Below are 144,179 nucleotides of genomic sequence, written 5' to 3' on the forward strand. Positions count from 1 at the left end.
CTGGTTTCTGGATCATAGGATATGATCGAAATGAATGATTGATTCTTGGTTATGCATGTTGTGAGATCAGTTGTTGCACACAGGGACAAGTTTACTACAAAATCCGTTTGGACAGGAATTTTGAAAAAGTGAAAGAGGTTTTTTTCCATCACATACCACATAAAAAAAACCTCCTTCAGTGTATGCACAGGTGCTACTATGTGGGAGATATACAGTGATATTTGGAGCCTGCATTAAAACAAAGCAAAATTTTCATTTATTTTACTGTTTTAGTAATTTTAGTGCGGTGCCATTTTACAACAGATGGAAAGTAATTTTGAAAAACCCAAGGAGGTTTTTGTTAACCATGATCCATATAACAAAAACCTCTTTCAGTTTATTCACAGGTGTCGTGAATTTGGATATGTGACTAGATATTTACAGCTCATTTTCAAAGATTTAAATTTTTAATGAATTTTTGTTTTAGAGATGATTTTGTGGTACAGTTTGCGAGCAACTGGAAACAAATTTCCAAATTTTGAGAGAAATTTTTATCCAACATGACCTTATATACAGAAACCTCTTTTAATTTTGTAACAGGTGCTATGGTTTAGGAGATACGAGTTCATCTTCAACACCTATTTTTAGAAATTCGGTCCAAGTTTAATGTAAGTGATTCTATTTTGAAGAAGATGGTTGAGCTCAATTCCCTTAGTACAGGGATGAGAAAATGCATATATTTTATGAATTTCATAGTGTAGAGGTTTTATTTTGGCAGCAGAGAGGCTGTCTTGGCTTTGTGTAAATTTTTTCCTGAATATCATTTTAATAATGTAGTCTTTTGCCCTTTGGATTTGGGATTCATCATGGTGCTGATGTTTAGTATGTTTTTCTTGTAATTCATTTACACTTTATGTTTTTTCTATCTTGTTACAACATTATCTAAGTGATATGTTAGGAATTCATCTGTAATAATGCTCCTTTCGTGATGATTTTTCTATTAGTTGTACTGGTTGTCTTAGCAGAATTCATCCTTGGCTAGATGCTTTGTTGAGCAACCTCGTGGTTCTCTTTCATCTAAAGTTGTTGTTACAGATTCATCCTTTTTTTGATGCCTGTAAGGCAGTGGGCTTTCTCCCTTATACTTCTCACATTTACAATCTTCACTTGGCTGAACATGGCACTTAATTTGCCCCAGGTTTGCCGACAGAAACTGACATCGATTCCATAGTCCAAATCATCCTGTCTCTTGCTATTTCAACCCAAAACAAATTCAATCAAATCCTTTGAGCTACTATACCTAGCCTAAAATCCATATTTGATTCAGTCATCTTGACTGAAATTCACAAGGAGAGAGCCCTCTCCCGACTTGGTAGGGCTAGCTACCAGGTTAAGCTTGGTTTGTGTTTATACTAGGATTGTCTCTCTTCAGCCTGAGGTCAATATAGGCTATAACATAGTGATGTTAGGGCCTAAATCTACCTCAAGCTGAGAAAGGAAAGATCTAGGGTAACATCAAACCACGCTTAACCTGGTAGCTAGCCCTACCAAGTCGGGAGAGGGCTCTCTCCTTGTCGATCTCAAGAAAATATGATTAATGAGGTTTGAGATGACTGATGTAAAGACTGATTTTAGGCTAGGTATATGCTCAAAGGAGTTTGATTGAATTTAATGTTGGTTTGTTGGCTCAAATGTGAAAGGCAGATTTGGGTCCGGGGAATGGACACAGTCTTGCAGAGATCTCTATGGGGCGAGGTAGGCAAATGGTTTAGTACTTCAAATTGAGTGAGATGGAGAGATTTAAGACTGGTGAGGAGTTAGAGAGGGCATGAAAGTCTTAGGGATCCTCTTCAAATAGCTGAAAACATAAATAACTAAACAAACCCTAGGTAGAGCACTGCAACATCAATGAATTCTAACTTTATCCTTGTTTCATTTAGTTAAGATGAAAAAAGAGTGATGATGGCATACATAAACACATGTAAACTTGCAATTATAGAAGGAAAACAATACCAAATCAAGTTGTCACAAGAATCCCACAAAGCACTGCAAACCCTAGTCTATTCCTTTGCCAAACTGTAGAAATGAATGTACAATAATGCTCAAAGCATTCACAAGAGTCCAACCTTTACAAATGATTGAAAAAATACCAGATATAGGCATCAACAACTCATGTTAGTCTTTAGGGGTCGAATTCATGAGTTTAGGAGCTGTTTCGACAAGATTTAAACTAAGAATTGAATAGTAGGTAGTGGAACAACTTGCCTCTAAAACCTAGGAAACTGATTCATTTAGTTGCAAACTACGTTTTTATGATGAATCTACCTCTATGAGTGAAAATTTAGCATAATTACATCGAAATCCATCAAGTCACATTAAATTACATCATGAGTTTTACTATTAGAAAGAGAAAAGTCAAATTGTGAAGAAACTAGCCTAAAAACAAAGTTTTTTGGCCAAAATGAGAAAATTTTATCCCATGCGCTGTGCTCCTGTCCCTATGTGCTGTGCTACTTTAGAGCTGCTTTTGAATGCCTTCCCATGCACCAAATTTAATCCAAGTGGTCTTGTTGGAAAGGCCTACCTATCTACTTTCTAGAACAAGTGGAATTTCAAAATTTGGTCTCCATTGTCCCCTCCAAAAATGAGTTTTCCCAACACTACTTCTTGTGTGTCCAAAAAGGGGCAGAAAGGCCATTTTGAGGTGTTTTTGACCTTCTTGGAAGCTCAAAATCTGTCAAAATTTCTTGGCCATGTGTGGGAATTCATATTTTTCCATGAGAAATCAAAAAATGCTGAGTTTTTCTCAAAAGGAGGTCTAGCAAAAGCGCGCGCCAAGTGGCGTGGCGCACCAGGCAGAAAAACCTGTTTTTTAGGCCAAAAATTCAAAATTTACAAAATTTTTCCCAAATTTCTTGAAATTTGGGCTCAGTGTTCCTCATCAAGTGCTATGTTTTGCTAAGGAAACCTCAGCCAAGATCTGGAGTCTGTCTTTCTCTTTTCTCTTCCTCATGGCTTTCTTCAACTTGGCCTTCAAAATCCTGATTCTCGCTTTGCGCACCTTGTTTCTCGCCAAGTAGTTCTATGCCATGTGCCTCAACATCTTTGTATCTCTATTGGCCTTCTCTAACATCCTCTCTAAGTGAAAATTTGTCCTCTCAAGCCCAGATTCATGATCAACTTGAATTTCTTGTTCAAGTGTTGTCAACTTGATCTTCCTCCTCTTGGCAACGTGCTGGTTTGCCTTTATGTTTTTGAGCTCCATGATGGTTTGCTAATCCTCAAGTTGTTTTTTCCTCTGCTCCAAATAATTTATTATCCATTTGGCTCTTTCCAATTTGAGGGAAAAATGATGAATGTCATCTTGCTGCTCCCGAATGATCTATTTGAGCTTTGAGCTCAAATTAGTGTCATCATCCTGAATAAGAATGAAATCTGCCTCTTGACCTCCTGAAGGTCCCTCATCATGCAAGGAATTCTTACCCTTGTCTTGTACCTACTCTGTTTATGGAGGAAATGAGACCCCTTCCACCCTGGGTGGAGATAGTACTCATTGTTTTGCTGCAAACAATCTTCTAGTGCCCTTTTGGTATGTGACAAACACTGACACAATAGTGGTTTGTGTCTCATGAACATCTTGCTGATGTGAGGGCTCTCCTGCCTCATGAAAAACTGATGGGGGCACTTGAGGACCTGTAAAGACCTCATGTGAGATGAGATCCTCCCATGAAACATTCAATAAACCAAGCTGATGCAAAACCACAATTTTGATTAGTGCAAAGTGATAGATGTTGTTATACTACTAATGAGGAGGCTTCCTTTGCACTAAGGTGGTCATATTTGCAATATTCCAGTAGATGAAATAGGGGAGGTTCATCATCGTCACCCTAGTAAAGTGCATCAACAATTTGGTATGATAGGTGTATAGACGAGAAAATCTGCCCTCACAGGTGAAATATTTAATTATGAGTTTCATCAAGGGAGCATATGTATCCTGTAGGTACTTGAATGGGAAGACTCTAATGACATGTCTCTGAAAGCCGGCCTTGATGTAAGGCTCATAATGATCTCTGTCTACCAGTTGTCCCTTATTCCACTGCCCACCTACATTTGGAATATCGGTTGCTTGAGCAATAGTCTCAGGTGTCAAGGTGAATGTCACACCTGCCAAATTGACTTGGCCATCATGAAGATGAAGCACAAACAGTCTGGCCAGCTAATGGTGATATTTGACTCTTTTCACCATCTCACAAAATTGATAACAAGATTGATATTAGAAGCATGTGACAACAAGAGGACAAGCCAACATCTCGGCAAGTGAAGTAGGCTCCTCCCGATTATGTTTTCCACTCTTATGGGGCCTCCTTGGTGCATGAATCTCTCTAGAAGAGTCACTGACTATTTCCTCATTTCTGTCATAGGAAGAATCTAACTCCATGTTTGCCAATTTTTGAGTTTTCTTAGATGAGTATGAAGAGATTTTATGATGTCAATAGGTTTTTGCTGCCAAAGATATGAATTTATGAGGGACTGTGGAGGGAATGTGTATGAGGGGTTTGGAAATGCTGCTGATAGGTTCTTTAGGGAATAGAAGGGTTTAGGGGATGATATTTAGGGTTTGGGATAACAATTAGGGTTTGGGGATATTTGACTAGGGTTTGGGATAGTGGGATTAGGGATTTAGGGTTAGTAGTTTAGGGATATGGGGAATATGGAATGGGTAAATATAAATGAAAAGGGAGGGAGAAAATGAATTGAGGGAGTGAAAATGATAAGAGTGGGATTTAGAAACAAAAAATGCAATATGTAAACCCTATGCAATGTTTTTTTTATTTATCAAACTGCAAGGAACTAGGGTTTCAATATTTCCCTATTAAATCACCAAGAAAACTGAGACAAACTCATTCATTGGCCATGAGGGAGCATCAACTTACTTGGACAATGGAGAATTTAGCAATTTTGAGAGTTTGGAGGAAGCTGTGAGCGATTTCGGGCCTTGTAGTCCTGTGCGCCGCGCCACCTCACAGGTGTGTCGTGCTGCCTTGGTGCATCGCACCCCTTGGAGAATTACACTGTAAATTGCTGCCCGGTGCACCGCACTGGCTCTATTCGCCACACTCTAACCCAGGTGTGCCGCGCCACCAATTTTCACCCTTCAAACAAAAAATTGCCTCTTGGCTTTTAAAAATGGAAATGCACTTGCTCTCTTCACTTGTAGACACAAGTGAGCCTCCTTTGATTTGAAAAAAAAATATATAGCCTTGGCTTTGATTTTTGATTCAAGAAAACCCACTTTGCTAATGTTTGTTCATTTCACTTTCTTTTAAAACTATGTTTTGGCAGTTTGCTTTACTTTTGCCTTTGATGGACTGGATGCTTTTACCTTTTGTTTCTTTTGGAGGTGGTGGAGTTGCAGAGGCTTGGCAAGGTGACCAGGGCTGCCTCTGAAATTATTACATATGGGAAAAAATGAAATTACATCAAATTTGTACATGAAAACAAAAAAACTTTGTTTTTCCTCAAAACAAGGTTTTGAGAAAAATCAACCACTGAGCATGTGATTATTGAAATTATTGTTGCTGAGACTTTATTTGACCTCCTCATGCGCCTAATGACTGTTATTGAGTGTTGACAAGACCTTAATGATGAAACCCTAGACCTAATGATACCTAAAACTCTATAAATGATTTTTATAGATTTTGAAGACAAAAAATGACTGCAGATGATCTAGATGTATGAAAATGGGCCAGTAGGTAAAGAACATGAGGGAAAATGTATAATATGACACTACCATTAGATGATCCATGACCCTAATGGAATGCAGTTGATTGAGTGAGACACCTAACATGCAATGCAACAAGAGAATTTGATCACTGATGGAGGGATGAAAATAGTGACACTAACATTGGCTCCAATGGGGATGGTAGCTCCTTGGAGGTGCCAAGAACTACATACCTCTAGAAAGCAGATAGTGCCTTCTTCCATTGGGCTATGGAGTCAATAACTTCGACAAACCAAAACCAATATTTGACTCAATTTCAGGACTGAAATCCGACTCAAAACTGACTCAATTTCTGGACTAAAATTGACTGAAAACTTGACAAACAATCCAAACCAAAATTGAAATCAAACCTTCAGTTTTATAACCTTCACTTCGGGCCCCAAACTAAATGAATGATTACAATACACTCTTGCAATGAAGGAAATAAAATGATATGTACAGTGATACATATGACAACAGAAAATATTCAAAGATGGTACCGTTTTAGTAGCCGACCATTGAACAGCCCACCTGGACAATCTTCTCCATCCATTTCTTTTAGCAAGAAAGCATTCTGACCCTGATATGCAGCAATTCTAAAAGGTCCTTTCCACAGATTCTCGAACTTGCCATGTTTCCCTTTGTCTTCGTTTCGGGCATCCCATTTCAGCACTATGTCTTCAATTTGAAACTTGTCCGCCTTTGCCTTACAATCATATATATTTTTTATTCTCTCTTGCAGCTTGAAGGTATTCTAAAAACCATCCTCTCTAGTCTGTTGTAAATGGATCATTTGATTGATTCTCTGCTACAAATGATCTTCCTCACTACCAGCTTCCTGCAGAAGTTTAACAATCGGAACTGCGAGAGATGTAGGAAAAACCGTGTCCACACCATACACGATCTTGAAAGGGGACATACCTATTGACCTTTTCTAACTTACTCTATCCACCCATAGTGCATTGACCATCTAGATTTTCTTGTTTGTTTCCAACAGCTTTTTGATAATGTTGACTAAAGATTTATTCAAGGATTCCACAAAACCATTACCTTGTGGATAGTATGCAGTTGAGTGCCCCAAGGTAATTTGATACTTATTGAAAAAATCAATCATATTTTTAGATTTAAAAGCTACTGCATTATCTGTAATCAGCTTATTAGGACAACCAAAACATGAAAAAATATTGTTCTTAAGAAACTGAATTATTACCGCATTAGTGGCCTACCAAGTAGGAATCACCTCTATCCATTTAGTGAAGTAGTATGTTGTGGTAAGGATCCACTTATGTTGTGCTGAAGAAGTAGGATGGATCTCACCAATGAAATCTAAACCCCACTACTGAAATGGAGCACTTATTTCAACCGGTTTGAGTGGCAAAGGCTATAATTTTCTCTTACGTTGAAAAATCTGACATTCGTGGTAGCTTGTAACAGTTTTGTACACATCAGAAAAGAGGGTCGGACAATAATATCCCACTCTCAAAATTTTATTGGCTGTTGTCTTCCAAAATAGATGACCTCCACAATCTCCTTTGTGAAATTCATCCATAACCTGTTTTGCTTCTTCTTCAACCAAACAATTCAACAAGACATCACCAGGATCTTTCCAATAGAGTGCATTATTCATTATACAAAACTTTGCAGCCTTTAATTTCAGGGTCCTACATTTCTTCATATCCAATCTAGGTGGTAGTGAGAGATGTTTTAGCACATAAACAATATCCAAGTACCAAGGGGAAAGAAGAAACATTTCAACTACCTAAACAAGTGAACTTTCCTCATCGTCTTTAGACATAGCAGCAATGCGATTTATGTCCAAGGCATGCAAATTAGATTCCGCCACCAGTTTGGCCAGCCCTTGTCCTTTGATGAAATTTGTTGGTTTGATCTCCACATCATATTCTAACAAAGTTGCGATCCATTTGCCTCGTCTCCCTTCCAGATCTGTTTGCACTAAGACATCTTTAACGACAGTATTAGGGACATAGTCAAGGATATGAGAATGCAAAATATAAACTCAAAAATCTTTCAATGCCTTTACCAAAGCAAGAGTTTGTTTTTCAATAATATTTTCCTTTAAAGCTGCATCCCTTATCATTATGTTGAAAAAAGCAATTGGCTTCTCAAGTTGGTCTCTTTTCTACATTAAGACTACTCCCATAGTATGATCTGAAGCAAAAGAAAACAAAATAAAATCTTGGGAATAATCCGGGCTGATCAAAATTGGAGTTGAAGAAAGGGATAGCTATACCAAATTGAAAGAATAGATGGCTTCTTTAGTCCACTTCACTACACTATGTTTCTTTAACATGTTTGTGATTTCCCTTAAATATTCTGCAAGATTTGGCACAAAACGACATAAGAAATTCATCTTACCGTTGAATGACTGGATGTCCTTTTTACTTCGTGGAAAATCATTTTTCTGAATGGCTTCCACTCAAGCTGGATCGATGTGTATGCCCTCCTTGGATATGATATGACTGAGAAGCTTTCCTTCATCCATGGAAAGCAAGCTTTTCTTTGGATTGAGAGATATGGCATACTTTCTACACCGCTAAAATACAATCTTCAAATGATAAAGGTTCTCTTCATCTGAATTAGAGAAAACTGTCAAATCATCAGGATAAACAACTAAAAATACATCTTTCTCATTTTCAAATGTGATATCCATAGCCTGCTAAAATGTTGCCCTAGCATTCTTCAATCCGAATGGCATCTTGTCATAATGGAAAGTTCCCCACGGAGTGGTGAATGCTGTTTTATCTCTATCATCGTCATGGACCAGAATTTCGTTATAACCAAAATACCCATCAAGTAGTGACATGCGGGATGCTCCAACTACTCTTTGAAGTATGTGATCCATCTTGGGTAATGGATAGTTATCTTTCAAAGACACTTTATTCAGATTTCAGAAATCAATACATAATCGAATCTCACCTGTTTTCTTACGCACGAGTACCAAATCAGAAATCCAATCTAAAAATCTTATGGGAACGATTATACCAGCTTTGTATAATCAATTCACTTCCTTCTCTATTGAGGGCAGTAGCTTTGGATTTATCCTTCTTAGCTTCTGTCAGAAATTCTTTTGATTTGGCTTGATCAGGATGATGTGTTGAATTATACTCTTATCATATGCCTTCAAATCTGAATAGTCCCAAGCAAACACATCATTAAATGAAGATAATAAACTAATGTATTTTTCCTTTACCTGTGGAGGAAAGGCCTTTGATAACTTGACCATTTTAGGATGTTCTGCTGATCCAATGTTTACATCTTCAACTCCTTTATTGGTGGGTGTCAAGCCTAGTTTCCAGGCTACATCATCTTAATCAAACAACTCCTCTAAAGGTATTAGACCTTTAGGAATGACATTGTCCTTGAGCTGCAAAACTTCCATCTGATTTACTTCAATATCTGCTTCACCATCATCATGTTATCCCTCTATAGAAGTGTCTTTGTACTTGCCTTCATTCTGCAGAAACTCTTCAATCTCTTTATCATCTTGAAACACCTGTCAATATCTTTGGTTATCTCGGACAACAAGGCGATGTTTCACATGAATTTCAAACTTATTGTTTGAATTCATCGGAATTTTGAAATTACTTGTAGTTGTTGCAAGAGAATCTGCAATAACATTTTGAACACGAGGGGCACATGTCAAAGTGTATTCTGGAAACAATCTCAAAATATCTAACACTGCATTTCGGTAAGCTCGCATGTGAGGATGCTTAGCTTGGTATTCACCTTTCACTTGCTTGATAACTAACTCAGGGTCACCATATACTGAAATTATTTTAGTATTTAACTTCTGAAGGATTTTCAGACCAGCAATTAAAGCTTCATATTCAGCCTCATTATTTGAACAATCAAAAGCTAATTTATACGAACATACCCTTACATTAGTTGGCACTTTGTTTGGAAGAAATGCAAGACTGCGTATCCAAATTCCAATTCCACCACCTTCTTTGCCTACCGCACCATCAAAATCCATGCTCCACAACCCGAATTCATCCTCCAAATGTTGAAATTATGTTTGATCTTCTTCTTTTGCTTGTTGTCCATCAATGTTTTGCTGTTGTCGGAAAGCTGATTGCTCAGCAGTACTATCAATCATTCGTCTTTCTTGATCTAGTATAGCTCTGAAATTTTCAGTGATTTCTGGAATATCTTCTACTTCAACTACTTGACTATTTACATTATTAAAAGTATCAGAATATAAAACAAAAGATTCCAAATCAGTGTGTACATAGTTGATTGGATGATTTAGAGGTTTCTCCTTGGTAGTGATCATGTACTTCATCTTTTTCTCATGGTATAATTTCCTCAACTGACCGAACACAGGAATAGTAGCATAGGAGAAATCAAGCTACAATGTCCCTTTGAGTTTTGCTCCCAAAGATTTGGAAAGAAGCATGCCAAATCTAGGAGGAATATCTGCCACAACCACATCCATCAAAACATTCTTCGTCGAGATCTGATCTAAAGTGACAACCAAATCTTTAATAAGCCTAATACACCTGACCCTACTAGAATCAAAGGAATATAGATCATGGTACTTGCGAGTGATATCTAGACCCAATTTTTCCATTATTGCTTTAGGAATGAGATTATGAGAGGCTCCTGAATTGAACATCGCACTGTGCAACACAAAATCTTGCAATCTAAGGCTGATGTAAAAAGGAGCTACATCATTGTCCTCAGACTAACCTTCTAGTGTTGGCCCGAAGATAAGTTCAGGTTGATCATCCTCCACATTTACCATATCAGATAATGGATCCAAATTCAAAATCTTAGACACCTGACCTTTATAGCTGCTATTCTTCATTAATTCAATCAAAGGAATTAAGACTTTTAACTTAGCAATTTCATTTTCTAAGCTAAAGGCTGATGTTTTCTATACCTCTTTGACTAGAGCATCCTTCTTTTCAGTCTTCTCCTTTGATACAATTAGCTGATTTGATCTTTCATTGATTGATTGTGTTTTGTTGGTGGTAGGATCAACTGTCTCCTTTCCCTTTCTCTGCGCTATTGGGGAATCGTTCTTTGGCGGTGACACTTCCTTCCTCTTTTGAATTGGATTGATGGGAACTTCTCTACTCCTGAGTGAATATTGTCACTGCTGGGCTATCAAAACATTCATGTAACCCCTCTAATATTCATCAGACTCTTCTTCAAGAACTGTCTCATTTGCCAAGATGAAATCTTCGTCATTTTGTACAGCTGGGCTTTCTGAATACTCTTCATCTTTGGTGATATAAATGGGTAGATCATGTTGGAAATAATACTGAGAGGGGGGGTGAATCAGTATTATCAGAACTATAAAACTTTTTCAATGCTCAGAAACATATACACCGCTTTCGTTAAGTGAACCAGCGTGTACACGCAACTGTGTCTAAAGAAAACGGCGTATAACCAAAAATCTTATAATTCAGTTAGTTTATCTTCAGTTAAGTGCATAAGGACATTATTCACCATATTAAGAGTAAACAGATGCATTAGAACAGATCACACAAAAACCACACACATGAACACCATGATATAAGGTGGAAACCCAATGTGGGTGAAAACCACCTGCTGCAAGTTGTCTCTATCTTTCTTTAATATGAAACTTTAGTTTACAATCTTTTTGTACTGGTGCAGCCTTATACCAGTACGCAGGCTACAACCTGCAGAAGGCTACAACCTTCTCTCATTCTCCAAACTTCCTTGGAAGGGAGCTCCAACACCCTTTGCTCTTGTAGGTGCTGGCCTACAATCTTCTTTCTTTCAGGTACCACCTTTCATACATTTTCAGACTGGATATTCCTAAAGCACAACATTACAATCTGAAGACCACAATTCATTCAACTTTCACAACAGAACAACCAATACTAGCATCATCAATCTTTGAATTACTGAACCACTGAAACCCTGTCAATCACCAGTTACCAGAACACAGAGCAGACTACAGAACTCTGCAATAACAGTCAGATCCAACTGTAAACCCAAAAATCAAGCTTCAAAAGATATACGCTACTTCAATCAGAGCAACCCGCATATACACGCGCTTTTACCGAAGACAACCTGCGTACAGATCTAAAAATAAATTCTCTCAACTTGCAGCTGTACCAGACATCAGTTAGACCCAGAACATAACATTGCGTCAGTATGCAGATCTAGAAATACGCATAATCAACCATATCATAATAGTGCATTTCAAATCATTAGATCCCGATCTATCCTTAGATCTAGTCTTCCATCAACCGAAGTGATCTCTCCTTAGCTTAGATCAAGCAACCCAGAACCTGCATACCAGATCTCTTTCCTTTTCAGATATTCAAGCCTTTTCAAAAGATGTCCTTGCCTAATGATCTTCTTCTCCTTATATAGCCTTAGGCCTTGCTCAATACCAAGAGCCAAAACCATAGAGATCCAATACCATCAACTTAAAAACTAGGGATCAACACGTCTGTCGAGATACTTTGGTCCAAAGACATAGGCTCAAGTACCGAGGACTAACTACCACAGATCAAAAGGAAGCTTCCCGACATATACGCCCTTTTCTGTTCATGCATCTGCGTGTATACGCGCCTTCGTATATAGCTCTCCTACGTATACACGACTTAGTATGCAGATCACCAGCGTGTATATGCAACTTGGACTTAATTAACCTGCGTATATGAGATTTCTCTTCATTCTGTAGTTTGAACGAAGATCTGTCATCAAAGAAAGTTGCCATCAAGGACAACACCTATATCATAACACCACACCTGTGCCAAAATGCCAACAATCTCCCCCTTTGGACTTGATGGCAACCTTCAGATCCTTAGAATCATTCTCCCCCTTTGTCATCAAGGGCAAAGGGTTGTGCTCCCCCGGAGGACATGCTGATACCTCTGCTTGGCTATGCTGAATCATGCTCCCCCTGACTGTAGGCCAGATCTGCAAAAGATGTTCTTCAACAAGGGACCTTCCTATCACCAAAAGACTCAATACATACATCCATACTCCCTACCAAGAGGGGACACATCAGAAACAACCAATTATATTACATCATTCATCCCAGGCATAGTGGGGAAACCAACATAGGCCGTTACATGACCTTGACACCATAAAAGAGATATCACAAAAGAGATATATGACATATAGACAACAGATCTAGACCAAGACTTATGAAAGTCAACAGCAGCATCTGATATCTTTTAGATCAGCAACCAGGATTTCTTTCTGAGCTCCTTCTCCTGAAACCAACAACCAAAACATCTAAATGCCAACAATGCTTTATGAGACTTTTAAGCTGCTCCCCCTGAACCTGTGCCTGCTGCACTCCCTGAAACTGTGCCTGAAGAATTCTGACATACCCATCTCAGACCTTTTCAAACCAGAGTTTGCCCTTGCTGTTAAGAACTCTATATACGCGATTTCTCCTGCATAAACCAGCGTATGTACGCGGATATACTTTCTGCAACAAGCGTACAACATACACGCGACTTACCCCGCATAAATCGGCGTATATACGCAGATATCCCTTACGTAACTTGCGTATACCAACTTTTCTGTAGAACAGACAAGCTTTAACAGCAGGATGAAGCATCAACTACTCCCAGCTTTTGTCTGAGATATTCAAAAGTTTCCCTGGGCAGTGGTTTTGTGAGAATATCAGCAACTTGTTCCTTAGAAGGAACATACTCCAACTTGACCTTCTGCTCAAGCACTTGTTCCCGAAGAAAATGGTACTTGATTGGTATGTGCTTGGTCTTTGAGTGCATGACTGGATTCTTTGAAATGCTGATTGCACTTGTATTATCACATAAGATAGAGACTGGTGGAGTGCAAGTGATTTGAAAGTCCTGCAAGGTCTGCATCATCCAAAGAAGTTGTGTGCAACAAGATGCCGCAGCCACATATTCTGCTTCAGCTGTAGATAAGGCAATCGAACTCTGTTTCTTGCTGAACCAAGATACTAATCTGGAACCCATGAAGAAAGCACCACCACTTGTGCTTTTCCTATCATCCACACTTCCAGCCCAATCTGCATCTGTGTAAGCATGAAGAGTGAGATCTGTATTTCTAGGATACCATAAGCCATAGTTTTGGGTCCCTTGAAGATACTTGAAGATTCTTTTGACTGCCTGAAGATGAGTTTCCTTTGGGTTGGCTTGAAATCTTCCAACAATTCCTACTGCATGTGTAATATCTGGTCGGGTACCTGTCAAATAAAGCAAACTCCCAATCATGGATCTATAAGTGGGTTGGTGAACTGCTGCTGATTCATCATTTGTACTGAGGCTGCATCCTGTAACCATGGGTGTACATACTGGCTTTGACTCTTCCATGCCATACTTCTTCAAGATCTGCTTGAGGTATTTGGTTTGAGACAAGAAGATACCTCCTTCATTTTGTTGGATTTGCAATCCAAGAAAATATGTCAATTCTCCAAGTAGTGACATTTCGAATTCTTTCTGCATAACCAAGGCAAAGTTTTGACTCATAGTCTCTTCATTGCTGCCAAACATAATATCATCTACATAAACAACAAGAATTAGCAATTTGTTATTTTCAACTTTTATATAGAGATTGCTATCTGCTGATCCTTTTGAAAAACCTTGTTGGTGAAGATATTTGTCCAACCGATAGTACCAAGCCCTTGGAGCTTGTTTGAGTCCATAGAGAGCCTTTTTCAATCTGCATACAAGGTTTGGATCATTCCCAAGAATGAAACCATCTGGCTGCTCAATATATACTTCTTCTTCTAAGTCTCCATTCAGAAAGGCTGATTTCACGTCCATTTGAAATACCTTGAAGTTTTGAAAGCTTGAGAGAGCAAGGAACATTCGGATGGCCTCAAGTCTTGCCACAGGAGCAAAGGTCTCTTCAAAATCTATTCCTTCTTGCTGCGCATACCCTTTACAAACAAGTCTGGCCTTGTTTCTAATTACTTCTCCATTTTCATTCAATTTATTCTTGAAGACCCATTTTGTTCCTATTACATTCTTATCTTTTGGTCTAGGAACTAATTCCCAAGTGTTGTTCTTTTCGATCTGCTCAAGTTCTTCATCCATTGCTTTGACCCAACATTCATCTTTGCATGCCTCTTTCACATTTTGTGGTTCAGTGGTGGAGAGTAATGCCAAATAGCTTGAAGCTTCTGCAAGTGTCCTTCTTGTTTGTACTCCTGCTTCTTTCTGCCCCACAATCTGAGATTCTGGATGATTCTTTTGAACATATCTGGATGGAGTCTTCTCTTCTATTCTTGTCTGCTCCTCTGGTTCTTCTTGAGGTTCTTCTTCTTCATCATTCCGCCTTTGAGGGTAGCCTTCATCTTCTTCAATGTCTTCATGATGAACTTGCCTAGGAATATATCCCTTCTCATCAACCACTACATCAATGCTGTCAACAATTCTGCCAAGTCTTTTATTGTAGCACTTGTATGCTTTGCTATGTGGAGAATAACCAAGAAGAATGCCCTCATCTGCTCTTGGTTCAAGTTTGCCAAGTTGCTCATCACTTAATATAACATTTGCTCCCAAAGATTTTGAAGTGCCTCACCAAAGGAGTCTCACCACTCCAGAGCTCATGAGGTGTTTGAGTGCTGTTTACTTGGACATTTGTTTTGTTAAGAATAATAACCGCAGCATGTGCAGCTTCACCCCAGAAGGTTGCGGGAGTACCTGATTCATCAAGCATAGCATGAGCCATTTGTTGGATTGTTCTGTTCATTCTTTCCACAACCCCATTTTGCTGAGGAGTTCTAGCTGTAGAGAATTCTCTTCTTATCCCATGTTCTTCACAGAAATCGAAAAATTCGTTTGAGGTAAACTCCCCACCTCTGTCAGATCTGAGGCACTTAATTTTGTGTCCTGATTCATTTTCAACCAAGGCTTTGAAGGATTTGAATTTTTCGAATGCTTCATCTTTGTGCTTCATGAGCCCTAACCAAACAAATCTGGAGAAATCATCAATGAATAATATCAGATATTCTTCTCCTCGAGGTGTCCTCTTCCTAAATGGACCACATACATCTGTATGGACTAGCTCGAGAGGCATGCTAGCTGATCCTTCCTTCTCTGGAAAGTTAGTTCTGGTTTTCTTTCCAAACTGACAAGATTTGCATATGGTATTGTCTGGAATTTTGATATCTGGAAGACCACGAACTGCCTGATATTTGCATGCTTTCCTTATTTGTGAAAAGCTTAGATGCCCCAACCTCCGATGCCATAGCCAATGTTCATCATCCTTGCTTAAGTAGCATTGTTGTCTTTCCTCAAAGATATATAGATTATTTGGAGTCCTTCTTCCTTTGATCACTGTTTTACCTGTATCAAGATCGCGAACACAACATCCATTTGATCTAAATATTACCTCAGTTCCTTGATCGCACATCTGACTGACACTCAGAAGATTATGCTTCAATCCATCAACATATAAAACATTTCCTGCTTTGACCTTCTCTTTCAACGGAGCAACACCTTTTCCTTTTATGGCTGCAGAGATATCGTTCCCAAAAGAAACTTTCTTCCCCTTTTCTAATGCGGTATATGACTCAAGCTTTTCTTTGTCCCCTGTCATATGCTTCGAACATCCGCTGTCAATGTACCATAGACTTTCTTGACCTTCTGCATAAAAGGCTATCCCACATCTTTCTGGTTGTGATTCTTTTATTCTCCATGTTCTAACATTTGAGGTTTGTTCCTTCTGAGTTGTCTTCCGGAACCTGCTCCTGCATTCAGAGTCTTCATGACCAAAGTTATTACAAATAGAGCATTCAACTTCATTTTCAAGAACCGAAAAATTGTTATAAGTCCTTTTCATGGTTCCAGTCATTCTCCCTTGCTTTTGAGCTTCTCTAGTCATGATTGTTTTGTAGGCAACACATTGAGCTGCTTTGTGACCGAAGTTATGGCAAGAAAAGCATTGGCCATTAAAGAAACTTCTGCGATAATCAGATTTATCATCCAACCGATTGTAGCTTCTATTCATTCTTGGAGCAAATTGGGAAGATTTTACCTGTGGCTGATTGTAGCTTATGTTTGTCCTTAAGGCAATTTGTCCCCGAATTTCTTGATGGTCTTTATTTGTTCTTGAGGTAAACTGTCCCTGATTCACCTGCTGACTTTTATTTGGCCTTTGCTCGCTTCTCCTTGCTGCATCAAGATAACTTTTAGAGGTAGATGCTTGAGATGTTTCTCCATTATATCCAAGACCTGTCTTGATCAGAGGAGATCGCTGCACATTGATAATCTCATCCAAGGTTTCAGATCCTTTAACAAACTTAAGATTAATTGCTTTGGTTTTCTCAATCTCCTTTCTAAGACAAACAATCTCACATTCCAATTTTTCAAGATGTTTTTCCTTTTCAGCTAGTTGACATTGTAGAGAATCAATAATAGCACTCTTCTCTTCTAAACAAACTTTGAGATCTTTCATTTCTTCATAAAAGCCTTCTACATCTATAGCATCCATGTAGTCATCATCTTCAAAAGCCATTAAAAGTTTATATCTATTACCTTGTTCATCTTCATCACTATTTGAAAGTCCATCACTATCTTCATGAGTGTAATAGCTTTTCTTCTTTTCATATTGTTTCTTGTTCCATTTAACAGGTTCCTTTCCCTTGTCATTCTTATCTTTGTGAGGACATTTGGCAGCATAATGACCTACTCTTCCACAAGCAAAGCATTTAAAAGGTAACTTACCTCTGAACCTTCCAGAACCCCTTTGAAGATTTCTGACAAAATTTGATTCCTCTTCTTCATCTTCTGGCAGGTGACTTGCTTCATAATAATCTTCTTTGCCTGAAGCCTTGAAGGTAGCTTCTCTTCTGTCTGATGGACCTCCCTTTCTCATTTCATAAGCGGTTAGAATTCCGTGAAGCTGAGACATAGTAAGAATTTGCAAATTTTCCTTTTCTTCTATGGCAGACACTTTAGATTCAAACTTGGGGGACAAAGATCTTAGAACCTTTTCAACCACAATAGCCTCTTTTATTTCTTCACCCAAGTTTTGCATACAATTGACAATCTCATCTACCCTAAGGAAGTAGTTAGCCACACTTTCATCATTATACATTCTGAAAGTCTCATACTTAATCCTGAGAGTTTGAAGTTTAGCACGCTTTACCTGATCGTCTCCTTCATAGCTCGTGACCATTTTATCCCATATTTCTTTTGCAGATTTATAGTGAATTACCTTCATGAATTCTGATTGAGAGATGCATCCCAATAGAGTATTGACTGCTTTCGCATTTGTTTCATATTTCTTTTTCTCGGCTGCATCTGTAGGAGTAGCTCAAGGAAAAGTGTAGCCTGTCTCTACGATGTTCCAAACTTCTGTACCAAGAGATTGAAGATAGGCAGTAACTCTTACCTTCCAATAATTGAAGTTTGTCCCATCAAAAACCGGTGGCCTGATTGATGCTTCTTTCTCGTAGTTGCTCATGATGAACGATCTACCTTCAAGCGGTCAAGCTTCTCTGAAGGACCTGCTCTGATACCAATTGTTGGAAATAATACTGAGAGGGGGGGTGAATCAGTATTATCAGAACTATAAAAAAATTTCAATGCTCAGAAACATATACGCTGCTTTCGTTAAGTGAACCAGCGTGTACACGCAACTGTGTCTAAAGAAAACAGCGTATAACCAGAAATTTTATAATTCAGTTAGTTTATCTTCAGTTAAGTGCATAAGGACATTATTCACCATATTAAGAGTAAACAGATGCAGTAGAACAGATCACACAAAAACCACACACATGAACACCATGATATAAGGTGGAAACCCAATGTGGGTGAAAACCACCTGCTGCAAGTCGTCTCTATCTTTCTTTAATATGAAACTTCAGTTTACAATCTTTTTGTACTGGTGCAGCCTTATACCAGTACGCAGGCTACAACCTGCAGAAGGCTACAACCTTCTCTCGTTCTCCAAAATTCCTTGGAAGGGAGCTCCAACCCCCTTTTCTCTTGTAGGCGCTGGCCTACAATCTTCTTTCTTTCAGGTACCACCTTTCATACATTTTCAGACTGGATATTCCTGAAGCACAACATTACAATCTGAAGACCACAATTCATTCAACTTTCACAACAGAACAACCAATACTAGCATCATCAATCTTTGAATTACTGAACCACTGAAACCCTGTCAATCACCAGTTACCAGAACACAGAGCAGACTACAGAACTCTGCAATAACAGTCAGATCCAACTGTAAACCCAAAAATCAAGCTTCAAAAGATATACGCTACTTCAATGAGAGCAACCCGCGTATACACGCGCTTTTACCGAAGACAACCTGCGTACAGATCTAAAAATAAATTCTCTCAACTTGCAGCTGTACCAGACATCAGTTAGACCCAAAACATAACATTGCGTTAGTATGCAGATCTAGAAATACGCATAATCAACCATATCATAATAGTGCATTTCAAATCATTAGATCCCGATCTATCCTTAGATCTAGTCTTCCATCAACCGAAGTGATCTCTCCTTAGCTTAGATCAAGCAACCCAGAACCTGCATACCAGATCTCTTTCCTTTTCAGATATTCAAGCCTTTTCAAAAGATGTCCTTGCCTAATGATCTTCTTCTCCTTATATAGCCTTAGGCCTTGCTCAATACCAAGAGCCAAAACCATAGAGATCCAATACCATCAACTTAAAAACTAGGGATCAACACGTCTGTCGAGATACTTTGGTCCAAAGACATAGGCTCAAGTACCGAGGACTAACTACCACGGACCAAAAGGAAGCTTCCCGACATATACGCCCTTTTCTGTTCATGCATCTGCGTGTATACGCGCCTTCGTATATAGCTCTCCTGCGTATACGCGACTTAGTATGCAGATCACCAGCGTGTATACGCAACTTGGACTTAATTAACCTGCGTATATGAGATTTCTCTTCATTCTGTAGTCTGAACGGAGATCTGTCATCAAAGAAAGTTGCCATCAAGGACAACACCTGTATCATAACACCACACTTGTGCCAAAATGCCAACAGATCATTAGGTGTAAATAAATGATTCTCCTCACCAATTATGTTCTCGTCATCATTTTATTCTGGACCATGTACAAAATTCTGCTGTAGGGGTGTCTTCACTTGTTGTTGTGCCACTTGGCCTTGGGCTCTTTGTTCTCGTTTCTTGATTCTGAATTGTGGTTGTTGCTAACCACGAAAGTTTGGATTTCTGACTTGTGCTTTAGGCTTATCAGCAATTGTGAGCCTATCAAACATCTTCTCGATCTTGCGAAGCAAATGATCGGAGGAAGAAGCTTCCTCTTTTATGGTCACCTTCTTTTCAGCCTTTGCTCTAGCTCTCTTGGCAAGCAGATTTGCCTCAACGCTGACTGCAATTTTCTACATGTCCTCCAATGTAGCTAGATCTCTTTCCCTCAATTGATATGCCATGTCAGGATCGAAGCCATCAGGAAATTTAATCAAAGCCAAGCCCATAGGTGGCTTTATATCAGTAGGAATTGCATTGTAAACAGTGTTGAATCTGACAGAATAATCTTGGACACTATCACCAACATTCCTCTTAATGTTATCATATTCGGAAAGAATTTAAAGAGGGGTTTTCTTTACCTCCCATCGATCCAAGAACTATCTCTAAATATTGGTTAGTGTAGTGATACTCACAGTCGGCAAAGCTCTGAACCACTTCGAAACTTCACCTCCAAAAGTTTGCACAAATAATCTCATAGTCACATTTTCAGCATCAATCTCATGAAGGTCAAAGAAATCAGTCATTCTATCCACATGTTGCTGAGCTATGTTGCTTTGAGGAGTGCCATCAAACAATGGGATCTTGCTTTGGTAGTCAGCAGGCATGGTATCCAAGTTTTGAGGCAACACAACGGGTGCATATCAAGCAGCCATTGCTCTAGGTGGATTTACAACTGGCCTTAGGGATGTAGGAGGAGTCGGAACAATGATAGCAGTTGACAATGTAATTGGTGTATGAGGTGTTGAAGGAGGAGATTAAATACGAGATGTTTGAGGTGTTGATAGGGTTAATTGGGGAGAAGAGACAGGAGGTTTCTAATCTGATATAGTGGGCTGCATGGGAATGGTGGGAATGGAAGGAGGTTCGGTGGGATTTTCTGAACCAGATGCAATTGCGGATGAACCAAGAGTTGCTGATGTGGATTCTAAGAACTCAGGAATATTCGAAGCCACAATGGAATTTTGAAGATTCAGGATATAACTATCAATTGATCTATTTTCCCTTTCAGTTTCAAGATCTTTGACAAACTTCGGATTTAAGGTAGTAGAACCAACAACACTTTCAGATTTAATCTCAAACAACGACAAATCAAAACGTTCATTAAATTCAAGATCTTCAAGATATTCAAAAGCAATGGGACACGAATGATATTTGAACATAGGAATCATAGAACTTTCTTGTCGGAGAATTCTTGGGATGAGATTTGGGTTTTCATACACAGGAGGAGGATCGGGATTAGGATTGGCTCTGGTGTATCGTCTAGAAGCTAGTGTGTTGAATTAATCCTAAAAATCAAACGGAAAAAATAAAATTGTTTAGCCTATCAAATTCTAAACTCATCATCCAAAGTCTAGAATTTCTTAATGATCTTGGGGTAATCATTTAGATTAGATGTTCAATTTATAAACTACACAGGAGATTGACTGAAGCAGCATTCATGTACTTTCGCTAATGCAAAGCAAGAGTGTTTTGAAGGCTACCTAACTAACTTCAGGCTCCATCTGTAGTCTATAAAGAAAAACAATGATAATAAAATTTCTTCCCCAATGGAGTCTCCAATATGTTAGGGCCTAAATCTACCTCAGGCTGAGACAAGCAGGATCTAGGGTAACATCAAACCACGCTTAACCTGGTAGCTAGCCCTACCAGGTCGGGAGAGGGCTCTCTCCTTGTTGATCTCAGGAAGATATGATCAATGAGGTTTGATATGACTGATGTAAAGACTTATTTTAGGCTAGGTATATTCTCAAATGAGTTTGATTGAATTTAATGTTGGTTTTCTAGCTCAAATGTGAAAGGTAGATTTGGGTCCGAGGAATGGACACAGTCTTGCAGAGATCTCTATGGGGCGAGGTAGGCAAATGGCTTAGTACTTCAAATTGAGTGAGATACAGAGCTTTAAGACTGGTGAGGAGTTGGAGAGGGCACGAAAGTCTCAGGGATCCTCTTTAGACAGCTGAAAACATAAATAACTAAACAAACCCTAGGTATAGCACTGCAACATTAATTAATTCTACCTTTATCCTTGTTTCATTTAGTTAAGATGAATAGAGAGAGATGATGGCATACATAAACACATGTAAATTTGCAATTACAGAAGGAAAACAGTACCAAATCCAGTTTCCACAAGATTCCCACAAAGTGTTGCAAACCCTAGTCTATTCCTTTGCCAAACTGCAGAAATGAACGTATAATACATTTGCTCAAAGCATTCACAAGAGTCCAACCTTTAAAAATGACTGAAAAACTACTAGATATAGGCATCAACAACTCATGCTAGGATTTAGGGGTCGAATTCATGAGTTTAGGATATGTTTCAACAAGATCTAAACTAAGAACTAAAAAGTAGGCAATGGAACAACTTGCCTCTAAAACCTAGGAAACTAATTCATTCAGTTGCAAACTACCTTTTTATGATGATTTACCTATATGAGTGAAAATTTAGCATAATTACATCAAAATCCATCAATTCACATTAAATTATATCATGATTTTGACTATTAGAAAGATAAAAGTCAAACTGTGAAGAAACTAGCCAAAAAACAAAGTTTTTTTGGCCAAAATGAGAAAATTTTATCCTGTGCGCCGCGCTCTTGTCCATGTGGGCCGTGCTACTTTGGAGCTACTTTTGGATGCCTTTCCATGCACCAAGTTTTCTCCAAGTGGGCTTGTTGGAAAGTTCTACCTGTATACCTTCCAGAACAAGTGGAATTTCTGAATTTGGTCTCCATTTTCCCCTCCAAAAATGAGTTTTCCCTACACTGCTTCTTGTGTGTACAAAGAGGGGCAAAAAGGTCATTTATGAGGTGTTTTTTTACCTTTTTGGAAGCTCAAAACCCGTCAGAATTTCTTGGCCATGTGAGGGCATTCATATTTTTCCATGATAAATCCAAAAATTTTGAGTTTTCATCAAAAGGAGGTATCTAGCAAAAGCTCGTTCCAAGTGGTGCGACGCACTAGGCAGAAAAACCTATTTTTTAGGCCAAAAATTCAAAATTTAAATAAGCTTCCCAAATTTCTTGAAATTTGGGCTGAATGTTCCTCATCAAGTGTTATGTTGGGCTAAGGAAGCCTCAGCCAAGATCTGGAGTCTATCTTGCTCTTTTCTCTTCCTCTTGGCTTTCTTCAACTTGGCCTTCAAAATCCTGATTCTTGCTTTGCACACCTTTTTTCTCGCCAAGTAGTGGTATGCCATGTGCCTCAACATCTTTGTATCTCTATTGGCCTTATTTAGAATCCTCTCCAAGTGCAAATTGGTCCTCTCAAGCCAAGATTCATGATCAACTTGAATTTCTTTTTCAAGTGTTGTCAACTTGATCTTCCTCCTCTTGGCAACTTGCCAGTTTGCCTTTATGTTTTTGAGCTCCATGATGATTTGCTGATCCTAAAGCTGTTTGTTCCTCTACTCCAAATAATTTATTAGCCATTTGGCTCTTTTTAGGTTGAGGGACAAATGATGAATGTCATCTTGTTGCTCCTGAGTTATCTCTTTGAGTTTTGAGCTCAAATCAGTGCCATCATCCTAAATAAGAATGAAATCTCCCTCTTGACCTCCTGAAGGTCCCTCATCATACAACGACTTCTTACCCTTGTCCTGTACCTGCTTTGTTGATGGAGGAAATGAGACCGCTTCCACCCCAGGTGGAGATAGTACTCATTTCACTGCTGCAAACAATCTTCTAGTGCCCTTTTGGTCTGTGACAAACACTAGCACACTAGTTGTTTGTGTCTCATGAACATCTCACTGATGAGAGGGCTCTCCTGCCTCATGAAAAACTGATGGGGGCACTTGAGGACCTGTAAATACCTCATGTGAGATGAAATCCTCCCATGAAACATTCAGTAAACCAATCTGATGCAAAACCACAATTTTGATTAGTGCAAAGTGATAGATGTTGTTATACTGCTGATGAGGAGGCTTCCTTTGCACTAAGGTGGTCATCTTCTCAATATTCCGGCAGATGAAATAGGGGAGGTTCATCATCCTCACCCTAGTAAAGTGCATCAAAAATTTGATATGATAGGTTTACAGACGAGAAAATATGCCCTCACAGGTGAAATATTTAATTATGAGTTTCATCAAGGGAGCATATGTGTCCTATAGGTACTTGAATGGAATCTCCCTCTCCTGACATGTATCTGAAAACCAACCTTGATGTAAGGCTCATAATGATCTATGTCTGCCAGTTGTCCCTTATTCCACTTCTCACCTACATTTGGAATACCGGTTGCTTGAGCAATAGTCTCAGGTGTCAAGGTGAATGTCACACCTGCCAAATTGACTTGGCCATCGTGAAGATGAAGCACAAACAATCTGGCCAGCTCATGGTGGTATTTGACTCTTTCCACCATCTCACAAAATTGATAACAGGATGGATATTGGAAGCATGTGACAGCAAGAGGACAGGCCAACAACTCGGCAAGTGAAGTAGTCTCCTCTCAGTTATGTTTTCTACTCTTATGGGGCCTCCTTTGTGCATGAATCTCTCTAGAAGAGTCACTGATTGTTTCCTCATTTCTGTCATAGGAAGAATCTAACTCCATGTTTGCCAATGTTTGAGTTTTCTTAGATGAGTATGAAGAGATTTTATGCTGTCAATAGGTTTTTGCACCCAAAGATATGAATTTATGAGGGACTGTCAAAGGAATGTGTATGAGGGGTTTGGGAATGTTTTTGATAGGTTCTTTAGGGAATAGAAGGGTTTAGGGGATGATATTTAGGGTTTGGGATAGCAATTAGGGTTTGGGGATATTTGACTAGGGTTTGGGATAGTGGGATTAGGAATTTAGGGTTAGTAGTTTAGGGATATGTGGAATATGGAATGGGTAAATATAAATGAAAAGAGAGGAGAAAATGAAGTGAGGGAGTGAGGGAGTGAAAATGATAGGAGTGGGATTTAGCAACAAAAAATGCAATATGTAAACCCTATGCAATGTTTTCTTTTTTATCAAACTACAAGGAACTAGGGTTTCAATATTTCCCTATTAAATCACCAAGAAAACTGAGACAAACTCATTCATTGGCCATGAGGGAACATCAACTTACTTGGACAATGGAGAATTTAGCAATTTTGAGAGTTTGGAGGTAGCTGTGAGCGATTTCGGGCCTTATAGTCCGGTGCACTGCGCCACCTCATAGGTGTGTCGCGTTGCCTCGGTTCGTCGCGCCCCTTGTAAAATTACACTGTAAATTGCTGCCCGGTGCACTATGTTGGCTCTGTGCTTCACACTCTAACCCACGTGCGCCGCACCACCGATTTTCACCCTTCAAACACAAAATCGCTCTCTTGGATTTTAAAAATGGAAATGCACTTGCTTTCTTCACTTGTGGACACAAATGACCCTCCTTTGATTTGAAAAACTTGATCTAGCCTTGGCTTTAATTTTTTATTCAAGAAAACCCACTTTGCTAATGTTTGCTCATTTCACTTTCTTTTAAAACTTTGTTTTGGCAATTTGCTTTACTTTTGCCTTTGATGGACTGAATTCTTTGACTTTTTGTTTCTTTTTCAGGTGGTGAAGTTGTAGAGGCTTGGCAAGGTGACCAGGGCTATCTATGAAATTATTACATATGGAAAAAAATGAAATTACATCAAATTTGTACATGAAAACATAAAAACTCTGTTTTTCCTCAAAACAAGGTTTTGAGGAAAAATCAACCACTGAGCATGTAATTATTGAAATTATTATTACTAAGACTTTATTTGACCTCCTCATGTGCCTGCTGACCATTATTGAGTGTTGACAAGACCTTAATGACGAAACCCTAGACCGAATGATACCTAAAACCCTAAAAATGACTTTTTTAGATTTTAAAGACAAAAGATGACTGCAGATGATCTATATGTATGAAAATGGGCTTGCAGGTAAAGAACATGAGCGAAAATGTATAATATGCCACTACCATCAGATGATCCATGACCCTAATGGAATGCAGCTGATCAAGTGAGACACCTAACATGAAATGTAACAAGAGAATTTGATCACTGATGTAGGGATGAAAATAATGACACTAACAAGGCCGGGTACCTGTTAGATAAAGTAGACTACCGATCATGGATCTATAAGATTGTTGATATACTACCGTTGATTCATCATTTGAGCTAAGACTACATCCTATTACCATTGGGGTACATACAAGTTTAGAATCTTCCATTCCATACCTTTTCAAGATCTATTTTAGATATTTGGTTTGTGAGAGAAAAATACCATCTTTAGTTTGTTGAACTTGTAGACCAAGAAAATAGGTAAGTTCACCAAGCAAGGAAATTTCAAATTCTTGCTGCATTACTAAAGCAAAATTCTAACTCATGGATTCTTCATTGCTACCAAAAATGATATCATCAACATAAACAATAATAATTAGCAATTTATCAGTTTCAATCTTTGTATATAGATTTCTTTTTGCAGAACCTTTTTCAAAACCTTGTTGGTGTAGATATTTTTCAAGGTAGTAATATCAGGCCCTTGGAGTGTATTTCAGACCATAGAGATCCTTTTTGGGTCAGCATACAAGTTTTGCATCATTTCCAAGAATGAATCCTTCTGGCTGTTCAATATAAACTTCTTCTAAATCTCCATTAAAGAAGGCTGATTTTACATCCATTTGGTATACTTTGAATTTTTGAAAGCTAGAAAGAGCAAGAAACATTGTTATGGCTTCAAGTTTGGCAATAGGTGCAAAGGTTTCTTCAAAATATATACCTTCTTGTTGAGCATACCTTTTACAAACAAGTCTGGCCTTGTTTCTAATGACTTCTCCATTTTCATTCACCTTGTTTTTTAATATCCATTTAGTTCTTATAATATTTTTATCATGAGGTCTAGGAACTAATTCCCAAGTATCATTCTTTTCAATTTTCTCAATTTCTTCATCCATGGCCTTGATGCAACATTCAGCTTTGCATGCTTCATTTACATTTTGAGATTCGGTGGAGGATAGTAATGCTAGATAGCTTGAGGTCCCTATAATAGTTATTCTTGTCTATACACCTGCCTCTTTTTCCCCTAATATTTGAGTTTCTGGATGATTTTTCTGAACATACCTGGATGGAGTCTTTTCTTCTACCATTATCTCTTCTTCTGGTGCTTCATTGGTTTCTTCTTCAATATCATTTTGATTTGATGTGGGAAAATATTCCACATCTTCTTCATTGTCATAATCTTCGGTTGATTTTATCTGTTTTGGATTTTTTCATACTTCATCAACTACAACATCAATGCTTTCAAAAATTTTCCAAAGTCTTTTATTATAACATTTATATCCTTTACTTCTGGAAGAATAACCAAGAAGAATACCTTCATCTGCTCTAGGTTCAAACATACCAAGTTTTTCATCAGTCCTTTTGATAAAACATTTGCTTCCAAAAACTTTAAAGTATTTTACAGTAGGAGTCTTGCCATACCAATGTTCATGTGGAGTTTGAGTGTTATTTACCTGCACATTTGCTTTGTTGAGAATAGTTACGACAACAAATGCAGCTTCACCCCAGAAGGTTGCAGGAGTTCCAGATTCATCTACATAGCTTGAGCCATTTGTTGAATTGTTCTGTTCATTCTTTCTACCACACCATTTTGTTGAGGTGTCCTTGCGGTGCAGAATTACCTTTTTATTCCATGTTGTTCACAAAAGTCAAAGAATTCATTCGATGTAAATTCCCCTCCTCAATCAGATCTAAGGCATTTGAATTTTCGATCTGATTCATTTTCAACCAAAGCCTTGAAGGCTTGGAACTTTTCAAATGCTTCATCTTTATGCTTTAGAAGACCTATCCAACACATTCTAGAAAAATGATCAATGAACAAAACAAAGTATTCTTCTCCACGAGGTTACTTTTTCCTTGATGGTCGACATAAATTAGTATGGACAAGTTCAAGAGGCTTACTAGCTGACCCTTCTCTTTCCATGAAGTGGACTCTGGTTTGCTTACCGATTTGACATGGTTTGCATATTGTATTTTTTGGGATGTTGATATCTGGAAGATCACAAATAGCCTTGAGTCTGCATGCTTTTCTTATTTGAGAAAAGCTTAGATGTCCCAATATTGTATGCCACAACCAGTTTTCATCATTTTTCTTAGATAGCAGTGTTGTTGTCCTCCCTTGAGTATGTATAAGTTGTTTTGAATTCTTGTACCTTTGATCATGGTCTCTCTTGTATCAAGCTCATGAACAACACATCCATTTGAGCGAAACACCACTTCATTTCCTTGATCACACATTTGACTGACACTCAATAGGTTATGCTTTAAACCGTATACATACATAACATTTCCAACTTTAACCTTTTCTTTCAAGAAAAGAGAGCCTTTACCTTTTATGATAGCAGAAGTGTCATTTTTGAATGAGACATTCTTTTCCTTTTCTAAGGCATTATATGAGTGAAGTTTTTCTTTGTCACCTGTCATGTGTTTTGAGCATCCAATGTCAATGTACCACTGATTTTCTTGTCCTTCTGCATACAAGGCTATACCACATCTTTTTGTTTGAGATTCTTTCCTTCTTTATATCTTGGTATTTAATGGCATTTGCTCGTTTTGAGATGTTTGCTGAAATTTGCTCATGTATTCAGATTCTTCATGACCAAATTTGTTACAGATTGAGCATTCTATTTCATTTTCAAGAGGAGAAAAATTATAGGAACTTCTCTTGATCCCTGTTACATTCCTTTGATTTCATGCTTCTCTAGTCATGATGGTTTTGTAAGCAACGCATTGAGCAGCTTTGTGCCCAAAATTATGACATGAAAAACATTTCCCTTTAAAGAATTTCCTGCGACTATCGAATCTATTAACCTTGTGATTGTAGTTTCTATTGATATTCATCTTTGGAACAAATTGAGTATGATTTGCCTGAGGTTGGTTGTGGCTTCTATTCATCCTTGGATTGAATTGAGTATGATTTACCTGGTGATCTACTTTATGCCTTTGTTGATGATTGTCATACAGTTCACTGGTCTTTGTTGCATCAAGATAGCTTTTGATGGAGGTTGACAGCTTCTGTGATTGAGATGCTTCTTCAGTATATTGAAGACTTGTCTTTATCAAAGGAGAACGTTGAACTTTGATAATTTCATTTAAAGTTTCTGATCCTTTAGCAAATATAAGATTGAGAGATTTCATTTTCTCAAGATCCTTTCTTAGACCCACAATTTCACATTCTAGTTTCTCATTGTGTTTTTTTATTTTCAGCAAGTTGGTATGTCAAGGTATCTATAATCATATTCTTTTCTTCCAAATAGATTTTGAGTTTAGATATTTCTTCATGAAGGTATTCCTCTTCCAAAGCATCCCAAAAATCACTACTATCATAAGCCATGAGAAGTCCGTAATCTTGTCCAGTTTCATTTTCATCACTATTAGATAAACCATCACTATCTTCATGAGTACAGTAAGTCCTTTTATTCACAACTTGTTTTCTATTCCCTTTTGCATATTCCTTTCCTTTTTCATATTTATCTTTATGACATCTAGCGGCATAATGACCGACTCTACCACAAGTAAAGCATTTGAAGGGTAGCTTACCTCTAAACCTTCCAAAACCCCGTTGAAGCTTCTTAACAAAGTTTACCTCAGCTTCTTCTTCTGAAATATGTCCTGATTCATTGTGTTCTTCCTTTCCTTTTGCTGAAGCTTTAAATGTGGCTTCTCTCATATCCGATGGTCCTCCTTTTCTCATCTTGAAGGCAGTTAAGATTCCGTGAAGCTGTGTCATAGTGATATTCTGTAGATCTTGTTTTTCTTCTATGGCAGACATTTTGGATTCAAATTTAGTAGACAAGGATCTCAAAACTTTCTGAACTAAGGTAAATTCCTTTATTTCTTCACCCAGATTCTTCATACAATTAACAACCTCATCTACACGTTAGATGTAACTAGATATACATTCATCACTATGCATCTTAAGATTTTCATACTGAATTATAAGAGTTTGAAGCTTAGCACGTTTTACCTGAGAGTCTCCTTCGTAGCTCAGAATGATTTTGTCCCATATTTCTTTTGTTGATTTGAGCTGCATGACTTTGACAAACTCTGATTGTGACAGACTTCCCAATAAAGTATTGACAACTTCGGCATTGGTTTCATATTGCTTATTACCTACCACATCTGTAGGAATTGTTGTTGGAAATGTATATCCTCCTTCCACGATTTCCCAGACATCTGTTCCAAGCAATTGTAGATAGGTTGCGGTTCTTATTTTCCAATAAACAAAGTTTCTCCCATCGAAGATTAGTGATCTGATGGATCCCATGCTTTCTTTATTATTCATGTTGATGGATCTCCCTTCAAGTGATCAAGCTTCTTCTGAAGGACCCACTCCGATACCAATTGTTGGAAATAATACTGAGAGGGGGTTGAATCAGTATTATCAAATCAGTAATTTTATTTCCCAAATAGATTTATATACACTACTTCAATGAAGTGAACTAGCCTGTAAACACGACTGTGCTTAAAGAAACCAACGTATATGCAGAGAACTTGTGATTTAGAAAATTTATCATGTCTTGAGCTTAAACCAGTATATCAGAGTTTTATTAGATAGTGGAGTAAAAGAAAAATAAATCATCACACATAAGCAAAACACATGAACACCAAGATTTAAGGTGGAAACCCAATGTGGGTAAAAACCACCTGCTACTGTTGTCTCTGTCCTTTTTTAATAATAAGAAAATTTGTTTACAATCTTGTAATGGTGTAGACTCATACCAGTGTGTAGGCTTCTACCTGCAGAAGGTTACAACCTTCTCTCATTCTACAACTTCTACTGGAAGGGAGATACAACCCCCTAGCTCTTATACTAGCCAATATGTTTACTAGTACGTAGGTGCTAGCCTACAGAAAACTCCACTCTTCTACCAGGGATCACGTTTCATGAATTTTCAGACTGGATACTCCTAGATCACAACACCATAATCTGAAGGCCACGTTTCATCAAATTTTCACACTAGATCCATCAAAGATTTTAAACTTAAACTACATCAACCAATATTCAGTTGATCAAAAAAATTAGGTCACTGACACCAGAACACTGTACTGAACCTAGAACCCTGCATCATCATGCAGAACTAGCTGTAACCTCAAAAATCATGCATTAGATTGTATACGCTACTTAGCTGAACCCAACCTACGTGTATACGCTACTTCTATGAATTAAACATACGTATACCTTCACAACTACTGCAAACATAAAATTTTGAATCAAGTCTATACCAACCATCAATATACTGAATATCTACATAGATTTACATAGGAAGGGACAGAGGTCACTTCTTCTCACTTATACAATCAATCAATCAAATTTCAGCCTCCTTATGCATTCATTTTTACATTCAGATCTAAGAAGACTTCATTGATAGATAGTAGTAAAACAACAGAATTTGGTCAGATAGATTAGTCAGATCTGAAAAGAAGCTTTTCTTTTGTATACACTACTTGAAAGAACTGAACTTGTGTGTACATGCTCTTTGGCCGAGATGAACCTGTGTACATATCTGTGAATATTAACTCAAAAAATTGTTGTAATTCCAGACTTCAGACAAACCTAGATCATGATAGATAACAAATAGAATAGGCACAAAACATCAGATCTAATCTCAACCAATATCAAATCATTCAAGAATAAGTTATTTCAAGTCTCATGATTCCTGATCCAATATTGAACTCAAGGGGCACATGAATATTTCAGATCCAGTCCCAAACACAACCCTGCAACATAAAATATACTTTAGATAGAATTGTTTCTTAGAATCTTATTGCTTGCACATTGGCCTAATGATATTCTTCTCCTTATATACTCTTAGGCCTTTCTCAATACCTCGGTCCAAAACCACTTAGGACCAATACCTTGGACCAAATACCTAGGGTCAATATCTTGGACCAAATATCTCATACCAAATACCTTGGATCAATACCTTCGATCAAAATACCTTGGACCAAAAACTTGGTTTTCCAACATGTACGTGCTTTTCCTCCTGTGAAAGTGCGTGTATACATTTTACACTACTTTTGTTCTATTAACCCATGTGTATATGCTCCTTGGACAAAGTGAACCAGTGTATACCTCTCTTTCTTCATTCTTTGGAATATGATCTATAATCCTTTGCTGTTGACCTGCTGCACTATGAACTGTCATCTGAGTGAGTTGTCGTCAAGGACAACACCTCTGATCTGTAATTCTTTGTTGTTGACCTGCTGCACTGTGAACTTTCATTTGAGTGAGTTTCCATCAAGGACAACACCTGTATCATAATGCCAACAATGTGTTTTCCACTTTCCTTATGTTGAAAATACAAAAAGAAAAGAAATATAGAAAAATAAAAGAGAAATAGAAAAAGTGAAATAAAAGAAAAGAAATCGGGATTTCATATATATATATATATATATATATATATATATATGAAAAAAATAAAATCAAATCCCAAAGTATAGGCAAGCTTGTTTAAATGTTGCCGCATTATATCTGCATTATCATTTAATTTGTTATTATGTTAATTAATCAATGATTAATTAATAGATTGTTAAAAAAAATAAAGTGACTTGATGTTTTGTCGACTTTTGATAAAGCCCGAGAAACAATCAAAGGCTAATATTATCCCCACCCAGATCAAGGGGGGGGGATGAACTTCAAACCCGCCTCGTGCTTTCGATGTTTAACCAAGGGGGGTGGGGGGTCTGAAAAGTTTCTTTGCGCATTCTACCCATGGCTATGTGGCCCCTCCACAACCATTTCAGCCCCCTCCCAAAAAAAAACCACTCACTTATATGCTCCACTCCCATCGTCATTTTCATACCTCCTCACACCTCACATGTCATACCCTCATTTTTCCACATCAAATAACCATTATGAATAACAAAAATTCCCACCTATAGCTAATTTATGTTATAACAAATAAATTCTTCTCGCCAACGTCTAGTGCATTAACTAGATGCGCAAAAATTGGTTAATTCTCCCAATCCCTTTAAAACATTCTGCTACGCTCCACATTCCTTTCCCCCTATTCTCTTGCAGTGGCGCATGCATAATCGGATTTTACCAACACACGAGAATTTGCTACACTAGTTATCACGAGTTCCCAGTAATTCAATACACCTATCTGCAAATTCATAGTTCAACATGTCATCATCCAAAGGAAAGTCTAAACTAGTGGTATAAATCCCCATGTTGCCTCGTTTAGCGAATTTATATGAATTTCCCTTAGTTGACAATAAATACAAAATCTTTGAAACCCAGTGCGACTTCATTCTTTATGAACTCCACAACTGGGAAAATCATAAATTCTTAGATGATAGTGATGAAATGAACATATGGGAATCCTTCCTACCTTAATTGATCTTTCCTCAGACCCATTTCTTCCTGGAATTTGTCACCTGGTGTCATTTAATGTATTTACCTAGTCGGAGGGTTGTAATTGCCCAAAATAATGAAGTCTCGTTTAGTGTCACTCCTGAGTTGATGTGTCCAATCCTTCAGGTTCAACCCTCAACCCCTCTGTATCCTTTTTCTATAGACTCTCTTATGGATATCTATTAGAAACTCACATTCCCTCAAAGAGCCAAGATCTTTAAATCATTTTTACGTGAGAACTCTGAGTTACCAAGAACCAATTTTCCCTACGCTTCTTCAATATTTCCATAAATTTCTAGGCAAGTCATCTCTATGGTTTTATGTCTATTAGGTTACCCTAGTGATTAGTGGGTTGACGGGGTAATTCTAGCATTTTTATCAGTATTTTCATCAGGTGTTAAACCAACACTCATTTTCAACTACAGTCAATTTCTGGCAGAGAGAATTCATGATCAATTTCTGAAATTTTCTACTGAAGGAGCTTTTATGCATCAATAGTCCCTATGTATTTATTTATATCTTCCAAGTAGATAGATTCAAATTTCCACTATAGAAATTAGATGTTGGGTGTGGAGCCTGATTATCTTCTATATTCAAAGGTATCGCCCCATAGGACCCCAGTTCGAAATAGGGGCGGCAACACTGCACGTAAAATATTCGCTGCAGGGGTGTCTAGGGGGGGGTGGATGCGACCTTTGGGTGCCCCCCCTAGTGGGGGGTTTCGGGGGCAGCACCCCCGAACCTAAAAACAGCTGTAAAATTGCCTTGTAAAAGTATAGTAATTTCTAGTCAATCTAGGCCGTTCATTAAGTGGATGATCTGACGGTAGAACTTATGTTTAGTTTAGGGTTTTTGGCCCTAGAAGGAAACCCCTCTCTTTGTATGAGGGTATTGTATTTGAGGTTGTGTGATAGATGTGTATTCTGTGAGCGAGAAACAGAGATGTGTGTTATAGACATTTTTGTGCCTTGCAGCATGAAGCATGAAATGTCCATAATCTAAGGGATCCAAAGTCCCTAAACATGTTGTTCCTACCCCTAGGGGAACAAGGTCAGCAAACCACAGCAATCCAAAGGAGTTCTCCACTGAAAATTATTCAAAAACAAGGCAATTCTGGATCATGTCAACTGCTCCACTGAGCATCTGCGCTGAATGTCAACTGCTCCATGGACCACCTGCGTTGAATGTCAACTCCAACAAAGGCTACCTGCGCTGAGCGAGTTTTGACATGTGGAAGTCTCATTCCTCAATGAGTCAATACCCAGGAAGCTTCTAAAATGACACTTGGATCAAAGAATTCGACTGGTGATGAGTAAGAGGTTCTAGATCTCCAAGTGGAAGCAAGAACCTCCAAGTGGACTCAAGAACTGAAGAAGAACTGGAGTGGGAGAGGACACTAGTCACATCTCAGGCTGACTCATCCTCTCTCCAAACTCCTATATATGGATCTCTCTCCCATGAGATCCAGAGGCTGGAATCTTGTGAATGTAAAGAATTGCTGTTGGTTTGAGTTTAGAACTATTGGGTGATTTTCTTTGAAGGAGGTGAAGAGGAGATTTCTTTCTGCTGGGAAGGTGATGCTGGATTGGGCCTCTTATGGTTGTATCACTTCCTGAACCTTACTTCTTCCATTAATAAAACATTTGAGGTTCTTCTATATGCATGTGTCTCAATGATGTATTGTTATACTTGTGTATTTGATTTATTCTAATCCTTGAATCAATTATGAATGTATGCTTCTTGTAGTTTCCCTCTCTTGCCATTTTGCAGGATCTTGGTGTAGTTGGGCCAGTGAAAGAGCAAGGAGCTGGGGGCAAGTAGCAAAGAGAGAAGATTGGATCAACCATTAGCGAAAGACATCCGTTAGTGGATCTCTTTCTCCCCTCTTTTACATCTCATAAAGAAGTAATCTTAGATAGCTTTGCTTTGATTTTTGCTAAGGAACTATCACCCTTAGAGTGGGATAGGGTCATCCGTATTGGATACTCTTCCCAACAACAAATTGGCGACTCCACTGGGGATCGTATCTTGTTGGTTGTTTGTGTTTTTGCTATTCATTTCCTAAACACAGGGAGTACCGAATCGAACTGCATTTGGATCTTTCAAATGCAAAGTAGAGGGCAGCTACTCTAGCTCAGTTTCTAGGCATGTTTATGATTTGAAGAGCTGATCCACAAGGACTCTGAACAGCTCTTAGTGATAGCTTTTCATCCTCCTTTGAATCATCCTTTAGTGTGTACTTGATTGGTAGCTTTGATTTGGCCAAAAACTGTTGATTTTTGAGCAATTTGTGACCCGGAAACCAAGAGAAACGAGAGTTTCTCTCTTCATTGCAGGCACTGTGAAGGCAGTCTGCATTTCAACGCAGGTCCCGAAGGGGCTACCTGTGCTGAATGTCAAACTAACAGTGTTCTACCTGCGCTGAACCAGTTTGGCCTTGTGCAACTGGGGTTCTCTGCTTTCTGTTGCCCTTTTTTCATCCCTGTTTTTGCAGCCTGTTATCAGTCAAAGTACCTATCTGAAACCACCTTTCTTTGCCACTATTCCGCCTCGGTTGTATAAAGAAATTGTATTTGTTATTTGTGTATTTCTTACATCATTTGCAGTTTCCCATAACGAAAGTGAACTAGTCTTGCTGTGGCCTCTTAGATCTAGACCTGTGATAAGTGTCGTTCTGATCTTAAGAGTTAGTTTGTTTGCTGTTCATAGCTGATTGAGCTTTTTCTTTCGTCATATGGTTTGAATTTATGTATTTCTAGTGTTGAAACAAGTAAATCTTAAGGTGTCTTTTGATTTTGGACAAAAGCTTGTTTGCTTTCACTTGAAATTGAATTCAAAGTTATACAACAGCTTTCTTTTTGTAGTACATCAACATTAAGAAAGAGAAAAGAAATACCTGCATTGTGCATGTGCATTTTGACAGCTTGCAGGTTGATTTAGGAAAAAGTGCATTAGTGTGTGCTCTATGATCTGTGTGAGAAGATGATGTCTTTCTTTTCCCTCAGTAGTTAAGATTTTCATAAGTTGAAAAGATTGAAAAAGCTTGCTTCTCATCTTTAGACTGCATTTAGGAGTTGTACCATACATCTCGTGGTGATCCATAAAGGCAAACTGCTAAACAAGATCAACCTAAAATAAATTGAATTTACATAACAACGCTTTGAAACATAATGCAAACACATAGAGGTCTAAGCTAGAGACGTGTTCCGGCGTCATTAAACGTGATATCTTAGCGTTGAGTGGTTGGGTGATTCCTCCATGGTGAAGCGATAAGTATTAATATAGACTTGTGCTCCCACGTACCGTCGCGTATATATTGGGAGACCCCTATAGGAACAAAGCCTTTATCCATAGGAAGCTGTGTCGGCCGCCCTACTGATCGCAATGCAGTGAACACAACATTCACGAAGATCGACCACCTGTACCGTAAAACGTATTCTGTGGTTTTGCGAAAAGTTTGGCACACCCTCTGCCTAGAACTCCGGAGCAGTTTCTTTTGGCCTTTTTCAAACTCTATAACTGAAAAAGTCCATCCGAGCATTTGTCACTTCGGGCTCGTTAAAACATCGAAGGAGACTAGAGTCATCTTTAGCTTTTTCTCGACTCTTTAAAAGTGAAAAAGAAAGTTGTGTCTAAGCGTCGTTAAAATTTATTTTAAACGGGATAATCATCACCATTCCCTCGTTGATCTTCGAAGTTAGTCTTTTGGCATCGTAAGTTCTTGTAGAATCGCTAAGAAATCTTTTGGATAGACTAGATATGTCTGAACAACCGTCGACATCTAGGACTGTGTCGTCCGACACAGCAGCAGCAGAGCCTTCTGCTACTACTCCAACGATGTTCACTGGTATACCATCTGTCCCGGCAAATTGTCAACAACAAGCCGGAGTCCAATCAGGGACGACGACATGGTTAGTTCCTATTTCTTCATCCGGATTATCATCTGGTATTTCTTATGTTGAAACTCAACAAATTGATCCAATGTGTCTTCAAAGGCCAATTTACCCTTTAAGTACTGGATTTCCACCATATGGAGGGCAGTATGCTCTTTCATTGTTCCTTCCCAGAGAACAACCATATGGGAGTTTACAACAAAGTTCAGGTCAAACTGGAATTACATCTAGCGGTTGGGTACCAATACTGCCTCAACAACCAGGGGTTGTATATTCAATGCAACTAGTACATCCTGCGTCGAATATTCCCACCACACCTGCTATGGTGAATGCGTCGCAAGTACAAGCGCTACCTGTTGTATGTCAACCCCAGGTTTCTCAGGTTACGATACAACAGCCTCTTGTCTCAGCGACTCAATCACAATCTCAGGGTAGTGCCTCCTTATCTGGAGCGACTCAGGCTCAAACGAGTACTATGACCCCTCATCTTGGTCAATCATACAGTATTGGTCAACAGCAAATGGTCCAACAACCAGAGCTGGTTCAATCTCAACAACCGCCATTCCAGCAATCATATCAAGGACCTGAGCAACAAGTCTTTGTAAGTAATGGGCAACCATGCTATAATGGTTATGTCCATCAACCTTGCCAGCATTATGCTGGTTTGCAAAGACCCATTGATCAGGCGATCCCATCTTATCCTGGGTATGTGTTATAGACATTTTTGTGCCTCGCATCATGGAGCATGAAATGTCAATAATCACAGGGATCCTCAGTCCCTAAACATGTTGTTCTTACCCCTAAAAGAACAAGGTCATCAAACAACAACACTTCCAATCAGTTCTCCACCTGAAAACACTTCAAAACAGGCTAATTTTGGATCATGTCAGCTGCTCCACTGAGCATCTGCGCTGGAATGCAACTGCTCCTCCTTGTACCTGCGCTGGAAGTCAAATCTAATGAAGGCTACCTGCGCTGGGCGAGATTGGCCAAGTGGCACAGTCATTCTGCAAGGTGTCAACTGCCCAGGAAGCTTCCAAACTGACACTTGGTTCATGAGATTCGCCCTGTGATGAGTAAGAGGTACTTGATCACCATGTGTAAGCAAGGATCTCCAAGTGGACTCAAGAACTGAAGATTAACTGAAGAGGGAGAGGACACTAGTCAGCTCTATGCCAGCCTCAAGCTGACTCATCCTCTCTTCTTCTCTCCTATATATAGATCTCTTCTATGAGGTCTAAGGGGGCTGGAATTTTGTGTAAAGTAAGGAGGTGCTGTTGGTTTACAGTTAGAGCTATTGGGTGATTGTTTTACTAGAGGTGAAGAGGAGAGTTCTTGCTGCTGGGGAAGTGCTGCTGGATTGGAGCCATTATTGGTTGTAACCTTCTCAGAACCCTGTTACTTCTATCAATAAAGTTTTGCATGTTCTCCTATATACTTGTATTGCATTGATGTATTGTATTTACATGTATATTTGATTCATCCTAATCCATGCTTCAGTTATGAGTACATGTATCTTGTAGTTTTCTCTCTTGTTTGTGCAGGATCTGTGTGTGGCTGGACCGGCAAAGAGAGCAAGGAGTTGGGAACAAGAGACAAAGAGAGAGGACAAGGATCGACTAAGCGAAAGACACCAGGTTGGTTAATCTTTCTTCATTCTCTCTGTACTTTCATAAAGGAAATCATCAAAACTTTACTTTCAGTTGTTGCTAAAGACTGTCACCTTTAGAGTAGGGATAGGGTCATCCGCATCGGATACTTTTCCCCACAACAAACTGGCGACTCCACTGGGGAGCCTAGTATCTTGTTGGTGTTTGTAGTATTTTGCTATTCATTTCTTGAAGAAAAGAGTACCAAATCGAAAAGCTTTTGACTATATCAAAAGCGAAGTAGAGGGTCTGCTACTCTTGCTCATTTACTGAGCAAATTCAAGATTTGAAGAGCTTATCTACAAAAGAATCTTTACTCTTTGTGATAGATATTCATCCTCTTGATCATCCCTTAGCCTGTACTTGACCTATAGCTTTTTATTTCAGCAAAAACAGTGCATTTTTGAGCTTTTTATGACCCGGAAAACTTTGTAGACGTAACTCTCGTGTCCCAGAGCAGGCTGTCCACAGGCAGTCTGCATTACAGCGCAGGTGCTCCCTTCGGGAACTGCGCTGAGAGTCAAATTGGCAGACTAGAACCTGCGCTGGTCCAGTTAGCCATTGTCTAACTCAACTTTCCCTTTGTGTCTTGGCCCTGTTTTCACTGATTTTTGCTGATTGCTTGCTGGTCATTGTACTTGCTGTAGACCACTTCTCCTTGACATTATTCCGCCTCAGTTGTGTGATGAAACTATGAATGTTGTTTCAGTATTTCTTGTTTTAGTTACAGTTTCCCATTGTGAAAAGCGAACCAGTATAGTTGTGACCTCTTAGATCCTGAACTGTAAAAGTGTCTTTGTGATCTTAAGAGCTAGTTTTATTACTGTTCATGGCTGTTTGAGTTTGTTTGTTTTTCATCTTATGGTTTGAATTCGTATATTTTTAGTGTTAAAACAAGTACCTGTAAGGTGTCTTTTCATGTTAGACGAAACTTGTTTGTTTACACTTCAAATTGAATTCGAAAATTATACAACAATTTCCTTTTGTCTACATCAACATTAAGGGAAAAGAAAAGAAATACATGCATCTTGCATTTGCATTTTTGATAAGTTTGTGTGTCTGATCTAGGAGAAAGTGCATTAGTTTGTGCTTTGTGCTCTGTGTGGAAAGATATTGTTTTTCTCTCCCCTCAGTAGTTAGGATTTTCAAAGCTAAAAAGATTGTAAAAGCTTGCTTATCATTTTAGCTGCATTTAGGAATTCGTACCAATACATCTCGTGGTGATCCTGAAAGACAAACTGATAAACAAGATCAACTTAAAATATATTGAATGAATCTAAAAATGCTTTGTAACATAACGCTCACAATAGAGGTCTAGGTAGAGACGTGTTCCGGCGTCGTTAAACGTAGTGACTGTCGATCTCTACAAAGGTGGGTGATTCCTCCTGAGGGACGATAGCACTAATACGGACTTGTGCTCCCACGTACCGTCGCGTATATTGGGAGACCCCTATAGGCATTTATCCTTTATCCTTAGGAAGCCATGTCGGCCGCCCTACTGATCGCGATGCAGTGAACACAGCATTCACGAAGATCGACCACCCGTACCGTAAAACGTATTCTGTGGTTTCACGAAAGGTTTGGCACACCCTCTACCTAGATCTCCAGAGCAGTTTCTTTTGGCCTTTTTCAAACTCTATAACTGAAAAAGTCCAACCGAGCATTTGTCACTTCGGGCTCGTTAATACATCGAAGGAGACTAGAGTCATCTTTAGCTTTTTCTCGACTCTTAAAACATGAAAAAGCAAAGTTGTGTCTAAAAGCGTCTAATAAAATTCATTCAATACGGAAACATAATTCCCCTTTTTGTATTTTAGTTGGTCAAGTAATCCGCAACCGTGGAGGAAAGTCAATTAAAACCCCGTCGTTCAGGGAGGCTTGCGAGTCAACCGCCTTTGTCTCCGGAACCGAGAGTAGTACGGACAAAGCGAACTCGTTGGACCAGGTCAAAATCTCCTTTTAAAGTTAGAACGGAAGTTCCAACAACATCTGAGATTCTGGTCACTCCCAATATTTCTGGAATCCCTGCCTCTATTGAAGAAGTTCAACAGCAACAGAAGGACAGCGGTACTGATCCTAGTCTGAAGACAAGTACTTGCATAACTGAACCAGTTCCATCTGAAACCGGTCCACAGAGTCTTGTTGTTCAAACGACTGTCACTGTCGAAGCAACCCCTTCTTCGGCACCAGAAATCTTTTACGGACCTGACGGTCTTCCTCTTCCTCCTGGTCTGATTGCAATAGAGGAAATCGTAGAGGACCAGCAAGCAAATACTCCAACTCATTTTGGAGTAGGCACCACTCTTTTTCCTTCTGCATCAGAAGTTTGTCCATCGCCACAGGAAGTTCCTGTAGAATCGTTAGGCAGTTTCTTGGATAGACTTAAAATGTCTGAGCAACCGTCGACATCTAGGACTGTGCCAAATGACACAGCGATAGCAGAAGCTCCTGCTGTCACTCCAACGATGTTTTCCGGCATACCATCTGTCCCAACTAGTTCTCATCAACTAGAAGGAGTCCACCCAGGGACTATTATGACAACTTGGTCTGTTCCAGTTTGTTCTTCCGGTATAATACCCGGTAATTCTTATGTTGAAACTAGACAAATTGATCCCTTTGGGAATCAGTTTGGGCCATCCAATCCTCAAAGGCCATCTATACCCTTGAGCTCCAGATTATTACCGTATGGGGGGCAATATGCCCTTTCACTTCCCCTTCCGGGGGGATACCCATACGGCAGTTTTCAACAACATTCAGGTTTGACTGAAGTAACGACGAGTGGTCGGGTACCTATGTTACCCCAACAACCAAGAGTTGTATATTCCATGCAACAGTGTGTACCTATGTCTAGTATCCCGACGACGCCAACAATTGTAACCGTGTCGCAAGTTCAATCGATGCCTGTTGTATGTCAACCCCAAGTTGTAATGCAACAACCTATTGACCCTGCAACACAACCACAATCGCCAACTGCCGGGACGACACAGATACGAACGGGAACTATAACCCCACAACTTGGTCCGTCGGTTAGTGTGGCACAACAAAACATGGCTTCACAACCATGGATGGTGCAATACCAACAACCTCAGTTTCAGCAGGTGTACCAGGGATCTGAGCAACAGATCTTTGCAAATAGTGGGCAACCCTATATTCAGAATGGGTTAAACCAACCACTTTACAGTGGCCAAGCCCACCAACCATATCAGTCATATCAACATCAGTTGCATTATGCTGGTGTGCAAAGGCCTACTGCTCAGGCAATTCCATCGTATCCTGGGTACGCCTTGCCAAACCTGAATCAGCAGTTGCCATTCGTGGCGACCTTAGAATTACCAGACTTACATCGATTAACGAACGATCCAATCGCCTATGCCCATTGGTGGCCAGCGATTCCTCACAAACTTCCTTCGGACATTCCTAAATTCAATGGAAATCCGGGCGAAGACCCGTCGAATCATGTGATGACATTCCATCTGTGGTGTTCGTCGAATACCTTGAATGATGATTCGATAAGGCTTCGCCTTTTCCAGAGGACATTGACTGGTCCGGTGGCTAAATGGTATATTGAATTACCTAGAGCCTCTTTCGACAATTTTAGTTCCCTAGCCACGACTTTCTTAACACACTTTCAGTTACCTATAAGGTACGAAACTGGAACAGAGATCTTGACCAATTTCAAGCAGACAACGGCCACACATATATCAGATCATATACATGAGTGGCGTCGTCGTCGCAGAATGGTAAAGACCTATGTTCCAGATCAGCTATTGGCTGAGTGGTTTATAAAGTCGCTTCTGCCTAATATAACAGAAGATGTGGCCAAGGGAGGCGTCGTAACAGAGGAGCAGGTTATTGCTCGTGCTCAATATTTGGACTTAGTATATACTCAGTTGGGCACGCTCTATGATAAGATACCTGACGCCCCCAGACCAGAATTTTCAATCCCTCCTCCTCCCGGATCAAATAGTGACTCTCATGCCGGTGATGGCGTGATTGGAACTGCAAACGCTAAGTCGACAAGGGATTCAGATAAGAAAGCCTGTAAGACTTCGAATCAAAAAGCAAATCAAGAGATTCTTGCTTCGGAGGTAAATGCTGTATCTACGGATAAAGGCAAAAACTCCAATCAACCAGGAAGCAAGAAGAATCAAAACAAAGGGAAGAAGAAGAAACAAGGAGAGTCATCTCCTCGAAAAACTTCTTCAAGCCCTCCTCGAGATAGGAAACCACCTTATGGGTGTCAGATATGTGATGACGATCACTGGACGAGAGAATGTCCATACAAAGCTGATCTAAAAAGATTCTTAAAGAGTTCGCAAACTCCAGCTGTGTTAACTGATCCGTTTCCCGATCGAGGAAAAAATCTGGTTGGTAGTGGAAATGCTTCACCGTCGCAAGTGCTTATGTTATCGATATCGAAGCAACAGGATGATGCTTTAATTTTGACAAGGAACAAAGATTACGGGAATCCACAGGTGTTGAACGATAAAGGTAAAGATCAACCTAGCAGTTCGACAACAACTTCGGCAGAAGTTGTACCCCCCATCACACATGAATTAACAATAAAACCGCCAAAGGGAGTAGTACACAAGTCGACATTTAATCCTCGTGCCAGAGCAGCACAACATTATAATATAGTGGAAGATTTGGCGCAATCGCCATCTGCTATGTCGACTCTTGAAGTACTACAACATTGCCCATCCCAAAGGCAGGCATTGTTATCAGCAATTGGTGGGGTGGATCCTAAAGATTCCAATCTTGTATCCTTTGATCACAAAGGATATGATCCTCAGTTACCAGCTCAACTAGCTTTCCTCATCCAAGTGAAAGCCCTCAACAAAACTGTTCATCGAACAATTATTGATGAGGGGGCATCGACATGTATTATGTCGATGAGTTGCTGGAAAACTTTAGGATCTCCAACCTTGACGCGATCATCAACAACATTAAAAGCATTCGACGGAAGGACATATACCCCTTACAGTATCCTTAGTAACTTGAGAGTTGAACTAGGGGGCAAAACAGTAGAAATAGATGTTGAAGTCATCGATGGCAATCTTGACTATAACATCCTACTGGGAAGACCATGGATTTATGCCATGGAAGCTGTTGTGTCGACCTATTTTAGGAAAATCGCATTCCCCTTTCAAGGAGAGATTACGATCATTGACCAACAAAATTTCCTCCCTAATGGTTCACAAGTTACAGGAAGCGTTCCTCTGATCCATGGAAGCGACCATTCGTTTCAAAATATCGGAGTAGGTCTCCTAAAAGACCCTGCCTTAATGGGTACTTTCGCCCTACCGCCTCCAATTAATCTGGCGGGAGTGGCCACGGTGGAAACCTACAAAATGAAATCTAATCCAATCTTCTGGTTAGATTCGGAAGATTCCTAGATATTTGGTCGGCTTCGAGGATAGTTCCTATCTCAGGTCAACCTCGTTAAAAAATGAAAAACCATGAGGATAGTTCTTTTACTATGTCAACCTCATTAAAAAATGAAACAATCCCCTTTCCAGATCTCAATGGTAAACCTTCATTCCAATCAACAAAGTTGAATGCAATGAAGCTTGGGGGGCATGCACCTCGGTTGCATTATTATGCTGGGGGCATAACGAGCAGTTTTAGCACATAGTTCATGCTCGTTAAAAAATAAACGCAAGATCCGAGCAGTTTTAGTGCATAGTTCATGCTCGTTAAAAAATAAACATAAGTTGTGAGCAATCTTCCCTTAGAGTTCAAGCTCACCCAGAAAAAATGAACCGGTAAATAACCTTGGTAAATGTAACCTTTGACAGCCATATTAAAGCCCTTGGTCGTGTTCTTGCAGTCTCACCTCCATCCGTTCATTTGGCCAATCGTTCATCTCCATATGTTTGTTTACCCATTTTGAGGAACAGCTGCGAAGAGTGATGCCACTAAGCCATCCTTGTGACACTGCCGTGATTGGAATATTCCAACCTGTACCTGGAATCTGCTGCTGCCCTGTTAATCACTCGTTCCTCGAAAGACGAGTCGTCTTTAAGCTCTTTTCACTGACTCGTAAAATATGAAAAGATTGCCGAGTTTTGGCCTTCCAGCTCGTTAAAGCGACCGGAAAGCTATCCCTCCTCTAGATTTTAATCTTTTTGGACTTGAGGGATTATTGCACAAAAAGATCGAGCGCTTGTCTTGTTCGGCTCGTTAAAAGTACTGAACACTCATCCCTTCTGTATTGTTTTATACTTTTTCGGACTTAAGGGATTAGATGACGAAAAAGGAATTTTGGAGTTAACTTTCTGTACCTTTTCAGACTCTCTAAAAATGAAAAGGACCGAGTTTTCCTTGTCGTTAGACTCGTTAAAATGATTAAATAGCGACAAACTTGTCTTTAGACGAGAACGAGTTTCCCTATCGCTAAGCTCGTTAAATCATAGCGATGGGCTTGCCCGAAGGGCAGGTTATAGAACAAGCATATGTTATCCTCCTCAAGCTTGACAAAAATAAAGAGGTACTAGTCAGAAATGACTGGGGAAAAATTGGGAGAACATCAAAGTTTAATGGTAGCAAGTCACTCTTGAACATGACACTTTTCCTCTGTACCACATCGGGTTGGGTTGTTTCATTCACCGGTCTCATCACCATGGTCCTCGCCAAACCATCCACATTTGGGGTAATGCTACCGATCCATCGCATCAGTGTCGTTATATGTTCAAGAGGGGTCATTCTGAAAGTGTCAACCTTGTCCCATCCACTGCCATACATTATCCTTCATCCATTCATGATCGCCACCCTGAATCATATGTCACAGTTTGTTTTCACCTCCACTAAAATCATTAGCTCCGTTTCGTGTCATTGATGTGGGATTCATTAAGGCCCTCCTTTGACGGATCGTTTCTTGTCGACTTCAGCTCATTATCCAAGAAGTTGATCTAGGAACAACCCCCATCAGTACTTTGAAGCTTGCATGCCTCAATGGCAAGTTTCTCACTTCCGGCGATAGGTATACATCAATGACCTTCGACCAGAAGATTTTGCGTGGCGTTCGACGCCAAGTCCTTTATTCACGCCACGTGAATTGTACTGCAGTACCTTGAGGGTCATCGTCATTATTGGTGATTCCTCTCGCGCTTGTTAACGGTTTTCATTATTGACCGGTAATCAAGCGATGTCTTTCCATGTTCGACTTCAGCAAAATTCTCACATGGATCGACTTGTACTTAGAGTGAAGATCGAACGAGTTTGAAGACCCCGGATCTAGTTCCATCCATCCGGGCTGCGATATGTATTCAGGAAATATAAAAGCATTTGCCATGTACATCATTGCAGCAGATGATCATCCTATTCAAAGGATGATAATTTCAGCAAAAAATTATCAGTCTACCTTCAGACGATCGTCTGTTCTATGTACCAAAATGTATTTATAAAGCTGAGCATGGGAATGCCCGCCTCAGCTAGATCATGAAAATAGAATGAAAAATAATGTATTGTATTGTATTGTATTACAGGGCGCCTCCTCAGCACTGGAATGAACTTCGGACCCTCTAGATAAAGCATTTCACCCGATAAACGGCCTCATACTTTAGGGGGCAACTGTTATAGACATTTTTGTGCCTCGCATCATGGAGCATGAAATGTCAATAATCACAGGGATCCTCAGTCCCTAAACATGTTGTTCTTACCCCTAAAAGAACAAGGTCATCAAACAACAACACTTCCAATCAGTTCTCCACCTGAAAACACTTCAAAACAGGCTAATTTTGGATCATGTCAGCTGCTCCACTGAGCATCTGTGCTGGAATGCAACTGCTCCTCCTTGTACCTGCGCTGGAAGTCAAATCTAATGAAGGCTACCTGCGCTGGGCGAGATTGGCCAAGTGGCACAGTCATTCTGCAAGGTGTCAACTGCCCAGGAAGCTTCCAAACTGACACTTGGTTCATGAGATTCGCCCTGTGATGAGTAAGAGGTACTTGATCACCATGTGTAAGCAAGGATCTCCAAGTGGACTCAAGAACTGAAGATTAACTGAAGAGGGAGAGGACACTAGTCAGCTCTATGCCAGCCTCAAGCTGACTCATCCTCTCTTCTTCTCTCCTATATATAGAGCTCTTCTATGAGGTCTAAGGGGGCTGGAATTTTGTGTAAAGTAAGGAGGTGCTGTTGGTTTACAGTTAGAGCTATTGGGTGATTGTTTTACTAGAGGTGAAGAGGAGAGTTCTTGCTGCTGGGGAGGTGCTGCTGGATTGGAGCCATTATTGGTTGTAACCTTCTCAGAACCCTGTTACTTCTATCAATAAAGTTTTGAATGTTCTCCTATATACTTGTATTGCATTGATGTATTGTATTTACATGTATATTTGATTCATCCTAATCCATGCTTCAGTTATGAGTACATGTATCTTGTAGTTTGCTCTCTTGTTTGTGCAGGATCTGTGTGTGGCTGGACCGGAAAAGAGAGCAAGGAGCTGGGAACAAGAGACAAAGAGAGAGGACAAGGATCGACTAAGCGAAAGACACCAGGTTGGTTAATCTTTCTTCATTCTCTCTGTACTTTCATAAAGGAAATCATCAAAACTTTACTTTCAGTTGTTGCTAAAGACTGTCACCTTTAGAGTAGGGATAGGGTCATCCGCATCGGATACTTTTCCCCACAACAGTATGCTTCGCCGAACCTGAATCAACAGTTGCCCTTTGCAGCAACTCTAGAATTACCAGATCTAAACCGGCTGACGAATGATCCAATTGCTTATGCCCCTTGGTGGCCAGCGATTCCGCATAAACTTCCATCAGATATTCCTAAATTTAATGGAAATCCGGGTGAAGATTCGTCGAATCATGTGATGACATTCCATCTATGGTGTTCATCAAACACCCTGAATGATGATTCAATAAGACTTCGCCTCTTTCACAGGACGTTAACGGGTCCAGCGGCAAAATGGTACATTGAATTGCCTAGAGCTTCGTTCGACAACTTCAGTACCTTAGCCACAACCTTTTTAACCCATTTTCAATTACCGATAAGGTATGAAACGGGAACAGAACTCCTTACCAACTTCAAACAGACGACCGCCACCCACATATCTGATCATATACATGAGTGGCGACGTCATCATAGGATGGTAAAAACGTACGTTCCCGATCAGCTATTAGCTGAATGGTTTATCAAGTCATTACTTCCTGCCATCACAGAAGATGTGGCAAAGGGGGGAGTCGTAACGGAAGAGCAGGTTATCGCTCGTGCGCAATATCTGGACTTGGTCTATACTCAGTCTGGCACGCTCTACGACAAAATACCTGACGCCCCTAGACCGGAATTCTCAATTCCTCCTCCTCCTAAATCAAACAATGACTCTCACGCCGACGATGGCGTGATTGGCAAGCACAAAATTTCTAGTCAAAATGCAAATGAGGAACTTCTTGCCTCGGAAGTAAATGCCATGTCGACCGACAAGGGCAAACAACTGAAGCAACTAGGGGGCAAGAAGAAAAAGAAGGGGAGAAAAAGGAAACCCCCTGCAGGGTGTCATATATGCGATGAGGATCATTGGACGAAAGATTGTCCACATATAGCTGAAGTTAAGAAACTCTTTAAGAGTTCAAAAACACCAGCAGTATTGACTGATCCGTTTCCAAACCCGGAAACCAAACTGGTTGCTAATCAAAATACTTCCCGATCCCAAGTGCTTATGTTGTCTACCTCAAAGCAGCAGAATGATGCTTTGACAAGGAATAAAGATTACGGGAATCCACAGCTGTCGAATAACAAGGCTAATGAACAACCTAGTAGTTCGACGACAACTTTGACCAAAGTTGTGCCACCCATCATTCCTGAACAAATGATAAAGTCGCCAAAGGGAGTAGTACACAAATCGACATTTAATCCTTGTGCAAAAGTAGCACAGAATTATAACATAGTAGAGGACCTGGCCCAATCGCCGTCCGCTATGTCGACAATTGAGGTACCGCAAAATTGCCTCTCCCAAGAGCAAGCTTTATTATCAGCAATAGGTGGGATTGGCCCAATGGATTCCAATCTTGTGGCCTTTGATCATAAAGGATATGACCCTCAGTTACCAGCTCAACTAGCTTTCCTTATTCAAGTGAAATCCCTCAACAAAACTGTTCATCGAACAATTATTGATGAGGGGGCATCTACATGTCCTATGTCGATGAGTTGCTGGAAAAATTTAGGCTCACCACCCTTGTCGAAATCGTCAACGATGTTAAAAGCATTTGATGGGCGATCATACACTCCGTACGGGATTTTAAGTAACTTGCAAGTTGAACTGGGGGGCAAAACAGTAGAAGTTGATGTTGAAGTAATCGACGGAAACCTCGATTACAACATCTTACTGGGAAGGCCCTGGATATATGCCATGGCCGCACTTGTGTCGACCTACTTTAGGAAAATTGCATTTCCCTTTCAAGGAAGAATTACAGTCGTCGACCAACAAACTTTCCTCCCCGACAGTTCACAAGTTACGGGAAGCATTCCAATCATCCATGGAAGCGATCATTCGCTTCAAAATATTGGGGTAGGCCTCCTAAAAGACCCTGCCTTAATGGGTACTTTCGCCCTACCGCCTCCAAGTAATCTGGCGGGAGTGGCCACGGTGGAAACCTACAAAATGAAATCTTCTGTATCTAATGGATTCGGAAGATTCCTAAATATTTTGTCGGCATGGATCATCGCCCTAATAGAAATACTGTAAATACAGTGGGCTCCGAGGACGGTTCTTACCACGTGTCAACCTCGTTAAAAAATGAAACAAGGAGTCTTGAGGATGGTTCTTTTATTGTGTCAACCTCGTTAAAAAATGAAACAAGGAGTCTTGAGGATGGTTCTTTTATTGTGTCAACCTCATTAAAAAATGAAACAAATCCCCTTTCACAAAGGTAAACCTTCATTCCAACCACCGAGTTGAATGCAATGAAGCTTGGGGGGCATGCACCTCGATTTGTGTTATGATGCTGGGGGCATGCAAACTTATCAACGAGCAGTTTTAGCAAAGTTCATGCTCGTTAAAAAATAAATGCACAATTGAGCAGTTTTAGCAAGAGTTCATGCTCATTAAAAAATAAATGCACCTGTGAGCAAGCTTCCCCCCAGAGTTCAAGCTCATCCAGAAAAAATGAACCGGTAAATAACCATTTGAGACCATAAATTCATCAGCCATAAAAGCCTTGGTCGTGTTTGCACCGTCACCTCCACTTTTCATTTGGCCGATCATTCACCTCCACTTGATTGTTTACCTATTTTGAGGAACAGCTGCGAAGAGTGATTTCACCTAGCCATCCTTGTGACACTGCCGTGATTGGAAAATTCCAACCTGTACCTGGAATCTGCTACTATCCCTGTTTATCACTCGTTCCTCAAAATACGAGTCTTCTTTAAGCTCTTTTCTTCTGACTCGTAAAATATGAAAAGTTTGCCGAGTTTTGGCCTTCCAGCTCGTTAAAATGACCGGAAGAGCTATCCCTCCTCTAGATTTTAATCTTTTTGGACCTGAGGGATTATTGCACAAAAAGATCGAGCGCTTGTCTAGTTCGGCTCGTTAAAACTATCGAACATTCATCCCTTCTGTATTGTTTTATACTTTTTCGGACTTAAGGGATTAGATGACGAAAAAGGACCTTTGGAGTTAACTTTACGTACCTTTTCAGACTCTCTAAAAATGAAAAGGACCGAGTTGTCTTTGTCGCTAGACTCGTTAAAATGCATTAAATAGCGACAAACTTGTCTTTAGACGAGAACGAGTTTCCCTATCGCTAGGCTCGTTAAAACATAGCGGTGGGCTTGCCCGAAGGGCAGGTTATAGAACAAGCATATGTTATCCTCCTCAAGCTTGACAAAAATAAAGAGGTACTGGTCAGAAATGACTGGGGAAAAATTGGGAGAACCTCAAAGCTTTAATGGTAGCAAGTCGCTCTTGAACATGACACTTTTCCTCCGTACCACATCGGGTTGGGTTGTTTCATTCACCGGTCTCATCACCATGGTCTCGCCAAACCATCCACATTTTGGGTAATGCTACCGATCCATCGCATCAGTGTCATTATATGTTCAAGAGATGTTGTTCAGAAAGAGTCAACCGTGTCCCATCCACTACCATACATCATCTTTCATCCTTTCGTGACCGCCACCCTGAATCATATTTCACAGATCGTTTTCACCTTCATCACAATCATTAGCTCCGTTCCGTGTCACTGATGTGGGATTCATTAAGGCCCTCCTTTGACGGATCGCTTCTTGTCGACTTCAGCTCATTATCCAAGAAGTTGATCTAGGAACAACCCCCTCAGTACTTTGAAGCTTGCATGCCTCAATGGCAAGTTTCTCACTTCCAGCGACAGGTATACATCAATGACCTTCGACCGAAAGATTTTGTGTGGTGTTCGACGCCAGGTCCTTTATTCACACCACGTGGATTGTACTGCCGTACCTTGAGGGTCATCATCATTATCGGTGATTCCTCTCGCGCTTGTTAACAGTTTACATCATTGACTGGTAATCAAGCGATGTCTTTCCATGTTCGACTCCAAGAAATTCTCACATGGATCGACTTGTACTTAGAGTGAAGATCGGACGAGTTTGAAGACCCTGGATCTAGTTTCATCCATCCGGGCTGTGATATATATTCAGGAAATAAAGACATTGACATGTGCAGCAGATGATCATCCTACTCAGAGGATGATAATTTCAACAGAGAATTATCAGTCTACTATCAGACGATTGTCTGTTCTATGTACAGAAAAATGTATTTATAAAGCTGAGCATGGGAATGCCCGCCTCAGCTAGATCATGAAAGCAGTATGAAAAATAATGTATTGCATTGTATCTTATTATAGGTCACCTCTCAGCGATTGAATGAACTTCGGATCCTCCTGATAAAGCATTTCACCCGATAAACGACCTCATACTTTAGGGGGCAACTGTTATAGACATTTTTGTGCCTTGTAGCATGAAGCATGAAATGTCCATAATCTAAGGGATCCAAAATCCCTAAACACGTTGTTCCTACCCCTAGGGGAACAAGGTCAGCAAACCACAGCAATCCAAAGGAGTTCTCCACTGAAAATTATTCAAAAACAAGGCAATTCTGGATCATGTCAACTGCTCCACTGAGCATCTGCGCTGAATGTCAACTGCTCCATGGACCACCTGCGTTGAATGTCAACTCCAACAAAGGCTACCTGCATTGAGCGAGTTTTGACATGTGGAAGTCTCATTCCTCAATGAGTCAATACCCAGGAAGCTTCCAAAATGACACTTGGATCAAAGAATTCGACTGGTGATGAGTAAGAGGTTCTATATCTCCAAGTGGAAGCAAGAACCTCCAAGTGGACTCAAGAACTGAAGAAGAACTGGAGTGGGAGAGGACACTAGTCACATCTCAGGCTGACTCATCCTCTCTCCAAACTCCTATATATGGATCTCTCTCCCATGAGATCCAGAGGCTGGAATCTTGTGAATGTAAAGAATTGTTGTTGGTTTGAGTTTAGAACTATTGGGTGATTTGCTTTGAAGGAGGTGAAGAGGAGATTTCTTTCTGCTGGGAAGGTGATGCTGGATTGGGCCTCTTATGGTTGTATCACTTCCTGAACCTTACTTCTTCCATTAATAAAGCATTTGAGGTTCTTCTATATGCATGTGTCTCAATGATGTATTGTTATACTTGTGTATTTGATTTATTCTAATCCTTGAATCAATTATGAATGTATGCTTCTTGTAGTTTTCCTCTCTTGCCATTTTGCAGGATCTTGGTGTAGCTGGGCCAGTGAAAGAGCAAGGAGCTGGGGGCAAGTAGCAAAGAGAGAAGATTGGATCAACCATTAGCGAAAGACATCGGTTAGTGGATCTCTTTCTCCCCTCTTTTACATCTCATAAAGAAGTAATCTTAGATAGCTTTGCTTTGATTGTTGCTAAGGAACTATCACCCTTAGAGTGGGATAGGGTCATTCCGTATTGGATACTTTTCCCAACAACAAGGTGAGACTGTGAGAGAAAACAGAGGATATTACAGTGGATTTGCTGTAGGTTGTGTCTCTTCATTTTACTGGATAAGAGAAAGGAAGGACTGGCTGTTCGAGGTGTACGTAGCCCAAACTGGGTGAACCACGTATATCTGTGTCTCTCTTGTTTTGTGCGTTTTCTGTGTTTATATTTCTACAATATTTTATGTTTTCCATTGCTCTGTAATATATAATTTTCTAACAACTGGTATCAGAGCCGAAGGTCTATTTGGCTGATAAACTCGCAGGAAAGAAGGGTTCCTGGTTCGAGTGGGAGCAATGGTGGAAGATGGTAAGTTTAGGGTCGAGAAATTTAACGGCAAAAACTTCTCGCTATGGAAGATGCAGATGGAAGATTATCTGTATCAGAAAGATCTATACCTACCATTGGGCAGAAAATCAAATATTCCGATGGGTATGACAGACGAAGAATGGAACCTTCTCGATAGAAAGGCACTCGGAACAATACGGTTGTGCCTTGTTGCTTCAGTCGCCTTCAATATTTCGAAGGAAACCACGACAGAGGGTTTGATTCAGATGCTGTCGAAAATATATGAAAAACCCTCGGCCTCAAACAAGGTATTTCTTATGAAACAGTTATTTAATATGAAGATGTCAGAAGGTGGATCTGTTGCAGACCATTTAAATGATTTTAATATAGTTAAAAGTCAGTTAAGTTCTATAGGGGTAAACTTTGATGATGAAGTTAGAGCTTTGTTATTCTTGTGCTCATTACCAGAAAGTTGGAATGGTTTGGTAATGGCCATTACTAACTCTGTTTCTGGATCTAGTACTTTAAAGTTTGATGATGTTGTCGGTGCTATCCTTAGTGAGGAAATGCGACGGAAAAGCTCCAGTGAGACATCGGGAAATGCTTTGAGTGCAGAGTCTAGAGGAAGAAAAATGGAAAGAGGAAAGAGCTCAGGATATCGCAGTAAATCAAGGAAAGGAAGATCCAAGTCTAGATCGGGGATAGTGTGCTAGAAATGTGGAAAGAAAGGACACCCAAAGAAAGACTATAGATCTCGGAAGGGAAAAGAAGGAGATGCACAGCAAGAAAACAATCATGAAGCAAATGTGAGAGGTGAGGTGTTACAAGATGCTTTGATTCTTTCTTTCGAAAATATTATTGATTCCTGGGTGGTAGATTCAGGGGCTTCATTCCACGCCACACCTGATAAGAAATACTTTCATGACTATGTTCAAGGAGATTTTGGACAAGTTCGTCTGGGTGATGATAAACCCTGTAAAATCGTTGGAATGGGTAAGGTTCTTGTAAAACAGCAGAATGGAAACCAATGGCTATTAAAGGAGGTAAGGCATGTTCCAGATCTAAAGAAAAATCTGATTTCAACAGGGCATTTAGGCGGTGAAGGTTGTGTGACAACTTTCACAAATAAAGCTTGGAAGGTCACCAAAGGAGCCCTGGTAATAGAAAAAGGCGAAAAGGTTGGTACATTGTATTTATGCAATGGTATTTCTAACTCTGTTAATGCTTTAACTTCCAAAGGAGCAGATGCAGCATTATGGCATCATAAGCTCAGACACATGAGTGAAAAGGGGATGAAGATTCTTCACTCAAGGAATTTGTTTCCAGGTTTGAAGAATGTTGATTTGGACTTCTGTGAGAATTGCATTTATGGAAAACAGAAGAGAGTCAGATTTCTCAGAGTTGGGAAAGAAAAGAAGAATGAAAAATTAGAGCTTGTGCATACAGATGTATGTGGACCTGCTCAAGTATCATCTCTCAGTGGCTCTCATTATTATGTTACTTTTATTGGTGATGCAACTAGAAAAACTTGGATTTATTGTATTAAGAATAAATCTGATGTATTTGATACTTTCAAGAAATGGAAAGCTTTGGTTGAGATTGAGACAGGAAAGAAATTGAAGTGTCTTAGATCAGACAATGGAGGTGAATATTGCAGAAAAGAGTTTGATAGGTACTGTTCAGAGCATGGAATTCGCAGAGAAAAGACAGTTCCAAGAACACCACAAGAAAATGGTGTGTCAGAAAGGATGAACAGAACAATCATGGAGCATGCAAGGTGCATGAGATTACATGCAAGATTGCCTTTACAGTTTTGGGCAGATGCTGTAGATACTGTTGTTTATCTAATAAACAGAGGGCCTTCAAGTTCCTTGGATGGTGGTGTTCCAGAGGAAGCATGGACAGGTAAAAAGGTAAACTACTCTATTTTAAAGCCTTTTGGTTGTGAGGCCTTTGTCCATATTGATAAAGAAAATAGAACAAAGCTTGAGGCAAAGTCAAAGAAATGTACCTTTATTGGATATGGTGTTAATGATTTTTGTTATCGCTTATATGATTACGAAAATCACAAAATCATTAGGAGCAGAGATGTAATATTCAATAAAAAGGTCTTGTATAAGAATTAGTTGCAGGAAAAGAAACAGGAAAAGGAAAACAAGGAATACGCAATTCTTGATGAAATCACTGAAAAAGTAAAGGTGCATGAAAATAATAATAATCAACAACCACAACAACAGCAACCACCACAACAACAACAGGCACCCCAAACACCTGAAAGTGGTGTTAGAAGACCTACCAGGATAAGTAGACCCCCTGAACGCTACTCTCCTTCATTATATTTTTTATTGTTGACTGATTCCGGTGAACCCGAATTTTATGAAGAAGCAATGCAGGTTGAAAGCAGGAAGAAGTGGGAGGTAGCCCTGGAAGAAGAGATGTACTCCTCAATGCATAACTAGAATTGGGATTTAGTCAGGTTGCCTGTAGGAAAAACTACATTGAAGAATAAATGGGTTTACATACTGAAGGAAGAAGATGGAGGAAAATAGAGGTATAAAGCTAGACTTGTGGTGAAGGGGTTTGCACAGAAGAAAGGTATTCATTTTGATGAAATATTTTCTCCTGTTGTTAAAATGACTTCAATCAGAACTATTTTAAGTCTTGTAGCAGCTGAAGATTTTCATCTTGAGTAGTTAGATGTAAAGACAACCTTTCTCTATGGGGATTTGGAGGAAGAGATATATATGTAGCAGCCACAAGGATATGAGGTGAAAGGGAAGGAGAAACTAGTGTGCAGGTTGAAGAAGAGCTTGTATGGCTTAAAACAGGCTCCAAGGCAGTGGTATCTAAAATTTGACAAGTTTATGTCTGAACAAGGTTATACTAGATGTCACTCTGATCATTGTGTTTATTTGAAAAAGCAAAATGATGGCAGCTATATTATATTATTATTGTATGTAGATGACATGCTTGTTGTAGGATCTAAAATGCAGGAAATAGATGTGCTCAAAAGAAAATTGGAAAATTCATTTGCAATGAAGGATTTGGGAGTTGCAAAACAAATCCTTGGTATGAGAATGACTAGAGACAGGAAAAATCATAAATTAACATTGTCTCAGAATGAGTACATACAAAAGGTGTTGAAAAGATTTAACATGCACAATGCAAAACCAGTTAGTACACCTTTTGCTAGCCATTTCAAACTTAGCAAGGAAATGTGCCAAAAGACCCAAGAAGACATGGATTATATGTCTAAAGTTCCTTATGCATCAGCAGTTGGAAGCTTAATGTATGCAATGGTCTACACAAGGCCTGATATTGCACATGCAGTGGGAGTTGTAAGTAGGTACATGAACAATCCAGGAAAGGAACATTGGATGGCAGTGAAATGGATTCTCAGATATTTGAAAGGTACCACAAATCAAGCATTATGCTTTGGTGGTTCAAACATCTCCCTACAAGGATATGTTGATGCAGATATGGCAGGTGACAGAGATAACAGGAGGAGCACTACAGGATATGTATTTATTGTTGGAGGAACAGCTGTCAGTTGGGTTTCAAAAATCCAAAGTGTTGTTGCACTTTCAACAACAGAAGCAGAGTATGTTGCTGCTACAGAGGCTAGTAAAGAAATGATTTGGTTACAAAGGTTTACATGTGAATTGGGTAAGGAGCATGATATGGGCACGTTATACAGTAATAGCCAAAGTGCCATTCATCTTGCAAAGAACTCAACATTTCATTTCAGGACTAAACACATACAACTCAAGTACCATTTCATATGATCAGTGTTGGAAGATGGAGAGTTGAAGCTAGAAAAGATACACACTAGCCAGAATCCTGCAAATATGCTAACAAAAGTTGTAACCAAGGAGAAATTGAGAATATGCTCAGTTTCAGTTGGTCTTCAAGGATGATGATGAAGATGAGAAATAGCCAAGTCCAAAGAGGAGCCATTGTCTAGCAAATGGAGTAGTGGTGGAGTTGCTACAATCAGTCTCGAAGTGGGAGATTGTTGGGTGTGGAGCCTGATTATCTTCTATATTCAAAGCTATCGCCACATAGGACCCCAGTTTGAAATGGGGCGGCACTGCCGTGCGTAAAATATTTTCTGCAAGGGGGGGTCCAGGGGGGGCAGCTGCGACCCTTGGGAGCCCCCCCCTGGCGGGGGGTTTTGGGGGCAGCACCCCCGAAGCTAAAAACAACTGTAAAATTGCCTTGTAAAAGTATAGTAATTTCTAGTCAATCTGGGCCGTTCATTAGGCAGATGATCTGACGGTAGAACTTATGTTTAGTTTAGGGTTTTTTGCCCTAGAAGGCAACCCATCTCTTTGTATGAGGGTATTGTATTTGAGGCTGTGTGATAGATGTGTATTCTGTGAGCGAGAAACAGAGAGGTGAGACTGTGAGAGAAAACAGAGGATATTACAGCGGATTTGCTGTAGGTTGTGTCTCTTCATTTTGCTGGATAATAGAAAGGAAGGACTGGCTGTTCGGGGTGGACATAGCCCAAACTGGGTGAACCACGTATATCTGTGTCTCTCTTGTTTTGTGAGTTTTCTGTGTTTATATTTCTACAATATTTTATGTGTTCCATTGCTCTGTAATATATAATTTTCTAACATTAGATGCACAGGGGAACCCTTAGTCTGTTATTCACTAGACTTCATTGGTAAGAAATAACATAAAGCAATATTCTTTCAGTGACTATGTAAATAAGCTTTTACATACTACATTGTGTCTTCACAACAGTGATATTATACCCAAAATTTCACTTGAAATCAAAAGAATTCTTCATCCCTTTTAACAGTCTAAGATTGGAGACTGGTACCTCTATCAGAACTATATAGAAATCAAAATTTATGGGTGTGATTTTCCTCCCTATAGGTTGCCAAAATTTGAGCTAGTCAGAATTTTTGCACTCAAATATATCAGATAGATGATCAACATGGATGATATACATTTTGAATCGAACAAGAAGAATTCTAAGTTTAAGTTAAAGGCATAGATTCGACCATTTATTTCAACACCAGAGCAACAGCAAAAGAGGCAGATCTTCTGTTAAAGAAAATGAAGTTAAACTTGAGCTTCACCTAGTCCTATCATCACTTGGGGATTATTTCTAATTTAAGAGTCGAACAGAAGACTACACCTTATGCACATACACCTATGCCAGAAATAGAACAATATGAAAATCAACAGGAGTGGCGGGAGACATTGTTAATAGAAAAATAACAATAGATGGATGTTTTAGTAGCTATTCCTGTAACAACATCTATTATAGATACTTAAACAATATGGAATTCTACAGTAGAAACTGTTACAGTGGATACATAGTCTAGTGATGTAGAAACAAATTTATCAAAATCCATGGGAGATTTAACACTGAAATATCAGGATATTGAGAAATTAAAAAAATCTACTTTAGAAGCTCCAAGAACAAAAGATTAAGACTGATAATGCATACTTGGTCGAGTTGCAGAAAATTTATAAGTTGACTCAAAAAATAACAACTTATGAAAATGAAGTTGCAATTTCCCACACCATTTCTCAGGGTAAAGAAAATATTTGGCTTAATATTAATGAATCAATTACTGAACCATGGCCTTCAATTGTGATTATTTTTTAGCGGGAAGAATTGTTGCAAAAATTAAAGGAAGCAGTAGTAGAAGTAAAGGAGGACCTCGACCACAAACTAGGAGATGCTACAAGAATAATCAAGGTTCTTAATTCCAATACAATAGAATAGTTTGAAGAGTATGGTATTGAATACATAACTGAAGGGGTGCATACTAAAATAAATTTAATGCTACAGTCGGAAAACAAATGTCACAATTTAGATGCCCAAATCAAAAAGTTTCACAGAAAATTTAATTCAATACATATGAAAGGACTACCAGTTCTACAGGGTTTAGGTAATAAGTTAATTCCACTGGAAGAATATCAGCAGAGATTGTATGATATAGCAATAGATAAAGATAAATTTGCTAAAATAAAAGGAACCATCATTGGAAAGGTTTTCATGGAAGGTCTTAGTTATGATTTATTAATTCAGCATAAGATCAAGCATCCATTCATAACTAAGCATACTTTTGAGAACTACACTAAAGTAGATGAATCATAGAGAAAATTAATAAAGTTTTCTATTCATGATAAGAAAACATGGGATAAATTGTGTGAACTCATCCAATGCGAGACAACATATTTCTAGCAGCATAATACCAAGTTTTCATGGAAAAAAAATAGATTTCAGGGGACAGGAAACATAACAACAACTTTATATCTTGAGTCACTAGGAAAAATCCTCGAATTCTGTGCGAGATGTCAAATCAGTCCAAATTTCCTCCTTTCTAGTTTTATTTTTATAATAAATCCAAATTAGTTTGGAAAATATATTTTGTAATAAATTTTGATTTTAAGTCTAGATATTTTGAGAAGTAACTCTATAAATACCTTTTAATACGAAGTATCAAGGGTTGAACCCTTGTGATAAGATATTGATCATGATTATAATTCTATGAAGTGTTACTGAGATTAATAAAAGGATTATAGTCTCATTTGAAAGCAACTTGTGTCTTCCTATGAGTTTTCTAGTTCCTTATTATGTTTCCATTTTTATTTATTTCTACACATGTTTAGAGTTAATAGGAAATCTAGGTAAGATAAGATTGAGTATCAATCTTTCTAAAATCCCCTGCAAAGTTATAACAAATTACAAAGATTAATTAACTGAAACTATTTGTTTGAGTTAATTCTTCTACATCATTTAATTGTTGCTTCCTATTATCTTTAAATATGCTTTGTTTGATGTTAAAATGATTTTACATGCCTCATCTATATATGACTAGTTATATACTTTATTTGAATGTTTAAGGAATCATATATGTCATCTTAAAATTCTACCTTTCATAAACATTTTAAAGCTTAATTTTGTTAAAAGTGAAGAATCAACCCTTTTATTATATCATAAATAATTAGGATTTGCATTTGTTTATTAGTTTAAAGAATTGGTCATCTAAACCCAAATTAAAACAACATTTTAGATCCTTTGACATAGTTTCTTTTCCCTGGGACAACAGTAAAAATTTATTCTTAAAGGTGAATAAGAAGTTAGCTAACTAAAATCCTTCACCTGGCGACTCCACTAGTGAAGTCTAGCTTCAGACAGGCATACCCGATCCTATAATGGTTTTTAGATTTCTGTGGTGTGGTTTTTGTGATTCTGGATTCAGATATTCCACAATGTTCATTTTCATGTTGTCTACATACGAGTCTAGAACAAGACACATACCAGTTCCTAGTCAAACCCTGAACTTTCCTCTCCTTTATCAACACCAGAGAGATTAAATAACATGAATTAGATGTAGGTTAGAAGATTCTTTCAAAACATCTAGCTCTGTTTTATCTCAATCATATTCACAATTTGAGCCATTACAGTCAACTTCAACTCCTGTTGAATTATCATATCTTCCTATGAAAGTTTTAGAACTCCTTTCCAAAGGAGGAGACCTTCAAACTGCAATTTTAGTCCATTAGCTTGAAGGCTTTTAACTTCCTTATTCTGATTTTGAATCTACTGACAGTGAACATGATCCTAAACTTTCTCTTTCTGAGGATAAACCTTTTCATTTTAAATCTTCTTTTATATATACTAATCCATCCGTTTCTACTAAATCTGAAGAAGAATTAAGTATTTATACTAATCCTCTATCTTTTAAGGATCCTAAAAGGATTTTTCCTAAAGTTGAGAAGTTAGTTATTAATCCTCATTTCTTTCTAAAACCCAAATCCTCATCACCCTTTACTTCTAGTACAGTTGTCTCTCCTAAGAGGATAGCTTCATCTCAACAAATGGATGGTATTCAACCAATCATTGTAGCTCGTTATGTAACATTAGTCCTTCCTCCTGTAGCACAACTTCATCCTTTTCCTGATGGATATTTGAAACATCTAGCGAAATTCAATGGAGAAACAGGTCCATATACTAAATATCATCTAGCTACATTTTTAGATTTTGCTAATAATTTGAATATCAAATGTCAAGATTGAATAGACTTTTGTCCAAACTTTATAAGGAAATGTTCAAATTTGGTTTAGACAATTAAAACTAAATATTATTATTTCCTAGGTTGAATTAATAAATATCTTTAAGAATCAGTGGGGAATTAAGAAAGATTTTGTTTATTATTAAACTGAATTTGAAGGTTTGAAAATAAACCCAAATGAACTTGTTGCTGATTTCATCAAGATGTTTAATAAATTGTATAACAAAATTCCCCCACACTGTAAACCTCCAGTAATTGCTACCAAATTTATATTTTCTAAGGCATTTGAAGATGATTTTGTTGTTATTCTTAGAGAAAGGAAGTCTGAAACTTTAGCAGATATGCAAACCAATGCAATTGAAGTTGAAGCTAATAGGTCGGCTTCTAGTAAACTGAGAGGAAAAGCTAAAAAGGCTTAAAAAAGGATGAAAGCTAGAGAAGAAGGTGCATCATTGTTCAAAACTAAAGATGAAGGAACCAAAATTGATGAAATAACTTCTCTCATTAGAAATATCTCTAATATAATCTCTAAAATGGAATCTCAACCTAGAGTTATTCAACTAGTTGTAAATAGATGACAAGTCTAGTATAGAAGACCTTTTCAACCTCAAATTTTGCAAAGACCAAATAATTACCAGCAAATCCAACCTCCCTTATTTATTGATGATCAAGACCCTGAAGAAACTATTCTTGTTATTTCAAATGATAGCAATCAATTTGAAGATTCCTCGTCACACAATGAAATTGTTCCAATAAATCAAGATTAGATCTCTGCCCAAAATCAAGAAAGTTCTAAAATTTATAAATATTAAGCTTTTTCTAAGTTTCTCATTACTGATTTAAAAATATATATATATAACTTAAGGCCTAGACTAGGACCTAGTAAACCAACCAAAAAGGTAACCTTTGGTGAACCTCAATTTAAACCTTCTGAAACACAAACATCACTAAGTGAAACAAATAATCATTTACTAGAACAAAATATTTCGGAAAAAATTACTCCAATAATTTTTAATGTGGGAAAAGAATTAGAAAGAGTTAAATTTACATTTCCATTATCTGAACTCTCTAAAAATCTAGGTTATAAAAATGAAGTTTCAAAATGGATTCAATCCTCAAGTATTGATGCAGAAGAAGATGTCATAAGTTTGTAAGATGAAAAATCTCAAGTAGTTTTTGGTCCTAGCCCTCATATGATTGATGAAACTATACCTCCCTTCTATGTCACCTCGAAAATTCATGACTACCTTTTATATAATTGCATGCTAGATTATAGAACTTTTCATAATCTAATACCTAAAGTAATCATGGATCAACTTCAATTACAAATCACCATACCATACCATGACCTATACACTTTTGACTCAAAGAAAGTACCTTTTCTTGGATTAATCAAATATTTAGTGTTTACACTCATCCAAATCCCTGTTAAGAGTAGTGTCTTACATATAGGGGTCACATATATTCCAGCCAAATTTGGAATGTTATTGTCTAGATATTGTTGTGCCAAATTGGGAGGGAGTTTACAAATGGACATGTCTTTTGCTACAATCCCAGTGTATGGAGGTGAACATTTAAGGTTATATAGAGATGTCATATTTTTTAACACTATTTGTAAAGAAAATCAAGCTATCAATCACCCAATTTATGCTATTGATCAAGATTTTGGGTTCTTTACTCTAGTTGATAATGATATTTCAAATTCTCATATCAACATTCAAGAAGTTGTTAATACCCCTCCAATTTTAAATATTGATATTTGGAAAATGTACTTTGATGGAGTATTTTCCAAAGATGGAGCTAGTGCTGGAATTGTACTCATTTCTCCTGATAAGAAAAACATAACTCAATCCTTTAAATTATACTTTGATGTTACAAACAATGTAGTAGAATATGAAGCCTTACTTTTAGGATTAGAGTTAGCTAAAATCCTAAAGGTTTAGAATTTGATTGTATTTGGTGATTTAGAGTTAATTGTAAAACAAATTAGAAACCTTTGTCAAACTAAGCACTAGAGGCTTAGATATTACAGGAATGAATTTTGGGATTGTGTAGAGAATTACTTTCAAGATTTTAATATCACATCAATCCCAAGAGAAGAAAATATTCATGTTGATGCCTTGAAACTTCTGCTAGTACTTTTAAAATTCCCAATCCTATGCAATTACATTACCAGATTAAAGTAAAATATAGGCCATCCATTCCTAATAACTTTAAACATTGGCAGGTATTTAAGATGATGAACACTTAAAAAACTTCTTACAATAAATAGATGAATTCTCATCTTTGTGTATCGAAGAAGAACAAATTGATCAAAATAAATCAAATGAAGAAAATCAGAATTTAAAGTTAGAGAAAAAAATAACAGATCACAATATCATTCAATTATCTAATAATTACATTCCAAAAGCACTAGTTCCTCATGAAAAATTCTTTGATCATAATGATGTCTCAAAAACCTCATTATTAAATTCACAACAAGATGTTAAGGATTGGAATATTGGAATGTCTGAAGAAATTAGAAATGTTAAAATTTTAGCATCATTGCCTCATGAAATTAAAGACCAATATGTTAATCTTTTCAAAAATTATAAAGACATATTTGCATGGTCATATGATGAGTTGAAAACCTATGACATAGATATTATTCAACACAAAATTCCTCTCAAACCATAAGCTAAACCTTTTCAACAAAAGTTAAGAAGAATAAATCCAGTCTTTCTTCCAATTATTGAAAGAGAAATTGAAAAGCTATTGGATGCAAAAATAATTGTTCCTTTAAGAAATTGTGAATGGATAGCTAACCTAGTACCTATCAGGAATGGTGAAATAAGAATGTGTGTCAACTTTAGAAATATAAAAAAACTTTTTTTAAAAGATAATTATCCATTACCAAAGATGGATCAATTACTTCAAAAAGTATCATGTTTGGCTAGAATTTCAAGGTTAGATGGCTTTTCTAGATATAATCATATTTTGGTTAGTCTAGAAGATAGATAAAAGACAACATTTACAACTCCTTGGGGTATATTTCTGTTTGCAAAAATTCCTTTTGGTCTAACCAATGTTGGAGAAACATTTCAAAGAGAAATGGATCTTGCATTTATTGGTAAGATAAATAAATTCATTGGCATTTATCTGGATGATTTAACTGTATTTTCTAATTCTGATGAGAAACATTTGAAGCACTTGAGGAAAGTTTTTGAAAGGTGCATGAAATATGGGATTTCACTTAATCTGAAATAATCATTGTTTGCAATGAAAGAAGAGAAACTATTGGGACACATAATCTAAAAGGAAGGAGTTGTTAATTATTCAAAAAGAGTCTCGGAAATTGAGGTAATTACTCTACCTAGAGATAAAAAGGAAATTCAAGCATTTCTAGGAAAAATTAATTTCTTGAGAAGATTTATACCTAATTATGCTAAGAAAGTTGAAGACATTACTAATATGCTTAAAAAGGATCATGAAGTAAAATGGATAGTCGAGGCTAGATATTCTTTTTCACAGAACAAGAAGGCTATTTCTGAAGCCCCACTACAAGCCAGTCTGGACTACTCAAAACCCTTTAGTGTCTTTTATTTTGCCTTTGAAACAAGCTTAGTTGTTGTTTTACTACAAAAAAGTGATGATGGATATGAGTAGACCATTTCCTTTTTTAGAAAAGTGATGAGAGATATTGAGTTAAGACATTATATCATAGAGAAGAAAGCATATTCCCTTGTCCAAGCCCTGAAAGCATTCATAATATCTGTCCTACACTCTCCTATCATTGCTTATGTTCCAAATCATGCAGCAAAGACAGATTTGACACAGCCTAATACAGATGGGAAAAGGGGAAGATGGATTGCAAATGTAGTTGAATTTGATCTAGATATTAGACCTACCAAATTGGTAAAAGGGAAAGGTTTATCTAAAACTTTGGCTGAGTCAACTTGTACGGTTCTTAATATCAATACCATTTTGTAGAGTTCAAGTGAGAAGAATCCACAAGAATCTTCTTTTAGCTCAAATGAGAAGAATCCTCAAGAGGCTTCTTCTAGTTTAAGTGAGAATAATCCAAAAGAACCTTCTTCCAGTTCAAATGAGAATATTCCACAATAACCTTCTTCTAGTTCAAATGATAAGAATCCATAAGAACCTTCTTCCAGTTCAGATTTAGTTCATCTTCCTTTACACATTGATGAGAAATTCCTACTTTTAGATTGGTATAAAGACATATTGAATTTTCTTTGATATTTAAAGTACCCTCCTAAATCTATAAGGAATTAATCTATATCTCTTAGACTTAAAGCCATGAAATGTTGTATCATTAATGCTAATTTGTACTGGAAGGATCCTCTCAATATCCTTTTATTATGTCTAAGAGAAAGTGAAACAGATGGAGTTATCAAACAATTTCATGAAGGAATTTTTGGAGGACATTATGCTTAGAAAGAAATTACATCCAATATTATGAGTGTAGCCTTCTATTAGCCTAAATTATTTGTACAGGTTGGAGCTAAAGTAAGAAGTTGTATTCCATGTCAGATATTTGCTGGTAAGCAAATATTAGTAGCACTACCCCTTGTTCTAGTTTTAGTTCAAGAACGTTTTTTACAATGGGGATTAGATTTCATAGGTGAAATTACTCCAGCATCAAGTAACTAAAATAGATGGATTCTAACTTCTATAGATTACTTTACCAAGTGGGTAGAGGCAATTCCTGTAAAAAATGCAATAGATATAGTAGTCATCAAATTTATTGAAGAGAACATATCATCTAGATTTCGATGTCCACAATAAATAGTTACAAATAATGGACAATATTTCAACAATATTAAAATGATATAGTTTCTTTTTCATATGTAACCAATTTAATTACATCATTCTACACCTTATTACCCTAAGGGTAATGGATTAGCATAATCATCAAACAAAATTATGGTCAAGGTCGTTAAGGAAGAATTGGAAGATCATAAAAGGAGTTGGGATACTCATCTTAAATATGCAGTTTGGGAAAATAGAATATCACCTAAGAGATCTACTAGAAAATCCCCTTTCCAACCTATCTATGGAACTGAGACAATTTTTACCACACAACTAGCATTTCCTATCATGAAAGTTCTGTAGGAATCATATGATGAAGATTATGATTTTTCAAGGAGAATCAATCAAATCATTGAATTAAATCAAGATAGAGATGAATTTGAATTCAAACTTTGGAAATATCAGAATAAAATGAAAAGTTTATTTGATACAAAGGCTAGATAAAGTGACTTCAAAAAAGGTGATCTAATTTTAAGACGAGATACCAGAAGAGAGGAAAGAGAAAAGTGAGGAAAATTTGATAACTTGTGGTTGGGACCATTCAGTATTGTAGAAGTGAAGGGCAACAATACTTTTATTTTGTAGAACCTAGGAGGACAATATTCTTCATTTCCATTCAATGGAAAATATGTCAAACATTAAATTCAGTATTAAAAATTCTTGCATCCATAGTTCGTTGTAAATTTCTGTTTTTCTTTAAGTTTTACCATCAAGTGTGATTTTCACAGCAAAAATTCCATAGCCTGAGGAGAAGGAACATTGATCTGCAAGTTATCTACATCACGCACAGGGGAGAAGTCCCCAGATGGAGCCAATGTTGTAACTTTTTTTCACTATGATGTCTTTTCCATTTTCCTTATGCTGAAAATACAAAAAGAAAATAAATATAGAAAAAGAAAAAGAAAAGAAACTGAGATTATATATATATATATATATATATATATATATATATATATATATATATATATATATATATATATATATATATATAGATATATGAGAAAAATAAAATAAAATCCCAAAGTATAGGCGAGCTTGTCTAAATGTCGTTGCATTATATCTGCATTATCGTTTAATTTGTTATTATGTTAATTAATCAATTCTTAATTAACATATTGTTAAATAAAAAAAAGTGACTTCATGTTTTTTCAGTTTGTGATAAAGCCCGAGCAAAAATCAAAGGCTGAGATTACCCCCACCCAAATCAATCGTGGGGTATGAAATTCGAACCCCCCTGCACTTTCGACGTTTAACCAAGGGGTGGGAGGTGTCTGAAAAGTTATTTTGTGCATTCCTCCCATGACTTTGTGGCCCCTCCATAGCCATCCCCCTCCCCCCCCCCACCCCTCTAAAAGACCTTAAACAACCTACCCCCCCTCAAAAACCACTCATCCGCTCCACTCCCACAATTGTTTTCATAGCTCCTCATAACTCGCCACATTTCATACCCTCATTCGTCGACATCACATAACCATTACAAATAATAAATCTTCCCACCTATAGCTAATTTACCATTATAACAAATAAATTCTTCCCACAAACGTCTAGCATATTAACTATATGCACCAAAAAATGGTTAATTTTCCCAATCCCTTTAAAATGTTTTGTTGCTCTCCACATTTTGGTTCCCTTATTCTCATGCAACAACGTAGGAATAATTGGATTTTATTAGTGGACAAGAATTTGCTACGGCAACGATCACCGATTCCCAATAATTCGATACACTTGTCTACAATATCATATTCCAACACATCGTCATCCAAAGGAAATTATAAACTAGTGTATAAAGCCCAATGTTACCCCATGTATTGAATTTAGATGAATTTCCCCTCGTTGACAAGTAATACAAAATCTTTGAAACCTAATGTGAGTTCGATATTTATGAACTCCACAATTGGGAAAATCAGAAATTCTTAGATGATAGAGATGAATTGAACATATGGTACTCCTTCCTACCTAATTTAATCTCTCCTTAGGTACATTTCTTCCCAGAATTTGTCACCTAGTGTCATTTAAGGTATTTACAAGTGAGAGGGTCATAATTGCCAAAAATAATGAATTCTTGTTTACTGTCACTCCTGAGTCAATATGTAAAATCCTTCAAGTTCAACCTTCAACCCCTTTGCATTCATTTTCTATAGACTCTCTTATGGAGATCTATTTGAAACTCACATTCCCTCAAAGAGCCAAGATCTTTGAATCATTTTTACGTGAGAACTCTGAGTTACTAAGAACCAATCCACCCTACTCTTCTTCAATATTTCTAGAAATGTCTAGGAAAGTAATCTCTATGGTTTCATGTCTATTAGGTTACCCTAGTGATAAGTGGGTTGATGAGGTAATTCTAGCATTTTTATCAGTATTTTCAGCAAGTGATAAACCATCATTGATTTTTAACTACAATCAATTTCTGGCAGAGAGCATTCATGATCAATTTCTGAAGTTTTCTAGTGAAGGTGATTTTAAGCATCAATGAGTCCTTATGTATTTATTTCTATTTTTCTAAGTAAATAGATTAAAATTTCCACTACATAAATTTGATTCATATGGGAATTCTCAGTCTGTTATTCATCGCAATTCATTGGTAAGAAAGAACACATAGGACTATTCTTTAAGTGACTATGTAAATTAGTTTTTACATACTACATTATGTCTTCTCAACAATGATATTATACCCATAATTTCACTTGAAATCAAAATAATTCTTCACCTCTCTGAAAATCTAAGATTGGAGATTGGTACTTCTATCAGAACTATACAAAAATCATAATCTATGGGTGTTATCTCCCTCCCTGTAGGTTTCCAAAATTTGTGCCAATAATAATTTCTGCACTCGAATATACTAGATAGATGATGAATATGGACGATCAACATTTCGTATCTAGAAATAAGAAATCTCAATTTAAGATAAAGGCATATATTGGACCATTTATTGTCAATAGTAAAGCAACAATAAAAGAGGAAGATCACCTGTTAAAGCAAACGAAGTTCAAATTGAACTTCACCTGGTCCTATGATCGCTTGGCAACTATTTCTATATTAAGAGTTGGGTAGAAGACTACATCTTATGCACGTACATCCAGGCTAAAAAGATAACAATATGCAAATATAGAAGAGTGGCATGAGACATTGTTAAAGGAAAAATAACAACCACTAGATGTTTCAATAGTTATTCCCATAACACCATCTATTACAGGTACTTCAACAACAGGGACTTCTACAACAACAATTGTTATAGTGGATACACAGTCCAGTGATGCACCAACATATTAATCAAAAGCCATGGGAGACTTAACACTAAAATATTAGGAGATTCAAAAATTAAAAACTGTGACTTCAAAAGCTCTAAGAAAAAAATATTAAGACTGATAATTCATATTTGGTAGAGTTGCAAAGAGTTATAAGTTGACTCAGCAAATATCAACTCATGAAAATAAAGTTGTAATTGCTCAAACCATTTCTCAAGCCAAATAAAATATTTGGCTTAATATTAATGAATTGATTACTCAAGTATGGCCTTCAATTGAGATTATTTCTGAGTAGGAAGAATTGTTGCAAAAATCAAAGGAAGTAGTGGCATAAGTAAAGGAATACCTTGACCACAAATCAGGAGGTGCTACAAGAATAATTATGGTTCTGAATTGCAAGACAAAAGAAGAAATTGAAGAATATGGCATTGAAGACAAAACTGAAGTTGCCTTGGAAGTAAGAAGGGTACATACTAAAATAAATTTAATGCTATAGTTGGAAAACAAATGTAACAATTTAGATGCCCAAATCAAAAAGTTTCACAAAAAATTTAATTCATTACATATGAAAGGAATTCCAGGTCTGTGAGGTCTAGGTAATAAATTAGTTCCACTAGAAGAATATCAACATAAATTACATGATATAGCAATAGATAAAGCTAAATTTTCTAAAATCAAAGGAACAATCACTGGAAAAGCTTTCATGGAAGGTCTTAGTTATGATTTATTAATTCAACATGAGATCAAGCATCTGTTCCTGATGAGATGAATCATACAAAAAAGTATTAATTTTTTCTATTCCTGATGACAAAAGATGGGGCAAATTGTGTGAACTTATCGAATGATAGACAACAAATTTTCAAGAGCATAATACCAAGTTTTCAGGGAAAAAGACCAGATTTCGAGGGACAAAACACAAAAAATCAAATTTATCAATCCAGTCACTAGAAACAATCATTGAATTTTTTGCAAGAAGTCAAATTAGTTCAGCTTTCCTCTTTTCTAGTTATATTTTTGTAATAAATCCAAATTACTTTGGAAACGATATTTTGTAACAAAATTTGATTTTAAGTCTAGATATTTTTAGAAGAAACTCTATAAATACTTTGTAATTTGAAGTATAAAGGGTTGAACCATTGTGATAAGATAATTAGCATTATTTTAATTCTATGAACTCTTACTAAGATTAATAAAAATATTTTTGACTCATTTTGAAGCAGCTTGTGTTTTCCTGTGAGTTTTCTAGTTTCTTATTATGTTTCCATTTTTTAAATTTCTGCCTTTGTTTAGAGTTAATAGGAAATTTGGGTAAGATAAGATTGAATATCAATCTTTCCGAAATACCGTGTGAAGTTATAATCAATTAAATAGATTATTTAACTAAAACTATTTGTTTGAGTTAATCCCTCTACATCATTTAATTGTTTCTTCTTGTTATCTTTGAATATGCTATGTTTGGCAGTAGAAGGATTTTACACGCATCATCTATATATGGCTAGTTAAATACTCTATTTGAATGTTTAATGAATCATATATATCATCTTAAAATTCTACCTTTCATAAAAATTTTAAAGCTTAATTCTATTAAAAGTGAAGGATTGGGCATTTTATTATATCAGAAATAATTAGGATTTGCATCTGTTTAATAGTTTAAAGCATTGGTCATCCAATCCCAAATTAAAACAACATTTTAGATGATTTGACACAGTTTCTTAGCCTATATGGTAGCATCAAAATGTGCTCAAAAATAATGATCTCAATCATCGTGAATACATCCATGCAGTCACATATTACAATAAGAATATCTCAGATCATAATTTTTTCATCCCATGCAAGTATCTTGAAGGGTACTTAGCGACAAATCAATGTGTATGAAGCGGATCAATCATGAATTCACTTGGGTTCTATGATCAACATCAGTGTATGGGTGTTCAAATAAAACATCATTGCTTCAATCAACTTTTGGTTTCCAATCAGGTTCAAGAATACATTTTCATAACTTCTTGAAATTAAATCGGAGTGTCCAAACATTTTCATATCCACTTTCCAACAATTCCTTAATCGCTTTGCAATATAGATTTTCTTTTCCAAATTTCAGAAATTGATTTATTGTGTCATGATTCATTATTTCAAGCTTTAGAAGCCAACTCCCTCTCACTTTGATCGTGAGGCTCCTTACCTGTCAGAAGTAGAACATCAATATATAAAATCAAAATCAAAGTCATACCTTGGACCACTTTTGAAGTAGAGGTTTGGATCAACACATCATCTGAGCTTCACTAGATAACACTCAATGTGGGAATATTAGGATCAAGGAGCTTGCTTCATACAATTCTTTCTGGATTCATAGAAATTGACCAAATAAATATGTTTAGCCTTACACAAATCAATAGTGTGGTATCAAATCAACTACGTCATCTTATCAAAGTTTAGATTCCAGATAAGGACTAATATCAAAATCATTAATATTGTGAATCAGCAATATTACAATATTAATTCTTTAGAGCAGATGATAGGTAGAGATTTCTTTTTTTATCATGTCCAAAAGATGTCATCAAGACATCCTCATGGCCATAATAGAAGTCACTAAATTCAAATCCATACACCAAGAATAAGTCATGCAAGTTCCATCCATTTATTGTGAGATTGCTTCATACTAAATCACAATTGTTTATTCTTCAACCAGTGTGTCACAACTTATGATGTCAACACATAATACCAATATAAATCACTCAAAGTCACAATGCCCATATAACATTGTCATCAAGGAAAATCATCAGTCATCAAATTATTCATTAGGTCAAATCGTACATTTTCTATCACAATGAGATCTATAGCCCAAAACATATCAAGTCAAAGTTTGAAATCATTATCATGCATAATTTCAAAACTCCAAACACTGCTTATCTATATCAGTCAGAAAAATCTAGTCAAACCCTTGCAGTTGTAATCACATTCTGCCATACACTGGACTGAACGGATAAATCACAATATGCATATCCCGGTCACCTGAAAACACAATTTTGGTCAACATATTCACATTATAGTGAAACATCCAAACTTCCTTGCTCATAGAAATTTATGTTGTTTAATCCATGTCTGTAGGACTGACATCCTTTGGGTGAACTCTGATTTCATGCAGAAAACTTCATTTTTGTGTCTTGAAGGCATATCCACACCCATAAGCCTTCTTATGTTTGGTTGAGAGGTTAAATTTTCATCCTTGACCTAACTTTAGGGGGAGTCTGTTATACAGGAAAATGACCTCGTCATCAGCTCGAAGGAGGAAGAAAGTTTGGTTGAAAACATGACCAAGTTCACATGCCTATTTTCCAAGGTAACATTCCCCAAGAACTAGCAAGAAGAGTTATAACACTCCCCATGCATGATCCAGTGGTGTTAGTACCTACGGTAATTCACTTTGTTGACTTAGGGACAATTTTAGTCGACGTTTTTGAGGTTCTAGAGGTCAAATGAGCAGGTTAACTGGATAATGTCCCACTTTTTACTCATGCCATCCTGAAAAGCATGAAACATCTACCTTCGACCTGTCTAAGGATATTTCCATTTATAATGGACTTTGATACAATGGGAAAGAGAAATAAAGCAAGGAAACATCCTAGATTTTTCCAAAGGGAGCTCATGAGAGAGTTAGTAAGGATAAGCCTCTCATTCTATATATTGGAGGCTTGGGGCATTGTGAAAGGGGTCAGAAGATCGAAAGGTTGAAGGATTGTCAACTACTTCTAGAAACATTGTATGAAATATAGTTGTTTACCAAGAGGTTAATAAGAGAGAGAGAGAAAGGAGTTGGAGGACTAAGGGAAACTTGATTCACCATATGGTTGTAATAATCCTTTCCTATTAATAATATAGACTTGCAGTTGTGTTTTCTACTCTATGGTGTTTATATTGTCTTTAGTTATGTATTGATGCAATGCCATAGTTTATGAGTAGCTTAGATGCATGTTATTATATATCTTTATATATTGATGTCTTGATTATTAGAGTTTATATGTTGTAGTATTACTTCTTGTCTTTTTTATATGCAGGTGTTGATATAGGAGCTAGCAAAGAGGCCTTCCACTCTGCTACATTAGGCTCTCTAGCAAAAATGCATCAGGATCTAACGTAATATCATCCCTCCTACTTTGAATATCATACATTAATATGGATATGTATATCATTATTTTTTCCATCTGAAGTTAATCTGATCTGTCTGCCAAGGATCCTAAGAAGATCCTTGAGGGTATTCTAGCCACAACCACACATGCATTAACCCCCATAGTAGAATTGATGACTCTGCCAGGGACTATAATTAGTTCCCGGTTTTCTCCTACCAAGTTCCCAGATCTCTCTTTCTTTGAGGCCCTCCTCTTCTTTTTGGTTCCCTTTTTAACCATTCAGGACTCTTCAGCACCCTCCTCACTATGCTTAACCTTTGTTCTGATGCTGAAATACTTCGTTTAGAGCTTGTGCCCCCCTAACGCACCCTAGTAGTCAAACCCGAGAGTTATAATGTTCTGTTGGCCTGCAAACAGAGCGTTAGTGTAGTCACTAACTCTTTGTTCCCTCTTCTGAAGTGCGTTAGCCAACCATATCTTGATCAACAACTAGTTTTATGAACTCATGGGTGTTGGGTGTGGAGTTGGATTATCTTCTGTATTCAAAGGTCTTAGCCAGATGTATACCCTAGGAAGACTGTACACCCCTCCATGCGGGGGGTGTGGATGTATACCCCAAGAAGACTGTACACCCCTCGTGGCGGGGGTTCGGGGGTAGCGACCCCGAAGCTAAAATAGATGTAAAATTGCCTTGTAAAAGTCTAGTAATTTATAGTCAATCTAGGCCATTCATTAGGTGGATGATATGACGGTAGAAGTTACATTTAATTTAGGGTTTTTTTCCCTAGAAGGCAACCCCTCACTATATATGAGGGAATTGTATTGCATCTATTTGTATTCTAAGTGAGGAAGAGAGAGGAGATTGAGAGTGAATAGGGTGTTACAGCGGATCTGATGTAGGTTGTATCTCTTCAGTTAGTTGGATAATATAATAAAAGAAGGACTGGTTGTTTCTTCGTGGATGTAGCCCAAACTAGGTGAACCACGTATATCTGTGTCTCTCTTGTTTTATGCGTTTTCTGTGTTTATATTTCTGCAATATTTTATGTGTTCCATTGCTCTGTAATATATAATTTTCAAACATTGGGTTGGGGAAGATGCCTATTATCTATTCAAGGATCTATAGTTGTGCACTTTTCTTCTTAGGAAAATAGTTTAAGCGCTTATATTTTTTAGAAAAAGAAAATAAAAATTTGTTTAATTTTTTTTCTATTTACTTGGTTAGATTCTGCATTTCTATATTGGGTTAGTTGTTAGAGAGCATTGCATGTCTACAAGTTGTGCTTGTGTTTACTACACTAGATGCATGGTACTGATTGATGTATAAATTATTCTCTCCTTGTAGAAATAACTCATTCATCGAATTGAAATTGAAACGCATTTTTTGCATGGTTTGTGTTAGAGTCCCACAAAACTCCATACATCAACACCCCTTCTGAAGACATTAATAAAGTACATTTAAAATCTATCTTGTAATAAAATAAATCAGCAACTCTTTTGAGTATACACACATATTAGTCTAGGCTAGGATCTTGGGCTAGGAATTTGTGAGTTAACCGCCTAAGATCTCAAAATTGAGACTAGTGTCGTTAAAGAGGGAAAATATTGTTGCACTCATACTATATGTGACCACTCCAATCAAAATGGAGCTAAATCAAGACAACATTGGAATGTGAGAGAAGTTAGCCTTCCATCGATTGCATCGCCATTGGGTATTATGTGTATTGGGGATCCCTTCAGGGGTGTCGGAGCTGAGTCGAGGACTTAGGTATCCTACCCACACAGTGTACTATGTGCGATCATGGCCCCCCCGGTACTGTTTGTGATTTAAGGTAACCATAGTGGCCATACTTTTTAGGCATGAATAGAAGGTGACTTGGTTGGGCTGCCGCGGTACCTAAATAAATGAACCTACTCTGTCTTCGGTTTTTGGGAGGGTGATCATCTTCACAAGAGTACTTGGCCCCTTAATCTGAGGTTAGGGTGAAGCTCAAGAGTAATCGTAACTATAAATTTGGACAACTCTCTCTTTTATCCATTGTGATACTAGGTTTCATCTCCAACAAATAGTCGTTATCAGACAGATTCATATCCCCTACTTGTTGATTAACGTTTAGAGTATTTTTTTATTTTTTAGGTGTAGGTTTGTTATCACTGAGACTATAATCAATATCACTGTAATTTTTTTTGATAAAATATATCAGCCACCGTGGCTGCATATGGCCCTCGTCGTCAATCTCAGTGACACCAAGGTCTTCCTCCACTAACTATGGAGGATCCACTGCACCTCGGTGATCCAGATTACACCTCTTCGGGTAATCAGTCTCCAGTATCTAACACCAAATCCAACAATACATCCCAGGACTCAATACTATCGAAAGATTTTTTCACTGAAGGTTTTGTACCTCCTTAGAATCCTCCTATCACTGATGCTTTAGAACCACTATTGATTCAAGTTTCATTTGTACCTACCATTTATTCAACTATACCTACATCCAACATTCTCTCAGCTACTAATGGGCCGTGGGATTTTCTGGACAAGTTTGGTCCACCCTCACTTCCCTAGATGATAATCAATAATACACAACTGATCAGAAACCCCTCTATCCAAACTATGCCAACTGCAGGAAACTTAGTTACACCTAACATGAGCGGAACCCCATATATATCAATTTCTTCCCCTTTTGTGTTTTCTCCTAGACATTTTGCTTTTGTGATGTTAGAATGGGTCCCTTAAGTAATCCCTTTAGTTGAAATCCTTTGTTTAGTTCAAATCCCTAGGTTAAAATGCCAGGGGTCACTATTCGCAACAGCACATACTGACAAGGAGCATTACAGTTCCCCCTCCTCATATAGCATAAGCTAGATAGTCATTAATCGACATCAATCATCTATATGTCAGTCAAGTACCTACAACCAACTACGTGGTTGGTGCATCCCTCAACCCAGTCTTAGTCAATCCATTTGGGCACCCCATTCTCAACCTCAATTGAGTCAAGGGGGAAATTATTATCCTAGGGGAAATCAAGCTTATATCCCCTAGCCTAACATCCCATATGGATAACCACACTATATGATTGTTCCTCAAGGAAACTATTATTCAGCAAACCCTATGTATAATGTTGGGAACAATATGATGGGTGGACCGCAAGGTCCCTCAAGTCATTCGTCATCACCCTAGTTAGACTTAGGGGCACTAAATAATTTGCATTTTTTGGCAATACTCGACATCCTCAATCTATAAAAATTGACCAATGACCCCATTTACCATAACTTACATTCTCCTCCAATCCCGCACAAAATACCTACCGACATCCTGAAGTTTGAAGGAAAGCAAGGGGATGATCCAGGTACACATGTCACCACCTATCATCTATGGTGCGTATAAAACTCCATGGTGGATGATAGTATTCATCTCTGGATCTTCCCATTGCACCCTTACTGGAAATGCCTCCAAGTGGTACATTGAGTTACCACACACATCAGTTAATACCTTTGGCACCTTGGCGATGGAATTTTTAAAGCAATTTCAGCTACCCATCTGCTATGAAACTGAGATGAAACTCCTTACTACCTTGTGCCAAGACACCTCTACCCACATCTATGATCACATTCATGAATGGAGCCATAGGCAGAGGCTAGTCAAAGCCCCCATTCTGGATTATCTATTAGAAGATTGGTTATGTAAATCTCTTCTTCCCTAAATCGCCAAGGATGATGCCTTAGGTGGTGCAGTCATTGAAGACCAATCCATTCATTGTGCCCAAAACTTAGATCTGATTTATTCACAATATGGCACATTATACGACGTAATCCCCAATGCCCCCATAAGTTCCAATGATCCCACTATTCAGCAACCCGGTGCGCACGCTGATGGTATTATTGGCGCTACCTCTCGATTTGTTGTAAAACAAATTAGCAGGCATATTGCCTAGTTTTATGTTGATCCTGCTACCCAATTGGCTACTCTTCCTACCACTGCAATAAACTTTGTGCTGTCTACACAAAAACCCAATGGAAATAATAAGAAGAATAGGAAAAAGACCGCTCCTTCTGAGGGGTAGCTAGCTAAGCAATCCAACCCAAAGCCGAAAGTTGTTGCACCACCTCACAATGGAAAGGAAAAATTTGTCAAGTTCCCTTGCAAAATATGTGTGGAAGACCATATGACACATCGATTTTCACATCTCCAAGAATGCATGGATCTTCTTTCTCAAAAGGAAATTGGTTGGACCCCCATGATCCTACATAACCCTTTCCCTTCTCCACAACAGCAACATATTATTGCGAACCCACCTTAACCCCCACAAGGGGGGCAATGCCGATTGACATCATCCTTTCGCTGGTGAAATATTTTCGACCGTTTACACCTTTGAAATAGTTGATCTTAAAACATGAGCCAAAACTTATGGAGCTCCAGTCACTAACGCTCAAGATGCTGCCTCGAGTTCAAACCCACCACCACCCAACAATCTTCATATCGAAAGGCTTGTTGTTGATCTTGTAATTCACCTCCAAAAGAGGCACTTCATCACACAACACATAATAAATCTTCACGTGCTACCCAGATCTATAGTATTGTGGAATAATTGGCACAAGCACCATTAGTTATGTCTGCACTTGAAGTATTGAAAACTTGTCTAGCACAAAGGAAATATTTTCTTTTGGCTATTGGTGTGGTTGACCCTCAGGATTCCATGCTAGCAATATTCAACATGGAGAAAGGTAAACTTCCCCTTTCCCATGAGCTTGTATTTTAGGTGAAATTCTTTTTGAAAGTCCAAGGTGTACATAGAACTGTCACTAACGAAGGCACTTCGACCTGTGTCATATCTACTTCTTGTTGGCTCAAATTGGGTTCTCCAACCCTATCTTAACTGTTGAATTCCCTTAAATAATTTTATGGCCATACATTCATCCCAAAAGGTTACCTTTCCGACTACCCCATCACTTTGAGTGGGAAAATGGTAACAGTGGACATTGAAATCATCGATAAAAAACGTGACTATAATCTACTTTTGGGACGCAGTTAGACTTATGCCATGACTTCCATTATGTCTATATTTTTCTGCATCATCCTATTTCCATTGGATGGAATAATAGTCATGGTGGATCAGCTGTCCTTCTGCACCCCAGATTACTTCCCTTTGCCTAGCAGCACTGTACCTTTAGTGGGTGGAATATCTAAACCTTATGTCAGTATTGGTACTGGTCCCTTGAAGGGTTCTTCTATGATGGGTTTCTTTCCTCTCCCACTACCCATGGTTCTACATATGGCTTCTATGGTCTCCACTATTCCTCATGACCCAACTAATCCTTGGATCCTCCTGACCCCTTTAGAAATTCATTCTTTTGAAGAAACAATGTTGCTGTCATGAGTCAAATTGGCCTATCAAGACATTCAATCTACATCTAATTCTCCTGTCATTTTGTTCATGGACAATGATACCATCTCCTCTCCCACAACTGCTCCCTCCAACAATCTCCTCAATCAAGTTCTACCTTCAGACAAAGCTATTCGAGAGATCATGTGTTTAGAGGAGCGACCTTGGGAAAATTCTCATCGTCGCATTTCAATATCTGATTCGGACAATGATCATTGATACATTAGTTAAGATGGGCATCATTGAAAATATATATATTGGAGTCAATTGAAATCCTAAGGAAATTGCAAGCTTCACCTGCTGGGTGTTATGAGGAAATTCTCGGCATATATCCATCTATTATCGAGCATGAGATGAAGGTTTATGACAATTCCAGGATTGTCCTCCAAAGACTCTGAATAGTCCAGCCCCGCAAAACTGTAGCCATTAAGAGTGAGGTGGAAATTTATTACATGTTGGTTTCATATACCTTGTTCCTTTGAAGAAATGGTTTTTTAATCTGGTTCCGGTAGATAAAAAACAAGATACCATTCGAGTCCATTTTTAACACCGAGATTTGAACATTGTGTTTCCAAAAGATAATTATCGAACACCATTCATTGACTAGATAATTGATGATTGTGCCAGTTGCAAATCCTTCTCCTTTATGGATGTTTTATCAGGCTATAACCAGATCACCATAAAACCAGTGGATCAGCACAAAACCACCTTCATTTTCACTTGGGGAATATTTTCATATAGAAAACTCCCATTCAGTCTAAAGAATGCTATAGGAAACTTTCAATGGACCATGGACTATGCATTCCATGATATCAAAGAAATTGTTCAAGCTTACTTCGATGATGTTCTAGCCCATTCCAAGAAGCGAGCCCAACACCTAGTTCATCTCCAGACAATTTTTCTTAGGTACAAGTTCTATAATATATCTCTGAATATGCGCAAATGCATATTATTTGTCAAGTCTGTATGCCTATTTGGCTTCATTGTCTCCAAACACAAGATTAGGGTTGATCCTGATAAGATAAATGAAATTACTCAATTGCTCATGCCACAATCCATTTTATAGCTCCAACATTTTCAAGGGAAATAAAACTTCTTATGACAATTAATCGTGAACTATAACAGTTGATGAAATACTTTATGTTCCTACTAAAGAAAGGAGTACCATACTTGTGGGATTATCAAGCCCAACGATCATTTGATGCCTTAAAAGAGGCACTTATATCCACCCCACTGCTTAGTGCTCCCAACAGTTCACATGAATTTCTCCTATACATTGGCAACCTCACCATCTTCCATTGGTATGATGTTGATTCAAACCCATGATGATATTAGTGAGCATCTCATCTATCATATCTTGAAAGGCCTGGCTGGGCTGGAACTCTGATATTCACATGTGGAAAAGATGTCCTTGGAAGTTGTCTTTGCTGTTAGTCACTTCTGGCACTATATACTTGTTGGATGTGTGGGGCCTGACCTAGGTTAAGCGTTAGTTAGCTAAACAAATCCCTACACTACTGGCCCTTTTGGCATCAGCCCATCGAGCGCGGACCGAGGCTTCACCTGAAGCAGTATGGGGGGACGCTGGAACCAAGTTTCTACACCTTGAGATGGTCATGATGTCAATCTGTACCCTCTGTTCTTACTTCCACACAGGTCGCTAATTTCTAGGCTCTATCCCTTTATTCCACTCTTCAGTACCTCCGCGAAGGAGTACAATTGGCCTTTGTGCAGCCCTATCCTATAGCTCGGGTACTTTCATGTTTCTATGACAATGTATCGTATGAGTTCCCAAGTTATCTTTAAGTGTTTTATTTATCTTACTAAACAATCACAGTTAGCACCGTGTAAATATATATTCTTACTTGCGTTCAATTAACCAATGTAATTACATACATTCACGCATCACATAAGCATTGTAAATGAAATCCATACACAATATGACAAGATGCATTAATAGGAAACATAGACACAAAATTTGTAGAATGCTTCTCTTTATTGATATCTTTAGATGATTACAAACTCTATCTTCTCTGTGCACATAGCTGCAGGGGTCCGCGCACTCAGCTGTGGACTTCCACCCTATGCCTCTATGCACTTAGTTGCAGAGCCTCTACCTACGCTATGACCTGAAACGTAGACTTCTCTAAAGACTTCCTCCTTATTGCTTAAGACTTCTTAATTCTAAAGCTGCTTAGAGTTTACTTACATAGCTCTTTTTATAAAATCCCATGGTCCACGGACCATGGGTAGATCTTTACAGCTGACTTTTCACTTTACAAAATAAGGGAAGACAACCCTTTATGACTCATGACACCTTCGCACTCCACGACCACAAAATGTGGAGACTTTACAACTTTATTACAAAATTTGACCCAAAACATGGGCTTTTAGCCCCAAAACTGTCCTTTGGGGATTTCGTTCCCAATAGGACACCAACAAAAACATCATGACTTGCCCTCCAGTCACTCTATGGGCATGGAGATCTTACTGCGAAGACCTCCTAGCTCAACTTGTATGCCTGAAACCTTGGCAGTTCACTGTGCAACCGCCTACTTTGCTTCTTCAACCATCTTCTCGGTCAGTACTCTTGAACTGTTGGCCTGGAGCTTTTGATGAGTTGCTTGTAGAGTCTCAAGATTTCCTTCAATAGAGTCTATAACAGCATAAGCCTCATCCAGCTAGGGCTTCAGTGGCACCTTCAACACTGCTTCCTTGTGCTGCATTGCATCCACCTATTCTTTCTGCTACTTGGCCTCATACATCTTTGTCAGTCTCTATGTGAGCATAATGGTTTGCGTTGTGCCTTTGAACTCATCATAGTGTTTTTGTAGTTCTTGCACTTCTATCTCCTGTCATTATACATTAGGGTCCTCCTGCAGACTCGTCAGGACCTCGAACGACTACTCAAAAAGTTGTGCGTAGTCTGCTACTACACTGTCAACCACCACTACTGCCTCTGTGAAAGTGGTTGCATGTTGCTCCTTTACTTCTTGCAGGGTTGAAGGCCGGGGCTTCAACTATAATTCAGTAATCTGAAGGTTCAATTCCAGCTAAAGCTTTGTCGTCTTTGTGCGAGCATCATGCACCCCTATAGCCAGCTTGTAGATGCGCACCTCAACTGGTTCTTCCTCAAGAATGGCCAACTTTAGGACCATTTGGCATGCCCCCTCCATGACCTAAATTATACGCTTGTTTTGATCGGTTACCTCGGTCACGCCGACGATGGCAGAGTCTCGTTGTAGTGCCATCTTCTCATTGTTAATCCACTACTCATGGATCACCTGTAGAGTGTGGTTCTAATGGTCCCTCAATTCCGCAATCACTCCATCCTGCAATAGGTGGAGTGCCTCACTACGAAGCATTGCCAGATTCAACCCTACTCCCTTGAGGGTGCTAACAGTGGACTTATCAGCTTCATTCTTCGTGGTCAGTGTTCCATTAGGCAGCACTATCGTGCAGGAGACCATTGCGTGCAACATCTCAGTGGCTTCTGAAGTGCTGATGGCAAGGTTGGTGGACACTATGCTAGCCTGTGACGTGTGGGTCTATAGCTACTACAGACCTATTTGGATAGCCCCCAATATTAGTTGCTCCTGCTGCTCTAACTGTTGTAGGGCCTCTGCGGTGACATCCTACACCGTATCATCAATGTCATGAAAATCACCCTCTTTGAGGGTGATTGGGTCCAGCGATGTCTTAGTGGCCTTGGATTTCTTCATGGACCCTCCTTTCTCTTGATCCCTTGGACGTTTGATGCAGGCAGACGTCTCTTGTGGGTCCACAATGTGCCACTTTTTTTGCTCATCCGTCTCTTCCTTTGTCTTGGGTGAAGGTGACCTCGTGCCTTTGTTAGAGCCCCACTCTATTCCACCTGTTTTCTTCTCCGTCTGCTGAGCAGCATCGCACTCTGCCTGGGCCTTGTCAACAGCCTCCTTCTTTCTCTTTTCGGCCAGCTGCGCCATCTTGAGCTTGGTCTCCTCCTTGTTCCACTGTGCAATGGACTTGCTCCCTCCCACCACCAAGTCTGTTGTAGTGTGCCATTCTTTCGGTCAGCAATCAAGTAATGCATCAATGGCGTCATCCATTGCCAGGTAAGGCAAGTCATACCATGTCTGCGCAGGGTCCTTCCATGCCCTAATGGACATATGGTGAAAATCTGCTTTAAACTCTACGTAGCCCTAAAGGTTGGCAAACATCGTAGATGACAACCGTGGTTTGTGATTGATGGCCATGTGGATGTTCATCTCCATCAAGATCCAGAAGATCTTGTTGTCTTTGATGTGTTGTGCATCCTTGGTCACCCACAACAAAGCGTACTTCACTGCTTGTGGTACATCTGGCATGATCGAAGGGAATTGACTATCCTCTAGCAGCTCCCATGCTGCCAACACAATAGACAAGAAGAGCCACACATAGTGGAACGCCTTGCTGAGCTCTTGTGCCTCGCGGCAATTCGCAAGGAACTCACCGCAGAGATAGTGCAACCAATTGAACTAGACTCCTTCAGTGCACTAGGCTGCTATTGCAACAACAGGTACCCGCACCTCATTGGTGCGACACTTCCTCATCACCTTCCCTACCAAAATCTGCGTAGCCACCTTTATAGCAAGGTCACTGATGCTTAATATGGCATATCTGTGTGACTTCACAATCTTAAATTTCTCCTTCATGGCCTCTACAAGGGCCTACTTACCACCTTTTCTGCCAAACATCATGGCTAGATTTTCTCCTATGTAGGGCAACTACGTGATGATGTGGATCAATCTGTTAGTGATGGGTATTGGCTCCTCTAGCCACAGACACCCATGATGTACCAAGCATAGCAGTTGCTTGATGACCAAGACTATAATCGGGGTGCGGTTGTAATGCAACACCCATAGTAGGTTGAGAAGACCTGCCTTTTCTACTCCTTTGAGCCACTTCTGTGGCTCTAATGTGGTCATCCCGGTGGTTGTGTTAATAATGCAGTGCAATAGATACTTCGTTTCCAAGTGCGTGAACTTCTCATGGTCAATTAAGTTCTAGTCTTCAATCTTTAATAGAGGAACCCACCCCAAGAACAGTCCTTCGAAGACAATTTCATCTGGCAGCAGACAGGTTTGCAAGGGGACCTTGCTCTCATTGATATCTTTTGGCACCTTGGTATTGCCCTCCCACGGAGGGACGTACTCAAGAAACTAAGTGATTAGGTCAGCACCTTGGACTTCAACTTCCTCCACATCTATTCCCATGTCCTCATCATCCATTGGGATGTTTTCGATTTCTTCCTCCTCTAGCTCCAGATTGATGGCAATTCCCTTGTCTTGTGTGGTGGGCATGTCCTTCAGTGGATTTCTTCTTGGTGATGCATGCACCAGTATTGTAAGTTGCTTTCCCTTCTTATCCTTTTCGCTCTCCTTGGTTGGGGTCGACTTTGGTCTTGGCATCCTTGGTGATTTTGGGACTTTCACTAATACTTCGACCTAGAGTAGCTTCTTCTTCCTCCATAACAATTTCCAGCACCAACTCCTTGTCTGTCACTTCTTCAGTATCTATAGCTTCTGTGGGCTCCAACATGACCTTATTCAACAATGCTCGTGTTGTCTCTGGTAACTACTCAAACTTCGAACTCGCTATCAGAGCCTCGAAAAAATCTCGGTTCATGTGCACCTGAGAGCTTAACAACTCAATTCTCAAAATGCCAAGTGTTTTTCGCTGGGCAGCCACCTATAATTTATAGGGAATTTTGAATTCAAATCCAATCGTTCCCCCCACATTCGGTTCATTAATTCCGGATTAGTAGCAAATTTTCAAGGATCTGACCCATAAATTTCGTCTTAAATGCTGGCTGCCTGCTCCATTTGGTCACATTTCTACCATCAAATCATGAACAGTGACTTTAACGGTCACTTTCCAGCTGACCTGTGCGATTTCTCCCCTGGTATTGTAGCTCCCTTCATGCTTCCATGAACCCTATGACACTTCCCTGCTTCACACAATCCTCCAATCATGCAGCTCCCCAACCCGGGCAGTTTAGTTTATAGTCTTGCACCTTCTTTTAGCTTCCTCGAGCACTAAGAATGTGCTACCTTCATATAGTCACTGTTGGAAATAATACTGAGGGGGGGGGTGAATCAGTATTATCAAGTCAAATATTTTCTTTTTCAAAATCAAATGATATACGCTACTTCAGTTTATTAAACCCGCGTATATACACAACTATGCAGAAGGAAACCCGCGTATACAATGTAAACTTTTAATTTACTTTATCTTTCTGATGTTGATTGTTAATCTGTGTTTGAGAATCAAATAACCAGTAACTAGAAACAGTAAAGCAGAGCAGAAAGACAATCGCACACAAGAACACAAGATATAAGGTGGAAACCCAATGTGGGTGAAAACCACCTGCTGCAATTCATCTCTATCTTCTCTTTAATTAGAAACTTATTTTTACAATTGTACTAGTGCAGTCCTTTACCAGTATGCAGGCTGCAACCTGTAGAGAGCTACAACCCTCTCTCGTTTTCCATCTTCTCCTAGAAGGGGGCTACAACCCCCTTAGCTCTTGCACTAACCAAGAAACTAGTACATAGGTGCCGGCCTACAGAAGGCTACAACCTTCTCTTTCTCTCAGCGACCACGTTTCATAAATTTTCAGACTGGATCCACAAATAACATCAATCAAACATCAAGAATTTCTGCATCAACCAATCACCTTTTCACCAATCAAAACTGAATCAAAATAAACACTTCTCTGACGACTGTACCCAGATCACAGTAACAGTAACCACACACCAAATCTGAACCCAAAACACTACAGCAATAAACAAAAGCAGCTAGATCACAACTCAAAATATATACGCTACTTCAATAACCTGAAACCTGCGTGCATACGCTTCTGCGTATGGAACAACCTGCGTATACGCTGTTTTCATTCACTGAACCAGCGTGTATATGCGCCTTCGCTTCACTGAACCTGCGTACAGATCTATAAAGGATAATTCGCTCTTTCAGATATTCAAACACTAATTAACCCAGATTATCAGACTTATAGATCAAGCAAGCACCACATATAACAGATCAAAATCATACAAAGATACTATCATTCAAGCTGAAAGATTATGATCCATCAATAGAACTTATCCTTCTCTTTTACATTAAGGTTCCTCCTTCATTTAGATCCAGATCTGCACCATAACAATTACTAGTATTCCAGATCTAGCACTTTATCAGATATTCAATTGATTCCAAAGATGCTTTGCCAAATGATCTCCTTCCTCTTTTATAGTCTTAGGCCTTTCTCAATACCATGGTCCAAAACCATAATAACACAATACCATGGGCCCAATACTTGGAATCAACACTTCTGACGAGATACCATGGTCCAAAACCATAGGTTCAAGTACCAAGGACTAACTACCACAGACCAAAGGTAAGTTTTCCAACATATAAGCGCTTTTCCTTGTGTGAAAGTGCGTGTATACGCATATGCGCCTTTGTAACGTATAACCTGCGTGTATACGCATCTTTGTTTAGATGAACCTGCGTATATGTCTTTTCCTTCATTCTGAAAGCCTAAACTGAGATCTATTATCAAAGAGAGTTGCCATCAAGGACAACACCTGTGCCATAATGCCAACAATCTCCCCCTTTGGACTTGATGGCAACCTCAAGATCCTCAAAGTCATTCTCCCCCTTCGTCATCAAGGGCAAAGGGTTGTGCTCCCTCCGAGTGCATGCTGAAATCTCTGCCCTGCTCTGCTGACCATGCTCCCCCTGACTGTAGGCAAGATTTGTAAAAAGATGTTCTTCAAGAAGAACCATGACTTATACATCATAAAAGACCTTCCTATCACCAAAAGACTCAATACATACATCCATCACCCAACCAAGTGGGGATCATCCACCCAACCAAGTGGGGATACATCAGAAATTTACATATGACAACCAAGTTCATTACATGTTCATCCCAGGCATAGTGGGGAAACCAAAATAGGCCGTTACATGACCTTGACACCATAAAAGAGATACCACAAAAGAGATACATGACATAGAGACGAAATACTTATGAAAGTCACCAATAACTGATAGCAGCAACATCTGTCAATCACCATTCAGATCAGCAACCAAGATTTCCTTCTGTTCTCCCTCTGCCTTTGTTCCACCTAAACTCAACCACAGCTTAGAACAAAAAGCTTCTAAGATAATGACAACAATGCATCATTAGAAGTTTATCTGCTCCCCCTGAACCTGTGCCGGATGTTCTCTGTCAAACCCATATCAGAATATCTTCAACCAAAGCCTGTCCCTACTGATATCCATCAAACCTCTATATACGCGACTGTCTCTGCACAAACCGGCGTATGTACACGGATCCTCCTCAGACAACTCGCGTACAGCCATTTTTCTCTGAAACAGTCAAGTTTTAACAGCAAGATGATGCATCAACTACTCCCAGCTTCTGTCTGAGGTATTCAAATGTCTCCCTGGGTAGTGGTTTGGTGAGAATATCAGCAACTTGTTCCTTAGAAGGAACATACCCCAATTTGACCTTTTGTTCCCGGAGAAAGTGATACTTGATCGGTATGTGCTTGGCCTTTGAATGCATGACTGGGTTCTTTGAAATGTTGATTGCACTTGTATTATCACATAAGATGGAGATAGGTGGTGTACAAGTGATTTGAAAGTCCTGCAAGGTTTACATCATCCAAAGAAGTTGAGTGCAACAAGATGCAACAGCCACATATTCCGCTTCAGCTGTAGATAAAGCAATCGAACTCTGTTTCTTTCTGAACCAAGATACTAATATGGAACCCATAAAGAATGCACCACCACTTGTGCTCTTCCTGTCATCCACTCTTCCAGCCCAATCTGCATCTGTATAAGCATGAAGAGTGAGATATTTTTCTCTAGGATACCATAAGCCATAGTTTTGAGTTCCTTGAAGATACTTTAAAATTACCTTCACTGCCTGAAGATGAGTTTCCTTTGGATTTGCCTGAAATCTTCCAACTATTCCCACTGCATGAATGATGTCTGGTCGGGTACCTGTCAAATAAAGTATACTTCCAATCATAGATCTATAGGTTGGTTGATGTACTGCTGCTCATTCATCATTTTCACTGAGACTGCATCCTGTAACCATAGGGGTACATACTGGTTTCGAATCTTCCATGCCATACTTCTTCAGAATCTGCTTGAGGTACTTGGTTTGAGACAAGAAGATACTGCCTTCATTTTGCTGGATTTGTAATCCAAGAAAGTATGTCAGTTCTCCAAGGAAGGACATTTTGAATTCTTTTTGCATCACTAAGGCAAAGCTTTGACTCATAGCTTCTTCATTGCTGCCAAAGATAATATCATATACATACACAACAAGTATTAGTAATTTGTCATTTTCAATTTTTATATAGAGATTGCTATCTGCTGATCCTTTTGAAAAACCTTGTTGATGAAGATATTTGTCCAAACGGTAGTACCAAGCTCTTGGAGCCTGTTTAAGACCATAGAGAGCCTTTTTTAGTCTTCATACAAGATTTGGATCATTCCCAAGAATGAAACCATCTGGTTGCTCAATGTACACTTCTTCTTCTAAGTCTCCATTCAGAAAGGCTGATTTCACGTCCATTTGAAATACTTTGAACTTTTGAAAGCTTGAGAGAGCAAGGAACATTCAGATGGCCTCGGGTCTAGCAACGGGAGAAAAAGTTTCTTCAAAGTCTATTCCTTCTTGTTGAGCATACCCTTTACACACAAGTCTGGCCTTGTTTCTGATTACTTCTCCATTTTCATTCAACTTATTTTCAAAGATCCATTTTGTCCCTATGACATTCTTATCTTTTGGTCTAGGAACCAACTCCCGAGTGTTGTTCTTTTCGATCTGCTCAAGTTCTTCATCCATTGCCTTGACCCAACATTCATCTTTGCATGCCTCTTTTACATTTTGTGGCTCAGTGGAGGAGAGCAAAGCCAAATAGCTTGAGGCTTCTGCAATTGTTCTTCTTGTTTGTATACCTGCCTCTTTCTGCCCCAAAATTTGAGATTCTGGATGATTCTTTTGAACATACCTAGATGGAGTCTTCTCTTCTATCCTTATCTATTCCTCTGGTGCCTCTTGAGGTTCTTCTTCATCATCAGTTCTATTTGGAGAGTAGTATTCATCCTCTTCGATATTTTCATAATTTACTTGCCTAGGAATGTATCCTTTTTCATCAACCACTACATCAATTCTGTCAACAATTCTTCCAAGTCTTTTATTGTAACACTTATATGCTTTGCTGTGGGGAGAATAACCAAGGAGAATGCCTTCATCTGCTCTAGGTTCAAGTTTGCCAAGCTATTCATCATTATTCTTAATATAGCATTTTCTTCCAAAAATTTTGAAACGCTTTACTGAAGGAGTCTCACCATACCAGAGCTCATGAGGAGTTTGAGTGTTGTTCACTCGTACATTTGTTTTGTTGAGAATAATAACCGCAACAAATGCAGCTTCACCCCAGAAGCTTGCGGGAGTTCCAGACTCATCAAGCATAGCACGAGCCATTTGTTGGATTGTTATGTTCATCCTTTCCACCACTCCATTTTGCTGAGGAGTCCTAGCTGTAGAGAATTCTCCTCTTATTCCATTTTCTTCACAGAAATCGAAAAATTCATTTGAGGTAAACTCCCCACCTCTGTCGGACCTGAGGCACTTAATTTTGTGATCTGATTCGTTTTCAACCAAGGCTTTGAAGGATTTGAATTTTTCGAATGCTTCGTCTTTGTGCTTCATAAGTCCTAACCAAACCATCCTGGAGAAGTCATCAATGAATAATATAAAGTATTCTTCTCCTCGAGGTGACCTTGTCCTAAATGGAACACATACATCTGTATGGACTAGCTCAAGAGGCCTGCTAAATGATCCTCCCTTCTCAGGGAAGTTAGTTCTGGTTTGCTTACCAAACTGACATGATTTGCATATTGTGTTGTCTGGAATTTTGATATCTGGAAGACCACAAATTGCCTAGTATTTGCATGCTTTCCTTATTTGTGAAAAGCTTAGATGCCCCAACCTCCGGTGCCATAACCAGTGTTCATCATCCTTGCTCAAATAGCATTGTTGTTGTCCTCCTTCAAATATGTATAGATTATTTGGAGTTCTTCTACCTTTGATCACTGTTTTTCCTGTATCAAGATCACGAACACTACATCCATTTGATCAAAATATTACCTCGGTTCCTTGATCGCACATCTGACTGACACTCAGTAGATTATGTTTCAAGCCATCAACATACAAAACATTTCCAGCTTTGACCTTTTCATTCAACTGAGCAGTGCCTCTTCCTTTTATGACTGCAGGGGTATCATTTCCAAAAGAAACTTTCTTTCCCTTTTCTAAAACACTATATGATTCAAGTTTTCATTTATCACCTGTCATATGCTTCGAACATCCACTGTTGATGTACCATAGATTTTCCTGTCCTTCTGCATAAAAAGCTATCCCACATCTTTCTGGTTGCGGTTCCTTCATTCTCCATGTTCTGGCGCTTGACGTTTGTTCCTTCTGAGTTGTCTTCCAAAACCTGCTCCTGCATTCAGAATCTTCATGACCGAAGTTATTACAAATAGAACATTCAATTTCATTTTCAAGGGCGGAAAAGTTGTTATAGGTCCTTTTTGTGATTCCAGTCATACTTCTTTGTTTTTGAGCTTCTCTAGTCATGATTGTCTTATAGGCAACACATTGAGCTGCTTTGTAACCAAAGTTATGGCAAGAGAAACATTGGCCATTGAAGAAACTTCTGCGATTATCAAATCTACCAGCCAAATGATTGTAGTTTCGATTGTCATCCATTCTTGAAGCAAATTGAGAAGTTTTTACTTGTGGCTGGTTGTAGCTTTTGTTCACCCTTAAGATGCATTGCCCCTGATTTACCTGGTGGTCTTTGTTTATTCTTGATGTACTTCATCCCTGTTTTACCTGGTGATCTCCATTGGGCTTTTTCTCATTCCTCCTTGCTGCATCAAGATAACTCTTTGAGGTGGATGCTTGAGATGATTCTCCATTATACCCCAGACCTGTCTTGATTAGAGGAGAATGCTTTACATTGATAATCTCATCCAGAGTTTCAGATCCTTTAACAAATTTAAGATTAAGAGCCTTTGTTTTCTCAATTTCTTTTCTAAGGCCAACAATTTCACATTCTAACTTCTCAAGAAATTTTTCTTTTTCATCAAGTTGGAATTGCAAAGTATCAATGATCATATTCTTTTCTTCTAAACATGTTTTGAGTCTAGAAATCTCTTCATAAAAACCATCTACATCTATAGCATCCATGTAATCATCATCTTCAAAATCCATTAAAAGTTTATAATCATTACCTCGTTCATCTTCGTCACTATTTGATAGGCCATCACTGTCTTCATGAGTGTAGTAACTTTTCTTAGTTGCATTCTATTTCTTGTTCCATCTAACAGGTTCCTTCCCTTTGTCAACCTTATCCTTATGAGGACATTTGGCAGCATAGTGACCGACTCTTCCACAAGCAAAGCATTTGAAAGGTAACTTACCTCGGAATCTTCCGGCCCCCGTTGAAGGTTTTTGACAAAATTTGATTCTTCTTCCTCTTTTGATGCATGTCCTAGCTCATAGTAGTCTCCTTTTCCTAAAGCCTTGAAAGCTTCTTCTCTCCTGTTTGATGGTCCTCCTTTCCTCATTTCATAAGCAGTTAGAATCCCGTGTAGCTGTGACATGGTAAGGTTTTGAAGATTCTCCTTTTCTTCTATTGTGGAAACTTTAGATTCAAACCTAGGGGACAAAGATCTTAGAACTTTTTCAACCACAATAGCCTCTTTTATTTCTTCACCCAAGTTTTTCATACAATTAACAATCTCATCTACACGAAGGAAATAGTTAGCCACACTTTCATCATTGTGCATTCTGAGATTTCCATACTGAATCCTGAGGGTTTGAAGTTTTTCTCGTTTTACCAGTTCATCTCCTTCATATCTCAGAACAATCTTATCCCATATCTCCTTTGCGGATTTAAACTTCATTACCGTGACAAATTCTGATTGAGATAGGCATCCTAATAGAGTATTGACCGCCTTTGCATTTGTTTCATATTTCTTCTTCTCAGCTGGATCTGTAGGAGTTGCTGATGGAAAAGTATACCCTGTATCTATGACACCCAGACTTCTGTACCAAGAGATTGAAGATAGGCAGTAACTCTTACCTTCCAATATACGAAGTTTGTCCCATCAAAAATCGGTGGCCTGATTGATGCTTCCCTCTCGTAGTTGCTCATCATGAAAGATCTTCCCTCAAGCGATCAAGATTCTTCTAAAGAACCTCCTCTGATCCCAATTGTTGGAAATAATACTGAGAGGGGGGGTGAATCAGTATTATCAAGTCAAATATTCCTTTTTCAAAATCAAATGATATACGCTACTTCAGTTAATTAAACCCGCATATATACGCAACTATGCAGAAGGAAACCCGCGTATACAATGTAAACTTTTAATTTACTTTATCTTTCTGATGTTGATTGTTAATCTGTGTTTGAGAATCAAATAACCAGTAACCAGAAACAGTAAAGCAGGCCAAAAAGACAATCGAACACAAGAACACAAGATATAAGGTGGAAACCCAATTTGGGTGAAAACCACCTGCTGCAATTCATCTCTATCTTCTCTTTAATTAGAAACTTCTTTTTACAATTGTACTGGTGCAGTCCTTTACCAGTACGCAGGCTACAACCTGCAGAGAGCTACAACCTTCTCTCGTTTTCCAGCTTCTCCTAGAAGGGGGATACAACCCCCTTATCTCTTGCACTAGCCAAGATACTAGTACGTAGGTGCTGGCCTACAGAAGGCTACAACCTTCTCTTTCTTTCAGGGACCACGTTTCATAAATTTTCAAATTGGATCCACAAAAAACATCAATCAAACATCAAGAATTTCTACATCAACCAATCACCTTTTCACCAATAAAAATAAACACTTCTTTGACGACTGTACCCAGATCACAGTAACAGTAACCACACACCAAACCTGAACCCAGAACATGCAGCAATAAACAGAAGCAGCTAGATCACAACTCAAAATATATACGCTACTTCAATAACCTGAAACCTACTTGCATACGCTTCTGCTTATGGAACAACCTGCGTATATGGTGTTTTCATTCACTGAACCAGCGTGTATATGCGCCTTCGCTTCACTGAACCTGCGTATAGATCTATAAAGGATAATTCACTCTTCCAGATATTCAAACACTAATTAACCCAGATTATCAAACTTATAGATCAAGCAAGCGCCACATATAACAAATCAAAATCATACAAAGATACTATCATTCAAGCTTAAAGATTATGATCCATCAATAGAACTTATCCTTCTCCTTTGCGCTAAGGTTCCTCCTTCATTCAGATCCAGATCTGCACCATAACCCAATTACCAGTATTCCAGATCTATCACTTTATCAGATATTCAATTGATTCCAAAGATGCTTTGCCAAATGATCTCCTTCCTCTTTTATAGTCTTAGGCCTTTCTCAATACCATAGTCCAAAACCATAATAACACAATACCACGGGCCCAATACTTGAAATCAACACTTCTGACGAGATACCATGGTCCAAAACCATAGGTTCAAGTACCAAGGACTAACTATCACGGACCAAAGGTAAGTTTTCCAACATATACGCGCTTTTCCTTGCGTGAAAGTGCGTGTATATGCATACGCACCATTGTAACGTCTAACCCGCATGTATACGCATCTTTGTCTAGATGAACCTACATATATGTCTTTTCCTTCATTCTAAAAGCCTGAACTGAGATCTGTTATCAAAGAGAGTTTCCATCAAGGACAACACCTGTGCCACACCTCCAAACCTGTGCCATAATGCCAACAGTCACATGGTCGAACCACCGATGTTTGGATTCAATCAACTGCAATTCACCTTTCCTGCGAAGGGATATCCATCCAAATTGACGAACCGAACTACTGCTCCATTAGTGATCTCCTTAATGACATAGGGCCCTAACCATTGCATTCTAAATTTCCCTAGAAATTTATCAAACTTGTTGTCATATAACAAAACTAGGTCATTTACGTTAAAGGTGCACAGCTTAATGTGCTGATCATGCCATGTTTTTCGCGTTGCTTTTGTATCTATTGGTGAAATCCAACTTGAAATTTGTCTTCCTCAAGCTCAACCAGTTGTGCAAGCCTCTCTTCTACGGCTCCATGATATGTCATATCCATGAGTTCTGCTATGCCTAGACTAGGCACAATGTATTCCATGGGCATCACTACTTCAACACCATATACAAGCCTAAAGGGTGTCTGTCCAGTCAACTTCTTGCATATCATCCGAGAGGTCCATAATACTGTGGGTATGCGCAGGTCCCAATCACTTCATTGAGCATTGCAAACCTTGGTTAGCGAGCTCTCTAGCACTTTATTGAATGCTTCCACTATCATATTAGCCTGCTGGTGATAAGGCATGCTCTTTTGTTGATATACCTAAAATTCCTTTGTCATCGTGCTGATCGTCTCATTTAGAAAGTGCATACAATGATCACTCATCAAAATCTTTGGACACCCAAATTGTGTTAGTATATACTCAAAGAGGAACTTTGCAATAGTTGCACCTGTACAATCCTTCACAGGTTGTGCCTCTACCCATCCAGTCAAATACTCTGTCGCAGTGATAATGTACCTCACTCCCACCTTCTTCCCTTGGAGCTAAATGGGTCCCACAAAATCTATCGCCTATTTCTCAAAGGGTTGTAACGTCATCTATGGATTCAGATGCATCTCATCCCTCTAGAATGGCCTGCTAGTCCTTTGACACACATCACACGCTTTGTAGTAAGCTTTTGAATCCTGATGGAGGGTTGGCCACCAGAACCCTGTGCATAGAATCTTCTGTACGGTCGCTCTCCCTGCATAATGTCCTCCCCCGGCTTCTATTTCCAGGAAAACTAGTGTCCATTCAGAGCTGCTAGTCCCACTAAGACGGGTAGCTATCTTAGAAACAAACAATTCAAAGTAACTTGTGTTTTCCTTTACGAGAGATAGATGAGAGAGAAGCAAAGAGTACCAACCTCAGTCTTTCACTTGGTTCCTTGCTTGTTTCCTCTCTCTTTTGATAGAGCTTCACCACTTATTTCTCACTTTTCCTGCTTCAAAGAACACATGTAGAGTCAAAGCAACAAAATACCATCAAAGCATAGAGATCTATAACCATAAACAATGTAGAATCAGATGTACATTAACTGTACAAATGCATACACAAATAAAAGATTCAGAAATATACAAGTATATGGAGGAAAACTCAAATAGCTTTATTGATAGAAGTAGTAGAAGAGAGGATTACAACCCAGCTGTCTGATCCAACGTCATCCTTCCAGCATGAAAGCCCTCTTCACCTCATGAAAATCTAGATCACCCAACAATACAATGTCTCAAAGAGAAACCAACAGCACTTCCTTACTAATTACAAAATTCCAGCCTTTTGGGTCTCTAGGATGAGGGATCCATATATAGATGTTTGCAGGGGAGTGAATCAGCTTCTGGGATTTTGATTAGTGTCACGTCACTGATAGTTCTTGCTTCAACTTGGATATTTCATGATCTCTTACTCATCCCTGGGTGAATTCAGAGAGGCAAGTGTCATATGAGTAGTTTCTAGAAGATTCTCTGAGTTTCCACCTAGAAAACTACCTCTGCCATTTGTCTACTCTCGCTCATCACACCCTACAGAAGGGATTTTCAGTATGCATTGCACCCTTTGTGTGCTACAGGTGAGATGCATCACACCCTTAGCATGGAGCAATTTGTATGGTCCAGATTTGACTAGTTCTGAGCAGTTTTTCGGGGAGAACTTTTGGGAAATGGTGTAATTAGTTGACCTTGATCCTTTAGGGTATGAAACAACACTTTTAGGGGCTTGAGAGCCCTTGGTTTATTGACATATGTGATTGGGGTTGCAGTGCCCAAATATGTCTATAACAGCTCCCCCATGAGCAACCATGAGGATACTGCGCCTTTCAAACTCTTGTACATATCATTGCAATATCTCATCGGACCCCATTTTGTACAGATGCCCAGAAATGACAGAAAAGTCTATCGTGCACACCACTAACTCCTTCTTCTGCTAGACGGTGTAACCTTCCAGGGTAGTTCATGTCATTAGGAAGTGTATGATATCTTCAAAATGACCATCCATGACACGCACTGCAAATAGTTGCGTGTTAAGCAATCCCTCCTCCAAATTAGTGGGAATTTTCCCTGTTTCGATGCGTGATAGATGGTCTGGTCCCATATTCAGTTGTCCAAGCTTCACATTAACTTCAAAATCATACTCTTGGAACAATAACAACCACCTACAGATTCTTCTTCCCTACACAAGCTTATTGACCAGGTATTTCAACGCTGAATGATCTGTATACATCTTAAAATGGCCACCTAGCAAATAGTGTTTAAACTTTTGAAGCATTTATACCATGGCTAACCCTTCATGCTCGATGGTGGAATAGTTCTTCTCCACCTTGGATAACCTTCTATTTGCGAATGCTATAGGATGGTCCAAGTCTCCTCCGCCAGCCTGTGTCAATACTGCTCCCAGCACTATACATGATGCGTCGACATGTACATGAAACTCCTTCTTCTAATTCAGGAAGACTAGAATCATCACGCTGAACATATTTTCTTTCAATACATCCAAGCTTTTCTTACAGTCTATGTTCCAGCAGAATGTGATGTCATGTTTCAACAACTTTTCCATAGGTGCGGTGATATGGTCATAGCCCTTGATAAACTTCCCGTAATACCCAATATGTCCTAAGGTTGCACGTAGTTGTTTCACACTCATCGATGCTTCCAAGTTAAGTATCATTGCGATCTTCATGGGATCTACCATTAGTCCCTGTCTACAAACCACATGGCCCAACAGAGTCCCAAAAGGAACACAAAATAGGCATTTCTTTATATTGAGTGTGATATGGTATCTTCGATAGTTATCTAGCATCAGGCACAAACTTGCCACATGGAATTTCACCAGCCCAAACACAATCCAGTCATCAAAGTACACTTTAAGAAACTTGTGAATAAATTCCTTGAACGCAACAATGACTACATGCAAAAAAATCACAAGTGCATTCCTCAATTCAAAAGGCATTACAGTGTATTGAAAACATCCCCACTTAGTCATGAAGGTTTTCTTACTTCTATCCTCCTGTGCGATTTTGATATGATGGTACCCAGAGAACCCATCAGTGAAGGAATAAGCTTCCTGGCCACCTACATTGTCCAACACTTCATCTGTGAACAAAGTCAGGAAAGGATCCTGTACACAAGCGTCATTCAACTTCCTGAGATCTATGCACATCCTTATTTCATCCTTCTGCTTCTTTTCCTGTACCAACATTGGGCTTACCCAATCAGATTCTTCTATGGGCTCAATGATGCTTGTCACGAGCATCTTGTCTAGCTCTAAGCAGACCTTCTCCTTATACTTCGGATTGAGATGGTAAGGTCTTTTCTTAACTAGTTTCACGTCGGGCTTCAACGTGATCTTCATAACACCCAGGTCTCCTATTATCCCTTTTAGATCTGTAAACTTGGTAGGGAACAAATCCTGGTATTCACGGAGCAATTCAGTGACCTTATCCACCATCGCGTCATCCCAGTAATCTCTAATATTTATGAATTTGGGCTCTGCCTCCATACCAATATTTACCTGTTTCGTTTTTAGTGGCGTGGTTATATTAGGATTCTCAATCTGTGGTCCCTCAACCTCACGGTGACCTTCTGTTTTAGGGATATTAATCTTTTGAGGATCTTGATCTTCTTCTTTTGCAGTCACATTATAGAATTCTAGCACATGGCTCAGCTGAGTAGTCTAATTGGGTTGAATCAAGTCCAAGGGATCCTGCGGTATCCTAATGATTGCTTCTTTCACTTCTTGTAGCGCCTCGTCAATACAGTCAAACATGTCTTCAAAGTTGAATATTATTATGAATCCTTCACGTAGAATATGCCATTCATCTGTACCATGGCGGATCTCTATTTCCAAGTACCAGTTCATCGAGATGATATCCAAGGTGTGACAGAACAAGTGCACCCATTCAGGTTGGGGCTTCGCTCTGTAGGCCTTGGCCCATTTGACCAAGTGTGCATGCGGATCATCCTTCTCATCATACTTCTCTATCGTTCGTACCTTCAGCTTCCCAAAGCATGTTCTCATCATCCTCCTACATTCACGCTAGTCATCAAAACTACCCTTGTGTGTACCCCACCATCTTGCAGGCATAACATGCAGTGCCCAGTCCAAAGCCTGGAAGCGCTACTTCTCTACTACCTCCCTCTCAAATGCATCCAAAAATATATCTACATCATTCAGGCCATCATAAGTGGGTAGATTTCTTACCTCTGATGACACACAACATAGCGACCATGTCATCATGTTACAAATCAGTGTGGTTACTTCATGTAACTGATTCTGCCAGCGCTGTAATTCTTCATCAGAGTCTGAGGTGTAAGAACTCTCGCGATCCCATGTAATTCATCCATCTACTATTGGATTCACCCAATCTTAGTCTCGCGCTATTATCTTATAGATACAGTCGAGATCGTCATCGCTTTCATGATCACGGATTGGTTCAGTATAGTGTAATCCTTCAGCAGGATCTAGGGGTACTATTATGCGGAGTAATTTCTTTTCAAATATCATCTTTCGCTTCTTTAGGTTGATTACCCCATTCATATCAATGCCAAGGAGTGCAGGGTAGGGGTTGTTCTCATTCACAATTTGTATTACTTCAAAGTCAGCCAATGCGCTTATGCCTTCAATATCTACAGTCATCCCTTGCATCAGTCCCATGGGGATGATCTTTTATTGATTTTCCATCCTTAACTGAATTAGAGACCACCGCAGTGCAGGTCTTCCCATCCATTCCCAAGTCTGTTTCGGTAGGACATTTGCGTCTGACTCCATATCAAAAATAACATGATCCATTTCGTATTCTCCTATCTACACTGTTAGCCTCATCTCTTGTCTTATCCTTGTTTTATTCTTACTAATATTTCATACACGCATAGTTCACACAAAGTGTTTCCAACACATCTATTTATAAGCTCTTGTAACCCCCTCATAGCCTTGCTATCACGCAGCAACTTCATGCAGGTCTCTAGAAAGGTCGTAAGCATAGAAGGGTCCATTTTTGATGAGGATTATCCTTGCTCCCTAAGGTCGAGGCCTTAGCGAAGCTCTTCTTTGCTTCCATGAACATTTTGCATGCGTGCTCCAAATCAAATTCATCCTCCTTCATCGGAGCTTTGCGAACCCATGCACTGTCTTCAAGTTGTTTCGCCTTATCACCCCCTATTTCAATTCCACTTCGGAGCACTATATTCACATTCAGATCCTCTTCGCGAGGCTCAGACCTTATCATCTACGGGTTCTGAGCCAATTGAGGTGGTATGGCCCCTTTATCGCGTATCCTCGCTATTAGTGTAGGACAATCCTTCATTTCATGGTCAAACAGATTGCAATATTTGCATGATGGACATGTTAGGTTAGTGCAATCATAGGCGTGGTGTCCTAGTCCTCCGCACTTGTAGCAAATTAGCTATCCCTGACCTTTTCCAGGTCCTCCTCCACCTCGCCCTCGTCCACGCCCCTGAGAGCTTATTCATGCCATCCCTGAGCTCTGGTTAGGGGGGTGCATTTCTGCCTGGACCCTATAGGCAAGTGTTCTATCCATCATCAATTCATAACTTTTGAAGTTGTGCTCATCATGCCCTACCAACCTACAGAAGTTGCAGAATAGTTTTTGCGGTGTTTGTACAAACTTCTGTAGCAAATGATAGGTATACATCATATGTTTTCCTATTACCTAACATATATCGCACCACAACATAGGTCCCGTGCTTGGTCCTGCTTGAGCTTCCGGCCTCAAAGGCATTAGTCCTCCTCCTGCGATATAGTTCATAAAGACAGGGAAATGGGCTTTGCCATGCCCCTATACTTTACATTTCAGGCACCATACCTCTTCGAGCACCCCTGACCACATTGTTTTGTCCTGCTTCAAAATTTGCATTTCAAGGAAAAGATTTTGCAACTGCGCATGGATATCTTGAACCCCCAGATTCAGATTCTTCATTGGTGTTTCATGCAGTCTCCTTGCAATATCCAATGCCTCTACCCGAGTTGTTATCTTTTGTTGTGACAGTGCAACCCTTAGGTGTGATAGGAATGAAGCCATGAACCATTTGCGGTGATGTCCATCTGCGAAGTTCATATTAGCTTCGCAGATTTTACACTTCAAACTCTGATCTGATTCCCAAGGTGTCTCACCTGGTTTCATCGTGATTTCCTTGAACCCCACAATTGACCATGCCTCAAATTTAGGCCTATTGAATTCTTTATTCAATGCGGTCTGGATGTCTACCACTCCAACTTTTGGGTTATCATTAGAGTATTTAATGTACCAAGTTAATGCGCGATCCTGCAGAGCACTAACCCGTGTTGCCTTCTTCATGTGATCATCTGTAACACGCTGAGCTTCCCAAACATCTTTCACAACGAACCAAAACTAGTTTGGGTCCTGATTTCCCAAGCCTTTCAACAATGATAGCTTCACTAAATTTGCCATGCTAAACTGCGATGGAGGTGGAGGTGGTATGGGTGAAGTCACAGGTGATGGTGGTGAAGTTGGAGGTGGTGTGGGTGGAGGTAGTAGTCACGGGAATCCTTGTCTTATTAACTAAATTGCACTTCGCGAAGAAGCTTGCATTACTTCCTCTTCACCTAGTGGAGGTGAAATTAATGGACTATATTCATGACCCTTTCTCCCTTCATTCCTATAAGTCTTTCTGCTTTGCGTAGCTTCGAACATCAAGGTAGCTACATAACTCATTTTTTGCACAATACCATATTAATCCATGTATTCAAAGACTTCAAGTACTTACCTCGTGGACCTTTGAAAAAATGTTGCTCCACCTTGTTGTAGCTAACTGAGGTATCGACTGTGAATTCAGTCACAAATCCTCCTATGGTGCGATCGAGCCAATGATCGACAACACCGACGATCTTATCCTCAAAGGCTTCCAATCTCCGTACTAACTTTGGGGTCCAGACAATAGGACCGTTAAGTCTCCACCTTCTTTGGCTATTTGCTAGCTTCATGATCCAATCGTATTGCTCAACCGGAAAAGAATAGAAAAATATCTCCTGGATCATTGTATATAGGTACCTATATAGCCACTGTTCCTTTGTTAGTCATGGATTTCTATTCTCCTACACCGCAAATTTGTGAATCTTCCTATCCAACTAGTCTTTGATCTCTTTCTTAGTTGGATTCCAGTGATACAACATCACACATCTCTTATGCAGATTTTGGTCCCGGCAACGGAACCATTTATTAGCTGCATGGGGCCTGACCCAGGTTTAGTATTAGTTAGCAAAAAATATCCCTATAGTACTGGCCCTTTCAACATCAGCTCGGGAAGCACAGACCGAAGTCTCACCAGAAGCAGTATGGGGGGATGCTGGAAGCAATTTTCTGCACCCTGAGATGGTCATGATGTTGGTTTGTACCCTCTGTTCCTACTTTTGTGTGGTCGCTAAGTTCTAGGCTCTATCATTCTAGCCTTTTATTCCTCTCTTCAGTACCTCTGCGAAGGAGTATGATCAACCTTTGTGCATCCCTATCCTGCAGTTCAGGTACTTTCGTGCTGCTATGACAACATATGGTACGAGTTCCCAAGTTATCTCTAAGTGTTTTATTTATCTTACTAAAATAATCATAGTTAGCACCGCATAAATAGATATTCTTACTTGCATTCAATTAACCGATGTAATTACATACATTCGTGCATCACATAGGCATTGTAAATGAAATCCATACACAATATGAAAATATGCATTAACAGGAAACAAAGATGCAAAATTTGTAAAATGCTTCTTGTTATTGATATCTTCAGATGATTACAGACTCTATCCGCCCTGTGCACACAGTTGTAGGGGTACGCGCACTCAACTGCAGACTTCCACCCTAGTCCTCTGTGCACTCAGCTCTAGAGCCTCTACCTACGCTACGACCTGAAACTTAGGCTTCTCTAAAGACTTCCTCCTTATCGCTTAAGTCTTCTTACTTCTAAAGTTGCTTAGAGCTTACTTACTTAGCTCTTTTTATACAATCCCATGGTCCACGGACCATGGGTAGATCTTTACAACCGACTTTTCACTTTACAAAATAAGGGCAGACAACCCTTTATGACTCATGACACCTTCGTGCTCCACAACCACAAAATGTGGAGACTTTACAACTTTATTACAAAATTTGACCCAAAACATGGGCTTTTAACCCCAAAACTATCCTTGGGGGATTTTGTTCCAAACAATACCACTGTGACAGACTACTTTCTTTGCTTTGGAGAATCCCATGAGGCACATTTTTTCTCCTCAAGTAATCAGGGGAAAATATTTTAAATGGATTATTATCCTCCAACAATCTGATTTGGTTTTCGCCACTACCAAGGCAAAAAAACCCTTAGTCTTCATAGAAATATTGTCGGATCTTCCCATAGTCGATCCAAATGAGATAGCCCATGATCCTCTTCCATATGAATCTATTTATCTCATTGAATCAACTAACCCTTGGTATAGAGACATTCTTGTCTGCCTCCAAGTCCAATGATTCCACCCTGATCTATCATTAGGTGACCATCGTCGCATCCGCCACCAAGCCCATCACTATTTAGTGTTGAATGATACTTTATATCGCCATGGCACTGATACAGTTCTTCAATGTTTCCTCACTCATTAAGAGGTGGAACACGTTTGAAATGGCTTTGACGCTCAGGCATGTGGCTGCCATCTTTGTGGCCCTATTTGAAAAAGTATTATACATAGTATTGCACTGGGAATTTTCTTTGTAATTTTATGTATATATAAGTTTTTCTTCTTTTGTTGTGACTAGATTTTTTGGCTTTTTATGTGTATTTATTTCATACATGTCTCTTGTTGCGCAAATGTCTTCATCACCCTTGCCATAGCTATGATACAAAGATAATTCTAGTCATCAGACATGACACATTGCATCATTTTCTTGGGTGATTTACACATCTAAGTCGGAACTACTTAGTTTCAAGGGAGATTTCTTATCACTGCCACCAATAATATTGCCAAGTATATGTCTATAATTTCACTTCTTATTAAAGTGTCATCTCAGGACATCTCCAATCTGGTGGTCAAGTTAGACTCTTGTCTAGTCATTATGCAATTGACAAGTCATTACCACATTCACAATCCAATCTTGTTACGTCATTATTTAAGGGTGAAAATCTTGGAACATCAATTTAAGTTTATTACATATGAACACATTCCTTGAATATTTAATATAGTAGCTGACTCATTAGAAAATTATGTATTAGATTGACATCTATCTCATTCATTATAGATACATGCATGAAAGTAAAATTTTACACAGTTAAAAATTTACAAAAAATAAAAAAAACATTTACATCATAAAGTGCCAATATATATATATATATATATATATATATATATATATATATATATATATATATAGAGTCCAGTATTTTTACATCCAAAATTCCCAAAAATTTGGTGTTTTTAAGTACAAAATGGATTTACTAAGCCTCGTTATGAAACCCACTAGCTATACCACGCTATTGTTAAGACTACTGCTCATGATAACTCATAATAACTCTATCTAACCTCCTAAGAGGAACTACAAATGGCTCAGGCACACCCATTGTGTGATGCTTCATATGAGCCAGTATCTCCCTCATGGGAAGAGGTGGCACACCCATGCTCAAACCTTTGAGGTTCCTCAGAACCCTGCGGAGACTTTGCATGTCATCTTTCTCTTCGACGGTTGTCACATCTGCTCTTGCCCAAGATAGCTGGTCCCCCCACCTCACCTAGCAGGGCATGCCCATAGGACGTACTATTGCCACATTTGTGTTAAGCAAGTGATTCATGTCTGTACTTGTTCACCTATAAATCAAAAACATTACATCACTTTCAAAACTTAAAAAATTCTTTTTGTACTCTAATGAAATCCTCTTACCTTATGACCCCCACTGAGTGTTAGGTGTAAACATCAGCTCTAGATCTCCCATGAAATCCATGGCCGCATAGGCATAATCATTGATCATGAGAATCTAGCCACTAGGCCATTGAAAGAAATTATCTTAAAAAAAGTGTCGAATTGGCCCCTGTCCAGTTCGAGGAACTAGGGAAGCCCATTGGCCCTACGTTGGCTCCATGGGACCAGCCTAACCCAAACTTATCTAATGCCTCAACATGGTAACTCTCTCAAGAAGAAAGGATACAATAAGAGTACCATACCCAAACTCTATTTGGGTTCGAGCCTTACAAGCTATTAGTTCTGCCTTCACTTGGTGAAGAAATCCCTCGTACCAGTTGAATATTTGGGGCTGCAAATAGTCAATGGCTAGTAAAAAATGATCTTTTGTAGCTACGTGCAAGCTCTTGGACCTCGCTAAGCGCACGATCATACAAAGAATGTCCCTCATAGGCCTAGTCTCGGTCTACTTAATGGGGACCCTGTTACTAACTAATCCACTATGTGGCTTGCAGTCAATATGGACCAACTCAAGGGGGTTTGTGAATCTACTCTGCCACCGGTCAAGTTTACTTGTGCACCTCTACACGATAAACCTGTAAGAAAGTAAATTTCATCTCTTTTTCTATCGCAAGCTCATGATCCTCGATCCTAAACACACCTTGTTTTTCATCACATCGTTGGATAAGACAACTAAGAATTTCTTCCTGAAGCTTCATTAGGACAAGCCTGACATATTCATCAAATTGCATCTATGCAAAGTAGGTAAGCATGCCGAATCATTAAGGATTTGCAGTTCTTCACTGTCGTGAACTATTTCCCTCCAAAGACTCATGCTGATGACTCAAAACCTGCATCAAATCACCCAATAATTTGTCATTTTGGTGGTAAACTCCGTGGTAAATCATGCATGGGGGTTTTCACTTGTGCCTAGGTAGCTGAATGTTGCTCCCCAAGGCCCATAGTGTGTGCTAACACACCCCTACAGGTCGTGAAGAGTGTTTAATGCTCCTCTAGCACTGGGAGGCAGTGTTAGGCATAGTAAATTGACTAGGGCTTCCCCAAAATAAAAAAATCCACCCAAAAAAAAACTAAAAAAGGTAATAGAATGCAATATGAGGGTTACACCATCTACCTAGAATAGACGGAGCATCAAATGGTCACTTGGATTTCTCGCAATCGCTCGGGGAAGATATGTTCCTTTTTCACTCTAGAACACTCTCACATAACTCAATTGTTGAAATTGAAGGCTCATAAACCTTGTTATAGTCACTCTGGAGGTATGCCTCACCTTAGCTAGTCATTGAAATCAAAGTTTTTCATTCCTATGTCATTTATCCTATGCCATTTCGATATGCTATCAATATTACTTATGCTCTGATGAATAATTTTTAATGTTGAATTGCATAAACGACCATGTCTGACTCAATATGAGCTCTTTCTCTTAAGGGATATTTTGTCACTCTTGAATTGAAAAATCCCCAAGTTATCATCATCGAGCTCGTAAAATTCCTACGATAATGATATGAGAACTTTCTTTTTTGGGACCTTTTCTTGCTCTTGAACTGAAAAATCCTCGAGTTACAATCATCGGGCTCGTAAAACTCCTACGACGACGATATGATCACTTTCTTTTTTGCAACCTTTTCTCACTCTTAAATTGAAATATCCCCGATTTTTTCCCTTCTTCAGACTCATTAAATCTATGAAGAAGGCATGAGCAGTTATTTTATCTCTTTTTCCTCACTCATTAAAATGAAAAAGATATATCGATTTTTCTTCATTTGACTTGTTAAAATTTGATGAAGATCTATTGAGCTTTTCTTTGTGTGACTCATTAAAATTTCACAACGAATATTAAGTTTACTCGATCCCCTCATACTCATAACAAAATAAGGCAAATGTTTATTGAGGAAAGGTTTATCTCTTTATCCATACTCAATAGACTAACTTACAGAAAATGAACTATGTTGGGTATACTATTAAACCTTTGTCACACTCAGTTATCAACTATGAGAAAGGGACACCCATAGAGTTTCTCTTTATGATATTTTTAGACTCTCTAAATATGAAAAGACCATTGATTTTACCCATCTGGACTCGTTAAACTTAATTCGATGGGGAAATTTCAGACAACATAATTTCTATATGTCTGTATTTGGAAAGAATTTTTGGTAGTAGTCATTCCATTGAACATGGCACTCCTTCAACAAAACCTCCTTTTTGTCAGCCTCTCAGATGAACCTTACCATCCTATGAATTTAGCCTATATACTTCAATGTTCTTGCATCCCTATATCCTAACACTCTTTGGTGTTCATGACTCTAAAGCTACTGGTTAACCTTTATGTCATGCCTTCTATTGTTCAATGGATTCCTTTATCCTCTACTTCCTCTATCAACCTTCGTTGATATACTTCCATCACACTCTCCATCTTTTTGACCCAATGCTCAAAATTTATCTTCAAAAATAATCATCCTTGTCTCATTTCATGTCGACTGATGTAGGACACATTATTTGCTACCTTTCGATAGTTCTCTTCCTATCAACTTCAACACTCTATCTAGGAAGTAGATCCAAAGATATATCAGTACCCTGGAATTTGTAGCCATTAGTGGCAAGTTACCTTATGTTTGATTTGGGTTTTTCATTATTAACTCCCGGTTGAATGATTCTATGAGTGTTCAATGACAACATCGTTATTCACACTCTCTAGATTGTACTACGAGTCTTGGAGACCATCATCATTATCGATGGCCATCCTTGCGTTTGTTAACATTTTTCATTATTGAATGGTAATAAGATGATTTCGCACATTTTCAACCTCAACACCTTTATTCACATGTGTCAAGATATGTTGTTAGATGAAGCGATGATCAAAACCTTGGTTAGAGGCTTACATCACTCAACCTTGTTTCCTCTCCCAAGCTACGTATATTGTTTTTCGAAGATATCTCATCATGATGATAATATTATGACACAGTTCCACATTGTGCTTGTCGATGGACATGATCGTCATACCTCTTTGTTGAGAAATCACTCTGACATAGCTACTGAGCATGGGAATTCTCGAATCATGACATGATTTTCTATTTTAACATATGTGGTTGTATCAAGTTTCCAGTAGTCTCAAAGCTTCGATCATCTATCCCTTTTTTCAAACATGACAATTCTAAACTATTTCAGCCTTAATCTTCATCTTTTGTCTCACACTTTAGGGGCATCTGTTATACAATAAAATGAGCTCCTCATCAGCTCAAAGGAGGAAGATAGTTTGGCTGAAGACATGACCAAGTTCATAGGCCTATTTTCCAAGGTAACACTCCCTAGGAACTAGTAGGAAGAGTTATAATGCTCCCCATGCATGACCCAGGGGCGTTAGTCCCTAGGGTAACTCACAATGTTTCCTTAGGGACAATGTTACTCAACTTTTGTGAGGTTCCAAAGGTAAAATGAATGGTTTGACTGAATAATATCCCATGTTTTATTTTTATGTCAACCCAAAAAGTAGGAAACATATACCTTCAACTTATCTAAGGATATTTCCATTTCTAACAGAGCCTAATAGAAAGGGAAATATAAATAAAGCAAGGAAACATCCTAGATTTTTCCAAAGGGAACTCATGAGAGAGTTCGCAAGGATAAGCCTGTCATTCTATATATTGGAGGCTTGGGGCATTATGAAAGGGGTCAAAAGATCGAAATGTTGAAGGATTGTGAACTTTCTCTTGAAACTTTGTGTGAGATATAGTTGTTTAACAAGAGGTTAAGAAGAGAGAGAAATAAAGGAGCTGGAGGATTAAGGGAAGCTTCATTCACCAAATGGTTGTAATCATCATTTCCTATTAATAATATAGACCTTCAATTGTGTTGTCTACTCTATGGTGTTTATATTATGTTAAGTTATGTATTGATGCAATTCCATAGTTTATGAGTAGCTTAGATTCATGTTATTAGATCTCTTTATATATTAATGTGTTGATTGTCAAAGTTTATATGATGTAGTATTACTTCTTGTCTTTTTTATATGTAGGTTTTCATATAGGAACTAGAAAAGAGGTCTTTCACTTTGCTACATTGGGTTCTCTAGAAAAACTACATCAAAATCTGAGGTAATCTCTTCCCTCCTTCATTGAATATTATACATTAATATGGATTTGCATATTCTTCTTTTTTCTAGCTGCAGTTAATCTGATATGTATGCCAAGGATCCCGAGAAGATCCTTGAGGGTATTCCAGCCACAACATACTAAGAAACTCTTGCTGACCCAATATTGAAGACTCCTCCTGAAGTGCTTTGTTGATCGGATGGACTAACCACCCAAAATTAATCTGTGAAGCCTTGGAAGCTTCCCTTCCTCTGTCGATCTTTACCAAATACCATATTGAGTAGTGCCTCTTAGATATCTCAACACTTTTTGGGTTTCCTTGCCATAAAGTTTGTTTGGATTAACCATTTCTTTACTAAGTTAGTAAACTTCATAACACGTCTGGTCGTGTGTTCACCAAATACATAAGTGAACCAACAAGCCGTGTGTACATAGTGGCCTCCACTTCCTCACCTAAAGTGGCATCCTATTTCCTCCAACTGCCTACTACAGGAGTGTCATTGGGTTTGCTACTCTTCATGGGGAACTTCTTCAGTATCTCATTGGAATACTTTCCCTAAGAGACAAACAATTCCCCATCTCCTTTTCATACTTCCAAACCAAGGAAATTACACATGAGTCCCATGTCCTTCATCTCTAATTCTATTGCAAGATTTTATCAACTTCTCATCACCGGTTAAAATTAAATGATCGACATATAATACTATAATCAACAATTTACCTTCAAAAACAATATGGTAAAGTTTTTTATCTGCTTCACTTTTGGCGAAGGCTAACTTGGTGAAATAGCTATCGATACTCATGTAAAAACCATGTGGTTCTTGTTTCAATGCATACAACACTTTCTTGAGTCTACACACATACGACTCTCTGTTGAAGGTCTCAAATCCTTCTGGTTGTTCAATTTACACCTCATCATAAATAACTCCATTCAGGAATGTTGTCCTCACATCCATCCGATGGATCTTCCTTCTCATCTGTGGTGCAAGTGCTAGAATTGATCTGATAGAAGAGTACCTTACTACTTGAGAAAAGGTCTCCTCATAATCAATTCCTCCACCTGAGAGAACCCCTTGGCCACAAATATGGCATTTTGTTTCTCGATGATTTCTTTTGTTGCTTTCTTCACCTTGTAGATCCACCTCGAACCTACCACTGATTTGTTCTCTTATCTTGGGAAAAATTCCCAAAACTATTTATGACTATGGAATCATATTCCTCTACCATGGCATCGACCCATACTATATTTTTCACTGCTTTCTTGAAAGAGGACGTTTCTATCTCAACTAGCTCAGTCATCAGAGCCATGTACCTAGTGTACTAAGCTAGAGACCTCCTCTAAATGTGCTATGATGTGGGTGCTCCCACATTCTCTCCAGCATCATGGAATAATCTATTATCTTCCCTGGTGCACTTCCTTCTTCTATGGATGTCTCTACATGAGCAGGTACTTCCACTCTCTGTTCCTCTCCTTGTGGCTGCTCCATAACATCCTAAGTTTCTTTCTTTGGAGCCAAAACCTCCTCATCTACATGCAACTAAAGTTCCCTCTCAAGGGAACATCTCATGGCCTTCACTTCATCGAATTTCACATCTCTATGTTGGCTTGAGGGAGCCTAACCCATGTTCAACATTAGTTAGAAAAACAAATCCCTACACTACTGGTCCTTTTGGCATCTGCCCACAGAGTGCAACTGAAGTCTCACTCGAAGCAATATGGGGGGATGCTAGAACCAAGTTTCTGCACCCTTAAGATGGTTGTGATGTTGGTTTATTCCAGCTATACTTACCTTTGCATAGGTCTCTTAGCCCTCTATTCCACCCTTCAGTACCTTCGCGGAAGGGTACAATTGGCTTTTGCATAGCCCTAACCTACGGCTCAGGGACTTTTGCACTGCTAGGGAAGTGGACTGCGATATCTCCCAAATGAGGCTAAGTGTCTTACTTATCTTATTAATCGATCTTAGTCAGCTTCATGTAAACATATGTTCTTAGTTACGTTTACTTAACCAATACATTTACATATTTTTCACATCATATAAGCATTATAAGTGAAAGTCATACCCAACATAACAAGATGCATAAATAGGAAATAAAGCCACATAAATTATAGAATACTTCTCTTTATAGATAATTCCAGACAATTACAGACTTGACCCACCCTCTGCACTCAGCTGCAGGGGTCCACGTACTCAGTTTCGGACTTCTAGGCCTCTGCGCACTCAGCTGTAGAGCTTCTACTTATGCTACAACCCAAACTTAGACTTCTACTTCAGATCTATCTCTCATACATCATATCTTCATTCTTGCTTCCTTTTTTTGCTATCAAACTACTTAGATATTAGCTCTATTTATACAATCCCATGGTCTATGGACCACGGGTAGATCTTTTACAACTAACATTACATTTCCAAAATAAGGGTAGACAACCCTATGACTCTTTAACACATATGTGCTCTGCGACCACAAAATGCAGAGTATTTACACTTGGATTACAAAATTTGACCAAAATATGGGCTTTTAGCCCCAAAACTATCCTTGGGGGATCCTGTGCCCAATATGCCCCCAACACAAACATCATGACTCACCGTCGATTCACTCTGTAGGCACGGATATCTTAGCACGAAGACCTCCCAGCTCTGTCTGGATAACTGCAATCTAGGCAGTGCACTGAGTAGCTGCCTGTTGGACTTCTTCCACTCACTGCTCAATGACTACTACTGAACTGCTACCCTAAATCTTCTGCTGAGTTTCCTGTAATGTCGCGATTTTTCCTTCAATGGAAGCTGTGATCATATATGCCTCATCTATCCATGGTTGTAGGCATGCTTTTAGGACTACTTCTTTGCGCCAAGTAGCATCCACATGTTCCTTAAGTGCCTTTGCCTCCTACATCTGTGCAAGCTTATGTGTAAGGGTGACCATCTACATAGTCCCTTTGACCTCGCCATATCTTTATTGTAGCTCACGTGCCTCTGTCTCCAGGCGCTCTACATTCGGGTCCTCCTGCAGGGTGGTCAGGACCTCGAATGACTATTCAAAATGTCACGTGCAGTCTGCTACTGCATTGTTGACTGCTACTATTTCTGTTGTAACAACAGTGGTATGTTGTTCCCTAACCTCTGGTGGAGTTGAAGGTTGAGCCCACAATTGCAATTCTACGATCTGCAGGTTCAGCTCTAGCTGAATCCTGGCCATCTCTGTCCAAGCGTCGTGTACCGCTGTGGCCAACTTATGGAGGTGCGACTTCCTCAGGTGTCAACATCATTCTATTCAGGAGGTCTTGCATTTCCTTCGACAATCTCTCAAACGTTGAACTTGCTCTCAAAGCCTCAAAATTCGTAAGGTCCATACACACCTGATAGTGCAACAACTGAATTTTTTAAATGCTAAGTATTTTTATTTATAGGGATTTTTAAATTCAAATCCAACCTTTCCCCCCACATTCGGCCCATTAACGCTAGATTGGTGGCAGATTTTGAAGAATCTAAGCCATAAATTTCACCTTAAATGCCTCTCGCCCACTCCATTTGGCAATAATCTGACCATAAAATTGTGAACAGTGACTTTAATGGTCACTTTCCAGCAGACCTGCACACTATTTCCAGGAGTAGTGTAGTTGCCTTGGCGATGTCACAGACCCTGTGACACTTCGCTGCTTTGTGCAGTCCTGAAGTCATGCAGCTCCCCAACCCAGGCAGTGTAGTTTATAGTCTCGTGCCTCCTTCAGCTTCCTGGAGCACTAAGACTATGGTTTGTCGCATAGTCAGATGGATGGGCCACCTATGTATGGCTTCAATCGACTACCATTCACCTTTCCTGGGAAGGGTTCTCCATTCAACGTAACCAACTGGACTGTGCCGCCATCAGTAATCTCCTTAATAACATAGGGCCCCAGCCAATGCATTTTGAATTTCCCTGGAAATTTATCATACTTACTGTGATACAATAGCTCCAAGTCATTCACCTTAAAGGTGTGCAACTTAATATGTCAGTCATGCCATGCCTGTTCGCGCTGCTTTTGGACTTGCTGGTGAAATCCAGCAAAAAATATTTCTTCCTCGAGTTCATCCAGCTGCAAGAGCCTCTCTTCCAGGGCTCCGTGATCCATCATACATGTGAGCACAGCTATGTGCAGACTAGGCACGATGTATTCTATAGGCATTACGACTTCCACACCATAGATAAGCCTAGAAGGGGTTTCTCTTATCAGCTTCTTGCATGTTGTTCGATAAGCCCACAATATTGCAGGTATGTGTAGGTCCCAATCACTTCATTGAGCATTGCAAACCTTAGTTAGCAGATTTTCAAGCACTTTGTTGAACGCCTCCACTGTCCCGTTAGCCTGTGGGTGATACGGTGTGCTCTTTTGGTCATACACCTAAAATTCCTCCGTTAGTGAATTGATCGTCTCATTCAGGAAGTGCGTACCACCATCACTCATCAAGATCCTTGGAAATCCAAATCGCATAAGTACATGCTCAAATAAGAACTTCACAGCTGTCACGCTAGTGCAATCCTTCACCAACTGCGCTTCTGCCCAACGGGTCAAATACTATGTCACAGTGATAATGTATCTCGTTGATGTCTTCCCTTGTGGCTAAATGGGTCCAACAAAATCTATTGCCCACTTTTCGAAAGGTTGCGACGTCATTTGTGGATTCAAAGGAAATTAATCCCTCTGTGATGGCCTGCCTGTTCTTTGACATACATCACATGCCTTGCAATATGCTTTTAAATCTTGATGAAGGGTTGGCCACCACAACCCAGCAAGTAGAATCTTCTGCATGGTTTCTCTCCCTGCATAATGTCCTCCCACGGTGCCCCCATGAGCATCCATGAGGATACTGCTTCATTCAAACTTAGGTACATGCCGACACAATATCTCATCAGTCCCCTTCTCGTATAGATTCCCAGCAATGACAGAGAAATCTGCTACATGCACCACTAATTCCTTCTTTCGCTGAACAGAGTATCCTTCCGGTGTAGTTCCTATTGTTAGGAAGTGTATTATATCCTCGAAATGACCATCTGTGATGCGCAAAGCAAAGAGTTACGCATAAGGTAATCCTTCCTCCAAGTTAGTAGGTTCCTCCCCTGTTTCGATGTACGACAGATGATCTGGTCCCGCGTTCAATCGTCTAGGCTTCACAACAACTTCAAAATCATACTCTTGGAACAATAAGAGCCATCTGCATATTCGCCCCCCCAACACAGGTTTTTTGACCAGGTATTTGAACGTGGAGTGATCCATATACATCTTAAAGTGGCCTCCTAGCAAGTAGTGTCGATACTTCTGGAGCGCATACACCATAGCTAGCCCCTCGCATTTAGTGGTAGAATAGTTCTTCTCTTCTTTGGCCAACTATGCACGCAGATCATTTTGCCTATCATACTTGTCTATCAATAACATCTTAGGCTTCCCAAATTGTGATCTCATCATCCTCCTACATTCGCACCAATCATCAAAGCTTCCCTTATGCGTACCCCACCATCTTGCGAGCGTAGCGCGCAGTGCCCAGTCCAAGGCTTGGAAGCGCTAATTTTCAGGAACCTCCCTTTCAAATGCATCCAAAAAGATATCTACCTCATTTAGACCATCATAAATAGGTAGATTTATTTCCTTTGATGACACACAACATAGTGATAGGGTCATCATGTTGCAATTTAGTGTACTTAATTCATGTAGCCGATTCTACCAGCATTCTATTTCTTCTTCGGAATCTGAAGTGCAAGAACTCTCGCAATCCCATGTAATCCATCCATCCACGGTGGGATTCACTAACTCTTGGTCTCCCGCTATTATATTATAGATGCAGTCCATATCATCATCACTCTTATAATTATGGAGTGGTTCCGTATAGTGCAATCCTTTAGTAGGATCCAGGGTTATTATTACGTGCAGTGATTTCTTCTCAAAGATCATCTTTCACTTCTTCAGATTGATTACTCCATGCATATCAGTAGCCCAGTAGCCCTCAATATCTACGATCACCCCTTGCAGCCGCCCCATGGGTATGATTTTCTACTAATTCGCCATCCTTAGCTAAATCAGAGACCATTGCAGTAGAGGTCTCCCCATTCACTCCCAAGTTTAGTTTTGTAGGACATTCTTATCTGACCCCGGGTCCAAAATGACCTGATCCATTTCATACTCTCCTATTTGTGTGGTCAGTCTCATCTCTCGTCCCGTCCTTGTTTTATGCTTGACAACCTTTCGTACTACATGCAACTCACCTAGCATGGTTCCAGCGCATCTATTGATGAGCTCCTGTAGCCCTTTTACAGCCTTACTATCGCGTAGTAGCTTCATACAGGTTTCTAGGAAAGTTGTGAGCATAGAGGGGTCCATCTCTAGCTTAGGCTTATCCTTGCTTCCTGAAGTGGAGGCCTCAGAAAAGCTCTTCTTAGCTTCCATGAATGCTTCTCGAGTTCACTCCAAATCAAACTTAGCCTCTTTCACCAAGGCCTTGCGAACCCATGTACTTTCTTCTGGCTGTTTCCCCTTGTCATATCCTGTCGTGATTCCACTCTGAAGCACTATATTTACGTTCAGATCTTCCTCACGTGGCTCAGACCTCATCATCTATAGGTTCTAACTCGAGGGATGTGGTAGCACCCCTTTGTCACGTATCCTAGCTATCACTGTAGGATGGTATTCCATTTCATGATCAAATAGTGTGCAATACTTGCATGACCTACGCGTTCGATTAGTGAAATCATGGGCATAGTGCCCTGGTCCTCCACAATTGTAGCAAATCAACTGTCCTCGACCCCTACTAGGTCCTCCTCCACCTCAGCCTCATCCACGCCCCTGAAATCCTATTCGCACCATCCCTGCATTCTGGTCAAGGGTCCGCATTTTGGCCTGAACCCTATAGGCGGGAGTTCTATCCATCGTCAATTCACAGCTCCTGCAAGTATGCTCATCATGTCCTACCGACCTCCAAAAGTTGTAGAACAACTATTGTGGGGCTTGTACATACTTCTGTAGTAAGTGACAGTTATCCATGGCATGTTTTCCAGCTACTTGACAGATAGCGCACCATAGAGTAGGCACCGCACTAGGTCCTTCTTCATATTCTAGGCTTAAATGCATCGGTTCTCCTCCTGCAAGGTAATTTGTAAAGATTGGGAAATGGTCTTTGTCATGACCCTGATTCTCGAATTTCAAGTACCATACTTCCTCGCGTACCTTTAGTCAAACCATCCTATCCTGCTTCAGACTTTGCATCTCAAGGCACAAATTTTTAAGCTGTGCATGTATTTGTTGGACTCCTATATTAGGATCCTGCATCAGAGTCTCATGTAGTCTCATGTCAATCTCCAAGGCCTTAGCCTGAGTTGTTATCTCTTGCTGCGATAGTGCACTCCTCAAATGTGGTAGTAGCGAAGCCACAAACCACTCACGATGCTGTCCATTTGTCAAGTTCATGTTGGCTTCGCGGATCATACATTTCAGCCTCTGATCTAGTTCCCAAGGCATCTCGCCTGGTTGCAACGTGATCTCTTTGAATCCCACAATTGACTACACCTCGGATTTAGGCCTTCTAAATTCCCTATTCAGTGTTGCTTAGATGTCTACCTCTCTAGCATTCGGGTTATCGTTAGAGTAGTTAATATATTAGGTTAGTGCACGATCTTGCAGAGCACTCACTAGAGTCCCTTTCTTTACATTATCATTTGTAACACCTTGAGCTTCCAATACAGCCCTCACAACAAACCATAATTGGTCTAGGTGCTCATTTCCCAAGCCTTTGAACAAAGGCAACTTCATTATGTTGGCCGTACTGAATTGTGGTGGAGGTGGATGTGGTACAGGTGAAGTTGGAGGTGATGGCGGTGAAGTCGGAGGTGGTGTGGGTAGAGGTGGTATTCGTGGGAATCCTTGTCTTATTAACAGAATATCGCTTCACGAAGAAACCTTTGCTATTCCTTCTTCATCTCTTCACAGAGGTGAAATCAAGGGGCCATACTCTAGACCTTTATTTCCTTTGTTTCTATAAATTTTTTCACTTCGCGTAGTCCCGAACATCAAGGTAGCTACATAACCCGTTTTTCACATAACAACATTTTAATCCAAGTATTCAAAGAATTTACAGATTTACCTTGCGGTCCTTTGAAAAAGCGTCACTTTGCCTCGCTATAGCTGATTGAGGTGTCGACCGTGAACTCAATAAAAAATCCTCTTACGACGTGATCCAATCTTCGCACTAGCTCTGAGGTCCACACAATAGGACCATCAAGTTTCCACCTTCCTTGGATATCTGCTAGCTTCACGATCCGCTCGTATAGCTCAGTAGGAAAGGAGGCAAAAAAGATTTCATGGATGTCCATATATAGGTATCGGTCCAACCAATGTTCTTTCGACAGTCGTGGGTTTTTGTTCTCCTGTGTCACAAATTTGTGGATCTTTCTATCCAACCAATCTTCAATCTCCTTCTTAGTTGGATTCCAGTGATATGACATCACACATCTGTTATAGACATTTTTGTGCCTTACAGCATGAAGCATGAAATGTCGATAATCTAAGGGATCCAAAGTCCCTAAACATGTTGTTCCTACCCCTAGAGGAACAAGGTCAGCAAACCACAGCACTAAATATCAGTTCTCCACCTGAAAACACTAAAAAACAGGCTAATTCTGGATCATGTCAACTGCTCCACTGAGCATCTGCGCTGAATGTCAACTGCTCCACTCTGTACCTGCGCTGAATGTCAACTGCAAAGAAGGCTACCTGCGCTGGGTGAGTTTGGCCAAGTGGCACAGTCATTCCTCAAGGTGTCAATGCCCAGGAAGCTTCCAAAATGACACTTGGATCAGGGAATTCGACTGGTGATGAGTAAGAGGGTCTAGATCTCCAAGTGGAAGCAAGAACCTCCAAGTGGACTCAAGAACTGAAGAATAACTGAAGTGGGAGAGGACACTAGTCAGCTCCATGCCAAGCTCAAGCTGACTCATCCTTTCTCCAAAACTCCTATATATAGAGCTCTCTCATGAGGTCTAGGGAGGCTGGAATCTTGTGAATGTAAGGAAGTGCTGTTGGTTTGAGTATAGAACTATTGGGTGATTTGCTTGAAGGAGGTGAAGAGGAGATTTCTTTCTGCTGGGAGGTGATGCTAGATTGGGCCTTTTATGGTTGTATCACTTCCTGAACTTTACTTCTTCCATTAATAAAGCATTTGAAGTTCTTCTATATGCATGTGTCTCAATGGCGTATTGATACTTGTATATTTGATTTATTCTAATCCTTGAATCAATTATGAATGTATGCTTCTTGTAGTTTCCCTCTCTTGTTATTTTGCAGGATCTTGGTGTAGCTGGGCCAGTGAAAGAGCAAGGAGCTGGGAACAAGCAGCAAAAAGGGAAGATTGGATTAATCATTAGCGGAAGACAACGGTTAGTGGATCTCTTTCTCCCCTCTCTTACATCTCATAAAGAAGTAATCTCGAATAGCTTTGCTTTGATTGTTGCTGAGGTACTATCACCCTTAGAGTGGGATAGGGTCATTCCGTATTGGATACTTTTCCCAACAACAAATTGGTGACTCCACTAGGGATCGTATCTTGTTGGTTGTTTGTGTTTTTGCTATTCATTTCATAAACACAGGGAGTACCGAATCGAACTGCATTTGGATCTTTCAAATGCAAAGTAGAGGGCAGCTACTCTAGCTCAGTTTCTGGGCAAGTTTATGATTTGAAGAGATGATTCACAAGGACTCTAAATAGCTCTTAGTGATAGCTTTTCATCCTCCTTTTCATCCCTTAGTGTGTACTTGACTGATAGCTTCTGATTTGGCCAAAAACTGTGAATTTTTGAGCAATCTGTGACCCGGAAACTGAGAAAAACGAAAGTTTGAATCTTCAGTGCAGGCACTGTGAAGGCAGTCTGCATTTTAGTGCAGTTCCCGAAGGGGCTACCTGCGCTGAAGGTCAAACTGCCAGTATACTACCTGCGCTGAACCAGTTTTGCCTAGTGCTACTTGGGTTCCCTCCTGTTTATTGCCCTGTTTTCACCCTTGTTTTTGCAGCCTGTTACCAGTCAATGTACCTATCTGAAACCAGCTTTCCTTGCCACTATTCCGCCTCGGTTGTATAAAGAAACTATATTTGTTCTTTGTGTATTTCTTATATCATTTACAGTTTCCCATAACGAAAGTGAACTAGTCTTGCTGTGGCCTCTTAGATCTAGACCTGTGATAAGTGTCGTTTTGATCTCAAGAGTTAGTTTATTTGTTGTTCATAGCTTATTGAGATTTTTCTTTCGTCATATGGTTTGAATTTATACATTTCTAGTGTCGAAACAAGTAAATCTTAAGGTGTCTTTTGATTTTGGACAAGCTTGTTTGCTTTCACTTGAAATTGAATTCAAAGTTATACAACAGCTTTCTTTTTGTATTGCACCAACATTAAGAAAGAGAAAAGAAATACCTGCATTAATCATTTTGCATTTGATAAGTTTGCATGTTGATTTAGGGAAAAAATGAATTAGTGTATGCTCTTTGATCTGTGTGAAAAGATTTTGTCTCTCTTTTCCCTCAGTAGTTAAGATTTTCATAAGTCGAAAAGATTGAAAAATCTTGCTTCTCATCTTAGACTGCATTTAGGAATTTGTATCAAACATCTCGTGGTGAACCTTGAAAGGAAAACTTTAAAAAAGATCAACTTAAAATATATTGAATGAACCTAACAACGCTTTGAAACATAACGCAAACACATAGAGGTCTAAGCTAGAGACGTGTTCCGGCGTCGTTAAACGTAGTGACTGTCGATCTCGACGAAGGTGGCTGATTCCTCCGGAGAGTCGGTGGCACTAATACGGACTTGTGCTCCCACGTACCGTCACGTATATATTGGGAGACCCCTATAGGCATATATCTTTTATCCATAGGAAGCCGTGTCGGCCGCCCTACTGATCGCAATGCAGTGAACACAACATTCACGAAGATCGACCACCCGTACCGTAAAACGTATTCTGTGGTTTTGCGAAAGGTTTGGCACACCCTCTGCCTAGATCTCCAGAGAAGTTTCTTTTGGCCTTTTTCAAACTCTATAATTGAAAAAGTCCAACCGAGCATTTGTCACTTCGGGCTCGTTAATACATCGAAGGAGACTAGAGTCATCTTTAGCTTTTTCTCGACTCTTAAATAGTGAAAAAGCAAGTTGTGTCTAAAAGCGTCTAATAAAATTCATTCAATTCGGAAACACAAATTTCCCCTTTTAATATTTTGGTTGATCGAGTAATCCGCAATCGTGGAAGAAAGTCAATTGAAATCTCGTCGTTCGCGGAGGCTTACGATTCAACCATCTTTGTCTCCGGAATCGAAAACAGTATGGACAAAGTGAACTCGTTTAACCGGTTCAAAATCTCCTATAAAAGTTAGAACAAGTGTTCCAGCTGTATCTGAGGTTTCGGTTACTCCTAACATTTCTGGAAACCCTGCCTCTATAGAAGAAGTTCAACAGCCACAGAAGGACAGTAATACTGATCCTAGTCTGGGGGCAAATACTTGTATAACTGAACCAGTTCCATCTGTAACCGGTCCAGAGAGTTTTGTTCCTCAAACAACTGTCGCTGTCGAAGCAACCACTTCTTCGGCACCAGAAATATTTTACGGACCTGACGGTCTTCCTCTTCCACCGGGTTTGATTGCGATAGAGGAAATTGCAGAGGATCCGCAAGCAAGTACTCCAACTCATTTTGGAGTCGGGGTCACTCTCTTTCCTTCATCCAAGGTTAATCCACCAAAAGTGGAAGTTCCTGTAGAGTCACTAGGCAATCTATTGGATAGATTTAAAATGTCTGAACAACCGTCATCATCTAGGACTATGTCAAATGACACAGCGACAACAGAAGTCCCTGCCGTCACTCCGACGATGTTTGCCGACATACCAGCTATCCCAACTAGCTCACAACAGCTAGAAGGAGTCCACCAAGGGACTATTTCGACAGTATGGTCTGTTCCAGTTTGTTCATCTGGAGTAATACCCGGCAACTCTTATGTTGAAACTCGCCAAATTGATCCATTTGGAGGTCAATCTGGGCAATCAATCCCCTTGAGTTCTGGATTGATACCGTATGGGGGACTGTTGTGGGGAAAAGTATCCGACTCGGAATGACCCTATCCCTACTCTAAGGGTGATAGTTCCTTAGCAACAACTGAAAGTAAAGCTTTGATATTTTCCTTTATGAAAGTACAGAGAAGGAAGAAAAGATTGACCAACCGATATCCTTCGCTTTTGTCGATCTTGTCTTCTCTCTTCGTCCCTTGCTTCCAGCTCCTTGTTCTCTTGCCGGCCCAGCTACACAAAGATCCTGCACAAACAAGAGAGGGAAACTACAAGAAACATGTACTCATAACTGATGCATGGATTAGAGTGAATCAGATATACAAGTAAATACAATACATCAATGCAATACAAGTATATAGGAGAACATTCAAAGCTTTATTGATAGAAGTAAAAGGTTCTGAGAAGGTTACAACCATCAATGGCTCCAATCCAGCAGCACCTCCCCAGCAGCAAGAAATCTCCTCTTCACCTCTATAAAAGCAATCACCCAATAACTCTAACTGTAAACCAACAGCACTTCCTTGCTTTGCACAAAATTCCAGCCTCCCTAGACCTCATAGAAGAGCTCTATATATAGGAGATTTGGAGAAAGGATGAGTCAGCTTGAGACTGACCTAAAGCTGCCTTGTGTCCTCTCCCTCTTCAGTTAAACTTCAGTTCTTGAGTCCACTTGGAGATCCTTGCTTCCACATGGAGATCAAGTACCTCTATACTCATCATAGGGCGAATTCCTTGAACCAAGTGTCAGTTTGGAAGCTTCCTGGGCAGTTGACACCTTGCAGAATGACTGTGCCACTTGGCCAATCTCGCCCATCGCAGGTAGCCTTCATTGGTTTTGACTTTCAGCGCAGGTACAAGGAGGAGCAGTTGACATTCAGCACAGATGCTCAGTGGAGCAGCTGACATGATCCAAAAATAGCCTGTTTTTGAGTGTTTTCAGGTGGAGAACTGATAGGAAGTGCTGTGGTTTGTTGACCTTGTTCCTCTAGGGGCAAGAACAACATGTTTAGGGACTGAGGATCCCTGTAATTATTGACATTTCATGCTCCATGCTGCGAGGCACAAAAATGTCTATAATAGTTGCCCCCTAAAGTATGAGGTCGTTTATCGGGTGAAATGCTTTATCCAGAGGGTACGAAGTTCATTCAAGTGCTGAGAGGTGCCCTGTAATACAATACAATACAATATATTATTTTTCATTCTGTTTTCATGATCTAGCTGAGGCGGGCATTCCCATGATCAGCTTTATAAATACATTTTGGTACATAGAACAGACGATCGTCTGATGGTAGACTGATAATTTTCTGCTGAAATTATCATCCTTTGAATAGGATGATCATCTGCTGCAATGATGTACATGACAAATGCTTTTATATTTCCTGAATATGTATCGCAGCCCGGATGGATGAAACTAGATCCGGGGTCTTCAAACTCGTTCGATCTTCACTCTAAGTACAAGTCGATCCATGTGAGAATTTCGCTGAAGTCGAACATGGAAAGACATCGCTTGATTACCGGTCAATGATGAAAAACCGTTAACAAGCGCGAGAGGAATCACCGATAATGATAATGACCCTCAAGGTACTGCAGTACAATTCACATGGCGTGAATAAAGGACTTGGCGTCGAATGCCACGCAAAATCTTCTGGTCGAAGGTCATTGATGTATACCTGTCGCCGGAAGTGAGAAACTTGCCATTGAGGCATGCAAGCTTCAAAGTACTGATGGGGTTGTTCCTAGATCAACTTCTTGGATAATGAGCTGAAGTCGACAAGAAGCGATCCGTCAAAGGAGGGCCTTAATGAATCCCACATCAATGACACGGAACGGAGCTAATGATTTTAGTGGAGGTGAAAACAAACTGTGACATATGATTTAGGGTGGCGATCATGAATGGATGAAGGATAATGTATGGCAGTGGATGGGACACGGTTGACACTTTCAGAATGACCTCTCTTGAACATATAACGACACTGATGCGATGGATCGGTAGCATTACCCCAAAATGTGGATGGTTTGGCGAAGACCATGGTGATGAGACCGGTGAATGAAACAACCCAACCCGATGTGGTACGGAAGAAAAGTGTCATGTTCAAGAGCGACTTGCTACCATTAAGCTTTGATGTTCTCCCAATTTTTTCCCAGTCATTTCTGACCAGTACCTCTTTATTTTTGTCAAGCTTGAGGAGGATAACATATGCTTGTTCTATAACCTGCCCTTCGGGCAAGCCCATCGCTATGATTTAACGAGCTTAGCGATAGGGAAACTTGTTCTCGTCTAAAGACAAGTTTGTCGCTATTTAATCATTTTAACGAGTCTAACGACAAGGAAAACTTGGTCCTTTTCATTTTTAGAGAGTCTGAAAAGGTACAGAAAGTTAACTCCATAATTCCTTTTTCATCATCTAATCCCTTAAGTCCGAAAAAGTTTAAAACAATACAGAAGGGATGAATTTTCGGTTGCTTTAACGAGCCGAACAAAACAAGCGCTCGATCTTTTTGTGCAATAATCCCTCAGGTCCAAAAAGATTAAAATCTAGAGGAGGGATAGCTTTCCGGTCGCTTTAACGAGCTGGAAGGCCAAAACTCGGCAAACTTTTCATATTTTACGAGTCAGTGAAAAGAGCTCAAAGAAGACTCGTCTTTTGAGGAACGAGTGATGAACAGGGATAGCAGCAGATTCCAGGTACAGGTTGGAATTCTCCAATCACGGCAGTGTCACAAGGATGGCTAAGTGAAATCACTCTTCGCAGCTGTTCCTCAAAATGGGTAAACAAACATATGGAGGTGAACGATTGGCCAAATGAACGGATGGAGGTGATGGCATATAAGCACGACCAAGGGCTTTTAATATGGCTTTCAAAGGTTACATTTCTCGAGGTTGTTTACCGGTTCATTTTTTCTGGGTGAGCTTGAACTGCTAGGGAAAGATTGCTCACAATTTACGTTTATTTTTTAACGAGCATGAACTTCTGCACAAAAACTGCTCGATTCTTGTGTTTATTTTTTAACGAGCATGAACATTGCTAAAACTGCTCGATTAATTTTACATGCCCCCAGCGGAGTCGCCAGTTTGTTGTGGGGAAAAGTATCCGACTCGGAATGACCCTATCCCTACTCTAAGGGTGATAGTTCCTTAGCAACAACTGAAAGTAAAGCTTTGATATTTTCCTTTATGAAAGTACAGAGAAGGAAGAAAAGATTGACCAACCGATATCCTTCGCTTTTGTCGATCTTGTCTTCTCTCTTCGTCCCTTGCTTCCAGCTCCTTGTTCTCTTGCCGGCCCAGCTACACAAAGATCCTGCACAAACAAGAGAGGGAAACTACAAGAAACATGTACTCATAACTGATGCATGGATTAGAGTGAATCAGATATACAAGTAAATACAATACATCAATGCAATACAAGTATATAGGAGAACATTCAAAGCTTTATTGATAGAAGTAAAAGGTTCTGAGAAGGTTACAACCATCAATGGCTCCAATCCAGCAGCACCTCCGCAGCAGCAAGAAATCTCCTCTTCCCCTCTATAAAAGCAATCACCCAATAACTCTAACTGTAAACCAACAGCACTTCCTTGCTTTGCACAAAATTCCAGCCTCCCTAGACCTCATAGAAGAGCTCTATATATACGAGATTTGGAGAAAGGATGAGTCAGCTTGAGACTGACCTAAAGCTGCCTTGTGTCCTCTCCCTCTTCAGTTAAACTTCAGTTCTTGAGTCCACTTGGAGATCCTTACTTCCACATGGAGATCAAGTACCTCTATACTCATCATAGGGTGAATTCCTTGAACCAAGTGTCAGTTTGGAAGCTTCCTGGGCAGTTGACACCTTGCAGAATGACTGTGCCACTTGGCCAATCTCGCCCAGCGCAGGTAGCCTTCATTGGTTTTGACTTTCAGCGCAGGTACAAGGAGGAGCAGTTGACATTCAGCGCAGATGCTCAGTGGAGCAGCTGACATGATCCAAAAATAGCCTGTTTTTGAGTGTTTTCAGGTGGAGAACTGATAGGAAGTGCTGTGGTTTGCTGACCTTGTTCCTCTAGGGGTAAGAACAACATGTTTAGGGACTGAGGATCCCTGTAATTATTGACATTTCATGCTCCATGCTGCGAGGCACAAAAATGTCTATAACAGGGATAGTATGCCCTTTCATTACCCCCTCCGGGAGGGTACCCATACGTGAGTTCTCAACAGTATTCAGGTTATACTGGAATTGCGTCAAGTAGTTGGGTACCTATGCTACCTCAACAACCAAGGGTTGTATATTCTATGCAACAGTGTGTACCTATGACGAACATCCCAACCACACCGGCTATTGTAACAGTGTCACAAGTTCAAGCGATACCTGTTGCATGTCAACCTCATATTTCTCAGGTTGTGATGCAACAGCCACTTGACCATGGGTCACAACCACAATCGCCAACTGGTGGGGCGTCACAAGTACAAACGGGTACAATTACCCCGCACCTCGGTCCAATGGTTAGCATGGCGCAACAAAACATGGCTTCACAACCATGGCTTGTGCAATACCAACAACCGCAATTCCAGCAAGTATACCAAGGTTCTGAGCAGCAGATCTTTGCGAACAGTGGACAACCGTATATCCAAAACGGTCAAAATCAACCACTTTACAGTGGCCAAGTCCACCAACCGTATCAGTCGTACCAACATCAATTACATTATGCTGGTATGCAAAGGCCCACTGCTCAAGCGATTCCATCGTACCCTGGTTATGCTTCGCCTAACCTGAATCAATAGTTACCATTCGTGGTGACTTTAGAGTTACCCGATCTACACCGGTTAACCAACGATCTGATTGCTTATGCCCCTTGGTGGCCAGCGATTCCTCATAAACTTCCATCTGACATTCCTAAATTCAATGGAAATCCAGGTGAAGACCCATCGAATCACGTGATGACTTTTCATCTATGGTGTTCGTCGAACACCCTAAACGATGATTCGATAAGGCTTCACCTTTTTCAGAGGACATTGACAGGTCCAGCGGCTAAATGGTATATTGAATTTCCAAGAGCCTCTTTCGACAATTTTAGTTCCCTAGCCACGACTTTCTTAACTCATTTTCAATTACAGATAAGGTATGAAATGGGAACAGAAATATTAACCAACTTCAAGCAGACAACTGCCACCCATATATCTGATCATATACATGAGTGGCGTCGTCGTCGTAGGATGGTGAAAACATACGGAATGACCCTATCCCACTCTAAGGGTGATAGTACCTCAGCAACAATCAAAGCAAAGCTCTAGTTTTCGCAGAATTATTGTGCGATCTCCCATCGTCGTCCAACGATGAAACATTGGAAGAGTCAATCGTGGACGAAAGTTTGTTTCTGATATCTGTAAGCGATGAGTGGTATGGAAATATCATAGTTTATCTCCAAACCCAAAAGTTCAGGCCTAACACCTCTCACTCCGAACAAAAACGTATACGATACCAAGCAAAAAACTACATGATCGTCGGTGATACACTTTACCGTCGTGGTGTCGATACAGTTCTGAGGAGGTGCCTTACCCATGAGGAGACCGAAAAAGCCCTGAATGAGTGTCATTCAGGCGCGTGTGGGGGGCATCAATCTGGATATGCAACAGCACAAAAAATCTTACGAGCAGGATACTTCTGGCCAACCATGTTCAAAGATTGCATAACCGCAGTCAAAAGTTTCCATGCTTGTCAAATTTTTGATAGCAAAACCAGACGACCACCCGCACCTTTACAGCCGATAGTTGCTGTTGGGCCCTTCTCCAAGTGGGGCATCGATTTCATGCAATGTAACCCCACCTCGACCGGGGGGCATGGGTATATTATAGTCGTTGTTGACTATTTTACCAAATGGGCCGAGGCGATGCCTACATTGGATAACACTGGTGAAACAGCTGCCCTTTTCTTTTTCAATCATGTAGTCGCCAGGTTCGGCGTACCACAGGCTATAGTTACAGATCATGGGTCGCATTTTCGCAATCACATGATGGTCGAATTAGCTGCCAAGCTAGGGCTATCTCACGACAGCTCTACCCCATATTATCCGCAAGCCAACGGACAAGTTGAGGCAATCAACAAGGTCCTGAAGCGTATGTTGCAAAGGATGATCGGGGTTCATAAAAGAAGATGGCACCTAATCCTGTACTCAGCTTTGTGGGCTTACCGAACCTCGGTAAAGAACGCAACCGGGTTCACACCTTTTCAACTCGTGTATGGCCTGGAAGCAGTCTTGCCAATCCAGTGCGAAATTTCGTCGCTTAAACTCGCAATCGATCTCCTCCCCGGAACTTCAGAAGAAGAAACCCGTTTCTTGGAATTAATCCAGTTGGATGAAACCCGTCGTAATGCCGCTTTGGCTAACGAAGCCCATAAGGAACGAGTCAAGGCTCAGTTCGACAAAAATGTCAAACCCCGTATCTTCTCAGAAGGTGATTTGGTCTTGCTTTATGACCAAGAATCCGATAAGTTGGGAGCAGGTAAATTCAAATCCTTATGGATGGGCCCCTATATTGTTAAAAGGGTGTTAGCAAAAGGAGCCTATGAGTTAATGGATTACGATGGAATTCCACTGGCGCAGCCCCGCAACGGGTTGTACCTCAAGCGTTACTATGCTTAAATAGTAACCTGCATGCTTTTGTTGTATTTTGTTTTCGCTAAAGTATTTGTTCTGGTCGAGTGATCCACCTTTTTCATTTGTTGCAGATGTCCAACCTTCTAGAGACATGTGTTGGATATGCCGACGGAGCGAGTCGTAGTTCGCGGAACCTATCTTCCGCAGCCTGGGCCATTTTTGATCCAAGCGGCGAGTTAGTAAGTTTCAAAGGTGTGTGTATTGGGCAATCAACGAATAACATCGCTGAGTATAGCGCGTTGATAGAACTACTCTCTGATGCCATCAGACGTGGCATACACCGACTAATTGTCAGGCTAGACTCACAACTCGTAATACTACAACTCAATGGTATATATTCTGTTCGCAATCCAGCTATTTATCGCATGTTCCTAAGGGTTAAGATCTTGGAAAGACGATTTGATTCAATTCAATATCAACATATTTCAAGAAACTTAAACACATTAACTGACTCATTAGCAAACTATGTGTTAGATAGAAATTTGCAACATTTATAAAAAGGACACATCATCAAAGATTGTACATATGGATCACATAACTCAAACAGAATAAAACTCGAAAATAAAAATATATAAGCTGTTTATAGTTCATACATAATGTTCTGTAACCAAGACAAAATTGGTCATATGACCTAAAACTCAAAAATTCTAGGGGGCACCCTAGCCTAGTGGTGCTCATGATAGCACGTCACGGCCTGTGCAATCATGCGCAAGAGACGAGTCCATCGTCTGGGCACACCGGTAGTGTGTCTCTGCAGCTGTAAAGGTAACTCATCGATCCTCACATCGGGAATACCAAGAGTAAGGCTCTCAACCTGCTCCTGCACAGTTGTAAGGGTCTCAGTATCGTCAAGGTCGCGAATAACAGCTCTCCTAGCAGGCTCCACTGCCGGGGCAGCAACTAGCGGTCTCGGACGAATTGCTGGACGGACAGGACCAATATCTGCATGCACCCAAGAGTACAATTAAAAGTCTTGATAGAATAAAGCACAGCAACATTATAAATAAGAACAGTAAACGGTAATATGGTCAAGGAGTTTACCAATGGCGCCCCACTGTTCGCCATCCGGTAGCACCAAATCCGGATCACCTCGGAAATCCATACCCACATATGGATACTCGGAAAACGCCATCTCCTGACACTCGAACCACCTGAAGAAGGCCTCAGTAAAAGTAATCTGAGGTTGACCAGCATGCCTAGACATGTGGTCAACCCACCTCTGCATGCGTGGCTCGGTCGGAGAAGGCAAGTCGAGTATGATGTACTGAGGCTGCATCAGTGGGATTTTCTCCAAGGCAAAGGCAGTCAGAATAGAACCAAATCCAAAGTTCTTCAGCGTCCCGTCCTTTACCTTGGTCAATTGACTTTTCATCTGAACAAGTACTGCATCACACCAGTTGAATACTTTCGGTTGGAGACACTCCAAGTTGTGCTGCATATAAGATCTATTGGCAACATGTAGAGCTACGCTGCCGGCCATCCTACCAATAGTATACAGAATGGACCTGAGAGATCTGTCAGTGATCTCACGGATAACGATCTTGCCGTCTCTGCTCGGCTGAGAACCTTCCCTGCAATACTGGCGGACATAATCTCTGGTGGAATCAGTCCCCCGGGCCGTGCCTGACAAGGAAATGGGGGCACCTCGTCTTGACAACCCAGTCAAGAAGTACATGTCCTCTATGGTCAAGGGGATGGACTTTCCCCTAATCTGGAATACTTGGTTAACAGGAACCCAAGCATCAAGCATATACTGTAGCAAAGAAATCTGTGCTCTCATGCTAGAGATACGGAAGAACTTTAGCAGGCCACAGTTCTGCAGCGCGTTCACCGTGACCGGGTCATGGAGGGCAATCATGTCCTCCTCTTCATGTTCTCGTTCTTGCCATGTAAGGGACATTTTGTTCAAAGTTCCCTGCAAAGCAAACAAAGAAGGAGTAAGTTCCTGATTTTGATGAAAAACTGGCGAAAAATCATCAAAAAATGACCTGAAAACTCAGTTTTCGGAGCCCAGCGCAGGCAGAGAGTGTCCCTCCTATGCTGAAGGTCAGGCTGCCTTAAGACAGCTTGACATTCAGCGCAGGTTTCGAAAGGGGAACCTGCGCTGAAGTTAGGGCGATTTGGCAAAACCCCTGAGGCCTAGAAAGACTGAGAAACAGGCATGAAACTGGAAAATGAAACCATGAAAAGAAAGAGCTAGGGTTTAGCTCCTACCTGGTCCAGATGGAACCAAAAATCGTCCGCAGAATCTCTCAGAATCAGCTAATGAAAATCAAGGGGGAAGAGGCACCTCCAGAGCTCCAACAAACCAAATGCAAATGAAATGGTAAATGAGAGGTAAAAACACCTTTTTACGTAGTTTAAAGTGAAATATTAGGGTTATAATCTCGTTTTCATGCAAATATTATTCATTTCTAACAAGGTTTGTTGCAGCAATTGAAAATGCAGTACTATACTTGAAAAGAGAAAAGCTAGTAATGGTAAAAAATCAAAATTTGACCATATATTCGAGCAGTTTTACCGCGGAATTTATGCTCGTTAAAAAATAGAAAAGCGAGATCCAAGCAGTTTTAGCACATAGTTCATGCTCGTTAAAAAATAATCATAAGATTGAGCAGTGTTCTGGCGCATTTGAGCTCTTTAAAAAATGAACCCAGTACCGGTAAATAACCATTGTGATCGTAAATTTATTAGCCATAAAAAGCCTTGGTCGTGTTTTGCACCTGCCACCTCCATTCCATTTGGCCAATCGTTCACCTCCATATGATTGTTTACCCATTTTGAGGAACAGCTGCGAAGAGTGATTTCACCTAGCCATCCTTGTGACACTGCCGTGATTGGAAAATTCCAACCTGTACCTGGAATCAGTTGCTATCCCTGTTTATCACTCGTTCCTCAAAAGACGAGTCTTCTTTGAGCTCTTTTCATCTGACTCGTAAAATATGAAAAGTTTGCCAAGTTTTGGCCTTCCAGCTCGTTAAAAGGACCGGAAGAGCTATCCCTCCTCTAGATTTTAATCTTTTTGGACTTGAGGGATTATTACACAAAAAGGTCGAGCGCTTGTTTTATTCAGCTCGTTAAAATTATTGAAAATCATCCCTTCTGTATTGTTTTATACTTTTTCGAACTTAAGGGATTAGATGACGAAAAAGGAATTTTGGAGTTAACTTTCTGTAGCTTTTCAGACTCTCTAAAAATGAAAAGGACCGAGTTTTCCTTGTCGTTAGACTCGTTAAAATGATTAAATAGCGACAAACTTGTCTTTAGACGAGAACGAGTTTCCCTATCGCTAGGCTCGTTAAAACATAGCGATGGGCTTGCCCGAAGGGCAGGTTATAGAACAAGCATATGTTATCCTCCTCAAGCTTGACAAAAATAAAGAGGTACTGCTCAGAAATGACTGGGGAAAAATTGGGAGAACCTCAAAGCTTTAATGGTAGCAAGTCGCTCTTGAACATGACACTTTTCCTCCGTATCACATCGGGTTGGGTTGTTTCATTCACCGGTCTCATCACCATGGTCTTCGCCAAACCATCCACATTTGCGGTAATGCTACCGATCCATCGCATCAGTGTCGTTATATGTTCAAGAGATGTTGTTCAGAAAGAGTCAACCGTGTCCCATCCACTGCCATACATTATCCTTCATCCACCCATGATCGCCACCTTGAATCATATTTCACAGATTGTTTTCACCTCCACTAAAATCATTAGCTCCGTTCCATGTCACTGATGTGGGATTCATTAAGGCCCTCCTTTGACGGATCGCTTCTTGTCGACTTCAGCTCATTATCCAAGAAGTTGATCTAGGAACACCACCCCCAGTACTTTGAAGCTTGCATGCCTCAATGGCAAGTTTCTCACTTCCGGCGACAGGTATACATCAATGACCTTCGACCAGAAGATTTTGCGTGGTGTTCGACGCCAAGTCCTTTATTCACACCACGTGAATTGTACTGCAGTACGTTGAGGTTCATTATCATTATCGGTGATTCCTCTCGCGCTTGTTAACGGTTTACATTATTGACCGGTAATCAAGCGACGTCTTTCCATGTTCGACTTCAGCGCAATTCTCACATGGATCGACTTGTACTTAGAGTGAAGAAGTAAAGTTCAGGAAGTGATACAACCATAAAAGGCCCAATCCAGCATCACCTCCCAGCAGAAAGAAATCTCCTCTTCACCTCCTTCAAGCAAATCACCCAATAGTTCTATACTCAAACCAACAGCACTTCCTTACATTCACAAGATTCCAGCCTCCCTAGACCTCATGAGAGAGCTCTATATATAGGAGTTTTGGAGAAAGGATGAGTCAGCTTGAGCTTGGCATGGAGATGACTAGTGTCCTCTCCCACTTCAGTTATTCTTCAGTTCTTGAGTCCACTTGGAGGTTCTTGCTTCCACTTGGAGATCTAGACCCTCTTACTCATCACCAGTCGAATTCCCTGATCCAAGTGTCATTTTGGAAGCTTCCTTAAGGCAGCTTGACATTCAGCGCAGATTTCGAAAGGGGAACCTGCGCTGAAGTTAGGGCGATTTGGCAAAAACCCTGAGGCCCAGAAAGACTGAGAAACAGGCATGAAACTGGAAAATGAAACCATGAAAAGAAAGAGCTAGGGTTTAGCTCCTACCTGGTCCAGACGGCACCGAAAATCGTCCGCAGAATCTCCCGGAATCAGCTGATGAAAATCAAGGGGGAAGAGGCACCTCCAGAGCTCCAACAAACCAAATGCAAATGAAATGGTAAATGAGAGGTAAAAACACCTTTTTATGGCTTTTTACGTAGTTTAAAGTGAAATATTAGGGTTATAATCTCGTTTTCATGCAAATATTATTCATTTCTAACAAGGTTTGTTGCAGCAATTGAAAATGCAGTACTATACTTGAAAAGAGAAAAGCTAGTAATGGTAAAAAATCAAAATTTGACCATATATTCGAGCAGTTTTACCGCGGAATTTATGCTCGTTTAAAAAATAGAAAAGAGAGATCCGAGCAGTTTTAGCACATAGTTCATGCTCGTTAAAAAATAAACATAAGATTGAGCAGTGTTTTGGCGCATTCGAGCTCTTTAAAAAATGAACCCAGTACCGGTAAATAACCATTGTGATCATAAATTTATTAGCCATAAAAAGCCTTGGTCGTGTTTTGCACCTGCCGCCTCCATTCCATTTGGCCAATCGTTCACCTCCATATGATTGTTTACCCATTTTGAGGAACAGCTGCGAAGAGTGATTTCACCTAGCCATCCTTGTGACACTGCCGTGATTGGAAAATTCCAACCTGTACCTAGAATCAGTTGCTATCCCTGTTTATCACTCGTTCCTCAAAAGACGAGTCTTCTTTGAGCTCTTTTCATCTGACTCGTAAAATATGAAAAGTTTGCCGAGTTTTGGCCTTCTAGCTCGTTAAAAGGACCGGAAGAGCTATCCCTCCTCTAGATTTTAATCTTTTTGGACCTGAGGGATTATTACACAAAAAGGTCGAGCGCTTGTTTTATTCGGCTCGTTAAAATTATCGAAAATCATCCCTTCTGTATTGTTTTATACTTTTTCGGACTTAAGGGATTAGATGACGAAAAAGGAATTTTGGAGTTAAATTTCTGTACCTTTTCAGACTCTCTAAAAATGAAAAGGACCGAGTTTTCCTTGTCGTTAGACTCGTTAAAATGATTAAATAGCGACAAACTTGTCTTTAGACGAGAACGAGTTTCCCTATCGCTAGGCTCGTTAAAACATAGCGATGGGCTTGCCCGAAAGGCAGGTTATAGAACAAGCATATGTTATCCTCCTCAAGCTTGACAAAAATAAAGAGGTACTGCTCAGAAATGACTGGGGAAAAATTGGGAGAACCTCAAAGCTTTAATGGTAGCAAGTCGCTCTTGAACACGACACTTTTCCTCCGTATCACATCTGGTTGGGTTGTTTCATTCACCGGTCTCATCACCATGGTCTTCGCCAAACCATCCACATTTGGGGTAATGCTACCGATCCATCGCATCAGTGTCATTATATGTTCAAGAGATGTTGTTCAGAAAGAGTCAACCGTGTCCCATCCACTGCCATACATTATCCTTCATCCACCCATGATCGCCACCCTGAATCATATTTCACAGATTGTTTTCACCTCCACTAAAATCATTAGCTCTGTTCCGTGTCACTGATGTGGGATTCATTAAGGCCCTCCTTTGACGGATCGCTTCTTGTCGACTTCAGCTCATTATCCAAGAAGTTGATCTAGGAACACCCCCCCAAGTACTTTGAAGCTTGCATGCCTCAATGGCAAGTTTCTCACTTCCGGCGATAGGTATACATCAATGACCTTCGACCAGAAGATTTTGCGTGGTGTTCGATGCCAAGTCCTTTATTCACACCACGTGAATTGTACTGCAGTACCTTGAGGGTCATTATCATTATCGGTGATTCCTCTCGCGCTTGTTAACGGTTTACATTATTGACCGGTAATCAAGCGACGTCTTTCCATGTTCGACTTCAGCACAATTCTCACATGGATCGACTTGTACTTAGAGTGAAGATCGAACGAGTTTGAAGACCCCGGATCTAGTTTCATCCATCCGGGCTGCGATATATATTCAGGAAATATAAAGACATTTGACATGTACATCATTGCAGCAGATGATCATCCTATTCAAAGGATGATAATTTCAGCAGAGAATTATTAGTCTACCATCAGACGATCGTCTGTTCTATGTACCAAAATGAATTTATAAAGCTGAGCATGGGAATGCCCGCCTCAGCTAGATCATGAAAGCAGAATGAAAAATAATGTATTGTATTGTATTTTATTACAGGTCACCTCTCAGCGATTGAATGAACTTCGGATCCTCCTGATAAAGCATTTCACCCGATAAACGACCTCATACTTTAGGGGGCAACTGTTATAGACATTTTTGTGCCTTACAGCATGAAGCATGAAATGTCGATAATCTAAGGGATCCAAAGTCCCTAAACATGTTGTTCCTACCCCTAGAGGAACAAGGTCAGCAAACCACAACACTAAATATCAGTTCTCCACCTGAAAACACTCAAAAACAGGCTAATTCTAGATCATGTCAACTGCTCCACTGAGCATCTGCGCTGAATGTCAACTGCTCCACTCTGTACCTGCACTGAATGTCAACTGCAAAGAAGGCTACTTGCGCTGGGCAAGTTTGGCCAAGTGGCACAGTCATTCCTCAAGGTGTCAATGCCCAGGAAGCTTCTAAAATGACACTTGGATCAGGGAATTCGACTGGTGATGAGTAAGAGGGTCTAGATCTCCAAGTGGAAGCAAGAACCTCCAAGTGGACTCAAGAACTGAAGAATAACTGAAGTGGGAGAGGACACTAGTCAGCTCCATGCCAAGCTCAAGCTGACTCATCCTTTCTCCAAAACTCCTATATATAGAGCTCTCTCATGAGGTCTAGGGAGGCTGGAATCTTGTGAATGTAAGGAAGTGTTGTTGGTTTGAGTATAGAACTATTGGGTGATTTGCTTGAAGGAGGTGAAGAGGAGATTTCTTTCTGCTGGGAGGTGATGCTGGATTGGGCCTTTTATGGTTGTATCACTTCCTGAACTTTACTTCTTCCATTAATAAAGCATTTGAAGTTCTTCTATATGCATGTGTCTCAATGGCGTATTGATACTTGTATATTTGATTTATTTTAATCCTTGAATCAATTATGAATGTATGCTTCTTGTAGTTTCCCTCTCTTGTTATTTTGCAGGATCTTGGTGTAGCTGGGCCAATGAAAGAGCAAGGAGCTGGGAACAAGCAGCAAAGAGGGAAGATTGGATTAATCATTAGCGGAAGACAACGGTTAGTGGATCTCTTTCTCCCCTCTCTTACATCTCATAAAGAAGTAATCTCGAATAGCTTTGCTTTGATTGTTGCTGAGGTACTATCACCCTTAGAGTGGGATAGGGTCATTCCGTATTGGATACTTTTCCCAACAACAACATCTCTTATGCAGATTCCAGTCCTAGCAACAGAACCATTTGTTGGCTTGAGGGGCCCTGACCCAGGTTCAACATTAGTTAGCCAAACAAATCCCTACACTATTGGCCCTTTCGGCATCAACCCACAGAGCGCGAACTGAAGTCTCATTGAAACAGTATGGCGGGATGCTGGAACCATGTTTCTGCAGCCTTGAGATGGTTGTGATGTCAGTTTATTCCAGCTATACCTTCCTTCATGCAGGTCGATTAGCCCTCTGTTCCACCATTTCGTACCTTCGAGGAAGAGTACAATTGGCTTTCCAACAGCCCTAACCTATGGCTCAGGGACTTTCATGCTACTAGGGCAGTGAACTGCGATATCTCCCAAACTAGGCTAAGTGTCTTACTTATCTTATTAACCGTTCTTAGATAGCTTCACGTAAACAAATGTTCTTACTTGTGTTTACTTAACCAATACATTTACATATATTCCCACATCATATAAGCATTATAAGTGAAATTCATACCCAACATAACAAGATGCATAAATAGGAAATAAAGCCACAGAAATTATAGAATACTTCTCTTTATTAATAATTCCAGACAATTACAAACTCGACCTGCCCTGTGCACCTAGTTGCAAGGGTCGACGCACTCAGCTGCGGACTTTTAGGCCTCTATGCACTCAACTGCAGAGCCTCTACCTACATTACAACCCAGACTTAGATTTCTACTTCAAAGCTATCTCTCATACATCATATCTTCATTCTTGATTCCTTTTTTTTGCTATCAAACTACTTAGAGCTTAGCTCTATTTATACAATCCCATGACTTTTAGATAATGGGTAGATCTTTTATAGCTGACATTACATTTCCAAAATAAGGGTGAACAACCCTATGAATCTTTAACACCTACATGCTCCGCAACCACAAAATGCGGAGTCTTTACACTTGGATTACAAAATCTGACCAAAATATGGGCATTTAGCCCCAAAACATAGCCAGAATAAACCAACATCATAACCATATCAAGGGTGCAGAAACTTGGTTCTAGCATCCCCCCATACTGCTTTGGGTGAGACTTTAGTTTGCGCTCCACGGGCTGATGCCAAAAGGGCCAGTAGTGTAGGGATTTGTTTGGCTAACTAACATTGAACCTGGGTCAGGCCTCCTCAATCCAACACTCTATGAACAACTGTCATTCTATGATATGGGAGGTACACCCGATAGTTGTGAAGTCGATCAGTGTACCTCACAAATATGTTCAACTCAGTTGTTGGCTCTAGGTTTTTCCTTTAATCCTTGGAAACATGACAGTAAATTGATGAATATAAGATCTTGAAGTGTGACACATCTGGTTTCTTCCATGAAAAAAATCTTCTAGTGTATCCATCCTCAGAATCTGATGAGAACTCCTATTCTACACATATACAATTGTTTTGCATGCTTCAGCCCACAAGTCCAACGATAGGTCCTGATCATGTAACATCACCTATCTAGCTCGCACAACAATTTTGTTATTCCTCTCAGTCACCCAATTTTTCTATGGGTTATGGGGTGCTATTAACTCCCGTTGAAAGCCTTCTTCTAAAAAGAATTTCTTGAACTCATTCTACACATATTCACCACCGTTACTGCTCCTAAGAGCCTTCACTTTCCTGCCACTGTATTTCTCAACAAGTGCTTTAAATTCACAAAATTTGGAGAATGTATGGTCTTTCTTCTCCATGAATAAAATCCAACACTTATGTGAGATATCATCTACAAATATAACATAATACATGTGCGTGGCTTTGAAGGTTGTTGAGAAGGTTCCACACACATTTGAGTGAACTCTTTCAAGGATTTCTTGCCCTCCACTATCCTTGTCATGAAAGGTGGCTTTGGTGTTATTCCCTAGTGTACACCCTTTTCATGTATCTCATTTCTCTAGTGCACCCTTGGGATGTCCTATAGAAATATGCTACATGATATTCAAATCTCCATGGTGAAAATGGCCAAGTCTACTATGCCATACTTCATGGATGTCTCGGTTTTGCACCTTATCTACTTTCGTGCTCAAGGCAGCATAATATTCTACATCCAATTTGTAGGGGTTCTTCACATGAACCTTGATCTAATTCACTTGTCCTCTGGAAATATGTCTAAGGAAATCCTTTCCTTTGAAAAATATGACATTGTAGCCACAATCTTCCAACATAGCAACTGAAACTAAATTCTTCTTCAAACCTAGAGTGTACATCACATATTTTAATGTGAGAGGAGAACCAGTCTCCGTCTAAAAAGTAATTGTATCAATACTGGTCACGCTATACCTTCCATCACCTCCCATCTCAATGTGCATTTGCAGGTCCTTCTCCTCCAAGTCACTAGAAAAATATTTATCTCCCGTCATATGGAATGAGGCTCCACTATCCAGATACCACACACTACCCATCATCGATGTCATCATGCATTCAATGAGTGTGAAATCCAACTCGAATTGTGAAGCTAAAGCTTCACCTACCGCTCCTCCTAAGGGTTTATTGTCGGCTTTCTTATGTAGACACCTTCATGGAATAGTGTTCCAGCTCATGATAGTGAAAACATTTAATCTTTGACAAGTCTTTCTTCTTGCCCGGCTAACCAAAATCTCCTTTGCATTGAGATTTCTTCCCTTTCTTTTTCTTTCTAGCCAAAGAATATTTCTCCTCATCCACAACCTTGGATGAAGTTCCATCTCTGTTGCTCCACCTGATCTCTTCCTGCATGATATTATACCATAACTATGCCCATCTTTGTAGCTTGTCTCTTCTATTCACAAATTCCTAATAATTGTGCAAGCTCTTGGGAATACCCAACAAAGCTAGAGCTATCATATCTTCTTTTGGAACGTTAATACCGATCCCACCAAGTTCCTCACAACAATGTGTGAATTTTCGAAGGCACTATTAAATTGATTCATCCTTCTACATTTTGCTTGTACGAAGCTTGTACTTCAGTGCCAACTTCCTGTCGTCACTATTTTTCTCAAGCAAGTAGGTCAGTGTTTTCCACATCATGAATGGAGTTTTTTTCCGATGGAAACTCGAGACAATATCATCTCGAACTCCCTCCAATATGATCCTCATCGCTTTAGCTACATACTTCTTCCATTGAGTGAGGTTTTGGGCATCAACTGTTGGGGGTTTAACTACATATGTCTTGATGTAATATAGGAGCCCGTTATCGTCTAACATCGCCTCCATATGGATCTTCCATGCCAAAAAATTTGTGGTTCCTTCCAAAGCATACTCAAGCTTGAGTCTAATGGAATTCATCTTCTCAGTCCTAGAGAAAACCTGCAACACTGATCTTGTGATTCAAACCTCTTGCACAAACTTCAAATTCTCTTGTCTATTGTAATTCTAGCTCTAATACTATGTATAAAATTCCTTGTAGATTCAAACTGCTTATGTAATATGCTCAAATAAAATACTTGTATCTACTCTACTCATCAGGGGAAACAATTAATTGATCGAGAAATCACAACATAAACATTGGACAAGATTAAATTACATATGCTTAGGTATTTATTTAAGGGGAAATAAACTATTCAAAACCCCTTCCTATCTATATTGCATTAGTCAGAAAAATAGATAATAAATACAATGTTTGTTCAAGCCTCAACAATCCCTGCACAAGTATAATCAATCTCACTACCTCACAAGATGACTTTGGCCAACACTAGCCAATTATGTTTCCTTCCAAGATCCAATTTCCTTGCATTGCTTCCTTTCGAATTAGCCTCCTAGTAATTAGGGAATTTCCTAATTAGAATTGTACATTCACTAGAGGCCCTTCTCTAACTGCATGCATCACTTGTGCAAATTGAAAAATTATACAATTGTAAGTATACTACCATTGAACTCCAATCTCAACTGGGTAACTCAAATTTCATGCATGCATGAGTTAATTATGATTCATTTATCAGTTAATTGGTTAAACACTGAAGTTGCAACCCACTGCTAGACCTCCTACTAGTTCCACTAACAGTTGGAACTAGTTTAAATGAATTTAACTCAGTTTAACTGAATTAAATTATTACAACTCAAATTAAACTCACCCTAGGCTCCTACAATTTAGGAACCGCTCTACATGACTCAAGTTAGGCCCTCCCTCTACTTGAATTAACTGAGCCAACTAAGTGAAACTAACTTAGTTAACTCATTCTTATTGTCTTGTGATGTGGAAATACAATTTTCTCCTAATTTAATTAAAGGAAAAATTAAATCAAGGTTTTCTTGTTTCCATTTTTAACAGTATTTATATCCTTCCAAGGGTGTCCAATTTTCTTTGGGGCCGGCCTTATCAAATATGCACATGTGGGATTTTCTTCATAAGTCACTTTCCCTTATCCGATTTGAGTGATATTTAGGTCAATTTTGGTCTTGTCAAAAAGAGGAATTCAATGAGATCATTATCTCCATAGAATGTGTTGTCCAAATTGGAATTTGATTGCAATTGCATATTTTAACAATAATTATATAGTTTTAAATGATTTGTAGTTATAGTTATAGTTATAGTTATGTTATATATATATATATATATATAGAGAGAGAGAGAGAGAGAGATTGGACCATAATAGAATATATTTATACTGGATTGCATTAGACCTTACCAGAAGATCAAATTGAGCGTTGGATTGAATCAACAAGTCTCCCGCTCACAACTGTGAAGCCATAGGTATCGACACGACATGCAGGATCGATGCAAGGGAACAGATTGATCTATGATCTAAAGATCTGGTAAAGCAGTGGGCATCCATGGTTGGCTCAAATCTAGGACGATCAGATCTAGGTTGTCGATGGAGGTATTTGGAGGCCCCTTCGTAACATAGTAACTGATGAGTAGATTTGGAGATGTAGACTTTGCGAGTTGCAAATATCTATCAGGATTAGTGGATCCCAAGAGGCCACAAAATTGGCTCTCTCAATCTTACTTCTGCGAGGTTTTGACCCTATGTATACCCGTATTGGGATATGAATGCAACCTCAGAAGATTCAAATATTACAGATACACCTAGTATAAGTCCATATCTATCAGCGAGATGCTCCAAAAATAACCATGATGCAAATATAGAAGCAAAGGATGTCTATCAATCCTATCTAAATATTTCAAATGATAAATCAGCGGTGTTCTTCAAAAAATTGGATTGTGAATCATGATACTGAGAACCACGTGAACGAGTCCTGAGTCAAATATTTATAAGAACATTGAACCTAAAAACTATCTATATGAGGATCCAGATCGAGATGCATATACAAGAACTTAAGCACGAGATTAAAAAACAACTTTGTATACTAGCAAGTTTTCAAAATCTGATTTATGTAGGGAAGTCATTGCAGGAGGTTCTCATGCTGCAGGACTATGGAAATGCTCTTGATGTGACCATCATTCTCAAAATGAGACTACTTAGAGGGTGCTCCAGATCTAGCTCAAAAGGTCCTCCTTATTTAGATGATGCAGTCAAAGGGAAGGTGGAGACTCAAAATAATCCATAACAAATCCCAAATATACGTGGGCCCTATGTCATGGAGCATAAGTCCCAGGTTCCAACTTTGATAGTCACTTTGGATGAGGTAAACAAGCTATATGTTGATTTCCATACCAACGTAGTTATATGTAGATTTAACGATTTCTAGCCCAAATTAGAGGCTCTTCATCAATGGATTTTATCTTCATGGAAACCAAACTATGATATCCATCTATGTTCTAAAGGGTTTTTTATGGTCAAGTTTGATACAATAAAGGATAGGGATTATGTATTAAATGAGGGACCATGGTTTTGGGGCAATGTGGGGCTCTTCATGATACCTTGGTTTCCTGAATTTGATGCTACCACCATGGTGGTATCCAAAATGATCATATGGTCCACGATACATAATGTACCATTGTATTTTTGGCACCACAAAGTATTAGAAGGAATTGAGAACTCCTTGGGGAAATTTCTAAAGGTTGATGCAAATCGGGTCTCAAAGGGAATTTTTACATTTGCTCGAATTTGCATTGAAGTAGAACTTAGCCCAGGTTTATCTCATCATACCTTGTTGGTCCACAATAATGTATAGTGGACAAAACCACTTGATTATGAGAATACGACATTTCGTTGTCGCACATGTTTTCAAACAAGACATCTTCAAGGCGCATGTCCACAAGCTAAAAAATATCCCAAAAGAAAAAAGAGACAACTTTAAAAGCCCAAAGGTTAGTAGTTCCTAGACCCTCAAGAAGCGGAAGCGGAAGATGCAAACACCCCAGAAAATACCTCAAACATCAATGATCAGAAATTCCAGAACACCTCACATATGGATGAGGTCGAGCATCATTCCACATTAGTTCCAACGTCTTTCATTCGACATCAACAGAGTGAGAAGATTACCCATGAAAAATAGGTAAGTGGTACCAAATGAATCCATACATTAGAAGGTTCGTATTATGATAAAGAACTCTGATTTAATGTAAAAGAGAATCAAATGACTATTGTATCAACCACACCCAACACTAGTGGTTGGTAAAAAGTGGAAAAAAAGAAAGGTAGAAAAGAGCTGATTAATTCTAGATTTTTGATGAGATTCTATAGATCCAGAGAAACCAGGATCTGGAGTGGTTATTATGAATATGCTATTTAGCATCTACAATATGTAATTTTGTTCATTATGAATAAAATTGTGACTTTTCTTTGGGGAAATATATATATAAAGAACTATAATATATATCTATGTGATGTTATAAGTAAGTTATAATTTAGTTAAATACATAATTACGAAGTACTTATGTTATGAACTACAATTATGGTTATGTTGTGTGTGTGTATATATATATATGTTATGTTAAATAGTTGTAAAACTATGTGATGTTATATATTTTATGTATAGAACTATAATATATAGCTATGTGATGTGATTTATAGTTAGATATTAGTTAAATATAGTTACATGTTATGTTATATTGTTATGTTATGTTTTACATAGTTATCTTATGTAAAATGTTATAATTATATATACAATGACATATATCTATATATATATATATATATATATATATATATATATATATATCAAAAATTTATCTTTTAGATTTTTAGCTTTAAAGATTAATATTTTATTTTATTAAAAAAGTATTTTAAATATAAATTAATTTAAATTTAAAATAATAAAATAAAGTAAAATTTCTTATTTTATAACTAGAGGTTCACTATGAGAAACCATATTCATCATGCCAATCTCAAGATCCTAATTTACTTATTTAATGGTTATAGTTTCATTGTTTTCTGTTTTGGAGTTTTTTGGGGTATATTTTTGGTCAAATTTTCTAGAAATTTAAAATGCATTTTAAATAACAAAAAATTAAAAAAATTGTAAATTTATTTCACAAAATTCCTGAAGAAAAACTTTAAAACCTAAAATAATTAGAAAAAAATGCTTAAAATACCATTCAAAATAATAAAATATGCATTTAATACACAAAACATTGCAAGTAAGAAACAAATTCAAAACCTAAATTATAATTTTTTTGTGGTTTCAAAGTGTTTTCTAGATTGTTTTGATGGGTCTTTTTGATGATTTTATAGGTTGGCTTTGTCGTTTTCTAGGTCATTTTGAAGGTTTTTTTATGGTTTTCTTGGTTGGTTTTGTGATTTTCTAAGCTTCTTTGAAAGGTTATTTTGGGGTTTCGTTGTTTTTTTATGTTTGTTTTTCTTTAATTAATTGGTTTTCATGGTTTTTGTAAATGGTTGTTTTTTTTTAATTAATTTGTTACATTTTGCAAAAAAAATAAATAAGAAAGACAAAGGATAGAGTACCTACCTTCGTTTGAGCCTCTGCAATGTTGGCGGGGTGGTTGGCGAGATTGATTTGAATGCTCCATTGCTTGATCGAGCTCCAATAACCTCAATCGAGCTACTCTTAAACTCTCATTCGAGCTCCCACGATCTATGCAAATGGTGTGAGTAGACTACATGAGTGGTATATATTAAAAAATGAGGCTCGATCAAGCCTTAAAACTCGATCGAGCATTAAATCTTGATCAAGTCCTAAAGATCGATTGAGCTACCTTTTTAGAGCCCAAGGAGCTCGATCGAGCACTTAACAAAGGCTCAATAAAGTGCTTAAATGGATCGATCAAACCATTATTTTTTCCACCCAAATGTTCCCTCTTTCGCCAAAAAGTGTAACCCGGATCCATGCTTTCACACAATAAAAATGGGCACTATTCTCATTTTTATTCCCTACATTACCCTTCCTCTCTATGTTTTTCCTATGTTTAAAACCTTTTGCTTATGGGTTTTCCTCATATATAAAAATTCTATAGTTATATCCTTTTGAAGCATTGAAAAAAACCAAAAAATAATGAAGCCATTCTCTGTTACATGTTGTGCACATTTCCTATTAATGACCACCTACTCTCATGTTGTTAAGGCATAAAATCATACATGTAGTCCTATGAAAACACTTAAATATTTCAATTGAATAACTTAGAAATTTTGGTCTTTTTTCCATCTGTTAGTAAATGGATCGTGGCTACCGACACTTTTAAATCACACACCACAATACTATACTAGGGAATCATTGTCATGATGGCATGGCTTTAAACTCCATGTTTAGTGAAGCCATGTGTTCCTAACATGGGTTTTCATGTCATCACTTTACATACAATATATGTAACATTGGAAATGGCTAGCTCAACATTAGCTAAAAGGTGAAGAGGATTGATTTTTCACATCCTCTGACAAATACATTTTCTCATCCCCCTTGGAACGTTCATGAACTTTCAAAAATACAACCAACATCTTGTGGTGCAAATTATCATTATTTGTAGTTAATTACAAAGTCTAATAATCTAATTATACCTTAATCCTTCGATTAACAAAGGAACCTCTACAAGTAAATTTAACTCTTTTTAGTGTTCATTGTTCTCATCAGTGTATAGTTAGGACACCACCTTGGATGCAGTTCACATCATTTAAGTGTTTAATGGCATTTATTCAATAATGATATATCTTGATTACCTTGTTTCCAAATTTTTTAAAAATGTTTGAAGTGATAAAAAATAATATCGTAACTCCATTATAATTTTCTCTATGAGCTTAGGCCTTTGAACCTATGAATTTACACATGGCTCAAATGATGGGTAAGATGAACAAGAATATACAAAAATCTCGACAACCACCAAGCGAAGACCTAGATGATAAAAATCCTAACACTAACATGTTCTATGATACAAAAATTACAACAATAGACATTGACACTTCTTCCTGGTATAATTTGTATAAGCTTCTTGAGGATGAAATTCAAGGAAGTTTAGAAGAAATAGAGCTAGGCGAGCCCATTCCTTCTACCTCCTTGTGTGACATGGAAAAGTTATCCCTACATAAAATTATTGCAAGACCCATAATTACTCCATAAACTAAGATTATTTGTTGGGTTATAAATCATCTATACGTGCCTATGCATTCCATTTTCACTATTGGAGGCATGATTGTGGGTTATTTTCATCCCAAAAGGCATTCAAGTTATGCATAAAATTCTTCAACCTAAACTCCAATACAATGCACAATTTATACATAAATTCACTCAAAAAAATTGTTTTGAGTTTAAAAGAAATATGTATGAATTGAA

The sequence above is a fragment of the Pinus tabuliformis genome, chromosome 6 (genome assembly GCF_031772625.1).
Source record: "Pinus tabuliformis cultivar Carrire ecotype Pingquan chromosome 6, CPIR1, whole genome shotgun sequence".
Taxonomy (NCBI): Eukaryota; Viridiplantae; Streptophyta; class Pinopsida; order Pinales; family Pinaceae; genus Pinus; species Pinus tabuliformis.